Source organism: Dermacentor variabilis, chromosome 1, assembly GCF_050947875.1.
Source record: "Dermacentor variabilis isolate Ectoservices chromosome 1, ASM5094787v1, whole genome shotgun sequence".
NCBI classification, from domain to species: domain Eukaryota; kingdom Metazoa; phylum Arthropoda; class Arachnida; order Ixodida; family Ixodidae; genus Dermacentor; species Dermacentor variabilis.
The window spans coordinates 287,038,291-287,182,469 of record NC_134568.1 but is presented as its reverse complement, the minus strand read 5'-3'; the positions used below and the strand labels follow the sequence as shown (position 1 = coordinate 287,182,469).

The following is a 144,179-nucleotide window of genomic DNA, read 5'->3' as shown; positions in this document are numbered from 1 at the left end:
CTGCAGCTGAAGCAGTCAAGTCTCAACTGGAGCAGAGTCAGAGGGAACGACGAAAGCAAAGGGAAGAACAGGGCATTGAGTATCAGCCAATGTGGTTCAGGTAGGTTCATCTGTCAGACAGAAAGCATCCTTACAGCTACCTTGGTTAGGCTCTTAATAAGGAAGTTCACTTTTCTTTAGTAACCTCATAATAGGGCAGTAGCACGGACGCCTATATTGACATGTGTACTTATTTATACTTTTCTCGGGGAATGCATTCACCCACTAACAACTTCAGGTAACGGCTCACCGCAAGACACACCTGGATGGTTTGGAATATGCTCAAAGGTTATCCTTGAGTCTCTCATGTCTGTTGACACCGAACCTTATGTAATCTGAATGTGTGCATGACGCGAATGGCGTAATACCTTCCAGTAGGCACGTCGGCACCATTGATTACGCTGGACCCTCCGATGAGTCATGTACTTGACTGATGCACTTGACCCGCAGATCAGATTTTCACCAATCGCCGACTGTGCTCACCGCTGTCATTTTGCTTGACTTACCTGTTTTTCTGAGCATAGGTCCGCCCACTAAAAAGTTAGTTTCGTAGTTCACAGTTTTGCTACTGTGTTCATCATCACTACAATGTGACAATACAGTGGACTCTCGTTACAGCGGACCCTGATAATCCGGCAAAAAACGTCCATTTTATCTGAAATCCGTCATATGCGAAACGTCTCACTTCCGAAACTTTCGTCGCGATGAAAGAGTGAGTGACAAACTTCGAAAGTAAAAAACAAGCAAATAAAAGTCGCAGTTTCTCCCAAGGCGAAGCATCGATTGCGATAGCAAATTAAGCAAGATAAGCACGGCAGCAGCAGCGAGCGAATTGACCTTCGTGCTGTTTCTTGCTTCAAGGCGAACGAAACATCGAAAGCACAGCACATATGGAGCTACCAGCACTGTGTGCACTTCGTCCACATTACAGATCGAGTTGAAGATGAGGCCCGCGTGGGTACACACTTTGTTCACATCACAGATCACTTTCAAGATACGGTGCCCGCACGGGCAAGCACTTTGTCCACATCGCAGATCGCTTTCAAGGTATATGGCGGTGGCACCATAAGCAGCAGCCACCGGAGTAGAACCCCCTCTCTCTCTCGCCCCCCTCCCCCTCCCATGCCCTGCGCGCGAATGAACTCTGCACGTTTCCGCCCTGCCTTCCTACCTCGCGCGCGCGATATTGAGCTGCGATGATCGGCTGACCCTCACAAGTCGGTTGTCAGCACGTGTCGACACTGCAAAAGTATGTTTTATATGCCCGAGTTTTAAAATTATTTATTCGGGGGTGCGTTAGAGTGTCGAAAGTACTGCTGAATGAATGAGTGGCGTGTTCTAAAGTTTTTCTGCATTTTGTATAATTTGACCTGCCAGATAATTCAATCAGTTTTATCGGTCTCGGCAAGGTCATATTACCACCACCAACAACAAAAAACGTTGCGGTAATTTTTATTGCATTGCCATTTCAGAAAAGAGACAACGAAAGATGGAAAGGAGCACTGGACTTACACTCACAAATACTGGGAGACTCGCACAAACCCTGGCTTTGGCAGCATCCCATTTCCAGAAAAGCTTTGGGATCCTCTTTAACATAACAGCAGGGCTCACTCACGCACAGTGCCAGAGTGGTGGTAGTAGTACATGTGGATCTGTCTTGTGTTTTCTTTTTATTTGTTGAATTTGCATTCTTTCATTGCTGTGCAAGCGCACAATCTTTATTTGCACTGCTTTTTCTTTTTCTACTCTGAGGTTGTAGGCCTGAATTCATTGTGTCACTAACTGTATGAGTGGCATTTTGTTCTATAGCAAGGTGACTACCTCCAGTACAGTGCACACATCGAAGCATGGTATACTGAAGTCTTTGTTGTTTATTGATTGATGCTTATCTGTTGGCACACATATCATGCGTATTCGGTGAACTTTAATTAGTGTTAATGCTGCTCCTACCCATGGACTTTCATGCTGGCAGAAGAACTCCTGCTGGCAGGTGATAATTGCTGGGGCATTCTAGTTGTGTGATGCTTGTAAGTTTTGCATACTTTGAATTGTTAACACACACACATATATATATGTGCCGCTTTAGATTGTTCTGTTTGGTGACTTTGTCCTTGTAGTACCTTTACCAGGGGTCTGCAAATATTAATGTTGATTATATTGTTTTCCTATGCTTTGGTATTAATGCAGAGTTTGCTTGCTTGAAAAACATGGAAGGCCTTGATTCATTCATTATATATACCATTTTGACCGGTGCATCAGTAGGTGTGTTAAATAGTTAGTGCCTGCTTTGTGAAATGGTCATTGAACTTATAGTAGAACAGCATGTTTTTCTCAATTTTACATGCTAATAATTTCTCATTGTCAAACAAGATTTGTAAAAAAATTAAAAAAAGTGTAAGACATTGCTGTAGAGTATGACATCTGAAAATTGTAAATACAACATGATTACTTTTTATGTACTTTGACACTGTATTGTGAAACCAACAGTGCAAACAAACCAATAAGCAGAAGACATTCAGGGGAGAGTCACTATGCTTGTCAGCTTTTTGGATGTTTTCTGGAGCTCCCAGAGTCATAAGATGACATTTGGGAGTAATTTTTTTATTGTTCAGTACTTAATGGCTTAGTCACTGAAATAAGTGAGATGGTGTGTGATTGCATGCTTATGCTTATGGACGTCCCAGGTTTTGAGTGAATGAATATAGAATCTTTGAATCTATAGTTTGTATAGAAGTGCAGTGTCACACAGTTATTAAGCTGCACATTCAATTCCTGGTCTTAGAAGGAGTGGAAAGAAAAACGGCCAAGTACTTAGATTTAGCGAGAGATCTGCTATGTGGGCTTGTTGGTTGTTCATCTTGAAACAAGTGAGTTGTAGCGCTGACTTGGGTTCACATTAAAATTTGTGAAGTGCTCAAAATGAATATAAAGCACTTCACTACAGGATCTGTCATAGGCCAAGGATTGCTTTGGGGGCGTTAAACCTATCAATCAGTCATCACATAAATATCAAAGTCCTTTTTTTTTTACCTCTTTTATGACTTAGGGAAGTACTTTTATATTCAGTGTAATGTTGGAATTTTACTTTCTATTGACAGTGTTTCGAAGAAAGAAAAAAAAAACAATTTTGATATTTGCACACCCCTGGTTTGTGGATACTGTTGAAGCGGCAAGATTTTACGGCATATGAAGCAATGTGTTTGTATTATTTGTTGTAAGGATTTTATCATTTGCTCGCTGCCATGTCATGAGATGCCAACGACTACATTCTGCAGTGCTGGTGCGTGAAAACTGTTTTAAGTCAGGTTTGGGTTGCTGTTGAGACCCTCGAGTTTGCCTTAACATGTGGGACAGTCTTGAGCGGGTGCACTGACTGGCCCACATTCTTACCTAGCCATGTACCATCCCGATACATGTGATGCTTCCATATATAAGTAGGCAAGCAGAGTTCAATGTCTATACTGCGGTAGTCTTTCGCTCTGTATAAAAACGAGAGGCAGCCACTCTTATACATAGACAGATAATACAGCTAGAATGAAGTTCACTTTTCTTTTTCTCCTGGTGTTGATGAAGGGGCCCTGAAACATCCTTGCCCTCCTTTTGCCAGATGTCTGTCTTTTTGCAATCTTTCAGTGATATTGCATTGTAGTGCATCCAGTGAAAGTTGTCAGTTGGTTTCCTTATATGGAAATGTAGAAAATGTTTGAAGTGCATTGATACGAGGTTAAAAGTTAATGGGTTCAAAGCATTCATTTTGAGGAACTTGTATGGGTCTCCAATTGTAGCTGCGTGCTACTTTCAGATAAATGGCAACTTTCTCTTGCTAGCATCTTCCACCTTGTGAATTCGTGCAGTTTTGATTTGGTTTTTAAGTTTTCTATTGCTTCTAGTTGTCAAGTAATTCACCCTTGCCCTGCCATCTGCTAGCCTCCCGGTTAGATTAGGTTGGTGCAGTGACTATCCTCAAAAGGCGGTGGTGTTTGGTTTGATCCCCGAAGCAGGACAAATTTTTCATCTGCAAAGCTTTTTTTATGATTAGCCTGTGTGGGTTTCCTTGGTAGCTTAATGCTACATTCTGGTGAATACCAACTTTCTCTTGCATGATTATACATGGCTGTATGACCAACTGTGAGGGTGCCTTGGTCCTGCCCATATTCAGTGTGCTTGTAATGACAAGTAGAAATGAAAAGCCTGAATGACAAAGAAACTGTAGCATCAGTGAAAGGTGTTTCAGGGCCCCTTTAAAAGCTGCTGTCTGTAGCAGTCCTAGAGACAGATTTAATAGGACGGAGCTTTTCTTTTTTCTTGCTTTGCCAGTTGACTTAATTGTGTTATGCTTGTAACCTTCAGCTGAATCCTGCAGGCAGGCATGTCAGTTGTGGTTTTACATTCATTTTGAAGCGAATTTTGTTTTATGAGTAAAAGACCACGCCATGTGGCTGTGTAGTGCTTCTTAGTCCAAGGAATGTGGGTGTGCCATTGAGCCATGAGACACACATTACAGACACTGTGATTTGTTGAAGTGTTGAAGAGGAAACTGGAATGCTGTCTCCAAAAAATAGGGTTGCACACAAGCCGAAATGTTTCAAAAATAGAAGCAAGTGGCAATAGAGATAGTGCCTCATGGTGAGAGAGAGCCAAACAAACAATTTTATTTGCACAGTCCGCTTATGGAAAGTGTGCTACAGTCCCTGAAGCACGTGGAGCACTGGTCACTCTTGAATGCATTTGTGCAGTTGAGTCAGTAATAATGGCAGTAATAAGAAAGCAGCAGTAATAATATATATATATATATATATATATATATATATATATATATATATATATATATAGTGTTAATTTGATGTCCTCTAAGCTTTTAGGCTGGAATTCTCCGTGTGACTATTGTATGTTTAAAAAGAAAAGAGGAATTGCTGGTACAGGTTGGAGACATGAAGTGTATTTTTGTGTATGTACATCCAATTCTGTTTCTCCACTTGAATGTCTATTGGGCAGTGGTATGTTGCGTTCAGATCTGCTGAAGCATCTTTTCCATTTGTAGAACCATTTGTTTGTTGACAGAAGCAGGTAAACTAACTGCAGAAAAATGCATCTATTGTGTTGGACAATGTTACTTAAGGTGGATATTTTTCCTCAACTTGTCACATTTTAAACATTACTTTTTTCCAACATTTGCTTAGTGATGACAATTTTGCTAGTTACTATGCATTACCTAATTATTTATATCGTTGCAAGGTATGCTGAGGGCAAAGGTATAAGATCATGTTGATGGTAACTAACTTAGTCACAAATTTCTATGTGCAGTTGGTTTGTTCAGACATAGAACTGTTCGAGTTACTTTCATTATTAGGTACTGCCCTTAGTACTCCTGTAACAAGAAAAAGAAAGTGTGCATATGATACCATTTTTTGCAGTCATTGTGTTATCTTTTGTTTGTACATTTGTGACAATCAGAAATAGTGATGTGCCATGATGACTATCAGGACATGCTGTAGACAATTCTTGGCATGCTTTGACCAAGGTTATTGTGAAGTGATGAGTAAAGCCTTGCTTAAGCTACTGTAAGAGCTTCAGTGATGCTTAATGATATTTTGCTTGCTTGTTTTCTTTCTCTCTCTCTTTGGAGTGCATTTGATTCTAATAGACTCTTGGCCTGGTATTTACTTGTTGAGTGGCAACTGTTGCAGTTCTGAATGCTAAGAAATGCAAATGTACGAAAGAATTTGCGTCCATGGTCCCTGTGAAAGGTGACACCTCTGCTTGTCAAGTGATATACCTGAACTTGTAAAGCTCTTGTGAACAGGCATGTGTGGGGGCTTTTGTACTGTTAAAAGAGAGCAAGTAACAATGAAGGCTTGTGGTTTTTGTTTGCAAGAGGCACATACTTGCAAGCCTAAGTCTGTATACACTAAAAAAAAAAAAAATTTACATCTTCCACACTTCTTGCTGCCACTGTGATGATGGAAGTTGTTGCTCTGCATATCCCTCTGAATCAAAGTCTAGCCTTCTGTGCTCTTGGACATCTGTGCAGTTGTTTTTGTCTTTAAAATGCTTGTGCTAGCTCAAAACATATTTTGGTAGCTGCACTCATTGCATTCTCTGAATGGCCTAAATGGGAATCAAAGGCTGGTCCTTGTGGCTTCTTGTTTGAAATAGCTAGCATTTTTGTTCTCCTACTAAAAAAAATCTCTGTAAAATAATTTGTGTTCCCCATTTGCTGTCCTGGTTGGCATTTGTATAACAAAGGTAAGGTGCACAAGTGTGGGTATGCACCCAACAGGTTTGGCGATTAGCATGACAGGGATGATGTATTCTTGCACATTTGGTGCCTTTCTGACTGAATATGTTTGTGCCACATTTCATTATTTCTTTCCTATAGTGTTCTCCTATACACTGGTTCTCTTAAGCGGAACTTTGTGTGTAATTCAGCTTAAGGCGTAAATTCACCAGTGTGTTCCAGTTTCATTATGGACTGAAATTAAGTTAGTGGTTTCTGGTGCTTTTCAGGTTTTATAGTGTTCAAGTGTTTTGATCTGATAGTTGTCAGGATGGAAATATTGTGCCACCCTGGCTTTGTTGGATGTGTTCTAGCAATTTATGGTGCACTTTGCCTGTTTGCTTTGCTTCTCAGTGCAGTAATGACTCAGAAACACCTCGATTACTGAAAAGCCAGATTAGTGAGGAGTGTTTATGCTCAGAAAGAGATCTGGATTGTCAACTGTGGCAAGAGAAAGAAAGTATCGACTGTGACGTTTTTTCAAATATTTGTTAGCAGCTAGCGGTGAAGAACTCTAGTAAAAAAAGTTTATCACCTTGTGTGAATACTGAGCATAGCATGGTTTGTATAGCAAGGTTCTAGCTTATTGAGGGTTGTACTGTTTAGCGAGTGCTGGATGGGATTCCAGCTTGCTGGTTTTCTGCTTACATTTATAGGCTGAAACAAGCCTTAAAGATATTTTTCTGGAGACCACCATGTTCCAAGCTGAGCCATTTGCCAACTGATCGTTAAAGTTAGTTCTTACTTTGTCATTTTACAGTGCTTATATAGGCTGGCATACACCTTTTTCTGGTGAAAACGTCATTCACAGTTAAGTCATAAGATATTTGATCCAGGTGAATTGTCATACCAGTAAATTGACATACAGCTATGAGGTGTACCTACTAAAGTGCTGGATATGTTAATATTACATAAATTGTTCATGACTTAGATAGAATATACCTTCGCCCACTTGTGGCATGTGAAACAGCTTGAGTGGCTTATCGCAATTTGGATGTTAATGTTGCATCTGACTGCTTGACTATTTGGGCCAAAATATAGCTAGGCAGTGATGGGCACCAACTACTTGTATGTAGTTACCCTTATGTGCCACCCTTTCTTGTGGTTTCAACAACTAGTTTACTACTTTTCAAGCAGTGTAATTGGGATCACCTAATGACTACTTTCTGTGCATTGCAAAAGCTTATATTGTTAGGTAATCCCTAAGCACTGGGCTTTACGCTAGCTTACTAAATTAGTGCAAAATCTCACAAACACTAACACAAGCTTCACATCTGTTTTATAGTTGTATTGTTTCCTTTAAAAAGTTGCAGAAAACATTGGAAGGGATTTTGTGCATACATAAAGGGTATTTGTCCAGGCACCTACTCGGCATTCATTTGTGGTAGCAGATGTAAAATATCCAAGGGTCATGAAATTAATTGCATTTTGAATAGCCTTTTTTTTGCGTAATCAAGGGTCAATGGCGTGTATGGTAGCTTAAAAGTAATTATAATATTAATAAAGTTTTATTGCCAACAAAACTAAAATTATAAATTAGTGAGCTTAAACCAGTGCATGCAACTTATTTTACGACATCCGCCTATGGCGGCGTCAGCATTAGTATTTAAGATAATCTACCTGACTAATTTGTGCTTGTGTGGTACAAGTAAGCATGTCCTGTGAAGACGCTTTAACTCTGTTATCATTTAAAGCTTGAATGGCAAGCACATGTTTTGAGCGAATTTAGGCAATACTTTAAACAAAGCCAGTCATTGTCTCATCTGGAGTCCTGCTTAGTTGCCATGGTGTGTTATAAAGCTATTCCAGATTTAATCCCATTTAGTGCAGGCGTGGGAAGGAAGGTGAAATGAAAGTTGACCCATACAGGGTATCTTGCATTGTATCATCTGACTATGCTAGTGAAGTGCTCTGCAGTTATTCCGTGCTAAGATACCCTTGTACAAATACTTTGACATTAAAGGTGCCCAATGTACTCCCAAGAACAGCAATTGTTATCCATATACTACTTCCATTGGGGCAGCAAGTGGTGTTCTTTGCCGATAGCATGTAGGTCCTGAATTATCTTCCCTTTGCATCTTCCCTTTGCCAGTGCTTGGTGTCACCTCATCTTCATGGAATAATAAAACCAACTTGTAACAACACCTGCCAATCATCAGTTTTACAAAACAGAGAGGTGCCACAGTATTGCGCCTCATTTCACCGAGTCCAGTTAAATTTTTTTCGGTGTCTAGTCACCTGCTTAGGAACTTCATGTGAAACTTTTCAACAGATTTATTCTGGTGCAAGCATTTTGTTTAGTACAAAGTAATTGTAGCATTGTTAACCACTTCCGTTCTTTGTAGTTGTTTTATGTGGGAACTAGATTTTTTTTTTTTTACATGTTTGCATATTCACTTTTGCAGAGAACTGCTTGCAACAATTTATTTCTACTTGTTCTGACGTCCTTGACTAAACATGCTTTTTTTTTCACTTTAATCATATTCTTGGGCCTCTCTTCTAAAATTGCAGCCTGTGATACACTTGGTTCTTCCCCTTTACATACATGCACATGAGCGTGTCTTTTGTGTGCACAGTACATACTAAGGCAATGTTACATGCAGTAAAAAAGTGACATTTTAAACACACTTAGGACCTTAGCATATTCAGTCATTGAGAGCATGCCATGCTGCCAAAGGAGTGCAATGAGTTCAAGTGCTCATTAAAATTGCTTTTTGTCTCATAGTTGTGGCCACATGCAGCTACTTGAAAAGTAGTTTAAACTAGTTGTATTACTGCTGTGTTAGCTGCTGCCCATCACTGTAGCTAGGATATAGATGTCTTACTGCTGGTACAGGCAAACAAGGTTAGGGGATATTTGTTCCATATCATATTCACCAGTAGTACGCTTGATAGGAGTTTCAGAAAACCTGTTTAGCCACCTGGATCTTAGCCACAGCAGCTGTAGTTGTGAATCATTGACTAGCAGCTTGCTTAAGAGTTGAACGTTCACTCTAGTTGGCATATAGGCTTGGTTCTTGTTTTCATAGTACTTATTCTTTTTTTTATCCTTTGACAACCTAAAGTGCACCTCTTTTGTCCACTGCTTTCCTTCAATATCTGAAACAATCCTTGCTTGCAGATGTTCCTAAAACAAGTGTTGGGCCATTCAAGCAATAATAGCAGCAGAGTGAACCCACTTATAGCTCTTCTTTTTAAAAAAAAATTGTTGCATGTTCGTGCAAGCTCAATGCTTTTCGACACTGCGTTTTTATTGTTGTGAAAAATAAAAAGTGGCAAAGAGGCTGTTAAAGCCATGCGCTTCTGGCACAGACAAATTTGGTATACTTGGTCATCCATGTTGGCCTTGCAAAACTGGGTGTGCATCCTGTGAACATGAACACTGACTTGCAGTGTTTGTATTACAGTGATACATTGTGATAATGATACAGTGATCCAATGATTATCTGCATGTTACATGCAGAGGTGTAATTGACATGGTATGAACAGAGCTCATGGCCCCCTTATATTGATTATGGGCACCAGCACAGAAGACCTGTACTAGTAGAGGAAACACAAATACAGTTCTGCTTTTGACTAAGTGTATTGCTTTAATTAAGCCATTTTCATAATTGTAAAGTTAGCTTTCCTGTAGGCCAGTTTGCCCAACTATTGGCAGCAGAGTCATTTTTGCAAGCAGCAAGCACAAGCACTGTTTGCTTGTATTATGACAGAAAATGTAGACGTTCTTGTGATGAAACCATGTGCAAGAGATAACCACCAGCATATGAAGCGAGCACTTACTTTGTCTTTGCTTTAACAATGACTGGTGCCTCCCGTAGTTGGTAAAGTGAGCAGTGCAGTGGAGCGTGCTTGCAAACTAGGAAAAGAGAGTATTGTGGTGTTATATGTACCAAATGCACGATTTGTTTATGAAGCACGCCGTAGTCGGGTGCCTCTGGATTAATTTTGACCGCCTATGGTGTTGCGCTCAGTGGCGTAGCAACAGGAAGGGGGGGGGGGCGAGGGGCCTGTTGGGGGGGGGGGTGTCATATACGTCTGAAGACACCCCTCTTTCCGCCGGCTACACCCGTGGGGGGGGGGGGGGGGTAACAGATGACCTGTGGGCACAAGGTCGCGGGATCAAATCCCGGCGGCCATATTTCAATGGGGGCGAAATGCAAAAATGCTAGTGTCCCGTTCATCGGGAGCACATTAAAGGTCTCCTGGTGGTCAGAATTAATCCGGAGTCCCCTATTACAGCGTGACTCATAATCAAATGTGGTTTCGGCACGTAAAACCCCAGAATTCAGTTTAATTTGGACCACCTGGGGTTCCTTAACGTGCACCCAATGCACGGGACACGGACGATGTTGCATTTCGCCCCATCGTGTATTGCTGATAGACCGGTCACAGATATACAGCAAAAGAATTGTGGAGAAACTATCGACGATGATCGTCAACGTAAGGGAATCGTCGAGCACTTCAAGAAAGATATTCGCTCTATTAAAGGAATGGTGCGCTTGACGATTTATATCTGTTGCAGTAAGGGTATTTAGGTAGCGTGTGTTGTTTCGTTGCATAATTTCGTATAGAACAGAGCCGCTAATTAACCATCTCGTTATTAGCGGTAGTATAGGTTGACAGCACGTGCCTCTGAAAGAGCTATGACAGTTGGCGTTCAGCAATGAACGCGCGCCCCCTTTGCGTCGCCGTTTTCGTTCCCACCAGAGAACAGCCTCCTCAGACTCGTGCAAGCCTTCATTACCAGCCGAATAGCGTATGCCACACCGTATCTTGTGTTTAAACGAGAAGAAAAGGGGAAAATAGATGCGATCATTAGGAAGAGCGTTAAGAGAGCCCTAGGGCTCCCAGACTCGACCTCGACAGACCTCCTCCTCAAAATGGGGGTTCACAACACGCTAGTTGAGCTCACTGAGGCAGTACGAGTGTCTCAGTTGGAAAGATTAGGCCAGTCTAAAACAGGGAGAAAAATGATAGAATGGGTAGGAATCCAATGCGACAGGGGTGCCCCGACTGACAAGGACATTCCGTTGGACGTTCGTAAACGCTTCCGAATCGCCCCCCTACCTAAAAATGTGCATCCTATCTACAATAAATAGAGGAGAGCTCACAAGGCTCTAGTAAATAAACTTAAAAACACACCGGCGCATAAAGTAGCGTACGTGGACGCCGCTTGCGGCAGAGACGGGGCTGCGGTATCGACGGTGGTCGATGGCGACGGGTGCGTTAAGATAGCGTGCTCCACGTGCACAAGGGACGCCTGTACAGCCGAGGAGGTTGCAGTAGCGCTCGCTTGTGCGGGTACAAAAGCGGGAGTAATATTATGCGATAACAAATTAGCTATCCGAAATTTTAACAAAGGGATAATCTCGGAAGAAGCCCTCCACATTCTACTCAAAAACCCTCCCAGGAGGGACATGACTTTTATTTGGGTACCGGACCATGAAGAAGTCCCAGGCAACGAAACCGCTCACGAGCTCGCCCGAGCACTCTATATGTATCATCATCATCATCATCATCATCATCATCATCATCATCATCATCATCATCATCAGCCTAGTTACGCCCACTGCAGGGCAAAGGCCTCTCCCATACTTCTCCAACTACCCCGGTCATGTACTAATTGTGGCCATGTTGTCCCTGCAAACGTCTTAATGTCATCCGCCCACCTAACTTTCTGCCGCCCCCTGCTACGCATCCCTTCCCTTGGAATCCAGTCCGTAACCCTTAGTGACCATCGGTTATCTTCCCTCCTCATTACATGTCCGGCCCATGCCCATTTCTTTTTCTTGATTTCAACTAAGATGTCGTTAACCCGCGTTTGTTGCCTCACCCAATCTGCTCTTTTCTTATCCCTTAATGTGACACCCATCATTCTTCTTTCCATAGCTCGTTGCGTCGTCCTCAATTTCAGCAGAACCCTTTTCGTAAGTCTCCAGGTTTCTGCCCCATATGTGAGTACTGGTAACACACAGCTGTTATACACTTTCCTTTTGAGGGATAGTGGCATCCTGCTGTTCATGATTTGAGAATGCCTGCCAAACGCACCCCAGCCCATTCTTATTCTTCTGGTTATTTCAGTCTCATGATCCGGATCCGTGGTCACTACCTGCCCTAAGTAGATGTAGTCCCTTACCCCTTCCAGTGCTTCGCTACCTATCGTAAACTGCTGTTCTCTTCCGAGCCTGTTAAACATTACTTTAGTTTTCTGCAGATTAATTTTCAGACCCGCCCTTCTGCTTTGCCTCTCGAGGTCAGTGAGCATGCATTGCAATTGGTCTCCTGAGTTACTAAGCAAGGCAATATCATCAGCGAATCGCAAGTTGCTAAGGTATTCTCCATCAACTTTTATCCCCAATTCTTCCCACTCCAGGCCTCTGAATACCTCCTGTAAACATGCTGTGAATAGCATTGGAGATATCGTATCTCCCTGTCTGACGCCTTTCTTTATAGGGATTTTGTTGCTTTCTTTGTGGAGGACTACGGTGGCTGTGGAGCCGCTATAGATATCTTCCAGTATCTTTACACATGGCTCATCTACACCCTGATTCCGTAATGCCTCCATGACTGCTGAGGTTTCTCTATATGTATACCACCGGGCAACTCTAGAGCAGCCAGTTCCAGGGATCAAAGATAGCATCATCACGTACAGGGAAAGTGTAGATCATTACAAAGCCGAAAGAAGAATCTTTCCGCCTCCGCATCGGTCTCTCTCTCTCTCTGGAGGACGCTCGCATTTGGCGGCGCCTCCAGGGAAACAATTATACATCACCACATTGGATCTACTTAACACCGACGAGGGACTATAACGACGCCTTCTGCAAAATTTGTAAGCAAAAAGGTACGCTAGGCCATATAATATGGGAGTGTGCTGGCTCCCCAGGGTCCAAGGAAAACTGACAGTAGAGAAGCCTGGGATGCCTTGCTCCAGAGCGAAGCTAAAGACGACCAGCGTCGAGCAATCCGCCTGGCCGTTGAGGCCGTGAAGACTCGCCGTCCTCAACGCGCGTCTGCTTCGTCCTCGCCCCCCCCCCCCTACCTACGTGTAGGTTAAGAGGCGGGCACCCCAGCTCGGTGGAATAATAAAATTTTCAATCAATCAATCAATCCCACTAGCCAAACTAGGTCATGACACCACAGTAATCGAGAATCTATATCAAAGCGTTCCGACGGACATACGCAACTTTTACACGGTTCGCCCACTGCCGCGGAACATGAACCCGGCGCACCATCAACCCAGAAGGCTGGCACGCGGATCGTTCATCCTGCGCGAAATACGTGATAAGAAGATCCTAGCCTGTTTCGTTGACGCGGCACAGTACCCAACCAGGAAAGCGTTCGTTGCCACCACGATCAATAAGCAAGGTCAAGTGAGAAACGCCCTCACAGTCAAGACCCACAAGTCCGAGATAGCAGAACAGGTTGCCATTGCACTCGCGCTCACAGACCCGACTACCACCCACGTCTACAGCGATTCACGCTCGGCCGTCAAAGCCTTTCAGAAAGGAGCAGTTGCAAGACAAGCACTACAAATGATCAATAGATCCGCAACGCTGCAGCATCACACCATCTGCTGGTTCCCGGCACACCTCGGAGAGATCGAGGACGCCCCTCGCAATCTCAATGAGATGGCTCACAGGAGCGCGCGAGACCTAACCTTCCGCGACGCCCCCTATTCTGGTCGTGACCATCCCAGCGAGAATCGGGACCCTCCCTCCACATATTACGAGATCATAAAGCACTTTTATCTAGACCGCAGAATATACAGCACACCTCACAATAAGCTCACCAGGCCTCAAGCCCTGACGTTCAGAATGCTTCAAACAAACACGTACCCCACGCAGAACAGACTCCACCACTACATGCCTGACCTATACAAAACATCATATTGCGAAAATTGCCATAGAACACTAGACGTACATCACTTGCTCTGGCCGTGTGGTCGGACCCACGCAAACAAGGATCAAGACTCCGCCAGGCTACAAGACGCATTACGCAGCACGGACCTGGCGGAGCAGCTCTGGGCCGTCCAGCGAGCCCACGATGCGGCCAGGGAGTTACAACTCCCGTTCCCAACGTGGGAGTAGCCCGCTCTATGGGACCTTGCGCCCCGTAGCTCGCAGGACCTTTCTATAAAGTTACTCCATCCATCCATCCACTAGCAATCGCCGACCACAAGCCTCCGACCGCCGCCAACTGGCGACCACGAAAACGGGCGAAAGAGCCAAAGAAAGCTATTCGCTTTAAAGGCAAGTGAAAGTACTAAATCTACTTACTGAAGGGACAGCGCTAAATCGCTAAAAAAGTCTGGTAGGTTGTGTGGGGACGTAGCCGCAGTGGGGTACGTGCAACGTCTTGCACGTGCTGCTGAGGGTGTATGGGCACCAGGGTATAGCAATGGCGTAACCAAATACACAAGTGACATTTCACGCATTAGAAAGCACATGCTTATGATACAGCTAATGGGTGTCCTACGGCCAAATCTTGCAATTGTGCTCACTCCCAATTCGCGGTGGGCACGGCGTGGTCAAAGGTGGTGGGCGCGAATTGGCATCCTTTTATATCTTGCTGACCGAATCTCTCCACGCCATTTCTGGACTCTACGTGTCGAACGCGGTGGTGCCATAGCCGAGCAACCGTCAAATTTCTGGAACTCATTGCACACTTAATAACTCCTGATGAGAGGATGTTTGGGTTTGATGGGTTATGCCTACTACGGCAGAGGGAGCTCTCTCAAACGCGAGCACTCCGCTCGCATCGACAAACGTACTGCCTATCCATGCTTCTCTGAACGCCGAGCGATGAGCTAAATTTAGCTCCGATTGCGCACCCGACGTGCACGATTTAGTGATTGCCTCTAGGCTCTTAATTTCCTCTACACAATGATACCAAAGTGAACTGCGTGGGTAGATGTTAGCGATAATAGTATTACTTGTTTACGTTACATGCGGTTCTTTTTTTCTTTTTTTTTTTTTGCTAGAGGCTCCTATGCTGACCGAACTGAAAGTCGTTTCACTTGAATAACACGTAATTCTTAAACAGAAGACGTCGCAGATATGAACCTATTTACCACGAAACGAACTAATGGCCACAGCGCGCCACTTGCGCTCGCGACCAAGACCTAGTATGCCGTATACTGGAAGCACAAAAGTAGGCAAATAAGTGATTTGCCGTAACCTTGCGTCCACAAATTGTAGTTGTAATATATGAAATTTATTCCGCAGAAAGGCATTGCAGATAACAAAGGTACACTGCAAAATGTGCGAAGTGAGGCATCTGTGGCCGCACTACTTGCATAGCGTGGGCGAAGGAAAATATTTCGGGCCGAACCATTCATATGGTGGCGGATTAGCCAGCGAAGCTGCTTCTGTCGCTTGGACGCACAATCGAACGACGTAAGCTTGACGCTTGCGAGCGGCCTCCAGTGCGCGATTTTATCGGTAGCTTGCACTCGACGCCGGCGATTAGACCCGCATCTGCTCTAGCTGACGTTCTTCGGAGGCAGAGTCACTTGCCGCATTCTCCGAGCGGTAGCGACAGCCATTGGGGCCCTGGACTGAGGGCCCCGACGACATAAATCCTTTCACTTTATAATAAAGTTTCTTCTCTCTCGCTCTCCGCTTTTTGCACGGGCACGTTGTCGTTGGTTTTAGTCGCGTCTGTGGTGTCGACGCCTCTAGCTTCTTTGGCCGTGCTCAAAATGCGTGGTCTTCCCAATTTTGCCACTTTTGTTTGAGTGGCAACTGTTGCAATGGTCTATCTCTGTAATGCATAATTCTGTTCTTACACACCATGGCGGCTATCGCGGCGCACATCCCCGTGTTTTCCCGCCACAACTGCTGCGCCGTTGTATTGAGTGCGGTCGACAGCAGACGCAGCCGGTAGCAACGGCGGCCAGCGCGGGTGTACTCCCCCACTGAGGAGGTGCGGCGCGCGGTGAAATCGCGTGTCCTTTCTTCGGCGTCGTACTATCGTTCGTTACCTTTTTGTTCACTTTACGGACGTTAGCCTGCCCAGATACCCCCCCGCTTACGACACGCAGCGCCACCATGTTTTTTTGTTCACTTTACCGACATGAGACCACGCATACGGCTCATTCATACAGGTCCGTCAGGTAAACAACTTCGCTGTAAAAAGAGGAGGGAGCATACCGCAACGCGATTGAAGCCAAACTTATGTGGCCAATACGTGATCGCACGTCAAAGTGCGCGGTTGGTTTTAGTGTTCCCGCTCTGCAGGCAGAGCCAGGGTAGGCCAGCTGAACAAGCGCGCACCGAATAAAAACTACTGGCATAGCTACTAGGAATCAAGCATCCCAGCAAACCATGATTCTTGCTCTCTGATCTCGGCGCAAGAGGTCACGTGCTGGGCCACTACTGTGGCTTCACGGAGCGTTCGCTTGCCAAGGCTTGCTGTGTGACGTGATGCTCTCTGCTAACTTTTTCCTTCCTCCTTGTTGCATAGCATCCGCAGCGTTGCCTGCTACGCATGAAACGGTGACTAGTCTTCGAGTAGTCGGCCATGTGTTTCTGGTGCCGCCTTTTGAATAAGGAAGCATGTGTATCGGTATATGACAGCGCGACAGACAGTACATAGAAAACCACAGGACGAGCGCTGGAATATGGAAGAAAAAAAAAAGATAGAGGGAGAGAGAGTCACGTGACAACTTTGAAGCCTAGTCATAACTTAAAAAAAAAATCTCGAGAAAAGCGCACAAACATGACATAGAAATCAGCCGTTTATAGTCGCCCCGCGCAGCTGTGCTGGGCTTCTAATGCTTGCATGTCTGCTTGTTTGCTGCGCAGCTCAATGTCCGGTTGACCGTACGTGCGAACGCTCCGGAGTAGCGTCGTCATTGGCAACGGAAACAGTGTCTTAAGGTTCTGAGGGGACCGCGAACTAACGGTATCAAATGCGCAGAGCAGAATGCGGGCGGCATGGGCTGGAGAAAGTGGCGGGAACTCCGGTCTACCTGGTGGCCAGGAGCACTTAAACTTGCCCCATACCCAGCATTTCCCAGCATTTGATGCGCGACGTGCGCATTTCACGTGGCTCCCCAAGTGAAGGCATAGGGAGAGCGGCGTCAGAGGAGGTTGCCTTGCTTGTCATGCTTCCTCCCAAGTTTCTTAAAGGGCTCCCTCACCAGGTCTGGCAATTTTGAGCTGACAAGTGCAGTGCAAACAATACATGCTCACGATCGAGTCTGCTAAAAATTATATCGCTACGCGTCGCGGAAAAAGCTGAAATTTCGAACTAAACGCGTTTGCCTTCTCGTGGGCGCCGCGCTCCAAGACGAGGGGGGGATGACGTACATCAGCAAGTGCGCCCATAGAGAAACATATAGGTATGTAGGTATGTTTCCTTATGGTGCGCCTGCGTACATGCATATGCTGTGGCGTCGCTCGTAGTGATACGTGACACTTCGAGAATTATTCAAGGCAAGAACTGCTACGTGTGCAATCTGTTACTTCAGTGGACGCATTAAAGTTCAGAGAAATAATAAAACGCACAAACTGAATGTCTGTGTGTTTTTGTTTTAGTTCGCATCGCAGCAAGAGATACACATACTTCCGTTTCGTCTGACTGTGCCCACGTCGTGCAGTCGCACGCGCTGAGAGCTAGTGTGCCTCGATGTCCTCCTGGGGACATCGAGGCACCCTAAAGAGAGCAAAACTCGTGCGGCCTTGAGCGGCCAGTCGGGCGGCAATTTTGCGTGCATTCGCTGGCTTCTTTCACGCTCGGAAGCACTGTTATGTAGCACGTATTGAGCAACAGAAAGTTGTATGGGGAGTTTTTCATGTTGCTCTACAATTTTCTCATCGACACTTTTAATCTGATTGTAATATTTGAGGAATTGATTAATTAATTAAGAATAATTATGTAATTATGCGGAATGCAAAAATATAATCTGGGTATGTCGAATTGACGCCAAACAACGCTACCTTGGCTGTCCAGCCACGCGGTATTAGCATGTATTTAAATATCTTGGTGCATGATATGGATGGGACATCCTGTATATGGGAATTTTCGCTCATGGTACCCGGCGCCGGACGCCGACGTCGGATTTTCTGTGACACGGGGCGCCTAACACTGTCGCGTTAAATGCCCGCAAACGACTCAGCACAGCGTAATGGCATGACAAGATATTCGCCCAGCGAGACCCGCAGGTGGTGTCCACCTTCCAGAAGCGCTGGGATTCAAAGAAGATGGAAGGATTAGCTGGTAAGCAGTCGACATAAGTAAGAGACGATTAGAGTATATATGTAGAAGAAAAGCAGGGAAGGTATTGATAGAACCAGAATCGTTGCAAGTGTGGTAACGGTGCAACATATTGATGACGGTTTTAAATACGAAAGATCGAGATCAGATAGGCAAAACGCTAAAGCCATAGACGTAAAACATGGTTCAATCAAACAGGCTAAGTGACTGTCCCCGCTCCGCTTCAAAGAGGATGTCAATAAACATCATCATCATCACTTGAAAAAAGACTCTGGAACATGGATGAAAGTAAATGGTTGAATGGAGTGCACAAATAAATATCTGTACTTCAAAAGCGTGAACGTAGAATGGAGGAAGAGCTCAGGAAAGTTGGCAACCAAGTACAGGATAATTGGAAGTGTAAATAGACAACCAGGAAGTCTTTAAAGAGAAACAGAGACAGTAAATTGGATGTATGCAAAGGATGGAAGCAGAGACCATGACGATTTGCAAGAATAGCAAGAAAGTAATTAGAAGGGAAAATTTGTACACTTGCTATTTGGGACGCGAGCGGGTTGCATAAGGACAAAAACATGCCGGAGCAAATATTCGGAACGGGATGAGGCATGTGTCTGCTGCAGCAAAACTCCAGAGAGAACTGGGCACATTCTAAAATGCGAAGGTATTCACCCAGCGAGACGTGTATGTAAGGCGCACCTTCCAGGAGCGCTGGGATTCACAGTGGATGGCAACATTAAGCGGTCAGCAGTCGAGGTAAGCAAGAGACGTTCAGAGCATTGTTGCAGGGAAGGGATTGGGACTGGATCAGTCATATGTAATGATACAAGGTAGATATAGATGATTGAAGGAATAAAAACTGATGCACCATTCCACTGCTGTGACGGCAGTGGAACGGCACTAGCACGCGACAAAGAGGTGACTCTCTCTCTCTCTCTCTCTCTCTCTCTCTCACACACACACACACACACACACACACACACACACACACACACACACACACACACACACACACACACACACACACACACACACACACACACACACACACACACACACACACACACACACACACACACACACACACACACACACACACACACACACGCACGCACGCACGCACGCACGCACGCACGCACGCACGCACGCACGCACCACACACACGCGCGCGCGCGCGAATGCGAAGTCAGTTCTAGGCTTACCCAACGAGCAATTTGTCCTTCACGTAAGCCAATGAATGTCTCATACCCCTATAAGCAAGCAAAAAAAAAAAAAAAGCTTCCCGAGAGTCTACTGATCTTGAAAATGGTGCCTATTGATAACTAATCTACTGAAAATGCATATCCAAGTGATGGGACGTATAAGCTTTTTCATAGAATGAAGCGATTTTGCATTATAGAACTTAGAGGTGTGTAAAAACACCCTATTTTTTCTGTTTTTGTTATCACACTTTCTACCTTATTTGTGTTCGTTGCTGTTACAATAATCTGAATTGCATGTATTCTTGTACACTATTAGTTGAATGTATTTATATCTACTCCTCCTAGGGCTTCCTGATGGCCTGCAGTATTCTCTAAATAAAAATTAATTAAATATTCGGGAGCTGAGCTTCTGCACACGCATATTTGTTGACGGACACGAAAAATATTCGGAAGCGTATAGCCATAAACAGCTTCGCTGTATAAAACAAAAAAAGAAAGATAAAGGAGATGTAGACGAAATGCTAGACTGAAAAGCATGCATGGCATGTCTCATTAGCGCAAGCAGGCTAGGTGAATATTTGTCACCGCTCCGTTCCAGAGGGGATACCAATAAGTCATCGCCATCACTGCGCACTACGGACGTCGGAACTCACCGATTGCGCCCGTAGTACTGTGGAAGTTCGTGGAAGGTCCGGGCCACCGCCCGTAGCTATGATAACCCACTCAGCCCCGCTCGCTCCTCCTACTTTCAACCGATGTCAAGATCTGCGCGGAACTGACGGCTGACGACATGGTCGAGGCCACCATGGACGGGATGGAGGCGAAGATCGACGAAGACCGCAGTGGTTAAGAGCCTTTACACTAACCAAGCATTTTGACGAGGCAGGCAATAGAAGCAGTTGACGCTCTGCAGATGTAACTTGCGTCATATCCGGATCTTGCCGCTGATCATGCTGTGAACCTCGTTGCCATAGCGACGGCTGCAATCAGGTCTGCAGCAGGAAATTAGCGACAGTTTATTAAATATCTCTTAAATTCATGCTAAAAATATTTTATTTTTCCGAATGTGCTTAGCCTGCTCAATAGCGAACGGTCATATGGTGTGCCATCTAGACAACGAAGTGACCTATATAACGAAGGTTTTTGAAGGTACCATGTGTTTCGTTATAGAGACAGTTTGAGTATCTCGGTATCTCACCATTTTCATGGGTTAACCAGCAGGCTCATTCGTTCGTTCAATCGTTCGACGTCTTAAAACACGAGGCAACAGGAAAACGACAAAGGGCGTCTCGGGCCGCTTGGGCCCCACCAGCTAGACGCGCGTCAGCGACTCGTGCTGCAACGACTCGCGCAATGCGGCGCATTACGTAAGTCAACTACCGTTGAGCCTGCCAAATTTTCTTTCCCATGGCTCGAGGTAAGCGCGCCCCGTTTGAGCAGGAGCAGCGCCGGCGTGGGCAATGCTGGAAGTTTAAAGCGAAGTTTGCCTCTTCTTTCGACTTTTCCACTACTGCTGCTGTCTTGCATGCCGCGTCGGGAGGTGATTCAGAGCGTGTACCGCGGCAGAGACAAAAGGCGGCACGAGAAACTTGTTTGGACTTTTCCATAGCGTCGCCACAAGAGCTACATACGTGGACTTCTGTAATATCCGTGACTCCCCGCAAAAGCATTGCAGAAACTCCAGCGCTTACCTTTGTAAACGCGCATCATTGTAGAGGGGAAGTAGATAGAATGCATGGTAGGGAGGAGGCAGGTAGAGGAGGCAGAGAATGGGTAGGCCGGACATAGTCACGAAGCGAGTGACGCAGTCACAAACGCCGCCGCTCTTCACTCATAGCAGCTCGCATATATTTGATGAGGCAGCGCTGACTTCGAGAGACTCAGCTATTCCCGCTACCGCGCTCCACCATATCTGGTGGAGCGCAGTAGAGGGAATAGCTGAGTCCCTCGAAGTCAGCGCTGCCTCATCGAGGCACCCTATAGGGAAAAGGCAAGAAAACGCTACTACTAAACACGGCAGCAGTTGTGGAGAAACCGGATTAATTTAAATTTAAGTTACGGTACGGTGGGGCACGTTTCTGCTATTTCTGAAAAATAGCCAACACATCTGTTCGGACTGCAGTACGGTTTTGTGGCAATGGCGTTGCCCGAGGTTGCGGGTTTGATTCCTACCTCTACAGCCGCATTACGACGGGGGCGAAAGAACGCCCGTGTACTCAGATTTAGGTGCACTTTAAAGAATTCCAAGTGGTCAAAATTAAAGCGGAGTCTCGCACTGCCACGTGCATCCTAATCAGATTGTGGGCTTGGCACGTAAAGAATCATAATTTAAGTAAAGTTTAACGCTACTACCACGATGCGCTGTGCCGTGTGAGGCAGTGGGAGTGATAAATTTCTCGCAGGCTATGAACAATGGCGCACAACAACGCCTCAAGCAAACACGCCTTGCTTTGTGTTCTGTGTATCACTTGGACAAACGAAAGTGGTACATGCAAGTAATGTTTAACATCAAATCACCATTCTAGCTACTGCACTAAACGCAGGTGAACTTAACAGTTCGCCGTAAACGTCACCGCCAATCAACGCAAACAGCAGCGAAAGCTTCGCTTACATCGACTTCCACAGTACGTGGGATCCGCATATATTGCAATATACGAACTGCAGATGTTGTTTCGCGAGACATATTCACTTGGAATGAATTCTGAGGATGACGCCACACTGTAAAAAAATTTTCTTAAAAAAAAAACAAACAAATTTTCTGGCAGCTGCCTTGCCAGAAAATTTCTGTAAAGCTCTGTTCTCTATTTTTCCTTTTTCTGTTATTTAACAACTTTTTTCTGTTTTACATTAAAATAAATTTTGTGTTTAAAGATAGTTATCTGTGTTGTATTACAGGAAAAGTTCTGTTTTCTGTTTTAAAATTTTCTGTTACTTTAGTAATACTTCAGTTTTACTTTACAGAAAATGTATGTGTTAAACAATTATCCATTTTGAGGCACAGAAAAAGTGCTGTTTTCTGCTTATATTGTTCTGTTAATTCACATTTTTTTTCTTTTCCACTGTACAGAAGTGTGACGTGTAAAGAAAATTTTCTATATTGAATAACCGGCGAACCAGGAATGTCGCTGAAGCCACGATTTGAAAGGACATTTCTTTTCATGAGGGCAGTTGCCGCCTTCACGAAAAGAATTTCCTTTGTAGAAACGTTGACTGCAGCCGATATTCCTTGTTCGACCGCTGTTTATCACTTCTAGCCTCCATTTTCATGTGAACTTCTCTCGTGTCTGAGTATTCTTATCCTGCGTCAAATAATCATTATGAAATAACAACTGTGACGTAAATATGCAGCTGGTCTCAAAACGAAAATTAGGCTCTGTGCTCAAAGGTGAAAATGTTCAACTGCAGCGCAAAAAGACAAAGGTCACACGTAGCGCTCGTGCGTATCTCCGTTTTTGCTTTACTCAGTTTTCTCGAGCTGCTGTTAAGCATGGTCAACACTTTTTCTCTCACTGGTTGTAAGAAATAATTTGTAATTTAGGACATTGTAGAAGAAAATGAATTTTTGTTTTATTTTACAACAAAACATCGGTGGACAGATAAATGTAAAGGCAGGCATATTAATAGAACTGTCTATGCGCACTAGGTTCAGAAAACAAGCAGCGTCGCGTTTCCTCCAGGTGTTATACCAACTTAAAAGTCAATTTCTCAGGCTATAGACGAGATTGCGCTTGCCATGGATCGCACGCGTACGTAGAGAAGGAAGAACAGGAAAAAGTACATGCCCTTTCAAAGCAAGGCAAGTGAAGTAAATAAATACGCACATCTCTGCGTATAATAGACACTGTTGGCCAAGTTACGTAACTCCTCCGACCCTGTCAGTAAATTGTTTTGAATTAGTCACGGCATGTATTCAAGCACAAATTCGCGACACAATATAGCATCAAGAGAGGTGTGCAGCGTGTATGAGGCATCATGGTAGGTGTGCATTCTGTCATAGTGTCCAGATATTGTGAAGTGCACATTGAAGAGATGTGAGTATTTTCAAAATGCAGATACAGTCGAATGCTTTCTTGATGTAAAAAGGAACTGTTGTGTAAAGTCAGGCATTAGTTTAACCATCGTAGCTGAGTCGCAAAATAGCAAAAATGTTCGCGCCTGAAAATTGTTTCACTCTAACGCTTTTTTTTTTTGTCTATAAATGAATGCTGTCGTACGTGCCCAACCACGATATTATTATGAGGAACGCCGTAGTGGGGGACTCGGGATTAATTTTGACCGCCAGGGGATTTTTAACGTGCCCCTAATGGACGGGACAGAGGTGTTTTTGCATTTCGCCCCCATCAAAATGCGGCCGCCGCGGCCGGGATTCGATCCCACCACCTCGTGCGCAACAGCACAACACTATAGCCGCTTAGCCACCGCGACGGGTGGTTTTTTTTTCTCGATAAAACAAGGAACCAGATATTTCATGGTGCCATATGTGTGACGAAGAGCACGTGGCAGCACTAACACTGTGGTAAATGATGCTACAAAGAAGAACCAGGCTACAGTTTGTGTCGTATAAAAATAGAGAAATGTTTTATTTTAAAGCAAGAAAAAGTGACAGCTAAATAGGCCGTATGAAAACAAAACAGAAACAGCGAACTTCTTACTAGAGCGCAAGAGAAACAGCTTATATATCAAACCATATAGGTGCCGAAAAAAAAAAACAAACTCAAATTGACCTCGGCATTACGTTGATGAAGACTTTTGCTTTGAAACTCAAGTCCAGCACCCAAGCCGTGCTGCTTGCTTGGGTGCTGGACCTTGGTTCCTCTCTCAGGGTGTCATGCTGCGACTGACCTGAAGACAACAGTGGTGCTTCAATGTACATGTGGCAGTAGCATGATCGTGCAGAACTCAGCGAAGCACAAACCTTTTTATTTGTAAGAGCGGTCAACAAAACCCTGCAGTGTGTGTGTATGTGAGTACCGTGTGGCAGGCCACTTCCAAATTATGTTTGTTCCAGCCAGACGACTATTTCGTTTCAGGTAACTGGAGAACGTTAGTACGTGGCCAGTCAGTGGCGCCGTATACACTTTGAAACAAACAGCACTCACCATGGGACGTATTGTACACGTCCTTCCACCCCCACCCCCTCAACGCACACAACACTTACAAAACACACACATGCACATGCACACGCACACAACACATAACACACAATGCACACACAGCTCCATGTTGGTGGTCGCTGTTTGTTTCAAAAATGTAGAAGCCTATACAGAACATTGCACTGACAAGCTTCATTTTATTATTGCCAATATGCACTAAGCTAGCGGATGTGTGAACCTCAGGTTAACATGGACCAAGTGAGTGCTTAGTCCATGTTAGGGCTGTAAATTTTCTATTTTTAAGTGATTGTGAAAGAATTAAAATTATGCGACCCGATCTTGGTCATGTTCTTAACACGGCAATGAAATTTACATGAGCTTTCGACAGCTCATATGCTACGTTGCCTCTACTTGATTGATCTGAAAGCTCCGTGCAGTACTGGTTTGCCCAAAAGTAAGGAGAAATGGAGGTGGTGCGTTCATAATTGGCGTGAATTGGTCCGGCCTTTCTCACATACGTTAGCCTTTGTACAGTTGATCTGTACCATTATTCATCTGCTGTGTTCTAAATGTCCCTGGAAAATGTATTGGAATAGGTTTTGGCTGCGAAATGCGAAAACACCCGTGTGCTTAGATTTAGGTGCACGTTAAAGAACCCCAGGTGGTCAAAATTTCCGGAGTCCTCCACTACGGCGTGCCTCATAATCAGAAAGTGGTTTTGGCACGTAAAACCCCAAATATTATTAGGTTTTGGTAATGAAATCTACCGCTACGCTTGCGAACGTCCATCAATCGAACGTACTTAGTGAAACTCTATTTATCTGGTTTTATAAGGAATGCAAACAGAAACGTGCATTTGGGAAGCACATTGTGAAGTCAATTTCCCTCGTCGCAATTAAGCGCAGCGTATAGACTCCGTGAGTGTAAACCACCCTTGCTTTATTATGGTAACAAAGCCCGCGCTCCGTAAAACCAAAAGGAAGTCTTTCGAAACCCATTTTTTGATGCAGCTTTATTAAATTCGAAGTCGCTATAATGTCGCCCATTGTTCTGTCATGTCGCTAATGAATGCCTCTAGTCGTCGAAATAGAACAAAAATGTTTTGCTAGACAGATCGAAAAGTCGTTAAATCTAGCGACAAAATCATTGAAATGGCAACACTGCTGGGGAATGTGGACTGATTCCGAAGGCACGGGGTGCAGCCTAACACAGCTTCTCTAAGCGCTTTCTCTCGCGAGGCAGCACTGCGAGAGACTGGCACGTGACGCATGGGCTAAACGTCGTGCAGAGCTTGTTGGTTTTAGAACGAGAGAAGCATGCGTGCGAGCCTGACCAGGACAGCAGCCCCTAGCTCGAACCATTAGGCCACGATAATTACTTCTTTGACAAGTTGTCCACGCTTCGTGTACCTTCGAGACCAATTAATGACAAATTTCTACCAACTATGTGGTGTCTATACGAACATTATGGTTTCTTCTAGTCAAGAGATATGTGGAGCTTCCCACCTGATAGTGCCATCAACTAGTAATGTCTTTCAGAATGTTAAAGGCGCAACTTTTCATGTACTCTTTTTTGCACAGTAAAAAAAAAAAACGCTGCATAAACACCTGATTGACACCTTGCTACCCATCCAAATGTATACCACTCATTATGCTGTGGAAGCCCGGGGAAAATGTTTTAAACAGGATAACGAAAATTTCAGTCAAGCCATCCACCACAACTTTAGCACTCTGGCACTTTCCCGTTAAAACCTGGCTTCAAGAACGAGGAATATTGACGCGATAGCGTTAAGGGCCCCGTCGCCCAGAAAAACCGTCGTAGGCTTCAAATATCATTTCGGCAAAATAATTTTCGAACCACCCATACCCGGACCCTCCATGCGGCGCAAGGAAGTTACTGAACTAATTGTATTACTCAAGCTAAAATACGTAGAGAAATCGTAAAGTACGACTTACACACAACCTACAGACATGATAGCGTCGGATTGTAATTTGAACATACGAGAAAACATAATTCTGTTACGCGAAAACTCAAACAAACCCATTTTTCAGCGTTTATACCAGTCATAGACGAGCCACGGCGTCCGCCATTTGCACGCGCCAACGCGTGAATATCTCGGAGTCTACGGAGCGGCGCGCTCGTTTCCTTGAAACACTTCCAGATGGCGCTCGCCTCCGCCGCATCGTAAAGAGGGGCTTTGCCGCATCGCGGCCCACGCAAGAGGCCGCGTTTCTACCAGAAAGCCCACCTTCGTGCATAGCGTTCGCTGCGAGCGTTTCCCGGTAAAGATTACGGTTGCATACGCTGCAGTTACCGGAAAGCATGAGAAGCAGTCGGGGATCTTTGAATGCTATTGCGTTCCACTCTTAAAGGCGAAGCTTAAGCGTTCTCGAAATATTTTTTTACCATGGACGACAAATTGCTCGGTCTGCAAAAAGCCTGAAACATTGGAACATTATTTGCTATATAGACTGTTGGGACACGATATCCCGCGCTGGAACATCCTTCAGCATACAATCATGAAAGGAGGAGGAGGAGATAAAGGAGAGGAAAGACAGGGAGGTTAGCCAGTGTAAGTACCGGCTGGCTACCCTGTGCTGGGGAAAGGGGTAAAGGGAATAAAAGGAGAAAGAAGAAGAGGGAAAAAAATGGGAAAAAAAAAGAGAAAATTCACACAGTAACGCGAAACTACGCGCTACAACGTTCAAAGGCGGTCGCACAATTCGCAGTTCCTTAAAAACTTCAACAGAGCCCTTAAGGCCTTCAGTGCCGAAGCCCGTCTGGACCAATGTCCTAGAGCTTTTTCCTCTGTAAAGGGGCGATTGTCCAGTTTTGCGAGAGCGGTCACGAGCACTTTTCTTCGCACTGCGTAACGGGGACAGTCACATAGGAGGTGTTGAATCGTCTCCTCGCAGCCGCAGGTGTCACAAGTAGGGCTGTCGGCCATGCCAATGCGGAATGAATATGAGTTCGTGAATGCCACGCCGAGCCACAGGCGGCACAGAAGTGTTGCTTCCGCTCGTGGCAACCCTGGTGGTAGGCGGAGTTGCAGACGTGGATCCAATTTGTGGAGACGTGCGTTCGTGAAATCACTGGTGTTCCACAGATTCTGCGTAAGCTCGCGGGCGAGGGAGCGAAGACTTGTGGCTGCGTCTGTTCTTGACAGTGGTATGGGTATAATCTGGGCACCATCATGAGCCGACCGGGCAGCGTCATCCGCACTGTCATTTCCTGAAATTCCACAGTGTCCCGGTATCCACTGGTAGATGATGTTGTGTCCCTTGTTGATTGCGTGATGGTGGAGCAGTCGGATGTCTGCGACTAGGTGCTCATTTGGTCCATGGTTGAAAGGAGACATCAGACACTGAAGAGCTGCCTTTGAGTCACATAAGATGGACCATGAATGTGATGATTTGTGAACTATAAACTCCAGAGCAGCACGGATAGCTGCGAGTTCTGCAGCCGTCGATGACGTAATGTGAGATGTCTTGAACTTGAGGGTGACGCACTCTGCGGGAATCACCACTGCTCCAGCAGAACTATTAGAGGATACAGAACCGTCTGTGTAAACATGGATGCGTCCTCTGTGCTGTTCATGTAGCACTGAAAGCACGGTTTGTTTGAGGGCGAAAGTGGACATCTCCGTTTTCCTTTTGATACCGGGAATAGCAAGAAGAGCCTGGAGTGGATGGAGGCACCACAGCGGTTGAGGTGGTCGTGCTGCAGGCGTGAAGTTTGATGGTAAAATTCCATGGTTGGCGGCAATAATCTTGCTAAACGCTGAACGAGGTCGAGCGGCAGGAAGGGAGGCGAGATGATGCGATGGAAGGCGGGCGAAGTGCCTGATATGCATCCTTAAAGTGTCGACTTGAAGATACGTGTTGATGGGGTGGTCATGCGCGATGGCTATTGTTGCAGCCGTGGACGCACATCTGGGAAGACCAAGGCAAATTCGCAGAGCTTGCGCTTGTACAGATTGGAGGGCACGGAGGTTGGTCTTGCCGGTCCCACCCAGTACAGGTAAGCTATAGCGCAGGAGACCGAGGAACAGTGCGTTATAGAGTTGGAGCATCGCACTCACAGACGCACCCCATGACTTGCCCGCAAGAAATCTGAGCACGTGGGTTATCATGACTAATTTCCTTTTTAGGTAGGATATTTGAGGACTCCAGGAAAGGTCGCGATCTATTATCACTCCTAGAAACCGGTGCGTCTTCTCGTAGGCAATTGGCTGTCCATTAATTCTTATAACGTACGGTTTCATTGCTTTACGCGTGAAAGCGACTATAGAGCACTTCTCGCAGGACAGCTCCAGACCTCGTGCTCGAAGATAACCTGATGTTAGTGTGGCCGCTCTTTGAAGTCTGGCGCGCACCTGAGGACGCGTCGCTCCTGATGACCAAATGCATATATCGTCTGCATAGATCGACACATGGACGGATTCCGGAAGGGTATGGACCAGGTCGATGAGCACCAGGTTAAATAGAGTGGGGCTCAAAACTCCGCCTTGTGGTACGCCTCGGTACGTGTCGCGTTGTGATGACGCACCATCCTCTGTTTGCACAAAGAATGACCTGTCCTTCAAGAAGCTGGATATCCACCGAAAAACAAGGCCGCCTAGGCCGACCTCACCCAAGGCGTCCAGGATGGCTTGATGGGTTACGTTGTCATATGCGCCTTTGACATCCAGGAACATCGCCGCTGACAGTCTCCTGAGGCTTTTTTCGTGCTGAACAGACGAGACAAGATCTATAACGTTGTCTATAGAAGAGCGTCCGCGTCGAAAGCCTGCCATAGCGTCAGGATATAACCGGTAGTGTTCTAGATACCACTCTAGACGCGTCAGCACCATCCTCTCCATCACTTTTCCTAGGCAACTGGCCAGAGCAATGGGACGATAAGACGCCACATCTAGGGGTGATTTACCTGGCTTGAGCAAAGGCACAAGGCGGCTGGACTTCCATGCAGCCGGAACTTCTCCATCACGCCATGAATTATTGTACACGTCTAGAAGTGCATGCCGGGCTGTGTGACCGAGGTTTCCAAGAGCTGCGTATGTCACCCCGTCAGGCCCAGGCGATGAGGAACGTCTGCACGCTGCCAACGCCGCCTGCAACTCCTCGATGGAAAACAGATTGTCCATATGAGAATCCCGCGAGATTGGAACATCACGGGGATCACGTATAGCAAACGATGGCGGTAAACCAGCAACTTTGAAACAGAAGTCCTCCGCTACGTCGATCTCTCTGCGACCTTGGTAGAGAGCCAGGCATTTGAAGGGGTGGCGTTGTTGCGGTGATGTTCGAAGACCACGCACTGTTCTCCATATATGTGACAGGGGTTTACGTGGATCAAGGGTATCACAGAAGGTCTTCCATCTTAGAGACTGCAGGGAGTTAATCCGACGCTGGATCTTCTTCTGTATGCGTCTCGCCTCCCGTAGGTCGTAGATGGACTTGGTGCGCCTGTACCTTCTTTCCGCGCGACGGCGGATTGCTCGAAGCCGCTCCAATTCAGCTTCGAATTCAGAAAATTTAGGAATAGGCCTGAAAGATCTTGTTGCTTCTTGAGCAGCAGCGTTAATTAGCTTCTCGATGTTGCCAGGCAGACAGTCCTGGATCTCTTGGCAATTCTTCTCCATGAGCAATGTGTATTTAGGCCAGTCGATGTGATGAAGAACTGTAGTAGAGTGTGACTTGCGTATGCCGTCGATTTTGACATATGTTGGAACGTGGTCACTACCATGCGTTTCGTTGTCCGTGAACCATTTTACACTGGCACTGAGGCATCTTGAAACAAATGTCAAGTCCAGGCAGCTGCTGTATGTCAATCCCCGCAGAAAAGTGGGACTGCCATCATTTAGGCAGCAGAGCTCATGGTCCGACGCGAAGGATAGTACACGTCTGCCTCGACAGTCCATCTTTAAGCTTCCCCATAGCGGATGATGCGCATTGAAGTCGCCGGTAATAACCCATGGTCCAGGTGTCGCTGTTAAAATTGCACCCAGTCGTGCGTTGTCAAATCGACTATTAGGTGAAATGTAGGCACCTATGAGCGTGAGTGCGACGTTCTTGCATTTTATAGTCAAACACACATACTGATTGTCGTCATCAGGTGCCACTGGGTGTAAAACATATGTGAAATCGCATCTGATATAAACAATGACTTTGCTGCGGTCGGTACAGGTGGCAGACATGAAAGCTTCATATCCTGATAGGCGGATGGCGCTCTCAACGTTGGGTTCACAAATGACGATGATTGGAAATTTGTTCTTAAAAACAAACGGACGAAAGTCCGAAATACGCGATTTAATGCCTCTGACATTCCATTGGAAGATAGACGCTTCCTTGACCTCTTTAAGGAACGAATGTAGAGGAGCAGCCATGGTGCTTCTCAAGACCGGACAGTACCGGATACAGGGCATCCAGTATTTGAAGTGCGCCTCGAGCCGCCGGAGTGTGTATGGCGGTCAGCAGTGCTCGTAGCGTGTTCATAAGGGCCCTTATCATGGTGACAACTTGTTTGTCGTTGTCTTGGTTGCTGCCAGAAGGTGAAGCATGATTCGGCGAGCGTGCTACATCTTGTCGTTCCGCTGGTGGATCTAGCCGTGGCAATGGCGGCCACTCCTCGCTTGAGGCAATGATATGGGAGACATTCTGCTGAGGAATCTCATTGCTGCTATTGCTAGTTGTATGCAGAAGTTGCTGGACTGTCAGTGGACGCGGTGCATCCTTAGCAATAGCAGTGGGTTTCCTAGATCTCCGGCGACGTGAACGTCGACGTCGCACCTTAGCGGCAGCCTCCCTGTGCGAGGAACCATCCCTGACCATTTGCCTCAAGACTTTCGCCTCATTTTTCACATGTGGGCAATTCTTCGATGTTGCATCGTGAGAGCCCTGACAATTTGCGCACTTTTGGTTTTCTGCACGACAGGCGTCGGAGCTGTGCGAGCCAGAGCACCGTGAGCATACGGCAGCGTTTGTGCAAACCGCACTAACGTGCCCTATCCTTTGACACTTCCTGCACTGAAGCGGCTTTGGCACAAAAGGCCGTACAATGTGTCGGAAGTGACCGACCTTGACGTGGGACGGTAGGCTGTCTCCTTTGAAAGTTAACTTGACACACTGCGAGTTTCCCAGGCGGCGGGCTTGCAATATGGCAATTCCCTCTGTCGCCGGCTTGATGAGTATATGCAGGTCAGCATCGCTTATGGAATTATCTACGTCATACACAACGCCGGCCGTAGAGTCATGATGGTCTTGTTTATAGCAGCGTACGTTGATGCTATCCAGCACCTTAACGTTGCTCAGAATGTCTAGCGCGCTGCGGTTTGTGACATCTATAGCGAGGATGTTCTTACGGCCGTTGATCCTTATATCTTTGATCTGACCCGGAACAAGTGCCTCGAGCGATACAGATGTGGCTTGGCGGTTGATCCGGTTCAGATTGTCGCTAGCAGCCACAGGCACATATAAAATGGTGAGGTCTGATGGCTTTCGCGTCGGGATCACAGTTGCCTTACTTGTGGAAGGAGACGTCCTGACGAGCCTTCTCTTTGCTTTGTGCTTCGCTACGGGCACGAAGTCGCTGTCATCCGAGGTTTCATCACTGGTCCCTGAGTAGATCACAGTGTCCTCGCTGTAGGTGTCACTCGGGCGACTAGACCGCTTTCTCGGTGCGGTCGCTGTTGACGTAGAGGGACCAGGAACCTCTCCAGGCGACTCCACGTCCATCGCCGTAGTTAAGGGAGTGGCGTCTCCCACAAAGTAGCTTTAAATTCTCAGAGACAAAAAGGCAGCGTTCCACACAGGACACTTCGTCGTCGTCGTCTCAGCAATCATGAAAGAGTTACCCATTGAACCCTATGGTATTTGTTTCCTGCCTGTTGAGAACACAGGTAAAGTGCCTCACAATCTAATGCTTCTGGGCCTCCATAATTTGTGGAAAACATGGATGCGCGTACCCACGCAAATATAAGTTAGCGCTCAGTTCGAGAGAACTTTATAGAAAACGTGGCGTATGTGAGAGAACTGTACCGCGCACTTCCCGAACTACCTGTGTGGGTAAGTGTTTTTGATTATTTGGTTCTTCTGAAAGACGAAATAATTTCAGTCTTTTTGCTAACCTGTATAAACGGCTGAAGATGTTATTTGTGTTCTGTAAAGGAGGCAATAGAGAAAAAAGCAAACAAGGAAAGAAAAGACAGGCGTGGCATAATGGTTAGAACATCGGGCTGATGCGCTTGGAAATAGAGGTCGGTACCATCGTCGGTTGCGCACTTCTTTTTATTGAAGAGGTCCGAGACGAGCTGAGGACATGAACCCACCTACCTATTTAACGCAAAGTGACTGTTATGAGCCAAAGAATGTTTCGCGTTAAAATTTAATACGAGGCGGCGGAACGGCACTTCTAAAATCTTTTTTTTTCCTCTTAAAGACGAGAAACGGTGACAGAATAAGAAAGAAAGAAAATAAATTGCAGTTTCGCCCTGAGGGCTAGTTATTGACAGCGGTAGCAAAGCATTAGGGTATTACATGAACGGAGGCTCGTAGATTCACGGGCAGTATAAATTGCGATAACCATACACTTACTAACTAAACACACGCGGTGTCACATGCCCAAAGACGCAGGCCCAGCTGCTCAAAGCGCCGGCAGCGCGGAGCGCGCGCTTATCTCAAAGAAAGCCTTCCGTGCTGCTTCAAGTGTGCCGCACATCCAAAACTCAGCACATCACGTGACTTCCAACACTGGACGCACGATCATCGTAATGCCCGCCGCAGATCACGCGAACAACACAAGCGCCCAGGCTGTGCGTGCGCCGTCGAAATGATAAACCAAGCACTCTACAAGAATTACTTAGTATACCAAATATTCTTAGATATTGGAAAAGTGTCTGACTCGGTAGATCACGGTATACCATTGCGTAAATTAAAGCATTATAAGTATAGGAGATACGCAGTGGACTTTTTCCGCAGTTATTTAGCAAAACGTAACAATACGTGGTGTAGTTGGGGACAAAGAATCTTCACTAAAGAAAATGAGAACGGGCGTTACACAAGGGTCGGTACCAGGCCAGATAATCTCCTCTCTCTTTATTAACAATTATCTAGATCACTCAGATTTTCTCATCCCATCTCAACTATGCGTAGATAATGCAGTTCTAAATAATAACTCGAACAACAACGACGGAGGTTGCTGGCGACATTTCCAGCTGAGAATCGAATTCATTCCTACTGATAAAACATTCCTATTGGTCGAAAGGTCCTCCTAAGTTGAATCCAGGATCCTGATTCCCTTGTCGGTATCCTTTTGACATTTAGAGCGGAGAAAGTACTCCCATCATCATCGGGACAGCAGCAGAGACTCCCGAGCTTCAGCAACACCCTCCGTCCACCTCCCACACTGGCATTCCACTTCCCATTCCCTTACGGCGGAGGACGAATAGCCCAGAGCGGAAGTAATTTTTTTAAAAAAGAAAAGAAAACATAAAATAGAGGCAGTTTTCTAACAAGCATTTTCTCACGTCTTTTCTGGCCTACCAGACCTATACTCTCAGGGCAATTTATAGTGGCTATTTTTGGCATAAATTGTATATAAGTGGGATTTACTAATAGAGCTCAACATATTTTTATCTTTTGTCCTTCGTCCCATTCGCTGCAGAATAGCATGTAGGCGAAAATTCGCTGGCTAAATGCTCTGCTTTTTCAATAAAGCTCTCTCTCTCCCTCTTTCGTGTATCCCTTTAACGTGTCGTGGCTTTCAAGTTATCGCTCCTTTCGTATACTGCTCGTGCGTTTTTTTTTTTTTAAAGCGCACCTCGGGAGACACTCGCTAACATTTGGCGAAGGGTCCCGAGCGTGACCGCTGATTCGGAGTGCCGATGTGAGCCGTGACGCAGTTTAGCTGCCTCTCCAAACGCTGCGGCTCGTGCCGTTCCTGGCGACCTGAAGTAGAGAACGCCATAATCGTGCTCGGGAAAAAAAAATGGAGGTAGGCTATGTCAGCTTCGTAGCCGCAGTGCGGCACGTGAAACGTCATGCGCGTTCTGCAGAGGGTGTATGGGCACTAAGGTATCAATGGCGCAACCAAATACGCCAGTCACATTTACTCACGCAACAGAAGGCTTACATGACCAGCGCATGCTACAGTAATGGGGGTCTGTCCTAGTTTTGCAATCGGGCTCGCTCCATATTGGTAGCGGGATCGTTTGTTATGCAGAGGGCGCTTGGGCACATGGCGAAGAAATGACTCCCCCTACTGGAGGCGCCCGAGACTGCCCTGCGCCGCTCCAGCCCGCCGCTCTCGTTGAAGGTTGGGGCTCCTGCGCTTGCGCTCCTTATGGAAACGGACACGTTTCGCCGAGGTCAAAGGGGTTGGAGATATTGTCCTGCGGCCCGAGACCCCTGACGCCATTTCCGGACCCTACGTGTCGAACGCAAGGAGTGCCATATAGCCGAGCAAGCGTGAAATTTCTGCAACAAATTGCACACGTATAGGCCTTATAAATCCTGATGAGCACCATTATGAGTTTGACAGACTGTACCTACTATGGCTGAGTGAGCTGTCTCAAACGCGACAACTGCCGTTAGAATTGACAACGTAACTGTCGAGCTATGCCTCCCTGAACGCTGAGTGAGAGGCCAAATTTAGCTCCGATTGCGTCATGCGTGGCGCGACAACGGCGCCATCTGCGCACGCAACACATGCATGGTCGAGTAATGACTTCTCTCCTCTACGCAACCCTGCAAAGTAAAGTGCGTGGATAAAAAAAAAGTTTGAAGCAAAGTGGACGTCGGCGGATTAGCCTGTAGGGAGGGCTTGGCAGGGCATCGGTATACGGGCGCCACTGAAGGCCACAGATGAGGGGAAATAGGAAAAATGAACAGTGCGTTTTTAATACATCCATCCATAAAACATCCCACTCGCCGTGGTGGCGTAGTGTCTTTAGTGTTGCGCTGCTAAGTGCAAGGTCGCGATATCTAATCCCGGCCGCGGCGGCCACATATCGATGGGGGCGAAGTGCAAAAATGTACATTGGGGGCACGTTAAAGAATCCCAGGTGGTAAAAATTCGTCCGGAGTCCTCTACATACGGCGTGCCTCATAATCAAATCATGGTTTTGGCAGGTAAGGCCCCAGATTTTTTTTTTAAATAAAACGCCCTTCGGAAGAGTTTCTCCGGGAACACGTTTATTTATAGGCACGGCAATCACCGAAATGAACTAATAGTATAATACATCCTGGTACTTTTGTTTTTAAACCCTAGATGCACTACTTCGTTTCGCGTAGTCTACTCTAACATAAGGGAACAAACCAGCAAAAGTGAATTGACTTCGCGCGTACCCACCACAGCAGCAGTTGTTGCGCACAGTTGGTTTCGGAAGCAGTATATATAATTTCCCCAAGCCTACACGTGTGTTTCTCTGCTCACAACATGAAAATGAAAATTGGTACGACTGCGTTGCACGAAACTACCAATCAACCTGCTTGGTTTTCAGAAAGAGCCACCGCTGTTCAAGAAAAATTAAGCTATTTGCTTAGCATTTGGTAGCGCGAGTGCGAATTCATCGACAACTTGATGGTGTCGAAACACATGAGTTATTCGGAAATCCACAATGTGAAGAGAGAGAGAGAGAGAGAGAGAGAGAGAGAGAGAGAGAGAGAGAGAGAGAGAGAGAGAGAGAGAGAGAACATGTCTTTATTAAGCCTTGAGATAGGGTACGCTGCTGTTCTCTGGTGTCTAGGGTATGTAGGCCGGGGGTAGGGAGGGGAAACGGGGTAGAAAATGGAAAACGACTTTCAGATGAACATGTTGAGCCCCTCGCCGAACTAACATCAGCGTTCTATGACGCTTCACGTCCATGACTTCGAATGTCACGCGACTTCCATACTTCGCCGTCTGCGGGCCAGCATGGCATTGACCCCGGTACAACATCCGAGAAGCCACACAAAGACAAGGGAGTCAGTGTCCGTGATACCACGACGAAACACCAGCGACTTCAGAGCACCTGCATGTGAGTGCGAAACCCAAAAGTCGCTCAGGGAACAGGTCTTTACGACGCTTCCACGAACGCTACCCCCGAAGATGTACGTGCAATAGATCTATCCCACAGAGTCGTCTGACCGATAGCACGATAATCATCTGCACCTTTGTCGACTTCGTATTCTGTGGAGGAAGATTTGCGAAAGACCATACTGGCATAGCCCTCTGAACGAAGCACAAAACTACAAAGTGAACTATATTTAGACAAGACTTGAAACCGCATAGGTGTTTTTGTGTCTTCGTACTATTTTCACGTGGTTGCCAATTTTGTTTTCGTGAGCCTTCTTTTAAGAAATGTCGACATTTCTACACCGGCAAAATTGAGTTGCTCGCTGGACCCCTCTGCATTTCCTCATTCTATATTTCTGTTCATGACACCCCCCCCCCCCCCCCCCCCCCCCCCCCCCCCCCTTACTTTGTCGCTACCTTGCATCCTCCCTTCCTCACCTCTTATTTTGGAGAACTTGGTTATTCGGGGCAGTCGTATACAGGTTGGTTACTCTCTCGACGCTGAAAGTGAACCTGCGGTGGTTGCAAGCGTTATGTAAGAAGAGCAGCGTTTCTGAGCAGGCGATTAGATAAAACAATTAAATGACTCGAGCGCGTCCACGGGGCAAACACGACGGGACGAAACGTTTACTTCCGACAGAATCCTAGCCTTGACGGTGGAGGAAGGTGAAGCGATCCTCTGGAGAGAAGCCCGATTCGACGCGAACGCTGAGCCACTCGAGACAGAACAATGAAATTCGCTAAATAGCTATAATACAAATCCGATATTCTGCGCCAACCATTGCACAAGTGATGATTTACTATGGTGAGTATTGTAGTTGTTACATCAGATGGGTAAATTGCAAATAAATAAATAAATAAATAAATAAATAAATAAATAAATAAATAAATAAATAAATAAATAAAAATAGTAGGCGGCCCTAATATTTGACTTAGGTGCCTCTTAGTGGCACTCGCAGCTCGGCGTTGGTGTTTTTCATAGGTTAGCTTTAGGCGAACGCAACGCACGAACCGAAGTCGGAGGCAAGTGCTTTCCGTTATTAACCGGTTAAATATCATGCAACCTTCTTGTGTGTGACGTCATTAGTGACGTCATTACTTCCGTTTCCTACTTCCGGGTTTCCAGGAATTTCGCCAAAGTCGTGCTCACGTGGTGGGTCTCTAAAGTCTACGATTCTGTGCTTTGGTGTGTGGTAATCAGTGATCTTTAATTATTCCAGACACTTCAGTAACTCAACTTGTAACTGAACTTATACTCTGATATCATATCTATAATGAAACCCATGAATTTTGTACTGTACTGTTTTCTTTCTATTCTTTTTCTGATTTATTTTGAATTTCGTCCCGGTCGTCCTAGTGATTTCTAATTAGTTATAATTATTCCAGACACTTGAGTAACTCAACTTGTAACTAAACTTATGCTTTGATATCATATCTATAATGACACCCATGAATTTTGTACTGTGCAATTTATTTCCTATATTTTTCTGATTTATCTTAAATTTCATCCCGGTCGCCTTAGTGATTGCTAATTAATTCTAATTATGCCAGACACTTCAGTAACTCCACTTGTAACTAACCTTATGCTCTAATATCATATCTATAACGAAACCCATGAATTCTGTACTGTACTGTTTTCTTTCTATTCTTTTCCTGATTTATTTTGAATTTCCTTCCCGGTCGTCTCAAGACGTGAACCGGAAGCGCTGCGCAAGTAGCAAGAGTGTCACTCTGTGCTCGTGCCGCTAAAATAATGCAGGTGAATAGTGACATGCCCTCGTACTTCAATGACTGGTACAAATATATTTTTATTGCTTCTTTGATTAACATTAGCCAAGACTTTTGTAAGCATGTCTGCTTTCATGTGATATGAAGCTTCGAAGTTGCATTATTGTTTCATATTATTGGCAACGTGTTTTTTTCTCTGTTTCTTTCTTTTCGAACAGAGTTGTCCAACACAATCAATATTTATCGACATCCGCATCGACTTCCTCTCGTAGACCAAGATCACCTGTGACCGTATGATGAACTACTGCTGCCTGTGGTCCGCCTTACGTGCATCTGGTTACCAGCTCTGCAAAGCATCAGTTATGGTCAACCGATAGCACAACGAATGCGCTGCGCGTGATTAAACACCTTTTAATCCTCAAAATTTTGGCACCAATCGGAACCACAGTCTGTCACACGAGCTGTCACAGACTGCTAACGTGGCCGAAATCTCTTTCCGTGAAGTGTCGGCTGTACGTCGGCTTAATTCCTTTGTCATCGATTCTAAAGTCTTCGGCGCGATCTTGAACTCCTGAGCGCGCCTCCTTCAAGCCTCGTGGAGCGCGGCAAGGATTGCTTTTATGCTCATCAAGTGCCACGAGATATCAACGCACCCCATAGCTTCAGCTTTCTTACGTTGACGGGCTTGGCCTTCTTTCCCGCTTGCCTCAAGGCTAGACGAGCGTGACGCTGCTCAGGTGTCTCTGCCTCCGTATACGACGGTGTTTTGCAGCCTGCATGCACTCCAGCTAAAGCCATGCCTCACGTTGTTCAGGTGTTTCGGCTACCTGTCGTTAGCATTGAACGATGGCCTTACGACGCGATTTTTCTCCACCGTCATATAAGCGGCGGCGCTTTGGAGCCGTTACAGCGAGTAAAAGTCGAGAATAAGTTGCACAACAGCGCCGATAACGAGTATAGAGAGAAATGATGCATAGAATGGCTGGGAGGTTAACTAGGCGTAGTTCCGGTTGGCTACCGTGCGCGGGGGGAAGGGTTGGGGGGGATAAAGAGAGAAAGAGATTGGAAGGGGGAGATAGAGAGAGAGAGAGAAAGAGCGACGAGCACAAACAAACCGCGTACGCTATGGAGCGGTAGGTGGCGGCGTACTTAAAGTCTATCCTGAAGCTCCGTAGACCGCAGGAACCTTACTAACGCCAGTAAGGCCTCCAGCACGGATGTTCTTTGGGAGCACTGACCTAAAGCTTTTAGTTCTGAAAGTGGACGATTGTCCACTTGGTCCAGCCCTCTGCACATCACTTCTCTCTGGGCACTATATTGCGGGCAGACACAGATAATGTGTGCAAGCGTCTCATCGCTGCTGCATGTGTCGCACGTAGGGCTGTAGGACATCCCAATAAGGAAGGCATATGAGTTTGTAAATGCAACGCTTAGCCACAGACGGTACTGCATGATATTTTCACGTCGTGTTAACCCAGGCGGTAGATGCATCCGTATATCCAGGGACAACGAACACAAACGACACATGGTGAAAACGTTCGAATCTCACAGGGGCAAAGAACATTCATGGGACATCAATCGCAGCCCAATCGCAGCGTCTGTTCGCGAAAGCGGAATCAAGCCACGTTGACCACTTTCATGTGCACATCGGGCGGCTTCGCCGGCGTGGTCATTCCCGTTGATGTTGCAATGTCCTGGAAGCCCATTGAAATATCGTCTTGTGTCCCTTATCATGGCTGCGATAATATATCTGTCAAATTTTTGAGGCCAGTTGTTCATTGGGTCCGTGGCGCATTGGGCTTTGTATGCCCGCTAACGTGTTGAGCGCAACTGCGCAGAGCAGGCAGTATCGGCTTTGTTTCCACAGGATGGGTACTTTCCATAACCGGATAGGGCGCCACGTGTGCTGGCCCCGACAGAAATCGCAGCAGGGAGGACGCATATACGCTTGCACTGCTATCAGGATTGGTCCGTCCATCCCATGCAGTTTGCGCTACCTCCTGAATCGGCTCACGTTAGAAAAGGAGTACAATACAGATGGCCCAGATTGACGTGAATAGCGCTATTGCATAGAAAAGAAATCGATGATTACGGTACTTCCTATGCGAAGTTTGAGCGCACCTCTATACGTGTTTTCGTGATGTATTGGCTGGCGCGGGCAACCTGTCTCGTACGGCACGTTGCAAACGGGGCGACGTGTGGCGCGACTGCCTCGTTGACCTCGAGATCGCGAAAGACAGCGCGTGGGAGACGTGTGGGCGTGATTTATAGCAGCCGCCGCAAACAGACCTGCTAATGCAGTGCTTTGTTTTAAAAAACGCGACAGCGTTAAGGCGCGTGTGTCGCAGAAAAGCCGGTGTCGTCGGCGTTGGCTGAGTTGGTCGTGAGCGAAAAATGGCGGAAGGGAATTCATAAATAAAAACAACTTGCAAGATGGGCTGAGTGGGAATCGAACCAGGGTCTCCGGAGTGTGAGACGGAGACGCTACCACTCAGCGATGAGTTCGATGGCTGAAAGCGGGACAAAAGTGCCTCTAGTGAATGCGGTGTTGGCTTAGAAACGTGTCGTAGAAAGTTACACTGCGGTGTATATCGGTAATTATGAGCATGTAAATTACAGAAGTCGCAGTTAAACGCGTAGCGAAGTACGTTTCCGCTACATTTCTTCTGCGCTTGGCGCACACGCAGAGCCATCTTGCGGTAAACAGAAGACCCCCTCCTCGCAATGTACGGCGCTGCCTCGACAGGTGGCGCGCCACTCGCCCGCTTCTCCCCTTCGTCTTGTTTGAGCGCATTGGGGCCGTGCGGGGACCGGTGCGAGGATGCCCCAATACCCTTGCGTTTAATAAGTTTTCTCGCTCTCTCCCTTTCCAACTTCCAGCGTGCATCACTCGAACCCTCGTGTTTAGGCGACGCGGCTCCTCTTTCCGCTCACAGCGCGATTCCTAGGTGCAGCGTCCGATGCGGGACGCCTCTGACGTGATCGCTGCGCCGTAGCGCGTCTGGTGGGAAAGCGTCCCCTGCGATGTGTGCCGTGCTGCTGGCGAGGGGTCATGCGTCTGCGTGGTGCTCCCAAGCGAGATAGAGGACGATCCCATCGAGACGTCAGCCCCATGATTGCGTCCGCCTTCATGGCGCGTCGTGGCCCGGCTGTCCGTGCCGATCACGACGTTTGGCTCGCGAAGATCGTTTCTCCCTCCAAGACACCGAGTTCTTTGGTTCGTTCCACTTGCTCAGGCGCACGTTTCGTCTTTGTGTGACTCAAGAGCATGCCGAGCTAATGAATGGGCGGTGCGAACGGGGTGCGATAACGCTATCGCGTTCCACTCTTGAAGGCGAAGCTTTAGAGTCCTCCAAGTTTTTTCCCTATATAGTATCGTTGGACGCGCTCGCCGCATGTCATCGGTGTACAGACGACGCGCGCTACTCTGGCGCCATCTTGCAGCCATTGTCACCGCAGAGCGGCAATACGCTTTTGTTCTCACGCTTTCGTCTCTCCGCTAACAAAATTTGTTACTGTGCTAGTTGGTTCATGCTTAACAACTGAATACTGGTAAGCGCAATTCTAAGGTGTGACAGAAGGTAGACACAGAAGCACAGGACAAGCGCTAACTCGCAACTAAATTTTATTCTGAAGGCTTCGGCTACTTAAGTACACAGCGGACCAGGATTGCGCAAGCGAATGCCCATCAAGCCAACCAATGCATCATATCAAGAAGCGTATAGATTATAGCATCATTTCTAGAAACTGCTTTTCTTTGCTACGCAAAACAACCGACGTATCGCTAATACAGGCACTTTCTTTCTTTCTAATATGATATGCTTCCATGATTTCTCTGGCCAATGTATTGCCACTCCTGCCTAGAGTTAGGATACCGGAAAGAATTAGCTCACAGGGGACTGGACCTACAATGCACAGACAAATGAAAAGAAGGGTTGTTAGCTATAGAGCTCTCATGTTCCCACCCCCGATCGTTGAAGTGTCGGCCGGTTTGTCCGATATATACCTTTCCGCACTTAAGCGGGATCTCCTACACAACGCCAAGGGCGCATGTGACTAGGGCATGGTATGCTTCTTTCCACAGGCATGTTTCCGCGGAGGTCCCAAAATGCGTGGGCACAACACAGAAAATTTTTGTGGCGCAGAAAACACAATAGGCACGTCGTACCTTTCTGCCACATTCTTCAGGTTTTGCGCATTGGTTGGCTTGATGGGCAGTGCGCTTGCGCGATCCTGGTCCGCAGTGAACTTAAGTAGGCGAAGTCTTGAGAATACAATTTAGTTGCGAGTTAGCGCTTGTTCTGTGCTTCTGTGACAATCTTCTGTCCTGTCTTAGGATTGCGCTTACCTGTATTCAGTTGTTATTCACTATCCGCCTCATGCTTTCCCTGTAGCCTCCTCTTCCGCTTTCCTCCTTGCGCTCTCTTCGCTTTTCATCTCCCGCTGCGCTCCGCATTTGCTCTTTCATCATTCGCTCTGCTCGTTCGCTCGGTTACGCCAACGACGCCGACGCCGAGGCACGCTGACGCTACACGCAGGAGTGGGCACTTAAGAGCTGCGCTCCAAAAAAGAAAGAACGATTCACCGACGATTACGATACTCCCTAATGCGAAATTTGAGCGCAGCTGTATTCGTGTTTTCATTTGGCGATATATTGGCTGGCGCGGACAATGTGTGTCGCGCGGCACGTTGTAAACAGAGCGAAGTTTGGCGCGACTGCCTCGCTAATCTGGAGATCGCGAGAGGCAGCGCCTGGGTGTCGCGTGAGCGCGATTCACAGCAGCAGCAGCAGCCGCCGCAGACAGACCTCCCAGTCGACGCGCGCTACTCTGGCGCCATCTCGTAGCCATCGTCACCGCACTACGCTTTTCTTCTCACGCATTCGCCATACCCTCCTCCGCTTTCGTGTTTTTCACCCCCGCTGCGCTCCGCGTTCGCTCTTTCACCCTTCGCTGTGCTCGTTCGCTCGGTTACGCCGACGCCGACATTCGCTGCAGGAACGGGCGCCTAAGGGCTTCACTCTAAAAGTGAGAGAGCGAGAGAGAACGCAGATGCCTATCTGTGCCGTAGACACTGCTATACGTGGAGTGCTATGCGTGAAACCTTGCTGTAATTCAGATGCGTATTTCCATTGCACTTTTACCGAATCACAAGATCTGTCAGCCCGGCTTTTAACGGGGATGATGTAGGCCAACTGGTGCTCTGAAGTACGCGCGAGTGAGAAATTTCCGAAAGTTTCCAGAAAATTTTCTGGAAAAATAAACTGAATTGAATTGAACTGCCGGCTTCAGTCGCTGGGGCTTTGAGCAACGGGAGCTCTACAAGGACCCCAATTTGGGGACGTGGGGACAGATGTGAGTTCTGGTCACGCGCGTGGCTTTGAAGCTTTTGATAAATACTACACATCACGGCGTTTCCCGCCTAATAAATGAATACCAAATGTAGTTTTTCCATGGCTTGTCTTTTAAAACCACAGCTTTGGATGAAGTACTGCCTGGATCACTTGCGAGTTATCTCAGCGCCACTTCGAAGCATGTTCGCAGCTTCTTAGCATTTATGGTGAATATTTTCGAAAATGATCAAATGAGCGCACGTCTCCGTTAAGGTCAACCGGCATTCGCATCCTGCAAATGAGATAGCGATCGGTCTTCGGTAGCACCATGACACATGACGCGCGAGTACAGATACAGCTGGCGCGCCGACTGCGTGCTTGGAAAGCCGCGGCATCTTTCTGCGTCACACGTGTCGACTGCACAGCGCGACGAATGCTGCGGCGGGAATCGGCTGTATAGCAGCATGGCAGCAGTAGTCGATTCTAGCGGTAAGGACCACTAATGACTGTGGCGACAGTGGCAGTCATGCGTTGACTTTGGTGGTACTGTCGAAACAGCACTGGAAGTCAACTTGACGCGCAACTCGTCCGCCGTTTCTACGTTCGGGCTTCCAACTACGGCGTCTGTGGAGTGAACCGTATACAGTGAACAGTGCATGAGTGCGTGAGCGAACTGCAACGCCCACGCGATTTGTTGTGCGTGTGAAAAAGCACTTTCGCAGTCGCCGGCTACCTGGATATCCGCCTGCATGTTGCCTGCGCACTGAATCACCATATGCAAAATTTCTTCGACGGCGTGGCCTAAGCTTCTGCGAAGAAATGCCGTGCAACGCAGTTGACTTGCCGCGGATTATGGTAAGTGTTTGCCATTTTCTGTGTCGTCTGCGGGCTATACCTAACTTTTGAGCGGTGACTGGGCAGCCTTTCTATATTTTCATGTCTTGAACCTGCTTGAAACAACCGGCATGCCTGTTTTGTTTTCTTTTCTGAGCAACGGACAAAGGCTTACATGTTCGCTTTACGACGGCATTTGAAAGCTGCTAAATACGACTTTTTTTTCATTATTATTTCAGCGTAGAACACGCTGAAGCCTGTAATAGTGCAATATAAAGGGGGTGGGAGTAAGCGTCTTACTGTTTTCTACATTGCCCTGCATGTTTTAGCTCCCTGCATGGCTAGCGTTTTTAGATGGTGACGTAAAACCTAGAGGCTGTCTTGCACTGCACTACAGCTTGAGCGCTTCACTTATGCGTGACTTTGCTTCGTTTAACAAATAATCAGTTTCTAAAAGCGGGTCCTTAGCAACCATGATCGTTAGTAATTTTATTAGTGCCAATCGATGGCGTCATAAGAATTTCGCTCGCACGCTTTGTGACCACACATGCAGTGCCCCATTTGCTACCGACAACGTTGTCTTACGTCTCCAGGTGTACGCAACAGCCGCACATTCATTAGCACAAATTGCTAAGTGGAATATCGCTGGTCATTTGAGTAATCATAACATTATCTACCTTTACTCGGTGCCGCACGTATTTAGTTCAGTTAACTGCAATAGTTTGCGGGACACGTGAACACGTGCGAGACGGCGTTTCCGTGCTTCCTACCGTCGCGGCAGATATACTTTGGGAGTGCAACTTCGACGTTAGCAACGGAACTGCTTTCTTTCGGCTCGCCAGGCATGTCTTTTTTTCTTCTTCGTATCACCTGACCCGTTTGTATTGCCGGCATCATTTTGTAAATTGTTGTTACGCTACGAACGCTACGAAACGCTACGAACCGGTGTCGAACCAAAAAAGCTACGCTTTTTTGGTTCGACACCGGTATAATATTACGAACAGTTAGGGGGCTTCAGCACACTGCCTAGAGCCGCGTGCTACTGGACTGATACCACTCTGTACGACGGGCTTCTACAATTATATTTTCAGAGGTGTCACTGTCGGGGGGTATGCATTGTGGTGGCCGTTGAGTATGAATTGCGCGTTTATAATACAAAACCGTCAGGTGGCGTAAAAAGTCGAAGCGCTTGCGAGCACGAAAGGAGGCACTTCGGTCCAAGGTCTGCCCTCCAACAGCTGTCGCCGGGCCGTTAGAGGGCGCGTTTATAGTTTGGCAAGCAGCAGTAGTCCCGAGACGGACTCCGCACATTGAGATGAAATGCCGAGATATTCACCCCGCAAGAACTGAAGAGAACGGCCACTATCATTTGCGACACAGACGCTCTTTGTCTAGCCAGTTTCAGTTCTAAGGAGCCTGTTAAAGGGAACTAATTGTTCGTCCAGCTCCCACATGAAATCTGCTATTCATAATTTAATCGTTGTAATAGGTAGTGTTGAGGACGGGCCCCAAAGTATTAATTTGCTGTAGCCCCTTATTATTGATAATTAGAAAGTTCATTACCGTAACTTCGCTAATTACGCACATAATTGCGGAAATTGCTTTGTATCTAGAGGCTGCCTATGCGTACATTCGAATGGTAAACATAATGTTACCGTGAGTTATATTTTTCTAATATTAAAAATTTGGTGAATCTGAAGAAAACGCTCTGTATTTCAATATATTCACAAAAGAAAGCTTACATATTTTATGAGAAAGAGGTGCCCAACTAACAATAATTTCTAATGATATGGATAGTCTATGCATGCCTACAGAATGAATGTCGATGTACGTTCACCTCGCTTCAAATTGCATTGCGTGCTTTCTTGAACCCGCAAAATAAACGTGAGGACTTCAGTGACCCCTTCGGCAGAGTCTTTTATCAACGGCGTGTGAAATGCGCGTGAATGATATGTGTTTCAGAATTGCTTCTCTTTCCACTAGGCAATGCTAACGACTCATAAAAAAAAACTCTTCTAATAATTTACAACATTTATTATGGGTGGTAACATAGCCACTTGCATGCAGAGGTCATGCACATATAATTCCCTCGGCAACCGAAATGAGGCCAAGCCGGAGTCACTCTAAACCAGAATCAATAGCAGGCATGCGCAGCAGTGCTTATACTCCGGCTCACAGTAAACAAAAAAGACTCTTCAGTTTCGCCGGAAAGGCGGAGCAGTGTTACTGTTAGCGAAGTATAAGACAATTCTTCCAAGTGAACAATTCTTCGAGATCACACGAAATTTCTTCAAGTGCAACTGTTATTAAAGATTATATATATATATATATATATATATATATATATATATATATATATATAGTTCATTACTTATGTTTTGTGTATATGTAGATGATCATGTAGTACCATTAGCACCTTTTCACGTCCAGCTCCTCGTGTTTTGTTTCCCTAGTTGTTTATTGCCCTATCTCAATGTTTTGCGTACCACATTTGCCTTCTCTGTGCATTTTGTCTTGCGTATTACATAAGTGCGCAGTAGCTGTTCCTGGGCACTATAATAAACATATGAATGATTATTATCAACGCAACGCTCGACTCTGTGGGCGCCGATAGCGGCACTGTCGAACCGTTCTCGGCTCACGAAGTAAGGGTGATTTGGAGGACAGTAATCGCCCGCCAGTTTTCATTTCGCTCGGAGGTTTCGACGAGTGCCCAGCTCCATGCAGCTATATATCTCCCCGCTAAAGCACGTTGCGAAGTTGTGGAAATGGCTCGGCCCTCTTGCTATCGGCCTCTCCGCGCCGCGTGCTGCGATATCACCGTTCCGGTTGGCGGCCACTTAATTGCGGGGATAATGTTTTAAACTGACGACTCTTAGTGGCTTCGTTCTGCGTGCGTGCTATGTAAGGAACAAATATTTCAAAAGTTGATAAGGCACTCGTTCTTTTCAGTGTTAGTGTACGGTACCGATTATTGCTATAAAGTCACGAGGAGGTCACTTCCAAGAGACTCAAATAATCTAAAAGGAGAGTAAGAAAAAAAAGGAAGGGGGAAGGGATACGCGTGTCAGTACGAAACACGCATACTGACGCCGTTCTGTCTCCCTTTTGCTCGTGTGTAAAATTAATGCCGACCATCGCATGTAGCGGCGTGAGCTTGTGCGTGTCTGTGCGCAGGGCGCAAGTTTTACTGCGCCGCTTGCGAAACGCCGGCCGTTTCCGTGCGTAAATTTTACACACGATTAAGTGTGTACTAGCAAAGGAAACGGGCACTGACGTAGCGCTGCTCTCACTTTTCAACGCACACACATGCGCGCGCGCGCTTTCTTAGGCAACGGAGGGAACAATCCTTAGGGCGTGACTGCTTCATAATCGGTGTAAATTAATCCTTCACGTGCGCATTATCTGAGCGTTTGGAAAGTTTTCTTCTTACGGCTGACCCTCTCGTTAAACCCTTCTCTCGAACTTGTGACAAAAGATGGCGTGGCTCCGACGTCTGCCCCGTTACCCTCTGGGCTAGGTCTTTTATTTTCGGTTCAGCGGGAATAGAACATCTTCGGGCCCGATGCGCCACCGAGCGATAAAAAAAAAAATAAAAGTAAATCGCCAGCTCGCGACACTACGACACTGCTGCTCACGCTGGCTGCGAGAGGAGATGGAGAGGACGCCTTTCGAAATAGTGAGCAGCATGCGTTACAGGCGAAGAACCCCTGCGCGTGCTCCGCTGTAGCTTTTATGGCGCCGACGTGTGTGCTGCACGAAGCCCCGCACGGGCGTCGTCTCCCACGCAAGCGCAACATTGCGACGCTCGCGAGTGCATAGCCTTTCGGAGCGTTGCGCATACGCGAACAGTCCGGTTAGCTGGAAGCCACAGCAGGCAGACCTTTTGTCATGGAACGCGATGGAATGGGGGCGGTGGATTGCGACGTAAGCTTTTTTTTTTTTTTGAAGCATGCGTTTTACTTCAGCTGAGCACGTCGAAAGTGGTGGCCGCAGCTGGCGACGTATCCATAACTCGTAGCGAGATTCAGCGAGTGCGCTATCTATGGTTGCCATCAACTCTCAAAACTTAAAAAAAATAAAGAAACCAGAAAAACTGTACCAGTCGTGCGAAAGTGGGATAGATTTAGAACATTGCGCAACAATGGTTCTTAATCCTGATCAACGCTTCGATCGTTCTGCAAGCTGTGCATCAATGAGAATGTGATCGACAAATGTTGCACTCTCCCTCTAAACATTCGTAACAGGCTGAATGTCCAAACCTTCCACTGCAACTGTTTATAATAGTAATAATAATAGTAGGACGATTGGAAAAAAATAAACAATATTTTAGCGTTAGTGTACACAGATGCCGGTAATTATTTTCCGTATTAACATGCTTTATCAGACTTTTCTTCTAACTTTTTTTTTAAATTTCAAATAGATAACGTTATAAACCGTTATGTTCGCAGCTGTTCAGACAAATATTCATAATTTTTTCTTTGTTCTAGGTGGCTCAAAATTTTATTAGGGTTGTGCGAATAATCCAATAGTAGTAGCTCTAGAATCGAACACCAATCGAATAGTGCCAGAAGTGAATAGAATAAGGAATATTTCTTTAATAGTTTGCGTACGATGGACAACCTTCTCACCATTATCAAACAATTTTCACATCTTGGTATTTCCAACATTAGAAAATTTCTGTCCATTATAAATCACGCCTTATTAAAAGCACGAAGGGAGCATTGGAAACAATGAACCAAGCCGCTTGTTCGCAAACTCGGGGCTCTTCGGAGCCTACGCAGTCGTGCTTGATCGTAACGTTTAGAAAGGCAGCTTTGTCGGCCAATGAATACCTGAGTACGCCTTATGCGGCCAAATAAAAAATGCATGCCGTCTGCGGCGTTGGCAGAGCGAAAAAAAAAAGAGCTTTTTCTCTAATTCGAATGGTCGCGGCAGATGGTGCCACTATTGGGGAAAATATGTTCGAATTAAACGTATTCGCATTAACTCCGATAAGAGGACACGGGTGCTGCATCTATACATAGTAGCGAGTGGCGTGTATGAACATGTTATCGTAAGTGATCACGTCTAGCCGGAAAAGTCTGGCTGTATGATGATCTGAGCGCCGCAGAGTGCTGACGACTGTCATGTCCGCTGTGGATGGGATGAGTCATCGCATTTTTTTCTTCAATTTCATGTTTGATCGTGAATAGTCGGCTATAGCATTGAAAAACTACTCGAAAAATATTCGAATAGTGACTACTGGGTTCAAAGACAGAGTCCAATAGGAAGATATTTGATTTGACTCGGAAAACCTTCGTGCATCCTGTTTATTTTGATTTTTGTGTGTCATCACGGTGAGAGAGAGCAAATGATAAATAAAAGGTAGGGAGGTTAACCAGGACTGAGCCCGGTTTGTTTATGGTCAGTGTGGTGAGAATTCAAGTCTAAAGCTACCTCATTTTTGGTTTCCATCATTCAAAGGACAACTTCGAAGGATACTACCTGCCCGAGTTGTTGTTTCATATGACTGAAATATTAAGTTTATTTACACCATTTTTGAAATTACGTGTTTGTGAAAATAAATGTTTAGGTCACCAGTGGTGAGGCAGCTGCAGCGTTAAAGGCTTCTTGTTTCTCAGGTTCGACAAGCCGTTTTGAAGGTCGCGATCGAGCATTATCCAACTAGGAGGTGAAAACTTCAATCACGAGCGAAATGTAGCAGTGCCACCTACGAAATTAGAATGAAAGAGTTGCTTCCCTGTATATTTGTAGTGCAGGTATATCAGGCACTTGGCGGCTATGAATCTATAGCTACTATGTAAAAAAGAAAAGGTGTTGTCACAGCGTACTTTTTGGCAGGGACACACCGTCGATGCTTTCCACGTTGTTTTCAGCCAACTACCTGATTCGTGGCGCATTTTCATTGTGTGCCATATTTTCGGCTCCTCATTGTCATGCACGTCACTTGATGCCGGTGGCGCTTTTTCCACATGCGTGACGATCTATCATTGCCCGCCAACATACCACTATCTTTTCGAGAATAACGTCTACGCGATGTCATCCTCGTCCGCTACATCATTGCTTGTTGTGACCTTCGCGATCATGATGGTGATAATGATTTCTTGGCATCCCCTTTGAAACGGGGCGATGACAAATAGCTATAGCTTGCTTCAGTTACTGAGGTATGCCATGCATGTTTTAATTCTAGCGTTCTCTTACGACCTTGAGACTTCTATATGTACCTTGTACCTGTGCACCTATGCACCTATGTACCTATGCCTGTAACGAACCCGGTCGTATCAATCTCTTCTCTGCTTTTTTTCCACCAACATTCTAAACATCTCTTGCTTATCTCGACTGTTGATCGGTTGATGTTTCCGTCCACTTTAAGAGGAAGCTTTAGCTCGGCCCCAACTCAGACTTATTCAAATACATGTAAAACGCAGAGATGAGTTTCTGAGATAACCCCTGGCCCGATTTTAATGAAATTTGCGACATTTGAGAGGAAGGTAAATTCTAGTCACGGTTCAATTCGGGATTTTGATTGATCGCCTCAATAATTTTACAAGAATTCTTATATAATTGTGTGTTTAAAAAAATGGAAGCCCGATGTTTACAAGTTTGTCCCCCTGTATCAAAAACGGATATCGCCGTTCTGTAAATTGCATCCACCAGAACATCCAAAGTGAACAAATTTGATATATTAATTTGTCTTACGTGACCTTACATTATTTACGAAGGTTTTGTAAAAGTGCTACTCACATGTTAGTGATGTATTTGAGAACCATGTATAATACAGCAAATTTGTCCGCTTTATATGTGCTATTAGTTGCAATTGACAGACTTTCGATATTGTTTTTCATCGATGAGGTAGTTGTGAACTTGATAATTTCATTTTCTGGAAATTTGCCATTTCTGACAATTTTTAGAAAAAAAATCAACGGCGTAAATTAGAATTCCTCTTCCAACAGTTACTAGATTTCAACGTTTTCTTTTAAATGCAACCAACCTCATCAAAGTTGGTGCTGTGGTTGCCAAGAAAAGCCATTTCTCCTTTCCCATGTATTTAGATCTAGGAGCCCCCGAGCTAAAGCTTCCTCTTCAACCGCTTCTGGAAGATGCACGTTATCTACTGGTCTCGTCGGGTGAATTCCTTCGCATTCCGTTAGGAAGTGCGTAGTGCTCTCCGGATTTTTGCTGCAGCATACACATGCCTCATCTTGTTGCGAGTATTTGCTCCGGCATGTTTTTGTCCTTAGGCAACCAGTTCGAGCATCAAATAGAAAGGCACTGTCCTTTGTGTTATCGTACAGATTTTCCTTTTTATTCTTTCTTCCCTCTTGCAAATTTCCATTGTCTTTCTTGTTTCCATTCTTTGAACCCAATTCGCTGCCTCTGTATCTTTTTTTGATGACTTTTTACCCTGTACTTGGTTGCCCATTTTCTTGACCTCTTCTTCCATTATGTGTCCACGCTTTGTGTCCGTTATGTGTGGCATAAAAAAAGTGGCATTACTTTTGCCCTTGCCAAAATCGTTAGTGTTCCTCTTTTTGGGGTCCTTACTGACGAGGAATCGCTGCATTTTGTTCGAACTGTTCTTCCCACATTGTAATTGCGTTTCGCGCATACCTGCGATTGTATTGGGTCAGATATTAGGTTTTATAGCCTGTTATAAAGCATGCTTAATGATTGCAGTACAACCTACTGCTCAGCTAAGTATTGATCCTCCAGCGTCATGAGGTGCATGCATGCTTGCAGCTTCTGATCGTCATGCATTGTTTCACTGCGCTGTTTTCATTTTGCATCGCTTACGAATTGAATAATTGGGAAATAGCAGGACGTGTGCCAGGCTGCCGTGCTGCAGAATAAGCGGTGGCTGGTGGCACTGACAGTGTATTGAAAATGACGTTGCCGCATTTTCTGCAAGGAATGCGGAGGCTTCTTGAGATGGCCAAGCCAAAGTATGAGAAGTTGCCAGGATGATGCTCTGTACTGCGTATTGCTGAAAGATGTGCCAATTTTATGTTTGTTTGAACTGCTGAACTGCTTTAGTTGATAAATTTTCCGCGCTTATATTGCGCACAAAGGGAGGTTCTAGCTCTATTTATCGCCTACCACGTGCGACGCCACCACTTGCTTGTGCTGAAGGTGCAGTAATTTGATATTGCCCATGGAAGGTGCGATCAAACGCCACGAGGTGTATTACCAAGGACCAACTAAGCATCTCGCCATATTCCGCCAATACGAATATCAGATTATCCATTTTCGGACGCCAGACCCAATCTGATATTCGTCTAGGGTTCGATAAAATAAGTCTACAGTTTTCAATTCATGCACAGAAAATCAAGCGCTTCAAGCTGTGGTAGTCAACATTAATTCGGAGTCTTTTAGTACGCGTGATCCATCACAACCCATGTATTACTTTGCGGCGTTGTACCAGGTCGATCGGTCGGTCACAGCGCTTGCAGGACTGGCCAACTGTAACAATGGTTTGAGAGGCGCGGAGTTTCTCGAAGTCTGGGAGGAACTCCACAAGCCGTCTGACTTCCTCGTTGCCATCTACACCACTGCAATCGGCATGCCGAGCTGATTCAGTGCCAGCGGCGCTAAGCTCCTTGTCCGAAGAGGGCTCTCCGCGGTTTCTCGAAAGCTGCACACTCCAGAACATAGTGCTCTGACGTGGTCGGCACTCCGCAGCTGCGCCAGTCTACGCTTGGCCGGAAATTGGTTTTGGTGTGGCAGTATGGAAAAATACGCGGTTGTTGTTTGTAGCTGGTACAGGTTAGGGACCAGCTGTTTGGAAATTAGATGGAATCGATCTTATTGCATAAGGCGTGCACAGCGCTCCAGCCCGACTTCTAGGTTCACTTTATTTTCTTACGATCACGTACTGTTTGGATCGGACTGCGGGTACGATCTGTTGGGAACTCGGCGCTGACGCCCGTGGTTGTACCTGGGTCGCAAGCCCCAAGGGTAGCGTTGGCCTGGCGGCCTGGGGTACAACTGGAAGCATCCGAAGGTCCCGGCAAAGCATGAGTCGACTGGTAACAACGAAACAACTTGTTTATTTTAACATCGCAAAGAGTTGGCGGTCAGGTTGACCGAAGTAGAGAGACGGGAGAGCACTTCACTCAACAGAAGAAATCGGAGCCCTCCCTTTTGGCGTCCGGGGGCAGCTGTTTTTATACTCTCGCAGTTGAGGGCAAGAAGGAACCCCTCAAAAGACGAGCACGTGAATGTACAATGGGCTAATGGTGACGCACACTGTCGTAGCGATGCCGTAGCACCATGTCGAGCACGATCTCGTAGCACCCTGTCGTGGCGCTGCCAGTCGGACACAATGACTGTAATGAGAGGATGGTCCCTGCTTTGGCATCGCCTGTTTCGGGCATAATGACTGGAACGAGATCCCTGCTTTGGCATCGCCTGTTTCGGGCACAATGACTGGAATGAGATCCCTGCTTTGGCATCGCCTGTTTCGGGCACAATGACTGGAATGCGAGGATGATCCCTAGGCGGTCGCATCGCCGCAGTCGCGCCTGGAAACACCTGGCGATGAGTGTTGTGGCGACGACGATCGGGCCAAAATGTCTGCCGCCCCGCCGCAGTCGCGCCGGCAAAACCACGTGTCGCAGGTGAAACGCAACAGACCGCCCCGCCGGGGGAAGGAGATCCCGATGGACAGGGGACTGCATCCGCTGTCCGGAGGGATGTCGCTCGATGATGCTCATAACCGAAGTCGGGCGTCCCTCGACGTTTCTTGAGCGCAGCGCACAGAGAAGGCCTCGTTCTCTTGTTCAGGTTCGCACGGGACACTGCAAAGTGACTTCGGGAGAGTTCACATTTTTGTTCTCGTTCCCGGCAAGCGTTAGAACTACGCTGAAACTCAACCGCTCAGTCAGCAAGCACGGCACAACCCTCACTAAGCCCTGCCAGGCTCTTTCCCCTTTTTATACCACTGCCTAGTTCCTTACAGTAGTCTAGCATCACTCAGAACGCGTCCACAAATTGAAAAATTTCACTAGAAAGCATATCATCACTTTGAAACACTAAACAAAAGCAATATGTTAAAAAAAAATCCTGCCTCAGGAAGAAAAACATCAGTAACAAACAATTTTGAGGCTGATTCCTACGTTAGGGGCTTCGACTTAAGCCATCGGCGTTACCGTTGAGACTCCCCTTTTTGTAACGCACCTCAAAGGAATATTGTTGTAAAGCGAGGCTCCAGCGCAGGAGGCGGCCATTTTTGGGAGAGATGGTCTGCAGCCATTGGAGAGGGCAGTGATCCGTCTCAATGATAAACCTCGAGCCGGCTAGATAGCATGACAATTTCTGAACGGCCCACACGAGACATGCACACTCTTTCTCGGTGGCGCTATACGCCTGCTCACGACTGGTCAGCTTACGACTAGCATACAGGACGGGGTGTTCTACTTCTCCATTTTCCCGTTGGCACAGTACAACGCCCATGCCTCGCTCACTAGCATCGCACTGAACAACGAACCCTTTTGTATAGTCTGGCGATCGTAGCACAGGCTGGCTTGTTAGGGCACTCTTTAGGGCGCTAAAAGCTCTTTCCTTGGTCTCGTCCCAGACGACTGTTTGAGGCTCTGTCTTTCTTAGAGCATCCGTCAGGGGAGCCGCGATATCAGAGTACCTAGGGATGTACCTCTGATAGTAGCCGGCGACACCTAAGAACGACCGAATATCGGTCTTTGTGCGCGGTTGCGGAAAGTCTCGCACAGCGGCCACTTTTATTTCAGAGGGGCGGCGACGACCCTGACCAATCACGTGACCGAGGTAGACAACCTCGGCCTGTGCTAACTGGCACTTAGGAGCCTTGACTGTCAAGCCCGCTTCGCGCAGGCGGGTTAGCACTGCCCGCAAGTGTGCCATATGCTCAGACCAGGATGCGGAGAATATCGCTACGTCGTCTAGATACGGTAAAGCGAATTCTTGCTGTCCCCGCAACACTTTATCCATGAGGCTTGAAAAACAGTATGGCGCGTTCTTCAAACCAAAACTCAACACTTTAGGACGGAATGTTCCCATTGGTGAAATGAACGCCGCATACCTACTAGCCTCTTCTGTAAGTGGAACCTGCCAATAACCCCTGACAAGATCTAGGGTGGAAATAAACTGAGCGCTACTAACTTTCTCAAGGCGCTCCTCGATGTTAGGGATCGGATAAATTTGATCCTTAGTGATGGAATTAAGCCTGCGGTAGTCGACGCAAGGACGAGGTTCCTTGCCCGGTACCTCAACTAAAATCAAAGGGGAGGTATAATCACTCTCACCTGCCTCAATAACACCGAGCTGTAGCATTTTCTTTACCTCAGCCTCCATAATATCGCTCTGGCGGGGTGACACCCGATACGCCTTGGATCGTACTGGCTCTGGGGAGGTAAGTTCTATATCATGAGTAAGTACAGAAGTCCTACCAGGCCTCTCAGAGAACAGACCTTGAAACTCTTGTAATAGCTGGTGTAGTTCGGTTTTCTGCTCGGGCGACAGCGGTGCTTTACTGATAAGGTCACTAATGACTTGACCGGTGTCTTCCCTGTTCGTCACTGAGCCTAGTCCCGGAAGCTCGACCGGAAGCTCTTCAGGAACGTTTACCATCATGCACACCACTGCTTCCCTTTGTCTATAAGGTTTGAGCAGATTACAGTGGTAAACTTGCTGTGCTTTCCGCTTTCCTGGCAGACTTACCACGTAGTTAACGTCCGACAATTTCTGAACAATTCGTGCTGGGCCCTCCCACTGCACGTCTAGTTTGTTGTTTAGCGATGTGCGCAATATCATGACCTCATCGCCAACCTCAAAACGACGGGCCCTGGCTGTCCGATCATAATAAACCTTGGCCCTCTGCTGGGCCTTTGTCATTGCTTCACCTGACAACTCCTGTGCCCTTCTTAAGCGTTCGAGGAGCTTAAGCACGTACTCCACCACGACTGGGTCGTCGCCCCTGCCTTCCCATGATTCTCGAAGCATGCGAAGCGGAGACCGAAGCGAGCGACCGTACACCAGTTCAGCTGGCGAAAACCCCGTAGCGGCATGCGGCGCGGTCCTTAAAGCAAACATCACCCCAGGCAGACACAGCTCCCAGTCAGTTCGATGTTCAAAACACAACGCTCTCAACACGCGCTTCATGACGGAGTGGAGCTTCTCAACGGAATTCGACTGTGGGTGGTACACTGAGCTGTGTAGCAGCTTTACCCCACACCTTTCGAGAAAAGTTGTCGTCAAAGCGCTAGTAAACACTGTGCCCTGATCTGATTGGATTTCCGCAGGGAAACCAACTCGCGCAAATATGGACAGTAGTGCATTAACTATCTCAACTGAGCTGAGTTCTTTAAGCGGCACTGCTTCAGGGAACTTTGTCGCTGGGCAGATCACAGTCAAAATGTGTCTGTACCCCGTGGCTGTTACCGGCAGAGGTCCCACTGTATCAATAACGAGCCGTCTAAAAGGCTCCGTAATGATAGGTACCAATTTCAACGGCGCCCTCGATTTGTCCCCTGGTTTGCCCACCCGCTGACAAGTGTCACATGTCCTCACGAAATGGTCTGCGTCCCGAAAACACCCTGGCCAATAGTACTCTTGCAAGAGACGGTCCTTAGTTTTCTTAACTCCTAGGTGTCCGGACCACGAACCCCCGTGTGACAAGCGCAACAGATCCTGACGATAGCATTGAGGCACGACCAGCTGATCGAACTCCACTCCTCTGCGGTCTAGATACTTCCGGTACAGGACTCCACCCCTTTCCACAAAACGCGCAGTTTTCCTGGCGATACCTTCCTTGACATTGCAGCGAATGTTTTCCAGGCTGCCATCCTTTTTTTGCTCGGCTATCAAAGCCGACCGGCTGACTTTTAGCAACCTATCAAGTCCGTCTGACGTAGGCGCGATAAGCAAATCAGTAGATAGCTCTTCTAACTTTCCCGCGTCGGGCGTTTCCTCTCCAGTATCTGGCGCCTTTAACGTTACAGACTCAAGTTTATTCAGTTCGGGCGTGCTCGGAATATCAGCTTGCTGCGCCTCTGACCCTTTTTCGTTGTTTGATAACGTCGGCCCCGCAACTACCGCCTTTGCAGCGAGCTCCCGAACCTTCGATCTGGTTAAGGCCTGAACACTAGCTTCACCAAACAAAAGCCCCTTCTCGCGCAGGAGGTGATCGGACCTGTTTGAAAATAGGTACGGGTACTGGGGTGGCAGCATAGATGACACTGCCGCCTCTGTCTCAAGCGCTCCGAAAGGTCCTTCAATAAGCACTTTTGCTACCGGCAGACACACGCTATGAGCTTCCACGGCTTGCTTGATCCATGCGCACTCGCCCGTGAACATATGGGGTTCTACGTAAGACGGGTGAACTACATCCATCGTAGCTGCGGAATCGCGAAGCACTCGGCACTCTTTCCCGTTCACGAGGAGGTCTCGCATGTAAGGCTCGAGAAGCTTCATGTTCTCGTCAGTGCTGCTTATTGAAAAAAACACAACTTTTGGTGTTGTTTCCGGACACTGCGCCGAAAAGTGACCCGGCTTCTGGCACGTATAACAAACGCCCGCTCGCCTCATCTCGAACCGCTTTCTGCGTTCGGCTTCGGCTGCCGCCGTCTCCTTAGGTTCGGTCGCACTGCTTCCACTCGCATCCGCACTACGCGTGTTCCCCTTTGCTCTCATGGGTGTGAACTTCGGCCTCTCAAACTTCGAGCCAAATTCACCCTTTTGACCGTCCTTAGCTCCGCGAGCTCGACGCGTCACAAACTCCTCGGCTAGCTCAGCGGCTCTAGCCACCGTACTCACGTCTGGCCTATCCAAGACCCAGTATCGCACGTTCTCCGGTAACCGACTATAAAACTGTTCTAGCCCGAAACACTGCAGAACTTTATCGTGGTCACCAAACGCTTTCTCTTCTTTGAGCCACTCCTGCATGTTCGACATAAGCCTATACGCAAACTCTGTATATGACTCACTTCTGCCTTTCTCATTTTCCCGAAACTTCCGACGGAACGCCTCCGCAGACAGCCGGTACTTTTTTAGAAGACTCGATTTCACTATGTCGAAATCCTCTGCCTCCTCTCTATCCAAGCGAGCGACTACGTCGGCCGCCTCGCCGGGTAACAAAGTGAGCAAGCGCTGTGGCCACGTTTCCCGAGAGAACCCCTGCTTCTCGCACGTTCGCTCAAAGTTAACCAGGAACAAACCAATGTCCTCTCCAAGCTTAAACGGCCGCATCAGGTCCGTCATTTTGAACAATACGCGTTCTCCTGCACCGTGTGCCTGACTTCCATTACGAGCGCGTTCCATCTCTACCTCGAGACGCTTCATTTCCAAAGCGTGTTCGCGCTCTTCTTTTTTCTCTTGTTGCTCTCGCTCTTTCTGTTCTTTACGTTCACGCTCTTCTTTTTCTTTCTGTTCTTTAAGTTCGCGCTCCTGTCTCTCTTTTTGCTCTTTAAGTTCGCGCTCCTGTCTTTTTGACCTCTCCTCAATAGTCTCAAGGCATTCCGACAGCTCGTCATCCTCAGCCTCTAACTCAAGAATAGCCTTTAGCAGTTCAGGTTTTCTGAGTTTGTCTGAGACATCCAGACCCAACTCTCTTGCAAGCTCCAACAATTTCGGTTTGCGCAACGACTTCAAATCCATGGCTGCTCTGAATGCTGCTTTCTCTACTGCTTACTATTGTCTTGCCGCAAACTAACCCGGCAGCAACGACAACCACAATTACCAGCTCTGTTTCTAACACTAACAAAAGCCTGGCAAAGCTCAGAAGAAGAAAGTCCCGCACTCACCAAACCTCGCAGGCAGGAATTCCGCGCAGTCGTTCCGCTGCAGGCAACCAGTCGTCACACAGGGCTCGTTGCACTGCTCCCGGATCGTCGTTGAGCTGCTCAGCATACAGTCAACTGCATCTCTTCGCTGCTGGCCTCCGTTGTCGCGATCTCACCGCTGGCAGACAGTTGTTTGAAGTCGTAGGCGATCTCACCGCTGCCAACCAGATGTTTGGATCCGACCGCTGGTACGATCTGTTGGGAACTCGGCGCTGACGCCCGTGGTTGTACCTGGGTCGCAAGCCCCAAGGGTAGCGTTGGCCTGGCGGCCTGGGGTACAACTGGAAGCATCCGAAGGTCCCGGCAAAGCATGAGTCGACTGGTAACAACGAAACAACTTGTTTATTTTAACATCGCAAAGAGTTGGCGGTCAGGTTGACCGAAGTAGAGAGACGGGAGAGCACTTCACTCAACAGAAGAAATCGGAGCCCTCCCTTTTGGCGTCCGGGGGCAGCTGTTTTTATACTCTCGCAGTTGAGGGCAAGAAGGAACCCCTCAAAAGACGAGCACGTGAATGTACAATGGGCTAATGGTGACGCACACTGTCGTAGCGATGCCGTAGCACCATGTCGAGCACGATCTCGTAGCACCCTGTCGTGGCGCTGCCAGTCGGACACAATGACTGTAATGAGAGGATGGTCCCTGCTTTGGCATCGCCTGTTTCGGGCATAATGACTGGAACGAGATCCCTGCTTTGGCATCGCCTGTTTCGGGCACAATGACTGGAATGAGATCCCTGCTTTGGCATCGCCTGTTTCGGGCACAATGACTGGAATGCGAGGATGATCCCTAGGCGGTCGCATCGCCGCAGTCGCGCCTGGAAACACCTGGCGATGAGTGTTGTGGCGACGACGATCGGGCCAAAATGTCTGCCGCCCCGCCGCAGTCGCGCCGGCAAAACCACGTGTCGCAGGTGAAACGCAACAGTACATTTTTTTCTGTTGTAGTTTATTATTGCGGATAGCCGGGACACTTATGTCGGCTTGCTCTCACAAGTTAGACATACAATTCGTCTCAATTAGTGAACCAGGACTTCCACAAATCAAAATTGCGTTTAATTTAGTTACCGCTAATTGTCAAATTATGCGTTAACATGCGGATAAGTTAAAAGGTATGTATCTTTATATAGGTACAATGACGTCAGATCCAACTCACAATGGAATCTACTACATGAAGCTCTCGTGATGCTGTTGTTTAAATGCTGTAAAACTGTTCGTCTTCTGTACCACACTTTGCAGCATAGTGATTACGGGGCCCAGTATAGCGTGACAGTAGTGAAGAGAGAGAGAGATAGAGGAAAGGCAAGGCGGTTAACCAGATATGTCTCCGGTTTGCTACCCTACACTCGGGATGGGAGATAGTGGTTAGAAAGAGGATAGAGAGGAAAACGTTAAAAAAAACACGCACACACGGAGGCACACACACACACAAAAGACGTTCCAGTTAAAGACGCTCACAAAGGCCGGTACATCTCAAAAAGCGCAATAGTGCTTGCACGGCCTTCTGTGACGGTAAGTCCTTTTGATGGTGTACATTTTTTTTCCGATAGCGGTTGGTCGTCCAGCTGGTCAAGTTCGCGGCGAAGGCATTCCCTCTGTGGACTCTACTGCGGGCAGGCGCACAAAATATGTTCAATCGATTCTTCATGGCCGCAGGGGTCACAGGTTGCGGTGTCGGTCATCCCTATGCACTATCTATGCGCTATCTAGGATCGGCCCACTTCTTCCGACGCGCGGTAGACGCTTCGCCAGCTGCGCACACGTGCGTCATAGGCGACCTTGTACACTCATTTATCAAAACGACGTTTCTAGATCTCGTATCTCTTACAAACTTACGAGTTCGTGCACACAATGACTCGCCTGCGTAGCTCAACACGCCTCGAGTTTTCTGTTAGAAAACTCGGAGGTGGGTGAAATTCACTTAGAATGCTATAGAAAAATCTGTGGCCAATGGTGCGATCAAACCTGTCTTCTAGCTCAGCAGCCCAATGCTATAACTATTCACGCGCGTCCTTCTCAAGAGGCTGCCATTGCGTTGGCCATTGGCACAAACTGTGGCGTAGATCAGGTCGTTCTGCTCCCCGACTCGCAAGCGGCTTGCAAAAATTACGCTAAAGGAAGAATCTCACAGTTAGCGCTTTCTAGCCTACGATAGTCTACCCTGCCGAAAACAGCCATGATCATCTGGAACCTTGGTCACGAATCTCTCGTTGGAAATCTGAAGGCCCATGCCTCAACTCAAGCGTACGTCCATCGAGCCTCTCAGCGAGACGACCGCGAAGCGGAAATACCTACTACACACCCCAAAACAATTTCACACTATCTTTCAACTCTTCAGAATTGAAAGACAAACTCCGCACGCATCATTCACGCGTGTAGAGGCAGTGTCATGGAGGCAATTACACATTCCCACATTGCACGATTTATCACGCGATGTATTCCGCGCAATAGCCGCAAGCTTGCCCCAATTGCAACGTATATCGGCCACCCCTTACCATGCCACATGAGCATGTCAACTAACAAAATCAATGCCTCGTAACGCAAAACCCCCTGCACAACAGTGGGAAGCTTTGCTGTTCGGCGTCGACTCCAGGAACGAGCTTTAGCTAGTTGGGAGAGCGCGCGGTGCGGTTGCGGCTCCTGGGGTCCTGGACTCGGGGCTCCACCCACGGCTGAGGCCTCTCGGCAGTGAGTATCCCGGTGCGACTTTGTGCCATTTAACTTTCTCTCATTCCCGTGGCAAAGTCGCTTATTGAAAGGCCTCGTAAAGGGCCAGTTTCTCTTTCTCGGTCCATATTTTTCGTTAGACGGACAGCCACAAAGTGCACCTCTATTTCTATTGCATTAAAACACAAAGGGTGGCCGAGCGCAGCAAAGTCAAATTTTTGTTGGGATCCCCTTCAATTTTAGCTTTAAGTGCTTCACCTGCAGATACATTGTTCGACATGACCACTGAACCGCATGATGGTGTTCCGAAGTTCGCTTTTTGTCCCGGTGAAATAAATAACCACCAGTTCAGTTTACTAGGTGTTTTCTGGGTTACGGCACGCAGACTTCACAATGCGGTTGCAAATTTGTCTTCTTTATAAAAGCAGGTAATTTTATGCATATGCCATGTTTTGAAGCAAGTTGTGTTATCTCGATGCTACCAACGAGTCCTTTAAGCTAATCGGGTGGGTACGCGTAGGTTTTGTTTTAATGTACGTTCCATTTGTAAACGCTCAATCTTACTCTCCGTGCTCTGTGCTATACAGGTCTAGACAATGAACTACCTAAAAAAAACCACCTGCAAAGAAAGATAAAAAAACGAAAGCAAACAGGCAGCCTCTGCAATTGTTTCGCAACTTAATATTGTTAAGCTCCCCATCACTTCCATTGTATTTGAGACGCCATGTTTTCAGTACATGTCTCTGTTGGACAATAAACGGCGACACGCATAAGGACTGAAGCCGAATTGTCTCAAGAGCTGAGTCAGCGCGTGTAAGGTTGAGGCATTCAGTTTATTTTCAACCATTCAGTGGCAGCCAGGGTATGCCGTAATTGGGGAGCGGTCAGCGCCGTCGACCGTCCAACAAAATCCGACTAGCTGCGGACTCGTCAGCGAGTCTTGAGGAGGCGCTGCACGGCGTGAGTTATGCGCATTTGCCGTTGTGGTCCCGCTTGCGTTTATCTGCAGCCGACAGGAACAGACTTCGGCGCGCACGCGATCGAAAGCAAGATTAATGAGCAAGAGAGACGTGCGCTGCTTGGACGCTCAGACGCTTTCCTCATTTCGCACCGCAGCACACATGGGCGATGTCTGATTTTTCCATCCTACTACTGCGACCACTGTTCGTGTTGAAGTTTGCAATTCGTCATTTCGTATGGAATTCCTCGCAATCCATCCGCGCCCTAATTCAGGTAAGTCACGGAAGACGTCGTGGGAAATTGTTGCGTGGAACAGGCTGTTCTTTCGTTTGAGGAGTTGCTGGGCACATGTCGCCATGAACAAACAGGGGGATAGGATTCCCTTTTTTCCAAGTGACTCGCCCCTTATCTGACACCCCTAAACGTGGCCTTTAAGGTATCAAAATGATTTGATGTAACTACTGCTTCTCATCAATTTACCATCTTCAGATATTTGTATATCAAGACAAGCTTACTTCATAGCGCACTGTCGTTGCTGAATGCAGTTTTTTAATATTCCGGAGAGACGGGCTCCCGAAAGTGCAGCATTCAGTGGTGTTCATTCAGGTAGCCTGATGTAAAAAAAAAAAAAACAAATTATTTCTTTACGTTTCTTCGTGGTCTACTATTAATAGGCACGTAAAGATGTGACCTAACGGATTACTAGATATTGATAACAGCACAGTTTCAGCCACCCAATTATTAGGAGAGAGAGAGAGAGAGAGAGAGAGAGAGAGAGAGAGAGAGAGAGAGAGAGAAATCATAAAGGAAAGTCAGGGTCATTAACCAGGACTGAGCTACTTTTCACTAGGAAACGGGAAAAGGAGAATAAAAGCTGCCGCCGTAGTGTGGGACAAGTACTTCACCAGCGTGCTCATTGTCGGACGGCCAAATACGAATGCCGTACGGCAATACGGCATTACGAGAGTTCTAACTTCTAATTGGCAATGTCAACAGGGGCAAAGAAATGTAATGTATTGTTGGAAACGGCAGAAATCCGTTCCTTCACCAGCCGCGAGAAGTACCAATGCACCCTCACCTCTACCTTTGCTCTGAATTGGAGGATCACCCGAATGGGACTCGCCCGAGCGCGCGAAGAATATGCCATGCATGAACTACTAGACACCAACCGGAGCGGAAACAGCGGGAAGCGGCATCTTCCGAGATCCACTACCGGAGAACAGCGAGCGTCGGCGGACGCAGGAGGCCGCAGCACTAAGCAAAGGTGAACACACCCGCTTCTTGCTAGACTGCCTTTTGCCCGTTTATGGAGCGTCGCAGAAGCCAGCGCGTCTTGTTGGGAAGGCCCAATAAACCGTTGGTTCAATTTGGTTATCACTGTGTGTGTGTGTGCCGTGTCGGCGCCCGCAGCTGCCGGTCTGCCTCCGAAGGTCGGTACCACCGAGGTGCGTGTGTCAGCGCTTATACAGGCTATATATACAGTGCCCGTAGCACCTAAAAACAGCTATACTTGGCGGAAACCGCTTTCACTTTTCATATACTGTTTTAATATTTAGTTTTCCCCTGCGCAGTGCGGCCGTTCAGTATGATCACTGCGTGCGAAAGTCTGGTTTCAGGTGTATACATATAGGACGAAAAAGACGTGGGGCCACAAAAAAGGTCATTTGCTTTCCAACGCCTTGTTTATATCTCCGACGGTCTGCTTTCGCACATCGTAGTGACAGGTCGTATATCAGCTATGCGATAAATGGGGCACCCGCCGAGGTGGCCCAGTGTCTCTGGGGCCGTGCTGCTGAGCACGAGGTCGCGTGGTCGATTCCCGGCCGCGGCGGCCGCCGCAATCCGATCGGGGTGGTATGCGAAAATTCGTCTACCGTGCATTGGGGTGCAGGTCAAAGAGCCCCAGGAGGTCAAAATTAAACGAGAGCCATTAACTGCGGCGCTCCTCATAACCCATAGTGCAGTTTCAGAGCGTAAAGCGCCACAATGATATGCAGGGTGTTTCAGCTAACTTGAGCCAGAATTTAAAAATGTGCCGCTGCACTCTAAGACGACGCGACCAAATGCATGTTGCTGAGTTTTGTATGTAGTGTGTCACGCTATTTTTTGTATCTTGCATAATTAGATAATTAGCCAATATTAATTAACCAACTTCTGAAGCAACGAAGTAAGGCAAGAAATTCCAACTAGAAAGTTGTCATGCAAATACAGAAGTGACATTTATTCAAGAATTAGAAAGCTTACATGTGTAACTTCTGGTACAGCTGTGATGGGGACTAGCTGTACCAGATAAAAAAAAATGTAGGAAAGGTGTATCGAAGTTGCTCTTTTTGGTGAGCGACTGTCTTGCCACAACCGTTCGTACTTTAGGGGGTGTAACTGCGAGCGGATGAACTGGTACTCCCCATGCGGTTAGCCCTTCAAGGACTAACAGGAGCTCTGTTCCGATGCATTTAAATCAAGCAATTAATGACGCTAGCCATTTATACGACCACACAAAACTTATTGAGCCAAAAAAAAGAAAACACCAGAGAGAAGAACCGAACTCGTGTTATCACGGTCATGAGTCACTCTAACCACTACACCACGGCAGCTCGATTGAACGGACGGAACACACTGAAAGCATGTTAAGCAGCTCAGTACATGTCCGGCTATGCAAGACTGAGCCCATTTTACATGCTGTGCGGGGAGAGTCACACTTTGTGTGTACGTGCGACCATATGCGACTGCAAAAACAAAGCTGTCTGATTATTCTTAGTACGGTTTAACCTGATACACATCACGTGATGTACGTGTAGCGCGAACGGGGCACGCAAGATCAGAAGACCAAATTATCTGTCGCTTAGCGTGCCCCGTTTGAACTACACGTAGGTTCATTTAAGTTCGTAATCTCTTTAATTGGAACGGAAGCAACCAATAACTTCGGCCAGCCCATCAATAACTTGATCGTTTAGTGCGCATTGTTCCCTTACAGCCTGCACATGAAGTGCGTAGCTCGTCACATTCAACCATTTAAATTTCACGCATTTCTCATTAAAAAGCAGAGTGCTGCCCTCAGTGTAGTTAAAGGCAGTGGACCAACTTCAAATTATTTACGTTTTCTGGATTTAAACAGATCATATCGTTTCCGCCGCTTCACTCGATGACACGGAGGAAAATAGTGCTGTGTATGGGGAGTATCTGTTGCCGCTCATCCTTGCGTTGCTCTCCTTCCGACCAGGTACTAAACACTTACCCTCCGAAATTTACGCACGGCACGCACACTCCTGCACTTTGTCCGTTGTGGGAGGAAAGCGTACTTTTTAGGACTAACTTCCTGGTTTACTCTCGTTTTCCCCGGTACTTTTCTTAGTGTAACGGTCTCATCTTGCAATCGTGATTACTATTCGTATAGTGGGCCCGTTGTGCTCAACAGTGGCGGGCGCGAGGTGGCATCTTGCTACCCCGAGTCTCACCACGCTATTTCTGGACTCTATACGTGCCGAACGCGGGGGCGCAATAAGAGAGCATCTGCGAAATTTCCGAAACAAGTTGCGCACTTGTCTTATAACTCCCGATGAGCATAGGTTTGGGTTTCATGGGCTTTACCATGGCGGAGTGAGCACTCTCGAAAGCGACCCCTTCCGCTCGGATGGACAAACGTACTGCCGAGCTATGCCTTGTTGGACGCCAGCGAAAGGCTAAATTTAGACTTTTAGCGTGTCCGGTATTCCGGCAAGCGCGGGCGGTTTGCCGGTTTAGCGGGGGCGTAAACGTGAGCGGCCAGATTGGTGGCGCCAGCTGGTGGCGCAAAGCTCAACCACACAAACACAGAGCTAATTACTATCTTCTGCTTAGCTGCTGGTGTAAATTTTCGACAGTGGCGTAATCTTGTTCACAATTACGCCGCTGCCAAAAATTTGCACGAGTAGCGAAGCAGGATATGGTGAGTTACTGCAGTTTTAGCTCTGTCTTTGTCTGGTTGAGCTCTACAACACCAGGCGGCTTCACCGCTCCGGCCACTCACGTTTACGCCCCGACCATCCGGTAATCCGCCCAAACCGCTTCCGTTTACCGGAATAGCGGACAAGCTAAAAGTCTCTTTTGGCTCCGATTGCGTCGTGCCTGGCGCGACAACCATCTGCGCAAGGAACCAATGCATGATCGAGAAATGCTTCTTTCCTCTACGCAACGATACCAAATTAAGGCGCGTGGATACAGTGCAGTTGCAAAGCTATGAACTATAATGCTGTAACATGTTTTCGTGACTAATGTGACTAGTTGGTTCATTCATGTTCATGACATTATTAAAGCGCGCTGAATCGAAGAGCCCGACATGAATATAACTAAGCATATCATATAAGCATATCATAAGCATATCCCGGCAACCTAAAGCAACGCGCTGTGTATACATATAGCTTCCACTCATCTGTGCGGGAATTCGTAAAAACAAATTATCGAGCGAGCAAAAAACTATTATTTTTGAAGCGTTCGCTATGACTTCCCTAGATACTAAAATGTCAGTGCACCATCGATTAGTTCGTCATCCAGTGAAACGAGTTCTTGGGCGAGTTGGTCACTTATTGCAGGCATAACAGCAGCGCCAAAAAACACGCACAAAATAAAGGAACACTGACAGACACGGACAATCGCTGCCAGTCTGTCATTGTTCCTTTCTTTTGTGTTTGTTTTTTCGCGCTGCTGTCATGCCTGCAATAGTTTATCATCCGTAGAAATTTATTCCACTGGGTGTGCACATAAGCATGATGTGGTGTATATACAGCACAGTGTCGTTTTAGCTTTTCCTGCTTTCTATTGCTGTAAAAATTTGACGACGTGCATAAAGAAAACTGCTGCCGGTCGCACTTTGTTCTTGTGACCAGCGGTTCTGTCCCTGTTCATGTTGTGCTCTTCGATTCAGCGCGCTTTAAGACTGCCATATATGTACAGGCCTATATTGCGCGTCATATGCATGGTAAAGGAGGGAAGGAAGAAATAGACATGGACGGAATGACAGGGAGGTTAGCCACTTCTCAGATCGGCTTTCTACCCTGTGCTGAGGAAAGGAAGTAAGGTGAATAAAAGATAATAGAAGAGAGATATTACAAAAAAAGACAGAAGAGCAAAAAAAAAAGGGGGGGGGGATGAGGAAAGGAGAATACGGATCTGCTTAAAGTATGTCTTTAAGACCAGTTCTCCGCAAGAAGTGCAACAACGCTTTCGAAGCCTTCTGTGCTGAGGACGGTCTCGGCCAGTGTCCCAGGACCCTTTCCTCCGACAAAGGGTGTTTATGTAACATATATGTATAGGTAAGGTGTCTTGTGTATACATGAGCCAGGATAATTTAGTAACAAGTCCATGAGCCCGTTGACAAAGCACTCATAAATTGGCCTCATAACCAATATTGGATAAACGCGTTAACCTCATGACGCAGGCAACCAAGTTTCTTTTCAGTTCGAAGTTTGCTGCACAGCCAAATGATTGTCGAATCCCACATGTTTACCGGTAATCATTGGCGTTGGTGTTCATGAATCGCTGATTTAATTTTTTGGGAGCCTATATGCGACACCTCTGTTCGGCCGCGTATGTACATGTCATATAGGAATTGTTTAGAACGACAGAAAGCTGAGCTAGTTGGTAAGGATTCATTATACAAAAAAAGTGAGGCGTGCAGACAGGACACAAGAGTAGAGAAGTGGACAACTCGAACGCCGTACAAGTCGTACGGCGTTCGTTCAACCGCTGCCGTTATAATCACAGTTGGCTGTATTCTTTGCGTGCGGCCAACGGCCCAAAACAGTCGTTATGTAAGAGGTGTGCTATCGTCGTTAGCAGTCGAAGAGATCATGCAGCCTCTGCCGCTCTCGCGCGCATGCACGACACACACAAAACCGATGCTCAAGTGTTTCGGGAACCTGACAGTCTTGAAAACTTTGCTTCAGTATTCAACAGCAACCATTGAGCTGTGCATAACGCCTGGTGAACGCGACATCAATGCGAATTAGGTGCACCACACTGTTTTATTGCGTTATAGCGCTTGAAAGACATACAAAATTTCATTTCCGGGTTACACTTAAGCCGGCGTCTGTCGTATGAATATGGTTGGGTCCAGCGCTAATGCAACGTTATACCACGTCATGAACTCCGCTGCGGGAAGTTACTGGACCCACTATAGGATCCCCGACTCTATCTAGTTGATCCGGAGCTTCAATTCTGGATGCCACCCGATATCCAGGGAAGCCATGCAAGCATGCTACCTACTCGCCGCATACTGAGACTTGGCGTGACCTTTATTCACTACTATCTTCATCTCAACGTCCGTGTGGACAGCCTCGAGATGACCGATCATTTGCTTTGTGTGTGCTCGTTTTACTCGCAGGAGACTCGCAGGATACGCTCAGTGACCGTCTCGTTGGCACGTGTCGACAACCAGCCATTTTCTTAATTTTTGGTCTGAGAAAGCCATGTAGATTTAATGAGTGAGCAAACGTGATGCGTTGATCAAAAGGGTGCTTCCAGTATTAGTTCATTTGGATGAGCTTATCATTGCAATCGTCATTGTTATGCCCTTCCTTTCCTGCTGTTTCATATTTCCCCTTACGTCAGCGCTGAGTAATGGGCTAGAACACACTGGTTAAGATCGACCTCTTAGGACTTTGATCTCGCTCTGTGCTGACCATGGGTGTAGTTTTAAAAAAAATTACGTTCGTGTTCTCGGTGGCTTAACACGAAATTATCCCATTGTCGCGGCTTTAGGTTCAGCATCGCGTCGTGATGAGTTCTCGAGGTGAAAATTCTCACCACCTGTCTTGCCATTTATCAAAATAAATTGATTGTGCAAGATGTAAATCGAGTGTGTGCAACGCCTCCTGTATATAACTCTTGGATGTGTTGGTGTGCGTCGACGTCAAAAACGCGACGCCACATTGGGGTGCGTGACGAAGCGCTGGGCCAGCGTAGCACGTCTAGCGTGACAGTGTCGTTTATTTGACTTCTTTCGCCTGCTTCAACGGGGCTGTAAACGTGGTGAAGACACCATTCTCACCAGACAGCACAAGGGAGATGACGTGAAGAACGTTAAACGGAACGCGCTTCGGCTGCCTTCCTTGTCTCTCCTGCGTTACGGGTAAGGCACATGTACACCTGAGGATGACGCTTTTAAAGCTAGGCCCATCGAACGGTCGTGTTTATAGCTCAGAAAGAGGTGGAAGCGCTTTCTCCTTCCCTACTTTTGTCCCCATATTGCGCGGACGTCGGCGTGCGTCGCGTCCATTTAGCGCGCATCAGTGTCTTTCGTAGTTGAATGGGTGAGGAGCACGCCCTCCGCTTTAGGAAGAGAACACTGTCATCTTTCATCGGCGCTAGCCGCTTGTATACAATGGACCAGCGGTAGGCGAGCTGGAATAAAAAGGAGCCCGCTGCTATGTCAAAATCCCGAGCAGTAGCACAATAGAGAAAAGCGTAGCAGCTGCTTTCCCGGGCTGCCGGACAGGAGCCCTTGTGTGTAGCGCGCGCGCGCTTGCCACTACACGCGGTGTTTGCGGATCAGACGGCCGTGCTGCTGCTTCTGCGCCTCGGCGCGTGGGTGTCCGGCCCCCGCCGCCTTACGCCGACATGCGCTGGGGAGATGCGTCCGACAGAGCGCGGAAAGTACGTGTATACTTAGCTTTATCCTTCGCACTGTGCGCGTTCCTCTTTTCCTGAGTTCGCATGCTGAGAAAGAAAAAAAAAAACAGAAATCGTTCTCTGCGGCCTGATTCACTTTGAAATTGCTCGGCACCCGGGATTTGCAGAGCGCGCCGTCGTGTCGAGATCGATGAGGTTGACGGCAGTTGTTCACATGATTTTTGTTCATTTTTCTTGCGTATAAAATATATGGCCTCATACATTCGAACGACTGCTCCTCTTGTCTTCTGCAGGGAACGCGAAATTTTGAACACTTTGGAAGGAGGATCAGCAGAAACTATTTCTGCCACCCGCTGCAATGCATTTTTTTTTATTCGGATGAAACAGTAACAGCGCACACTTCAGAGGTGTTGGTTAGAGGAGTCTGAGGAATTGGTCTGTTCGACGACTTTCTAAAATACGGGGTGTGGTGCTTAGTTGAAGCGGTTATAAATGTTGCTCCTGAACCTGTTATTGTTTTCTGTGAATTTGTCCTATACAGTGCGCCTAATTCTCGGCTTATTCGCCACTCGTCGAAAGGATGAACGAAAACTACCGAATGTAGTACACCTATAAAAATGTGAGCTATATATACTGCGTGGTGCAGCATTGTGGACAGCGAACAAGTGTTGCACAATAGCCCCGCACTCGCGTACGCGTCAACGGCGGTGAGGCGTCACCGAGCAGATCGAGACACCCGTGAGGCGAATGCTGAAGCCGTCAGCTTGAGCCGACGGCGGCATCGGCTCGTTCACCGGGATTCGTCGTATAGCTCTCCGTTCTGGCAACGCAGCATTTTTCTTTGTGGCGACTATAACGCCGTTACATTCTGAAAACGCGTTGCCCGCGCTTTCGAGTACAGCTGTCGTTTGCGCACCCACCATTACTAGCTTCACTGAGGTTTCCATACAACGTGCGCGCACCAAAACACCTTTCAGCTATAGTGGAAAACTGTTGGCGCATGCGAGTATGTTTTGACCGTGCTGGCGTCTTGCATTGCTGTTTAACATAGCCCTTTATCGATATGTTCCTTGAATTATCTAGATTTTAAATATTTTGAGTGTTGAGCGCGATGACTGTAGCTGTTCGTGTCATTGTAGATGCAAAAAGCCACCTATAGCATGCAAGAGACAGGTGATGTTCGAAGACAAGTCGCAGCGATAGCTAGCAGCCTTCAATTTACCCGTAAATTATGAAGCTCTTGGTCAATGTAGTGGTCTCGTATCTTGAACCACTTGTTCGCCTTTCTTGTGAAAGACCATGAATATTGCGTGCTAAGAAGCATTAGCTCAAGCTCCTCTTCGATTTCATTATTTGAATACACGGAGAACGCTGAAATGCTCACACAGGCAATCACTCAACTGGCTTGAAATCTGTGGCAGTTTAGATAGTGGTTATTATAGGGACTGACTAAGCAGAATATTTAGTTAGAATTCCAAGGTGTGTGTGTGTGGGGGGGGGGGGGGTCAGCTAAATGTATGAAAATTGCGGAGCTTCGAAATCTGAAAGATCGCCTTGCAACTTTAATTCTCAGTAAAACCATATAACTCAAATCTCTGAGGTGCACCTTTAACTACTTAAAATGGGCCAACTCAGTGCATTAAATTACCGCTTACATAAGATTGCGGCCTTTATTATGCAAGTTTCACTAAAGCTATATTGCTAAACAGCTTTGTTTAGAGGCACGTATATTGGTTTTTATTAGAAGCAGACACCAGAGCGTCTGAAGAACAAAGCGTGAAATGCACCTGATATAGCAGGTGTATTTTGCCAAGTTTCAAATTTCTTTTGTCGGCGGTGTTACTAAGTGCTAGACTTAACTATAGCCAAAAGGCAATGAAACCAAAGCATGTATTGCGGAAATTAACATTTTTTTTGTAGAACTTATCAATTCCCTCAATTAATTCCGATTAATCATGAACAACGGATAAATTTTCTGCAGTAAGCTTCATATGCTTAATAAAGGCAATACAACTTAACCCTAGTGGGAGCTGAACCCACAACCTGTGCATGCAAGCTGCATGCTTCTTCAGCTTGCAAAAAAGACGCTTCACGTTAACTAGGAGTGTTCAGGAGCTTTTGTATGGCACGAGTTATCCTAATACTTTCCAAGTGTACCTAGGAAGTCACCATAACGTCACATGAGATTCTCTAAACGTGTCTGGCAGATCTTCTTCCTAATTCGCGGCTGCGCTTCTTTGCATTCAACATTTGCCCATCCAATGGCGGCAGCTGTCATGGGTGAAATGAAGACGAAGTGCTAACTGCCCATGCTATGGTTTGTCTCTAGCGCATTTTTCATCACGAGAGCCACATATATATATTCTTCATTTCACAAGCAGCAAACTGTGCTCGTATGCACCAATTGCAATAATGACTAAGCCGCCATTAGCTTGGTAAACTGCCTCGCGGGAAAGCTAGCTTTACATTCATGAAAATGATCTCATTGCTACTATAATCTGGTCATTTCATTTTATTCAGCAGAGATAGCCAATGCTTCACTCCTCCTGTTGCTGTAATGTCGTGGGTGGCTGGGCTTCATGGGCAAGCAGATAAGTAGTTTGGAAAGGTGCTTCTCGGTACTGCATGCCGTTTTCGAAAACTGTTTCGATGACTAGATTTGACGTGGCACCCTTTCAGTTCGCATAAAGTACAATCACGGTATTCCAAAATCATGAAAATCATGTAAATAGCACACTGTGGTATAAAGTTTGTAAACGGGGATAAGGTGCCTCAGAAAGGCTGGCCAACGTTTCGATAAGAGGACCTATCTTCGTCAAAGGCGGCCTCGTCATCCTCGGCATGTTAGTTTTAAACAGTTAGTCCAGTGAGGTCACGTGCGTGTGTTTAAAACCAGCTCGCGGCTGGTTTTAAAGGGAGAGACTTCAGAGCAAAGGAGCGCTGCCGTCCGACGTCTGTGAGCTTCGTTCCCAAGACGGGGGGACAAGAGCGGAAGAGTGGGAGCGTGGGTAGAAAAGAAAGGAGAGACAAGAAAAGACAAAAAAGAGGGGGGAAAGCAAGAGCGACACCAAGACAGAAATAAAAAAGGGAGAAAGAACAAGAAAGAGAAAGAAGAAAATTAAGGCGGGGGCCTGGGAGCGCGTTGGGGATGCGGGAGGTTAGGAAGCATTTAGGGGTATCGTTGGCGGCATGTTCTTGTGGCATAAGAAGAGACGGTCAGTGCGCGAGTAACACAATAAAAAAAAAATTACCGACGATTACGTTACTTCCTAATGCGAAATTTGAGCGCAGCAAATAAGCTGTTTCACCTTTTCGATAGATTGAGGCAAAGAAATCGAGCAACACATGTATGCGCTATCACAGAATTTTTTTTTTATATTTCCCGTACTCCTGGATCATCTCGACGGCGGCGACGGTAAGCTTCTGCTTCGGCGGCACGCACCTCTGGATTCTGACGGCGACGGCGCTGGGCCTCTGCTCTGGCAGCTCGTTTAGCAGCAGCAGCAGCAGACGGAGGACTTCCATCGGTCGTCTCGCTCATGGCTCAGAAAGAACTGGCAGATAATTTCGCAGTGGCGAACGGCAGCGGCAATTTCGGCTCGGGCGGTGCACATATACAGATCCGCCGCCACCGATCTGGCTCTCTGATTGCCACCGCACAGGGCGAACGGCAGCGGCAATTTCGGCTCGGGCGGTGCACATATACAGATTCGCCGCCACCGATCTGGCTCTCTGATTGCCACCGCACAGGGGTTGCATTGGAGGAGGAGCGAAGAAAGGAATTAAGTTCGAGCCGGCGCTTTGACAACCGGAGACTCGCAGGAAGAGGGGGGAGGGGGGCGGCGTGTACACCCAGCGGCAAACGATGGGGGCAGAAGCGCGCGCAGCAAGCGGACAACACGATAAAGGGAGGAGGGAAGAGATAGCAGCGACTGACTGATGCCGCTGACGCCGATAGTGAGTCAACCCCAGCTGCGGAGTTGGTTTCAGGGACAACGCCGCCGATGCCGACACAAACAATATGATACCCTCGCTTCCGCAGCGCTAAGAACCAGGTCTAGCCGTGGGAAGGTGGTCACGTATTCGTCGACGTGCCGGGGCCTACGTGAAATAACCGGCGCGTCGGCAACTGAAGAGCACCCTATCCGCCACACAAGAACAGGGGGGGGGGGGGAGGACCCTTTCCTCCTCTTTCTGCATGGCGGCGACGGTGTTCTATGCAGTCACGTTATCTTGACTCTCTAGCGGCGTCAGCGGCATCCAGCGGTATCAGTCGGTCGCTGCTAGCGCTGGGGGGATGAAAGGGGGGCGGAGCTGGTTACGAGGCCGACGACGACGCGAAACCCAGGAACGGACGCCAAAGAGCTGCGCTCTAAAAAAAATGAGTTGAAAGAGTGACTTGAGTAGCATAGCAGCAACACGTCGAATAATTTTGAAGCAGTTGAGATGGCGACGAGGAGTCTGCGGTGCAACGTATGGGGTGACTGAAAGGCAGCGGTATGGTCTTTCAAGGGGCATTGCCCCAGTCGCTCAACGTAGGTGTCGTTACGGCGGCATCCAGAAATGGCGATACCCTGGGTTGAGGCGCCGAAAAAGGCATATTGACTTCGGAATGTGTTGGTGAGGGGGTTTCAAAAAAATATCTAAAGAAAAAAGTAGGGACAAGAGAGGGGGGACCGAAACCGGAATAACAAACAGGAGAGTGACGTGCGCAGAAGCGGGCGGGGGCAAGTGTACCTGGGAGAAGGGGTTCATACAGTTGATATAGGCGTAAAAACCTGAAAGAGTATGTTAAATCGAGTAGTAGGCAGGAAAAAATTTTTCGAGATGGAAGAGTAGGCGAGGTTAAGAAGTAAGGTTAGCTGGTGGCATAATGTGTTTTGTGTCTTGGTTGATATGAGAATTTCAGATTTAAGTTACCGCTTTTAAAGATTCTAAGTTGCCGCGTGCCAAATTCCCGTCGGGTGTAGGCAGTTAAACTTGTGTATGAGGTATGATTCCGTATACTTCCTTTCGCGAGGGGAACGGAAATTTGTTTGTAGTATATAGAGCCTTGCTTTGTCAAAATATGACCATGTTCATTAAAGTGGCTGACAACTGCTTTGGGTAAATTGTGTTTTGTGTCAGCGCGGTGAGTAACGCGTGACGCCTGTGCAAGTTCCTTGCGTGTGCTCTAAATCTTTGAGAGCAGCGCCGTAAAAGACAAGCATGCAGAGCAGGTCACACTTCTCGCACGCGAAGTGCCCACACTGATAGCATATTAACGCTTAATTGTTCATTATTAGTAGAGTAGTTTGTTGGGCCAGTTGGTGCGTGGTGAACGTAAAATGGTTTCCAGCAACTACGGACGCGAGCACAAGTAAGTAGAAATGGGCGGGACAACGCTGGACTTACAACTGAAGTTTATTACAACTGAATAAACTTCAGTTGTAAGTCCAGCGTTGTCCTGTCCGTTTCTATTTGTGCTCGCTTCCGTACTTGCTGGAAACCATTTCATGTTCATTATTAATGTTTTACCACGTGAATGGAAGCACAATTTCTTGAATCTTGTCTTTCAGCTGAGCAGCAGCGAAGTACTTGTATTCGCATTTGCGAGTGTGATGTGCAGGTAAACAGCTTGGGGAGACCGAGGGCAGCTTAGTCGCACGCGTAGACACGGACATTGTTTTGTACCGGACATTAAACGTTATTCGTAGAATTGTCATTTGCGGTAGATATGAAAAACGAGTAACGAGTAATGGTCTTTTCTGTTGCAGCAGTTTACTGCACCGCTTTAATACGTAGCAGCATTTCTTTAAAGGGACACTAGAAGAAATACTAACTGAAGGTATATATTCATAAGAATATGGCTGTGTCACCCTAACAGCGAGGCAATTGACAGCGCTGGCAAGGTTTAGCGTTGCCATTGAGGTCCTCGGACGGTGTTTTAACTACACGCGGGCGCGACACGAGTAGCACGACGCAAGGTAAACTGCTGCTGGGCAGAAGGAACAGCAGCGCTCCCGGCAGCCACCGTGCAGACGTCGCACAACGCTGGCATGTAAAACCCCTTAAACTTCGTAAAGTAGCGACACTCTCCTCCTCCGCCTTCACTCCTCCTGTTTTCTCCTCTTTCACGCTCCTTCCTCGACCGTGGCGCCGCCTACACTGCTCGAGGGTAGCAACGGCGCCAACAAGCGCTCCTCGCCACTCCGTAGACGCTTCTCGAGCGAAAATGGCGCTGAAGCACGGCGCGCGTACCCGCCGTGGTTGCTCAGTGGCTATGGTGTTAGGCTGCTGAGCACGAGGTCGCGGGATCGAATCCCGGCCGCGGCGGCCGCATTTCGACGGGGGCGAAATGCGAAAACACCCGTGTACTTAGATTTACGTGCACGTTAAAGAACCCCAGGTGGTCGAAACTTCCGGTGACCCCCACTACGGCGTGCCTCATAATCAGAAAGTGGTTTTGGCACGTAAAACCCCATAATTTAATTTTTTAAGCACGGCGCGAGGGCCCACGTGATGCTATTAGTCCAATAGCGACGCGGCGTCGGCTTCGCCCACAGCGCGTGAGGAGGAGGCGGCATTCTTCAGAGCGTGCCGCTACTTTACGAAGTTTAAAAGGACACGAAAGGTTACTATGAAGTCAAGTTAAAGTGATAAAGCAATGCTCTAAAACGTCTAAGGTGTCAATATAATCGGGAACAGAGCTTTAATAACCGAGAAATTGAGGTAAATGCATGACACGATTTGAGACCCCCAGCGACATTCCGGTACTAGCCCGATGACGAAGGCACTCCTGATCATAATTTATGTTACTAGTACTTAACTATTCGTATTACAAATATCATTTGATTAGGTTATAGGACGGGAGAAAATGCTACTTGTCTACTTCTGTTCGATTCTAGAAGTAACATTTTGACGTTACTTTTCGGTAGTATGGGTGGTCGAAAGGTTGCGTTTTCGCTCGACTCTGTGCCGCGCGCGTTTTGGAGTTTCAGTTGTTTCGTTATCGCGTCGTACTGCGCTGCTCCTGCTGGCTCGCGAAACTTTCATTTTGAACAAACAACGAGAATGCCACGTCCGTGTGATGTCGTGGGATGCGCGAACGGTCCGCGGAACTTGTCCAAGGGAAGTTGCAGCGGCGAATCAAACGTTACTTATCACTGTGGGCCAACGAGTGAACCTCTCCGTTCGAAGTGCTTAAGTGCCGGTCCTCTGCCACAGCGCGTTGGCAAAGAGCCGAAAAATCGCATAGTGTGCTCGCTGCACTTTCGTCCAGAGGATTACGGGTTCAACGCCGACTTACTAAAGTCGTGTGCAGTGCCTTCCAAAGCAATGCTTTCCCGCAGCGCTGTTCCGTCGGTCTCGCCTGCATTCTCCGAAGAGCAAGAACTGCAGGTCGAAGACGAGGCGGTGAGTGCGGCAATACAGATGCCGTCGTAGTAGTACGCAACGACGCCGGCAGTGCGAGCCCTCAGCAGCAGGCCACGTTTAAATCAGTGCTTAAATCGCTGAAGTCGAGCCCAGCATCGCGAGCCAATGTGTCGTTGTCAGAGTCGTCCATTGCAGCGAGCGTGAAAGTGGGCATCATAAAATATAGAACCAGCTTATCGTCGCGCGCTTTCCCTTCCGCTAGCCACCATAGTTCCGCTTTCGCGCTGCTGTCGGCTCTGTCTTGGCTGTTTCTGGCCGCGCGTTTGAGTTTTGCGTAGAAAAGCCGTAGCGCCGTCAGCGGGCGCCGCTTTTACTCACCGACAGCGCAACGTCACTGAGATCATGACGTCACCACTCCTCGATCGTAGGGCGGGCGATTTGAACTGCGCTAGAGGTACGCGGACGCTTCAGAACGCATTTTATCTTAAAATAAGTCTCTTCTTCGCATGAAACGAGCGTTTCGAGGTTTCTGGGATGGCATTTCAACAGTCCACATTGACTTAATATTAACCTTTAGTGTCCCTTTAAGGGGGTTTTACTGGCAGGGTGAGGAGGGCGCCGCCAGTGGCGTTGCAGGCGTCGCACCTCGGCGGTGTTCGAGGTGGGACCGACCGTCGCCGTTAGCCAGCGCGAACTTCGCTTCGTCGTTTTTTTTTTTTGCATCCAAACGCACTCCGCGTCTCTGGAAACGATAGGTACATCCGCGCGTGAGCAGCGCATGCGACACAGCACGACACAGGCGGTGGCGCCGATGGCGTGAATGCGCCTCGACCGTCCGTATAATTGCTCTGGCAATAAGTTCCGCGACACCGCCGCTGCCACTCTTGCCACGTACAGATACTTGGTGAGCCAGAAAATGGGGCGCAAAAACAAAGGACGGGTGGCCATCTACACCGTGCGGTCACAGAACACCTATACAATGGTGCAGTTGCCGCACTGCCCGTGACGTCACGGATTCATCAGCTTCTGCTATGGACTGACATTTCGTCGATAAAAAGGGATTACTCTCCACTCTAAAGGAGTCTAATTCTCGCCGCGGTGGTTGAGTGGCGATGACGTTATGCTTCTGGGTACAAGGTCGTGTGTGCGATCCCGGCCGCGTGTAAATGGGAGCGGAATTTACAAACGCTCGTGCGCCGACCTTTCGGCGCATCTTCCCGCACCCACGATGATTCACCTTGCTTCTCTCTGATACCGAAACGATATATACGAGCACCGACCGCGTTCTCCACGTGACGGCGGAGTAAAAGTCGCCCCCCTCTCCCAGCTTCCTCCCTCCCCCCCCCCCGCGCGCAGCCTTCCCACTTTCCTCCGTTACGCGAGCGAGATTGAGCGATTGACCCGCCACCGACACTAGCGCTTGCGCCCAGTCGCGAATTACGCAGTTGCTGCCGGAGCCCAAAGCCGCCCTTCCCTCCCATCTCCCACGGCCTTTCGCGCGACGGAAGACGGCGCGTCTGCTCTCCGCCTTCCTCTCGCGCGTGCGCCATATTGTGCCGAGATCCTCGGCTCCCCTCGCGTGCTTTCATTCGCGCATACAAAATACGACGACTGTGTTATCGCCCTTGGACTTTATGCAGAACATCACGGTGACCGGAAGAATGCGCCTGGAGTGTCCATATAATTGCTGCTGCAATAAAAGCATTGATGTCTAATTGAACACCGCTGGTCGGTCCTTCGAGTTATGAACTCCTCGAGTGTTGAGACGCTTGGCGCGTTTTGATTTGGCCTTACCTAGGCGCAGTTAGAACGCAGGCGAGAGCTTGCGCGCACAAGGAACACTCGAAAAAAAAATTTCACGAAAGCCACTATAATACTTGCGCATACTTACACGTAAGCAGTTTTATGTCTCTGCCGACTTCTTGCCGCTTTTACCCAGCGCCTTCACTTTACGGTCGAAGCGTAAAAGCTCAACGAAACATGCCTGTTCTTTCTAAAATGTCTTCCTGCGTTCTCGCATGGCGTCTTACTTGAGTAGCAAGGGTCATCTAAATACTTATGCAATAGATGGAATTGCTTCATTTGTTACAGCCCTTCAGAGCTCTATGGGCAGGTGTTTTGCCACGTCTTGAGATAGATAGATAGATAGATAGATAGATAGATATTTATTTCTCTCAAAACAAAGTACAGAAATGAGAGAGGACGGAAGGGAAAAAGCTGCCGAATGCAGCTTGAGGACCCCCTACGCCCTACAGAGCAGCAGTGAGGTGAGAAACAGGCAATACGACAGGTTGCAAAGTATACACAAACAGAAATCAAAATCACAATACTCGTAATCTATTGCATAACTGCAATTTTTACACGGAATCTATTACATTGTTATGATTTTACACAATTAACGCATTTACACAATTTCTTCGTCAATTCCCATTACACAATTTTAACGCCAAAAAATACAGATAAATATAATTCATTCAATACAGTTACAATACATACAATACATACATACAATACAGTCACATAGGTGAGCTATTCGCTCGAAAGCCCGAAAAGATTGATCAAATCTATGAAAGTTTGTATAGAAAGCAACCTAAGGGAAAAACGATTTTCTTCGAGAACATTTAGATACCTAGGCAGATTGTACGATAAAGATTGTGTGCGGTATTTGGTGCGACTTAACGGTAGGGACCATGACATAGAATGACGTACATCATATGTAGGTTCATGACGTACAAGCTGAAACATTGTTAGCATAAGGTTGTTGTTAGTTGCTACAGCAGTTTTGTAAATGAAAAGAAGTTTGAACACATACAAGGTAGTTACACTTAAAATATTGAACTGCCTAAAATATTCTCTGGTGTGAGCATTCCACGGTATATTAGCTATCAGCCTTACCGCACGCTTTTGTGCAATTAAAAGGCGCTGTTTATTGTGTTGAGTCATTGTACCCCAAACTGTGTGGCAATAAGTAATCACTGGCGCTATGTATGAATTATAAATGAGGAGTTTAACCTGTGTCGGAAGGGTTAACCTATGTTTGCATAACACCCCATTTAACCTGTTCATTTTAGCACGAATATTTTCAACTTGTAGGTCCCAATTGAGTGTCTCAGAGAATATAACACCAAGAGATTTTATACTGGATACAATGTCAATCTTGTCATTTCCTAATAATAGTTCGATATCACCACTTACTACTTTATTTTTTGTTCTATATATCACAGCTTTTGTTTTATTCGTATTGACTTTAAGACAATTTTTATTACACCAGAGACGCAAATGTTCCAAAAATTGGTTGCCACGGATGGATAACTCAGCTAGTGTGTTTCCTGTGGCGAGCATTGTAATGTCATCAGCGTAAGCTACGAGATGAACCGGAAAGGGGGTATGAAAAATGTCATTTATATAAACTAAAAACAACAGAGGCCCTAAAATGCTTCCCTGTGGTACACCGGATAAGATTGGCTCAACATCTGATGAGGTTTCATTTAAACACACCATTTGTTTACGGTACTTTAGGTAAGACTGTATTAAAGCAAGACTGATGCCCCTGAAGCCATAGTGACTGAGTTTCTGAGATAATAGAAAGTGGTCAATTAGATCAAATGCTTTGGATAAGTCTATATATATCCCGAGAACAAGAAGCTTTTCTTCAAAGGCGGAAATTATAATTTCTTTTTGTTTAGTCAATGCCATCTCAGTCGACCTCTGTTTTCTAAATCCAAACTGGTAGTCAGAAAGAACAGAATGCTTACTTAGAAAGTTAGTCAACCGGCAATGAATAATTTTTTCTAATGCTTTAGACAGTACTGGAAGAATCGATATTGGTCTGGAGATGGAAAAGTCAGAAACAGATCCACTTTTATGTATGGCAACAGCCTTTGCGATCTGCATTTGTTTTGGGAAGACGCCGCTACTTAAACAAAGGTTATAAATATATACTAGTGTAGGGGCGAATAAGTCTATTACAAATTTAAATGGTTGGATTTGAAAACCATCTTTATCCTTGGATTTACTCGACCGGAGGTTCGAAAACACGAATATTATTTCAGATTCAGTAGTTGGAAACATAAATAAGGTTTCGTGAACGCTCGGTGCCACACAGGCATAACCGACAGGGACATCTGGTGCGACACAAAGTGATTTTGTAATATTAATGAAAAACCTATTGAACTGGTTGGAAAGTTCCTTTCCGCGCAGAACTTCGCCTTCTTTTTCAATGGAAGCAATAGGACGGCGTGACCGGAAGTTAAGCAAGCGATTTAGTTGGTCCCATTGGTCTCGGGCACTGTTTCTCGAAGCGGGGTCAAAAAGATGGCTTAAATATTCCAATTTCGCCCTCTTCAGTTTTCGGTTTAACTGATTACGGTATTTTTTATATGCGCCTAATTTTTCAGGGTCTCGAGATTTAATGAACTGTGTAAATGACTTGTCTTTTAATTTTATTTCACGAATTAGTTCTGCCGTTATCCATGGTTTTCTATTTTTGCATTTTCTTGCATGCCTCAGAGGAAAAGAAGTGTTGTAAATAGCTTTCAGTTTGGATAGAAAAGCATCGTAAGCCATGTCAGGGTCATTTATGGATAGGACGTATTCCCAGTCAGTGGCGGAAATCGCGTTCCGAAAGTTACTCAAGGTGATCGGATCAATGCGGCGATACTTGAAATCATGCGGTTTAGAAGCGCTTTCTGGTCTAGCATTGTTAACAAAAGCAAAGATTGGGAGGTGATCACTGATGTCACAGGCGACGGTCCCTGCATCTATGTTAGACTTATCTGCATTTGTGATGATAACGTCGATACACGTTGCCGTGGAGCACGTTATGCGCGTTGGGGTTTCGATAACGTTGCAAAACCCATATGCATCAATTAAGGCCACAAGTTCCTTTCCTGGTTTCGATACACATTTCATATCTAAGTTCACATCACCCGACAGAAAAAGCAATCTTTCATTAGAAGACGCGTAATCAAAAAGAGCTTCTAGCGATTCGAAAAACGTGTCTAGTCTTGCATAAGGGGACGATACACCACACTGAAAATGCTACTATGGCTTTCTACAGTCAATAGCTCAAGATCTTCCGTTGCCAACGTAAATTGCTCGCTTTGAGCAACAGTTATTGCATTATGAATATGCATCGACACGCCCCCACCTTTGCGACCGGATCTGTTAAGGAAAAAGTGCTTATAACCATCTAGAGCAAGATACTCAGATTCATCAGTATACCACGTTTCACTGAACATTAGTACACTAAAGGAGAAACCCAGAGATTCAAAAAGTAACTGTAAATCTTCGAACTTATTGTTAATTGAGCGACAATTAAGATGAAAAATTCCTAGTGTATTGTCATTTGTATACTTCTTGAGAACCGAAGGAGCTAAAAGTTCGTGACAATTCATCAGAGCGATAAGATATACTAGATCATTTTAACGAGGTCCGCACTGCTGATCACCTTCAGCAGTCTGCTTTTTTCTTTTTTGCGTGCGAATATTTGGCCACCGCGCACCCACACGAATTTCCAGTTGACATCCCGTTTCTTACTGATTGTCTGCCCAAGTAGACGCTTCCGTTCAGGGCACAAGTGCTCGTTGATGTAGATAGGGGTAGACGCAGTGAAACCGAGGTCCTTACATGTGATCCTTTTCTTTCTGGCTTTCTCAAGGACAGCATCGCGTTTCTGGCGGCGAGCGAATTGCACAATAGCGTTCATGTTCATTGAACCACCAGGAACTGACACTCTGAGTTCTGTGACAGAACTCAGAACTCTGTGAACTCTGTGTAGAACTCTGTGACAGAGTTCTACATCAGTGGGTAGGATAGGCTCTCCAATTTTATCGCCGATTTTGCCGATTAACTCAAGCAGGTTTTCTGCGCGGTTCATGGGAATTCCTTTTATTTCCAGGTTGCGGTTTCGAGAGTACTGTTCGCACTCCGTGATCCTTACTTCTGCTTTGTTAAGTTGAACATTCAAGAGATTACATTGTTGTTTTAAACTTTCATTTTGTGGATGTGGATGTGGATTTTTACGAATAATTTTCCTTTTCCGCACAGGGCGCTGGGCCTTCACGATAGGACGCCTAGGTTTTAACAAAGGTGTTTCATTGTAGGAGCTTCAACCGCTTTTGGCCCTTCACTTTATTCGACTTAAAAGTGCTTCAGGCGTATTGTGAAATCGTAGTTGCCGCAGTGAAAATAAGCGCCAGCCGGAGGAATGGAAGAATCGAGAGTAGGTGTAAGCATGAAATGCCTACCGGCAGAGCAAATTGGTGGAGTAGTTACGACGATTACTCACAACCATCTCGCAAACATAACAACCATCTCGCAACCAACCCCGGCACGTCGCGCGTTGCCGGCCTGGTCACGCAGCGTGGCGCCATCTATCGAATGAGGCGGCTCAAAACCTGCGCCACGGAACTCGCGGACCGCTGGCGTTCAAAGGAGCCCAGGCAACCCTGTCTCAGCGCCCAAAGATGAGTCGAGTGTATGGTGCCATGTATCTGCCTTTTGAACGTCGCTATTGGAAATGAAAAAACTTCAGCGTACTAGAACTGGTACAGCACAACATGGAAATGAAGAAACAAGCCGAGCCGGCCAGAAGGAACAGAGCGCTGACTTCCAACTTGATGGTTGTTTACTCCTTCCTTCACTCCATCCTTGCACCACTGTCTGTTCTACCATACACAAGAAGCGTTTTGGGTCTTGCGTTGTTGGGGTTGTTTATTCAATTCCGTTATCATGTGGGAAGAGAGATATATTTACCAGATTGGTCGCTGCCTTCATGAAACGCTAAAAGAACATGATCACAATGTGCACCGAGCTATTCAGGAACACATAGGAATTCACTGTCGCGATTGTGGATATAAGCCGAATTTTTATCGGTGTGAAGTGCGGAAAAAGCACCGATCACAACTTGCGCGGGAGATTATTGAAGCTCATCTCATAGCAAGGGCTGGCAGAACGTGAGTGCGCCATTTTTGTGCCTATCTTCACAGGAAGTAAGATTGCTTGATCTGTTTAACCGTGCGCGACAGAAATGCGCGTTCTGTGACTTGTGATGGTGTTATCATCTCTCGGTGTGACGTTTTGTTAAGGGTTGTGACGACATTGCTTGATGCTTTCTTGTGGCTATGTATTTCTTGCAATCTGCCAATAAAACCAATTGGAAGTCAGCGCTCTGTTCCTTCTTTAGGCCGGCTCGGCTTGTTTCTTCCGTTCCATGTTGCGCTGTACCAGTTTTAGAATGCAATACCAACTCGCTCAATCCTCAACCCTAGCCCACTAGAAGTTACAGCTTGAGTGATATTGTGAACAAACCTTAGAAAGAATTTGGAAGAAATATTTTTTAACTTATTTTGACGATAACTAGCGTATGTAATGCGGTCCTGTACAAAGGGTTGGGGGCCAAAGGCTGCATTTTCTGAAGTTTTGACTGGTTGCCGGGATGAGCTCGTTTTGTTCTGGCAACGAGGCCCGTATAACGGCTCTGACTTTTCGCTCAAGGTCATGTGCGACAGCGGGAGCTAAAGCATTTCATGCTTAAAAAAAGAGGCGGAGGTCGTGACGTAATCGTCACGTGGGCTCTCATCGGCGATATGGAAAAGGCAGCCGAAAAATTCTTGTGTAGGCGCTGGTCGAGGCAATGGAGGAAATTACCTTACAGCTCGATTCCTGGCACCATGACCTCGCAACACTTTATTTCCTTCTACCTCAGCTATTATTGAAACCTTCTAGAAAACCTTGTAGTACAGCGTTTTCGGCACAGTACAAGGGACAGCACTACAACTTCTAGTGCGCAATCGAAATTTTCGACAAGGCCTGGCAAAGTGTCAACTTTCAGGACTTTATGTGAGTGTTCAAAATAACGATTTCAGCAATGGCGAATTTACTAAATCTCGAAGGTGCCACGACGTGCGTTTCATAATGTGAGCAGATTTTTGATATGCGCTCTTAAGTTTCACCTCTCCTAGCTCTGACCTAATTTGCCGCTAAAGTTAGACATTTGGGGCCACCATAATTCGATGAACTCTTTGGTCACTTTAACTGGATGTAGATGCTGCAGCTGCACGCATTAGATTCTTCGGAATTGATTGCTTATTTGCTAAGCGTAAGCCACCCCTACGAACTGAGAACGTTTCCGATCGTGTTGTTTCAAAGATACTGCAGCGGAAACTTGCGGTCATATCTCTGTCCAGCGTCCGCTAATGCTCAGAAATCCTGTGATTAGTGGGTCGTGGATTCGAGATTAGTACTTAAGTCTCTTCTTGACGCAGTAAGATTCGGAACCAGGTTCAGAGACAGCTTGCTCGCAAGAACGGTTGGTCACCATGACCGGTGCATTGCCTAATAATGCTCGTGGATATCGTGTTAGCATCGTGTTACCGGGGGCTGGTCATTTCGTTAAGCATTTTCTACGTATACCCGTTACTGGACCTTGCCCCGTTCAAAACAAGCGCTAAGTTCCGCGCGCCGGGACACCGGTCTGGAATGCCGGCGGCTGTTGCGGTACAAAGTGGCCGCTGACTGGCCGTCGTGGCTCCTGTTCAGCAGGCGTGCGTGCCCGTTGCTGCCGCCCGTCGGCGGCGGCGGCGGCGGAGTGGGCGCCAGCCGTGATTTATGGTCGCCGCTTCCGCTGTGCTCGATTTGTGATGGCCTGTTGTCACGCCCGAGCTCCTCGGCAACCAAATCGAGAGGGGCAGGGGCTCCCCTGCGTGAAGAAAAGATTTACCTATGGTGGGCAGCGCAACTGGCGGCCGCTGCCGTTTAGCACTTATTTCTTTTCAGGAATGGGCAGAAGAGTAATATTGTGTGCCCGGAGGTTTGGTATTCCCTTCATTACATGGTGTTATAGCAGAGGCTTCCCAAAATCTCTGTACATAGAGAACTTGATATGCGTGTGGCGTTTTGTCAAGGTTGCTTTAGTAGTGCTTACACTGGTACATCACTATACGTGTACCCTGACAATGTAAACTAAATAAAGCACGAACCAAACTGTCCAGGAGGTTACCCTACGTGTGTTTTCGCATTCTTGTTCGCTTTAGGTAAAATCTGGCATTTGTGCAGTGCTTCGCCTAGCAAGTAATTTTGGAAAGACTAGCGCCAGTGACCCTTTATGCAAATCGTATACCTCAAAAGTGATCGCAAAGTCATTCAGTCGATAAACAGGTTGAAGTAACTAAAACAACGGTAGTAACAACCATCTAAATCGGCCTTTAATGACTGCACAAAATGAAGTTTAATAGTATTCCCACTCCATTATATTCGATGGGAACGCAGATGTTCTTCATTCAAGACCTCGCGCCCTGTCGACGCTAAATATTGTAACTGTTCACGCGCGGAGAATGGAATGTTAGAAAAGGAGCGGATATTATAATTTTTTTTACATTCTGTCAAAGTAAGGCGCTTTGTTTCAAACAGCTGTCGGTAGTTCAGTGTAAGCTTGTTTTGTAGCCTGTCCGCTTTTGTTGTCTTCTCTTTTGTCATCAGGTCGGAGACAATTGCGATTTCCGTTCTTCACAGACGATGAAAGGGAATATTCAGACGATCATGTATAGTAAGACGGGGGCAAAATGAGAAATTTGCAAACTGATGCTTATTTTCTTGTTCATAATTGTGAAAAAATGCAATCGTAATGTTTAACGGCTCCTTGCCTTTGTCAGCAAAACATCTTGCACTGCAATTAACACAATTATTAATAAAACTTTATTTTAGAGTCACATGTCTCATTTTTCTCTGACCTCGGGGAAAAATGAGGCAGGCAGAGTGGGCAAAATGACAGCCCCCAAAAGTAACCCAGTTTATTGTTTGCAAATGAGGCACTTGTAGTAGTCAACGTGGGCCCCCCACGCATGCTTCATGGGCACACTCGTTGTAGCTTGCGCACCATGAATTCACACAGAGCCTCCGCAACTTTCATACCAAGCACTGCAAGTGGCATCCGGTGTGAGTCGCGTGTCTGGCAGAACACTTTTCCTTCAAATGGTTGTGCGCTGAACGGGTGCTTTTCCCTTCGTTTCCTGTAACCTTCTTCGATTTATACATTTTCTGCATGAGCGAGACCACAAACCTCTGGCATCCCTCGCAAACAAAGAGGCCTTGTAGGGAGATGTGATGAGAATTGGGATCCCTTCTCCACTCATTTGCTTTCACTTTTGTTATTATTGGCACCAGATAAGTTTCATGGGAGCTTTTATTCCTTTCTGTAGGCTCAACGGGTTTTCCAGATAGCTTATGCGGCGTAAGAAACACTTTTGAAGCAGTTCAAATAAAGCGAGGTCGTTGATACGGACGGCTTAATGTGATAATTGCCTGCCATTTTCGGCGGAAGCAGCACTGGATGTCTTTTTTTGCCGTCCGCCCTTACCATCCTAGAGAAGACAGAAATTGTAAAGAGCAGTCACAAGTAATTAGCTCCATAAAAATATTGGGGCTCACTATACTGCTGATGGCTCGTTGGTGCGTTTTGCCCCTGGTAATAAAGTATTACTGAAATAATTTTAGCAGTGTAAATATTAATACACACTGAAATAAAGCATCGTGAAAGTGAAGATAGTGAAAAGAAGAAATAAAACACACGGATCCGTTGAGAGAGAACAGTACTGGGACTGTGGTGTACTCACTCGAAAATTAAATGAGCTGATGTTTGGCTTCTTTTGGGCGGGGCTCCGACTCACGTGCACTCAGTCCGCATTATTTCCTTGTAATGTGAATCGCCCAGTCACGACAGTATTGTAGTCAAACAACGTAGATATGTAGGGGCAGATGTAGGCAAAATATCACGCCACTTAAAATGGCGCAGTTAGCATATGGAGTGCGGTAAGTTGAAGATGTTGCGTTTTGCCCCGTGTCTCATTCTGACTATCCCTACTTTATGAGCTCTGCACACTGTGCCAACGGGCACTCTGTGTATGCTGATCAAAGGAGGCCTATTAGCGCAACGAGGACACACACCAAAGGCTTCGAGGGTATAGGAAGGAACAGGACACGCGCTAAACTTCAGCTGTTTATTCGAAGTGTGAAGTCAAAGGAATAGACCAGATGCACACTCCTGCCGCGGTCACGTAAAAGAAAATTACTGTGCAAGGAAACCTGCATGTTCGTTCTAAAAGTAAAAAAAAAAACTTTTTCAGGAATTAAAACAAAGTGCGAACAATTTCGCGTGGCTTTCACCTTTGCAAGTTAATAGGCTATAATTCTTTTGACGTCGTGAGCCTAAGTCACCTTTCCACTATCGCCGATACTATCGTCTGATTAACGACGTACCTTAGCAAACAAGGCCAAGATCCCCCCAGAAATGTGCATTGGTCGCATTTAACCGGAAACCTGTCACTTCGTACGCTATATCCATTCATGGACAAAATATCTTATGTCAGGGTGCGCAGGTTGTTAGGGGTAATTATCGACAGTGACCTCTGTTGGTGTCCCCATGTGGCCTACCTAAAGAGAGCACCTGCCAGCCATCTCTCACCTTTTGAAGTTTCTTGGAGGAAGAAAGCTCGGGTACTTCACTACACGTGGTGATGCAACTGCCCAGGACGCTGTTTCTCGGGTATCTGAGGTACAGCTTGGCAGTGCTGACCAATACCTGCAGAAGTAACATCCGTACAATCGAAAGTGCTCAGGCCTAGGCGTTCTAGGGGTGCCACGATGTGCATCAACATCAGAAACCATTAGCCAAGATTCACATTGTTGTGGAAGTGCTCAGAGTACCTGCCAGGCACCTTGCTCGCGCCCCTTTCCAGTATCTCGCATAACATCCAGAAGACCAACCACGCGCCTCTTCTTGTCAGACGATAATGCCTTATCGTGTGTACCTTCCATCAGATTACACAGCAGCAGCGAGAATTTTGTTTCCCCCTTGGTGCTTGGCTCAGCCAAAAGTTTGACTGACAGTACCAGGAATTCGATCGAAGGCATAACTCTCATCACCAGCTCCCAAGTAACTTTCGCTGCTCTTGCTGTGCGAAAAATAAAACGATCATGCCCATCTCTCCACTGCTGTTTCAACGACCGTGGACAGTTTTGCAGGATCAGTGATTTTTCCTGCGAAAGTCACGACCTTGAAGTTCACGATATCACACCAGACGACAGTGACAGCCGCGGAGCTTGCTGCTCTTCGTAGTGCACTTCGCATAAAATTCGTGAGGAACCACCTCAAGAATGGAGTGTTTTCGTGACTTCAATGAAGCTCTACGTTACCTGCTTTCCGCCTTACGCTGTGGACCATACGAAAAACTAGTTCCAGAAATCCGAGATCTCCTTCATCGTCTCGCCGAGCAAGGACACGATCTCACATTTCAGTGGCTCTCTTGCCACTGTGGAGTAATAGGCAATGAACATGCCGATGAGCTGCTCTATCAGCTCATGAAGATTGCGTGCAGGTACCAATCCCGCTGCCAAGAACTGAGCAGCAGCGAAACTTCCAGTGCTTGCAAATGATGTCACACAATCGTTGTGGAGCACACCTAGTTTTCAGCACATACGTTTGCATCGATTGGACCGCTGTCTTATACTTTGTCCTCCAGCTGCACTATCCTGACCCGAGACAACGGCACCAAAAGGAAAGATAGTGCTGCTTTTGACCACTGCGGCAGCGAGGAAACAAATTACCACGTCCTTCGCCATTGTCCTCGCGACCGCGCTGGGCCGTCTTGATGACCGGCCGCATTTAGAGCAAACAGTCCTGGTACGCCGGCCCATAGTCTTCACACCACAAGTTGGTCAAGGAATTTTTAAAATTATGCGTTCGAGTGGCCTATTAGGGAGACTATAGTTCTCACGCACGTTTCCAACTTCCTGTTTTTTTTCTGTGCATTTGCTTTTTCTCTCCGCTAATCTTACCGTCTGTCATTTCCCTTTACTCTCCCCTCACTGCTGGATAGTAAACAAGCATCTCTTCCGTTAACCCCCCTGCCTTTCCGACCCCGCCTCTCTCTCTCTCTCTCTCTCTCTCTCTCTCTCTCTCTGATTTCGTGCTTCTATTTACGACTCGCATGATAAAGGAAAGGTAAGGACGTTAACGAGAAGAGAGAGCGAGAGAGGGAAGGCAGGGATTGTAACCAGGTTAATGAGAAGGGAACCCAATTGGCTGCCGTGCAGAGCAGAATGACATAAAGGGATGAACACGAAGGTTAGAGAAACGTGACGAAGAAAGGGCACTGCTGTCATAGGCCATCGACCAGGCCTCGGGAACTGACCAGTCCTTTTGGCTATGTGCCAATGATGGGATAAAACAGTCACAGCGCAGCGTCTGCATTTGAGTTGCGTAGATGTCTAATTGGCCTAGCGTTGTGGGCAGGGTAGTCATCTTCGTTCGCCGCATCGAGGTCACAATAAAAGGTCTCGGACACTCTTGTCGTATCCGCAGACGTCACAGGCAGCAGTGTCAGCCGTTCTGCTGCGACAGAAACAGATTTGTGGGCGCCATTCCGAGACGAAAGAAAAAAAGAATGGTCATGCACGCGAAAGAGAAGTGGAAGCTGGAGATTCCCGCTTGGCGACAGGCCTGACTTGTTGCACCACATGAGAACAATTGAGACGGTGGCACGCACGCTGTAAATACACTCAACATACGCAATCGCGCGCACACATTGCAACTATTACAAAAGGGCATTGATTATCTACGAGTAAATTGGGGATAAGGAAAAAGTTCGACAGCCAAACAGAGTTCTGAGAGCACGAAGAACTGTTTGGCTCATCGATATTATGCGCACGAGTCGCCGGGCGTTTCATTCAGCGTCGACTATCGAGATTGATCTGGGAATAACCCCGACTTTCGTGCATCGCACAGCACTGATGTATGGAAGCCATTACAATTTCTGCCTTTCTTCAATTTACAGCGATACTTCCCAATGGCAAAACTTGACCTGTAGCATCATTGCTGCGATATTTTTGTTTGTCATATGAGGTTTCTTGATAGAAATGCTGATCCTTCAGAATTTCAAGAAAATAACACGTTCGAGAGCGGATTGCAGGTCGAAACGCCCTTTTCCCTCCCCCCTTAATTTATCTGAAAAATGTTTAAATGGGTGCATTCGTTAGCAGAACAACTTCAATGTGACCTTTCGATGATTTCAGGGGGTTAAAAGGCTGTTTTGTGTGAAATACGTGCTTTGCAGAATTTAAGGGTACTAGCGCGCCCCAACATTTCAATCAAGTAAAAGTGCCATGCGGGTTCTACCCGTGATTTGCGCCAAGTGATTGTTCGAACACGCCATATGGCCACAGTAGGCTACGAATGTCAACCTGGTACTTCATGTGCATACATTTCCGTTGGTGAAATGGTAATACACACCTTTGTTTTATAGAACAGCTTCCAATCACAGCTGCCAATAATGCGTTAGCCAATCATAGTTCAAGCGCATGTTATTTCTGGTGTAGCATCGGGGCCGGCGCAATATTATGTGCAGTAAGTCTTGTGCCGTTTTATGCAGTATCGGTTAGAACAAACATTCGCATATGAATGTGGAGAAATCGCCTACCGCTAAGTACAAAGCTGTTATTGGGGGGGGGGGGGGTGGCGGGCTCTCCAGTCGTAAAGTTGAGACAAAACTACTTTGTAACCTCTTCACTCCTTCCTGCCTTTCACATCTTTGCTAGCTTCGCTTAGATTGTTTCACCTTGGTGCTGATTTATAGGTAAACTGAAGCACTAAATAGCGTGACATCAACCTATCAGTTCAGCTAGAGGCGCTACTGCACTCTTAAGGTGCTGTATTATTCCCTCACGTTGCGTCGGCAGAGTGCTCGAGAGGTAACTCGCAGTCTGCAGGTCCGCAGTTCGAATCAGGCTGCGCGGCTTTTCTTTGCTCCATTTTTTCTGTAATCTTTTCAGAAAATACTTCGAGATTACATCGGCGCACGTCCGAAAGACTAGGGCAGTGATAGTATAAAAGATATCGCTGGTAAAATGAAACTTAGTGCTCATTTCGCAAAACACATTGGAGGAAAGGCTACAATTACGACAAATCACCCTTTCAAATTGATGTATTAGTTTGCCTAAACACCCTTTTCTATGGGTGTAAGTGGGTGAATGATAGACACGAGAAGACACCCTTCAGGGTGCAATTTTCCTTAGTGTGCACTTTTTTTTTCCGCTTTCACGGCCAAAAGTGCCATGTACAGCTCTGTCGGAGTCGCCTGTGTCGTGTTGCGAGACCGACCAACCTAGTTGAACCGCCCTGTTTCACCGCCGAAGAGACCATGGGGCTGGCGCAGCTTGCGGGCGTCAAACATCCGCTGGAGCATGCGTTCAGTTACATAGCAAGATATTAGGAGCATGTCGAAGTTAGTTTATTGGCCAAAGGCAAGAAGTTAACTTCCCCCTATGACACATAACGTTGCAGTGTTCTCGCAGGTGCGTTGATACCTGGCAGGTATTCAGCATTAACAGCAAATATTTTGAAGCAGTGTGTAGTGCTTATATATTTAGGAACGCTAATCAGACGTACAGGGGTTACGTTTGTTGCCTTATGCGCGCTCATTGCTCGTGCCGCAAGTGCCGCAAACCAACGAGCCTGTGGAATATTGAACGAGACCGGCCAATAAGTAATCTGCTTGCAAATTGTTTTAATGGCCGTGCGCATTTGAATTGCTTAGTACGACTACCGATGATGCCTCGAAAACGCCTCTGGTGCAGATGCGCGAGTGTGCATGTTACCCCAGTATTCAGTAAGCTCGAGCAATTTATGAACGGAGCAAGCATTTTCTCCCATGGGATAAATGGGCTCCGAGCGAAATGTTTGTCAAGGATTCATGATTCCGTGTCGCCCTATGGACAATAATGTTAGGCCTTTGCGAACCTCGTGAACGAGTGCCTACCATGCTAGTTCCATAATACAGACCTCCCGACGTCGGCCGGAGTAGTTGGGATGTGTCATGGTTGCAACTCGCTGATACCCCACATGTAAGGGCAGGCGTGTTGCGCAGCACGCCGAAATGTCAGTGCCATACGAAAACGTCAGGCGTTTTTAAAGCGTCAACAATTTTTTACAGCAGTGGCCTGTGGCAGATAGCGCAATTATACTCCGTGAGCTAGATACTGAAAGAGGCGGACATCACTAGAAATCGATTTGCATAATCTATTTAAAAAGTTCGTCAAATAAAATTTTACCTAAATACTTTTGGGCACGCGTTGCAAAGGCTGGCACTGGAGCCAGTAAATTCTGAAGTTGTGCCCACTTGATGTGAATTTTGAAACTAGCACCATTTTTCAGAGAAACGCCGTCAAACTTGTGGCTATAGTTGCACTGTCTCACGTATGTCTTTAAACAAGCGCTCCTTCTTAAGTAGTGCACGCAAATTTAACTGGAATGTCAATTTATTTCGTCACGCAATTTGAAAACTCGTATATCGAAAGTAGAGCCAACCTCAAAAATCTTCGGTAGTGAAAGAGAGAAAGACAGGAAAGGGGAAGGGCAGGGAGGTTAACCAGAGAAAAAGATCCGGTTTGCTACCTTACGCTGGGGAGAGAGGGGAGGGGGAGGTAAAATGGTAACAAAGCAGAGATAAAGAAAGGAGCATAGACACACAATCACAATCGGTCACTGTCACCGCATTCTGTCACCGCACAGCACAGTAACACTTGCAGCACTATCAACATCTGTTCAGGCTACAGCCGCTTGTCCAATTCTGTTGCCCTCAAAAACCGCAACAGTGCCCTCGTCGCTATGCCTTGCGAACTTACCGGGTCCAGTACGTAAATTGTAATATGAACCGTAAAGTAATTAAGTAGAATTAAATATTGGTAATTAGTCAATTATGCATCTCAATTTCTTAAAATGGCCGTCTTTTCGAGTAAGCCAACTCAAAGGTTTTACGGGATTGGGCTGTCACAGGCAATTACTTAAAAATTCTGTTAAGATTAAAAAAACACACACCTGGTATGTTGATGACTGAATAGTTCCCTGCTCTACGTCAACTCAATTACGGACGCAAGGACACAGATAGGAAAGTGTACGTCATGTGGGACCGTGACAGTTGTTACAGCCACATTGAACTTGCTCCATGAGTGACAGAACTTATGTAGCTCAAGCAGTGGCTAAAAAAATGAAATACGCCATGTGCCGCGACTTGGTGAGAATGGCGTTATGAGAAACGATCCCGCAGGTGCCCATGATATTGAATACTGTTGGAAGAAAAAAAAAAAGGAAGACAATCGAAAGGGCCCATTAAAGCGTCGTGAGCTTTGTCAGGCCTTTGGAAGCACTGACGATGGCTGTCAGAAATCGCCTACTTCCCTGAATTTGAACTGAATGAATACAGGTCAGAACGTCAAATTTGTCAGCCGGACATTACACGTTGCACCTGCGACTCCCTTACAGGTTTCACAAAGACCACTCCTCTTGCTTCCTGTATGAAGGTATGTACATAGTAACGACTAGCACAACATTACAGAGAAAAAATTATACCCAAGGACTACATTGGAGAGCGCGACTTCAGCAGGGCTTCAAAAAAAAAAAAAAAAGCTTCATTATTAATTTTTGTTGCTTTCATCCCTAAAACAGAGCATGTCTTAACCTGAACTGTAGGACGTGTCACAGTCGTATATCATGCATTCAGAAAATCTCTGGTGTACTGTGTCCAGGAGGACAACAGCTAAAAGCATGCACACGAAAACAACGCACAACCACACAACCCTCCAGTTCATCGTACACAGGGCGTGCAACAGCCGGTGAGGCCACCGCTTGATATTTTTTACTTCGTTTTCATCTGCGTCTGGAACTTACCGCTGGCTGCATCCGCTATGACATGTGCAGCCGGCCGGCGTCGATACATGGGCTGGGTTGCTCGGGTTCGTTCCGTCTGGCTTTCCCTGCGAGGCTGGTCCGGGCAGCCTGTCGTCCCCAGTCATAGCATCTGCCAAGCGCTAAGCTTGCTCTGATGTGTGTTGCACAAGGCTAATCGGCAGGTTGTTTCAGTTGGCTGTCTTGAACGCTCGTTGATTAGAAGTGTGGATGTCACTAATTGGGCGCTGCTGTTCAGCTAAGCACGGTGGCCGCGGCAAAATTGCAGCCACCTTACGGAAGACCGTCGGACCTTCACAAACCGTTCGCATTTTCCTTCACCTTCTTCAGTTCACGTGTTCTGCAGTGTTTCGCTTAAAAGCTGCACGTCAGGCGCTCTAGATGCCAATCTTGCTACTACGTCCCTTGCCTGCGCCCGCACAAATTGCTCAGCTTTTTAGGTTAATTTATTTTTCTGTGGTGCGCGTCCGTATAGGGTCTGCTGATTTTTCGTATTGCATCATGAGTAGACACTCTTGTGAGGAAAATGGAATGGGTTACCATTCTCCACCTTCTTTTACCTTCTTTTTTCGACGCAGGCATAAGCTCGGCGACCTCTGCTTCGTTCGAGTTCACCTGGGCTGGGCTGCGTCTCTGGAAAGGAGGTTACTCCGTGCGCCATGGAGAAGAATGGGCTCTTTCCGGGAAGCAACTCGTGTAAAACGCGCGTGGTGAACGGTAAGTGATACAGACCATTTCTACGCAACTGGGTTTCTACACATACTGCTAGCCTCTGCCGCGGGAAAGAAGTGTTTGATATCAGAAGCGCAATTGCTCGGGCTTGTATTGATATGACTTTACTTGGCGCAACTGAAACGTTCAAGTTAGACACAACGATTTTTCGCATCCATGTGTTGACAGAAAACCGAAGAAAGGTTTTCAGGAAAAGAAACGCTTCATTTGCAAGGGCAGAAAAATTGTTTATTGTTTGGTGTGGTTTCTTATCTACAATGGCCAGTGACGTTTCTAAGGCTGTCTTTTGAAGCAACTATACTTGCTTTGTTGCTTAATACAACGTGGTAGATTTTCCGCTTAAGCTGACATACGAATACTTATGATATTCGAAGAGTGAACTCTTAATCATTCGCAATGCGAATACTCGCTAAATTTTTTAAGTGCCAAATATTGTAAATGTGCACATAAAGATAAAGGGGGAAAGGCGTAAAATATGTTCACATATATCCTTCAAAAACACGCAGTGCCATTTAGAAGGGGATGGAAACTAAAATACCCAAAAACAAGCATGCACTGTTGGGCTTCTTGGTCTTGTATAATTGTTGTCAGCCATTTGTTAGAAGGAAGATGCGTGCATACAAATACGTTTTGCAACGCATGCCCAAAAATAATATCCAATATCTTGCGATGAAGCATCCACATCGAAGACGGATGCTCAAGATGTCACGTTCGGAAGTGTGCAGTGCAATAGATGTCTCACTTATGAACAAATAATGTACTGCACAAATTTCAACAAGGGCAGAGAGATAGGAAAGAGCGCAGGCTAGCAACAGTTATTGGAAATAAAAGTTGGTATAGGCTGCACTCTATCCTATATCTTTTTGAGCAATAAAAGTTCGTAGTGTGAGCTCTGTGCTCTCTCTTCCTGTCGCTCTTGTTGAAATTTACTCAACACATTATTTGTTCAGTACGAACCAACTACTCCGCAACAGGTTATTTTGGCTGAATTATGCAAGTCTATTTTTTTTAAAGATAAAGTAAGCTGCTCGCGTAAGTATTTGAGTAGTGTTACCAATCCTATCTGCAATTGTTGTCCCCAAGAAGCATGCCTAAACCACACGCAATAACGTGGGTTACCAACTGTGCGCCTCTGTCCGGTTTTTTTACTTTTTGCGCATGTTCCCGAAAGCAGCCGTTCAGGCCGCGTTCGGTTTGGTTGATGTAGCTGAACTGGGCATCTTACCTCAGCTGGAAAACATGCAAATGCCCAAGGAGTGGATTGTCGGTGCAATATCCGTGACCCAAGATGGAGCGCTTTAAGCGACAAAATTGAACCTTAGCAGGCGGAAATAAAACAAGTTAATGTGAAATTGATTATGATTGTCGTCCGCTTAAGAACTACTTACACACGGTACTCACGATTAAACATAAGCTCCATTGAAGAATACGTTTCACCATCAACAGTCGATATAAGTCTAGAGGAACCTGAACTGCACGTTCCTGGTTTAGTCGTTGCAAACCACCACGAGAAAAAGTGCTCCTGATGCTCATTTATTAACTGCTCTTTCAAGGGCTACCGCTCGGCAGTGTACTTGAAATCAACGCGGAAAAATGGCAACACGAGGAGAAGGACGCAGTATACGAGCGCTGTCTAGCACCTGAAGTTTATTAGGAGCAAAAAACAAACACCTATTCTATTAAGTGACATCATGGAATACATCTGCTAGCAGCTGCCACTCACAATCTAACAATGAGATAGACGGTGTACATTCTCCAACTATGTGCATCCATATCAACTAGCCCGACTTCCTATCTTGTTGTTTCATCAGCGGCAGCATCGTGCTGCTGAGTACGGTGTTGTGGGTTCAGTTCTTCCTGCTGTGGTGGCCACATTCAAATACGAGTGGAGCGCAAAAGCGTCCTTGCAGTGAGATTTCGGCGCAAGCTGTAACATACCGGGTGCTCAAGGGTAATTTGGAGCACTCCGCTGCAACTCGTCTCAAAACTCTGGGCATAATACTTCTTCACTATTAACTGCATCTTGTGCGAAAACACATCCTGTATCACTTTAATTCGGGATAATGTTGGAGGAACAGCTAACCATTTACGGTTGAGTTTGTCTGCTGGAAGCGTCCACTTAGCTGTTAATACTTGAACGGATCACGCCAGCTCCGGAGATAGTGTTCTCGACAAAATTAGAACATTGCAAAATATCGGGTACACATCTCCCGAATATAGAGCACATCGAATAACAAGCTCTTCTTTGTGTATTCGATATCTGGCGTTAGCATTATCTGTTCTGCTCTGCAGGTGGCTGCAAGACGTCTCATTTATTTCAACTCTTACAGGTTACAAAGAGAGGGTTGCAAAATATTAAATAGGCCGTGTTATCGATAACCAAAGCTGTGCACAACTTCACCCACCCAGCCTTGGCCCTACTTGGTTCGTTTTTGCAGTGACATATTAATAAAACTTGATGGAAGAAGAGAACCGCGTGCTCGTTCACTCTAACAAACGTTTTGTGATTTTTACACCATGTATAAAGATGCAAAGGAGAGCAGCATGCCAGTGAATAGTGTATAGCATACAGTGGTGTAGACACCAGCTCTAACCAACCATGAAAAAAAAATGGGGAAGGGTGGGAACGGCTAACGCCAGCCATAAGCGTTTGTAAGGCTAAAAATATATTAGCTGTGCTGTGTAATTAGTGTGCACGAGCTTTGCTTAGCCTTTTGTATAGCATACCAGCGTGACGTATTAGAAATAAAGAATTATTGGTGTCATTTCTGCAATACGCTGACTCTTTTTGCTTGTGGTGCAGTTAGGATAATAAGGAACTGACTACCTATTATATGATTAGTTGTACAAAGAGGAATGCTTTCTTGTGGGAAGCACTGTTCGATAGAAAACACATCAATACATTTTTTTTGTTCCCTACCTATTTACCAGGCCAGCGAATTCTGCTAACAATGCATACATTGTATTGCTTTGACTTCATTGCCAGATATCCACAACTCCTGCATTAGCATACCTATAGGTTGTGCGCGTGAGGTCAGTTATTCCGGTCGTGAGTCCACCATTTCCAAGCACATTCGTCGCCATCCGGTTGCAGCGTGGCGGCGTGTTTTGAATTGTAAAGCGAGTTTACGTATTTGTTACGTTTACTTGGGGTTCACGACACTTGGGGTGTCGCGTTCGCGACATTGCGAATGAGGGCCTTCAGGACTGTGTCCGGCATACTTTGGAGAACTTGTGGGACCGATGCGGACTTTCTACAAAGCGAAAATTACCCTCCGTGGTTGCTCAGTGGCTATGGTGTTGGGCTGCTGAGCACGAGGTCGCGGGATCGAATCCCGGCCGCGGCGGCCGCATTTCGATGGGGGCGAAATGCGAAAACACCCGTGTACTTAGATTTAGGTGCACGTTAAAGAACCCCAGGTGGTCGAAATTTCCGGAGTCCCCCACTACGGCGTGCCTCATAATCAGAAAGTGGTTTTGGCACGTAAAACCCCATAATTTTTTTTAAAGCGAAAATTGACTTGTGATGGCACTGAGTGATGCTAAGGGCGCAGCAGATAACGCTGTTTCGCTACGTACTGTCATGCATGCTGACGTTATAGTTACCTTGCGTCGCTACAGAACATCTTTAAATTAGGGGGCTTTACGTGCCAAAACCACAATCTGATTATTAGGCACGCCGTAGCGGGAGACTCCGGAAATTTGGACTACCTGAGGTTCTTTAACGTGCGCCTAAATCAAAGTACACGGGTGTTTTCGCATTTCGCCCCCATCAAACTGCGGTCGCCGTGGCCGGGATTCGATCCCGCGACCTCGTGCTTAGCAGCCGAACACCATAGCCACTAAGCAACCACGGCGGGTCGCTGCAGAACATCGAAGCCTGTAGTACTTGACACGCAATTACTTTAACAGAGTGGGCATTGGGAGCCTTACCGAGCAGAAGTTTCCGTCTGGTAGAGCCATCGCGCTCAGCCATATGAAAAGGCGCGCGCGATCCAGAGGTGGCGCCGCTGCGGCATTTTTTGGTGCGTGCTACTTGCTTATTCCCTGCATCCATGGCACAACTTGTTTTGCGGACAGTCGAGACTTTGTTTGGCCGAACAGCCGGTGGGTTGCCCTGAGATGTAGGTAGATGTTCGCCGCATGCGACTAGCTAGGTCCTTCAACTTTTGAAAGAAATTCACTTCGACGTTGCACGACGTGCGTTTGCTAACTCCGTGGTCTGGAATACGCTGAACCTAAAAGCAGAACAGTTGAAAACAACTCTCCTATGATCACTTGGTGCCCAAGCGTTGACACAAGCATTACTCAGTTTTTTAAGTATTTTTCGTTAAATAAATGTAAGCCAAGCGCTACATTTCCGTGCGTTCGCACCGCTCGGTCATACAGTATCGGTAAACAATACATTATTGTGCTTGGCCTCATTTCATTTGACTTGCGCCTGCTTCTCAATCGGCGTCCGAAAACAGCGCGAATCGGAATTCTGGCGCCGTCGACAAGTTTGTCGGGTTGTCAAAAGCTCGATCGTCTAACATCTGTGACCTTGCTAATGGCGGCACCGATCCCACAGTTACTCACTCGCTGTGTATAATCCGCGCAACATATGTATGGTGGCCTTCCTCAAGTAACGGCATACTTTTCTTCATTCAGCTAAGAAACGCACGGGAATTACGTTACACTTCTTGCCATTGTTATCTTTCTGAGCAAGTTGTTCTGAGCCCTATCATGGAAAATTCTTGCTCTTAACGTTTGGGATATGAAATGGCAGGGATATTTATCTGATAAAAAAGCAATCCTTGGGAAAAGTGATCCAGGTATTGGAAACAATGCATGATAACCATGTCATTTTAAAACTGCATTTTGTAGACCGGATAAATTTAGTGCCTGGGTCGAGAAATTGAACATTTCCGCCTTTTTTTTTTTTGCTAGTGTAAATTTCTGTAAAATGCGTTGCTGCGACTTAGAAGAAAGATTTGCTCATTTCCGTGATCAGGTGCAGACTACTTGAGTCGTTGTAGCATACTGTGATAGCCGTGGTTTGGCAGTGTAGTTGTATTATGCCGTTACTGCAACATTTCAGTGGTTTCCTTTTAGCTTGGGGTGAGGCGTAGCCGCCATCGGTTAATGAAAAAGCGGGAGCGCTGGCCACTGTGATATCAACGCATGCCTCGTCTTCTTGTCACCTGCTCGGTTTCCTGTGGCGACCCTGGTCGCATTGGTGAAGTGTAACTGAACTGCAACCTGACACACATTTTTTTTTTAAATTAAGAAAAGTTGGGCTTTCTGCAAAAGATACGGAAGCGGATAACCGATGCCCATCAATAGAAATAGTGCTGCGACGGCCTACAATGAGGTGTGGTTGCATAAACGCATGTGCGGACAACGTCGCAGCCACAGAAGCGCGCTCTTTATATGCCAGGGTCGTCGATATTTAGGGCCACGGAAGCATTGCTTTTACGTCTCGCTAATGGTTATCTCTAAAGTTTCGGTATACTCATCTCAGTATAATTAAGCATTTCGGTTTCAGCGCACTTAGTAATCATCTGCTGACTCAAGGTCTCCTCCTTTCCAAGTTTTCAAACGCGTCTGTTTTTTCTTCCTCGTTATGATTTTCCACATACCTTCATAAAAACTCAATTTCGATTATTATCTTTTTCGGGCACCTTATTGGTTGCAACAAGCGACATAGTTGATGTGTCCGTGTGGCCAAATTTCCTAGCAAATACTTGCTATTTGTTCTGCGTGTTGCGTCCGGGGCATTTTCAGGTGTCCAACATATTGGCCAACCCCTATATAGGCTACTAGTTCGAAACCTGTAGTCCCTAAGAAATATTGTCTTCGTAAAGAAAGGCAACGTGGCGATCTGTTTTATGCTCATACGGTGATTCGCATCGCCGTAAACGCCACAAAGCATCTCGTGTAAAGCTATTACCACAAAAAAAGTCTTCACATGAATCAGCTCATCATATGGTTATGAAGGTCCTTTTGACTAAAGGCAATTTACTTTTTGAGACAATCCGTTCTAAATACATCTCGCATGGCGAGCTGCAGCTGAGACATTTTGTCGTTGGAGCACGAGAACACAGGCAAGATAAGGTACTACGAATACTTTACACAATTGCGAATTTTTCGTTGCAATTGCTCAGTCCTAAAAAGGAGGGAACACATTGCGGAACGTCTGTATTACAATTTATGACGGCACCGTCCTTGTAGGAAAACATTTCTGCGATACGCATCGTTCGTAGCCCAGTAGTTTTGACATGGGCCCACTGTTATATTTTTTTAGAAACTGAAATAAATTATAGCTCAAGCACTATATCTGTATCTCAACCAACTTCGTGCTGAGTAACAGAAGTTTTCACTAGGAAGTGCAGAAACAAACTTTTTTTGGCTTTACCCCACTGTGATATTTGTGGAAGGAACCGGCGGAAATGAGGGACTTGTTTAGGCGGAGTAAGAGAAAACGTCCAGCAATAATTCAATTGTAGGGATGTATAGGGGCATGGAATAGTTTTTATTGAGCGTACATATTTGAAGTGAAAGATTAGCGACGTGGAAACTAAGAGTATAATGCCTTCGTATTCATAATTTCCGTGCTTTCCATGGTTCCAATGACTGCTGCTACTTTGACAGCTATGTAGCACTGCAGTGTGGCACATAATACGCAGAGAGACAGTAAGCAGGCAAGTTTAAAACACTGCGTACATAGCGCTGCAAAACATTTCCAGCAAAGCTGTCCTTGTTGAAACTTGAGATTTCTTCGAAGTTTTCGTAATGACGAAACTGGAGTGAGTGAGCTCCTTTCTGAGCGTCATTCCAGGATTTAAATTGCCGCACCTGATACGCGTGCCTGTGGCGTAGTCCATGTAACGAACCCGTTCATACGCGCCAGGTTTTTATAGGACTTAATTTCTTCCCAAGAACTGGACTTCCGGATTAAGTAAACGTAGTGGCCAGAATATAAATATGTTGCAAACCAGACCATCTTCTGTGCTTGAAAGCGCCTCTTGAACAACTTAACTGTAGAGTCACTTTTTTCTTCTTCTTGCTCCACGTTATCTAAACTTTACTGTCTCCTTTCTTTCGCGAGAAAGTACAGGCGTGAACGCTTATGCTGCTGCCCCATACGACTACCATTTCTTTATCTTAGCTTTTTCACATGGCGTTCACCATGCAGAAAGGTGGGCCAGAGGTAAATCGGGAAAGAAGTACGGATTGACATTCGATTTCCAGTATACTAACACCTGATGCACATACGCGCAAAACAATTCCAAGGTAAAGCACTGTTAGTGATTATAATACTGCTAACGAAGGCAATACGTGTTAACGTAAAATCGACTCCTTGAATCTGTTCACAGCACTCTGCAATCAAAGCAGATGATGTGCTCCATGTAAAACTGAACAAAAGAATAAATATAGAAGTTATGAACGATAACTGAATGATTTCTTTTTGCAACCTTTTCGTGAAGACATGCATGCGAAGGCATGCGTTCTCGTTAATTTTTGTTGGAGTTTGTTCATGTTTCGATTTCGTAGATTTTTTGTTCGCATCGTGGTTAGGTACCTAGTATTCTGACAAGTAATATATAGCCGCTATGCGCCATGCAATGCGTCTTGACCAGCTCCCGTTCCAAAGCAGCTACGAGCTTGCTTCTTTGTCTCGGGGTTTCCTTTCGTTTCGGTTCGTTGACTTCCATGCAAGTAACGTGTAACGAACGAACTCCATAGAAAGTCGGCGGGCCGTATCAGCGGGCCGAGCGATGAGCGCTGTCGCGTGGTTGGGTTCCAGGTTACCCGACGTCGCGGAATTGTGGTTGCGACTCGCGAGTGACAAATGGCTTACTCTGCATTGGAGGTCGAAACCAGGTCGAGAGGTACGTGTAGGCGGCAAAGTCGTTGCTCCCACGAGAGCAACAAAACGTGGTCTGGTCACCCATGCGATCGCCGGAATGTCTATTTCTTGTACTTTAGTATTGCTTGTGCCATTCATACGAACTGTTATGTCATTGCTGCTCCTCAAGTTATTGTGCATTCCAACCGCGTCAAAGATGCTGGATCCAGTTCACCATTTAGGCATCTGATTGGCCACAGGCGCCTACAGGACGAGTCCTTGTACCAAGTATCTACGTGGAATCGAATGAATGGTCACTTAATTTGCAAAGGTCATACTCCAGTTTTACTTGTTTTCTGAAAGTGCATTCGAACTCTGAACACCTTTGTTACGCGACCGTAAACAATATCCCATATACCACACTGTTTCGTAATCGACCTACAGCAAGAGAGCCTTTCTCATTGCGTGTCAAAAAGCTAAGCAATGAAATGGATGTCCCGTTGCTCGAACATCGCCTAATGCTACCAGTGCAGCTGCTACCTCCATGGCGGGTGATAAAATGTGATTCATCGTTTATCGAGGTAACGAAACATGTTCCACAGGTACCCATTCAAAAGCACTTTTTATGACTTCGAAGTATTCTTGCCACGAATTTTACTCCGCCGCGTGAGTCACATGCTGGCGTATGTTACGCAGCTGTCGGTGCATCTTTTTCTAAATCGGGCGTTCTGCCCCATCAGACAAATATATTTGCAGTAGAGACCTGTTCAATACTGTCTGCGGTAAAACAGATCAAGGAATTTACACTACAAAAGGCAATAATATTTACTGACTCGTTAAGTGTTGGAAAAACTGTCTTTAAAAAAAGCACAAGAATCCTGTTCTTGTGGAGCTTTATTCCCGGTTGTGCACTGTTTATTCATATCAGCAACATGTGATAGTATGCTTGCTTCCTGCGCATGAAGAAATAGAGGGTAATATGCTTGCCGACGAAATCGCTACATCAATTGCTCGGAAGCTGTTAATCCTACTGTGGTTGTCCCTGCCGAAGATCTTGAGCCTTTCTTACGTAAGAAACTGAAAAGCCATTGGCAACGCTTGTGGGATGGTGAAACGAATAAGCTCTGCGTAATAAAACCACAGCTATTTGTAGTTCCACAACGAAAACACGACACATTGATGTCCTATTCTGTCGACTCAGGATAGGCCACACGTACTACAACCAAAATTTTTTGCTGACGAGTGATGAGTCTTCAACCTGTGGCAGATGTGGTGAGAGGCTCACCCTTTATGTTTTGCTAGAATGCCAGGAAGCAGAACTTCAACGTAAAAAGTACTTCCCTTTAGCTTACAAAGAGCATATTCTACGCCATACGGCAATGTTCCTTAGACCAGGGCCGTTCTTATATGATAAATCTGTTAAGCTTTCTGGTTTATTTTGTTTTATTGAATGTGATAAGCACTATATTCGTAGCACATCCTCTTGCAAGAGGCTGCTGCTGCGATATTCTCGCTTTGTATTGCACATGCTTCCAGGCCATAGCATTTCAAGGGCTCTGGAAATGCAGTAGTGCTTCATGGTAATTTTCAGTATTGACATATTGTAGTTCGTATTTTCATCCCTTCACAATGTATATTTTATGTTTATAGTACACTTCATTGGCCATAATTTTATTACATATACGTTATACGGACTTCCCCGCGACTGTTTCTTTAGGCCCCTTTACAGCCTTGTCACAACCAACTCTCGTAATTCATTACTCCATTGTCGGCTCACTAATTGTGGCATGGTCCTCTTTGGTCATTCTGGGGCCTTGCGACACGAGATACCAAATTCATCAAGTCATTGTGCATTGTTAGGTCACCGTGCATTTACGCAGTGTTCACGGTTCATGTGCATATCAATGCAAACAGTAACGCGTCTTCTTATGCGAAACGTTCTGAAATCTTTTCCCGACAAACAAACAAAAAATAGCATATTCCAATTTATTAGACAGTACCCGGCTAATTCATCGAAAGCGCACTCGGGGATAAGGAACGGGTACACGGTAACTATGTCGAATTGGCTCATAATTGGCTTATTCTTGTAACGGACAATTAGTCAATTCCGCCAGCCGATTGAACAATGCCGAACATGGTTCAATGGATTGCGAAGAAGGATAATTTAAGTTGCGGTGAAAGGGAAAGATGGTTAGCCCTATTTACGTATGGTACATATTTACGTCCGCGTTTAAATTCACCAATTTAGTGCCCTTTTCATAGCGCATTCTTTATTTGCTACTCAAGGCACAAATCTGACACTAGGATCTTTCAGAATGCCTACAGAATAAAGCTTCGCCGGAGTCTGTGAAATTGGTTGTGTCTGCCTGGTCCACCTTACATCCGTATTTTTCGTTTGTTCAGTAAGCGTGTTGTCTGCCGCAGAAACTGGGTTTAAATAAGAGCCGATCGACGTAATGGCCTAAGTGGTTATGACGGAGACACCTGTTTGAGCAGCATATTTTTTCCAGCAATCATGGCGAGTGGGCAGTGCGATGTGGCTGCGACAAGTTTGCCTTAATTTCAGTTCGTGAGTAAGTTGCTTTCGCTAGAAGAGAAGCTTGTGCTCTTGCATTTCGACAGACTTTCTGAATCCGGTAGCCAAAGTTACGGAGGACAATTAAATAACGCCGTGGGATGGTAGGTGTGTATAGACTTAACGTGCAGTGAAGTAGTAATCACGTTGCAAACATTTGCTTCAGTTTGAAATCTCTGGTTTCTACCAGTGGAAAGTATCCAATCTCACATTCCCCTTTATTTTGTTTGTAGGTGCCGAAGCTCCATATAGGACGAGCGTGGGTCGCAGTGTTGCTTTTCAACGTAGCGCGCAGATTTGCAGCTTTGTTGCTCATCTCCCCTTGTCCACCGCAGCTCAAAGGAAAGTTAATTTGTCGATTAACTGCACCTTCCAAAAACAAAGAGAAAGTGAATACTTTCGAGCAGACGGCGTCTCGCCTAAGGGCACGTTGCTGCGTCGACGGTCTGATCCACAACGGAATGCGGCGGAGGAATGCACCTGTACTCGCGTCCCCCCGTAATAGCGGCAGCGGATTAGGGGGCCCCATCTGGTCCAGGGGCGCCCGGCGAGTGTAACAGGAGCGGAAATAACAGCTCCAGGAACGAAAGCGAAAGGACGCAGCCGATGCGTTCGCGGTGCGGAGGAAAGGATCGACGGTGGTGGTGGAGGGGTGGTTTGGCTGTGTTCACGCACAGACCTCCTTCCATGGGCATCGGCGGTGTGTCGGTGCTCGAGTCTGCCTTTTAGGGCATTTCCCACTGACGGGCTGCAACCCGGCGTCGAGTCCTTTGCCCGCCGTAATTGGCGGCCGCTACGTCTTTCACGCGTGGTTCTGCCGGCCCGAGTGTGGAGGAAAGCCTTTTCGCTGCGCCTGCCGACCTAGATTTTCGCCCCACCACGAGCTGCCGAGAGGAGATTCTCCGGCGCGCCAAGGGCGGCTCTTTCACTCACGCGCGGGGAGGGGGGGGTGGGGGTGGCTTGTTTCGCTGCAACCGGTGCCCGCTTCGAGCTCCGAAAGAGGAAAGCGGCCGCCTATATCGGTCAGCCCTGTCTGCATCGGCGGCCTTCGGGTAAACGCACTCTGGCCGCGTTGGCGGCCACGGGGACCGTCGCCATGGTCGAAGCAGCCCGCGCGGGCCGTTGAACCGCCATGGGCTTTCACTCCTGGGAGCCCTACCACTTCCACTACGCCGACGGTGAGTGTGCGCCCGCGCTACCTGTGGCGGCTTTCGTCCGAGTCGAGGCGCGCACTTTCTCCCGCGGCTGCCGCCGCCGCCGAAAGTGATGCGCCTCGACTCCGCGTCATGTGTGCAGCTTCTGTTGAACGTCCGGGGCTCCTTGTCGTCCGTTTGCTGTTTTCATCGAGTGCTGGCATGAACGCAGCGGGTTTCACTTGCACCAGTGGATTTCCTCAATAGACTGAAACGCCTCGTTTTGATGTTCGGCAATACGCGATGCAATATGCAGTAGCTGAAATCAAATTGAAAACTCCTTCAGATGGGCCTCGGATAGCTTGTGCAAGCGCTCTCAACTGGGAATAAGACGTTTCGGATTCGACGGCAAGCCTATCAGCCGATGCTCCGTGTTATGTTCTTCTGCTGAAATGCGTTCGTTATAGCTTACAAGGTGCTCACGTTGGAAATTTTGGCATTAGCAAGTTTTAATACAACGGAAATTTTTATCCGTCCATCTATGAGACGCCCACTGCTCCTCTGCTCTTAAGTGCTCATACGAGTACAAATAAAGGCGTTACAAGCGTCACTAAGGAAAAAAAATCGTTCGCAGTGTTCAGATGTCGCAGGTCAGATGAAAACATGCGCTTCTGTGTGTGTCCTTCTCATTTTGTGGTCGTCCTGGATTGCGCTGTTCCGTTTCACAGGAACACTAGGTACCTCGTGAATTTCTGATCACAATCCGCAACGTTGCATTGTCTGTCGTGACGGCATCAAAATTTAGTTCACCGTATCTCGCGACTGATATGTATGATTGGTATGAATATATCTAAAGTAATCCTTTTCTCTTTGTATTAGGAAAAATTGTAAACGAGTTCATTATTTGTTCTGCAATTTGCTACAGCATATGTGTTATATCGAGCCTTGTAGTTAAGCAAATTATTTGGCTAATGTCGTCATAGGAAACGAAGACGCCGATAATGCCGCTCGGGCAGCTTTTGAAGACACACAGGAAGAGGTCATACCGCTTTCACGGTGCGACGCAGCCAGCAGACTTCGAGTGCTTGCACAGGAGGTCACGCTCTCTCTATGGTGCACACCAAGCAGCCAGACCAACCGGAGCAATCGTCAATATCACCTGCCCTCTTTGATGCATCTCCGTATGCCAACTGGACTCCGTCGAAGAGAGGCCACTCTGCTTTATCGCTTATGGCCAGGGGTGGCATTCACGAAATCTTACTCATTTCGCGTTGGCCGACAACTCTCTCCGCAATGCCTGTCTTTGCGAGAAGACGCTGGAACACGTTTTGTGCGACTGTCCTGAATATAATGTTCAGAGGCAGTCCCTGGCGTCCGTTCTAGCGCACCTTGACAATAGACCATTGTCATTTGAAACTATTTTCACATATCGCCGACAGAAGACATCGCAGCTGAAGGCGACGAAGGGGCTACTTCGGTTTTTGAAAGAAACTGGCTTGGACAAGCGGCTGTGACAGTGATGTCACGTACCACGCAAGAGTGACGGACTGTAACTGACGATGTGTGTGCTGTGCTATGTACTCTCTCCTCCCCATCTTTCATCCCCCCCATCCCGGTTCCATGTGTAGGGTAGCAAACCTTTTGAGCTAAACTGGTTAACCTCCCTGCCTTTCCTTCTCCACTTTTTTCTTCCTTCCTTGGGTAATGGAGGTACTTATATTTTCACTTCGTAATTAGTTAACGATTAAGACGCCAATTTGGTCTGAGCAGCTGTTGTTTTCATTGTGAGCGTATCTCCGTGGTACGCTTTGTCGGTGGTGTTCTGACATTGCTTTCTTGACTGGGGCACAATTCACCAAGCTTTTCATTCATAAGTGCTCTTTGCCATTGGCAGAACGCCTTCGTTAATAATGCGTCCGACATTACTATTGGCTGACATTTGCACTTAGGAACATGTTTAGCGTAAGAACGTTTTTGTAAATACGGGCCCGAATTCGCAAGAGCGGTTTTAATTTTTTGTCTTGTGCATCTTGCACCATGTACTGCGTAAGGCAAGAAAAGCCTCTTATGAAATCTTTGTTTGTTCGACTGCTTTCTTTCTTTAAAGATCACATACATAAAATATTGACTGCAACAAGACTTAACAAACCATATCTCCGGATCCTCAAATCACTCTGCAGCGCTTTGTATGTACTTAGGTTCGTTCTCCGAAGCTTGAGGCACTGCATGCCTGCTCCATTCTCGTATGCACCGTTTTTAGTAGCACTCGATGTAATCAAGAGACAAAACATGTTTGCTTGTTTCCCCAAATTACTCGGGCATCAAGACGCAGCTCGATTTGAATGCGCACGTGTTCGGCAAAAATCTCGAAACTTTTTTTCGTCTTGCGTAATCCTTGGTTGTCTCAGAGACGAGGACGAAACATGGACATGAAGAACGCAAATGTATGCTGATTTGACGTTGCGCAATCAATCAGACCTCGCTGGCGGGAAACTTTTGAGAAACATAAAGCGCAACGTTTGCTTCGGGACGGGGAACCACTACTTATTAAGCTGGTGTTGAACTTGGCACTATACTGGATCCCGCCATGGGCGTTTTGAGAGCAAATTTTGATCTCTTTGTGCGGTGCCGCAGACGAATCAAAAACATATTTGCTGCTTCAATGTCACCGACACCGATTTCCCGGTCGGCGTTTTTGCTCCGTGTTATTAGTCGCTCCGGTGCCTATGAACGGCGTGCATTGGCCCTTGATAATGCCAAGAAATTTGGCTCCGCACAGTATTGGCGTGCGTAAGGGGCAGTGCGTCGTTGGGCTTCAGATATATCGGTGGATCTGCTGTGTTGTGCACTATTACTGGAAGAACCCGTCTGAATTTAATGGTAAAAATGGGCGGAGACTTCTACATGTACGCAAGTTTTTTTCCCGTGAGTAAACGTTCAGAAAAAGAAAGCTTCGTACATATCGGACAATGTTTTCGATGTTCATAGTAGTCGCTGCTTGCACGCTGCTTTATCGTTTACGTTTAATGTTGCGCGAAGTCCACTTCTTAGCAGTCTCCATAGCTTAAATCTATCCAGTGTTCTTTCGCACTTCCTAACACAAGGCCATATCTAGTTGCTCAAGAATACTTAATGATGTGCAAGTTCTGTGCGATAGTTTCGTATGTGTAGTGACAAAATTACCGTTTTGGTGGTACGTATGTATATAAAAGATCTGAGCCTTCTGTATAACGTATTCAAAAACACATTGACAGATTTATGCCGAAACTTTTCAGCGCAATTAATCGTGCCCACGATCGGAATAGGAAAACTGCTGAGTAAGCTCGATTTATCTCTTCAAGCGCAAAAAGACAGACGAAACAAAGGACAAATACAGAGAGGTTAACCAGAGCGGGAAATGTGGTTTGTTATACCCTACATTAGGAGACGGGAGTAGTAGAAAAATAAGTATAAAGATAGAAAGAGCACAAGCATTATCACAGCCGGTCACGGTCACTGCACACTTCCACAGCGCAGGATCACATGCAGCACAATGAACACCAGTTAAGGCTGAAGTCATTTTTTTGCGGGCTTATTGTCAAACAAGACTTTTTCTAACTCTCATGTGTTAACGGAACTGTGCATCTCCGAGTGTTATTTTACTCTTTCCTGTCACTTGCTTTACTCTTGTGCGAAACTTCGCAAATGTTTGTGATATTTGACACTTTCAATGTTTTCGCGCTTTTAGTTTTCCTTGCCCTGCGAAGAGTATTCGCAGGTACCATTAAAGGCGCCAACATCTCTTTCAACTACATATCAATAAAAAAATTCAACTTTATAAATACCATTTTAGCCATATCTGACAAAAGAAAGGGTAGTCGAGTGTAACAGGGTCCACACAGGATGCGAAGGAGGAGCGAATTTTCACCGACTGGTGCAGTCGGTCGAAATCGTTATCGCCTTGTAGTAAACTATGGTTCTTGAATTTGGGTAAATACGAAGGCGTTTCTCAAAAGTATACCACTATCACTCGACCTAATGTTTATTCTCTTGAGTACTCATAGCAAAAATCGCTTTTTTTTTCTCCTGCACTAAGTGGGATCCCGGTGCTAATTGTATCAGTCGCGCTTCTGTTTTCTTTATTTTTCTTGCTTACGACAACTGTGTCATATCGCGCATGCTGCAAGCGAGCACTTGCTCATTGCACGTCAAGTTGTAACATCTATAGGCAAGCGTTTCGTCTACTCCGTTGTGTACTCGAAGGAGTCTTTGAAGCATCAGGTTACGCATAAGTTTCATTTGGTGAACGCGTAGAAAAGAGATCTGTTTCCATGTAGAGCGTACAGTGCTAGTCATAGCATGGATGCAGTAAACGTTTCAACGGCTTTTGATTCTACAAAAGCGAGAGATACATGAAAGGTCCGTAGCAGTCAAGAAAGTGCAGCGAAAAGAGGAAATGCGTTCTCTTTTTCCTTCCTTCTCGTCTCGCACGAAGTTTCTTATTGTTTTACTTGAGCTACTTTCCGTGGAGGATAGGTGGTCTGTCCTGCAACTGAAGCGCATTTTGCGTGCTACTTTCATGCAGTAGTTTGTCAACGTGCATCAAAGTGGCAGGGCCAAGCTTTTTGAGCTCTTTGCAAACTGTAGTTGAGGGATTCTAGGGTTGTATACCGTAAGTAACGAACAGCACTTCCCACTTCAGTCAAAAGAAGGCAACATTTTGAGAGCTTGGCCGTATTCTTGACGCCACACTTGAAGTTGTGGAACTCAGCGCTTTACTGTACAACAGTTTGCATCCATCGTCCACTAGCACTGCAAACACACTAGCCACCCACGGTTTTTTCTCTGCCCCCCCCCCCCCCCCCCCCCCCATTGCAAAGCGTTTTGGCGTTCTCGTGCCAGTGTGTATAGTCCTGAGAAATGCCTGCCTGCAGCAATAATTAATGTTCTGTATGCCCTGACGTTACTAAACAACAAATGCCACAATTCTCACTGCACCGTAGCAGCAGGAAGGATGGAAAGAGAAAAGCAAAGGCAGGGAGGTTAACCAGAACAACGTGCGGTTGGCTACTCTACACCGGGGGAATGGGAAAGCGAAAAACAAGGATAAGGAGAGAGAGGGGGAAAGAAAGAAGGAAATTAGCAGCAGAATGTCCTATTATAACCGCACCACAAGGAACCAGCAGGCTTACCTTAACTCGCGTATACCAGTAATGGCTGGCTAAAAATCAGGCATGCAGTTTCAGCTCACGGCGGCTGCATCGATATTTATGAGCTAGGCTAGTTTCCCACACTGCATAATATATTGCATCAGCGCTTTTACTGGTGTTTGTTAGCGCACCTCGTGCTTTACATTTTCTAGTTATTCTTCCCCACCTTTCGAGTTTGTTAAAGCACGAGTCACTGTTTTGTGGCGCTGCATAAGCTGCAAGTTTTATTTTGTGTTCATCAGGCCCGCTGCTTGACATCGCATAAGAGCGGCTAAAGGTTGGATAAGGAAATAACAGAGCCGATTGTCGAATGGGCGGAAAACCCGTCTGAAACAGGAGTATAGCTTGATAGAAGTGGCAGCTGCGATGCAAGAAATAAGGGGTGATATTAACTGTACCGTAGTTTCGGAGTGAAAGATGCGGAAAATAAGTTTATTGGTAGTTCCGACTGAAAAAAAAAATAAAATAAAACGGGAAACGCGTGAGGACTCCATATTTATGCTCACTCTCTGTCCAGCGCTAAGCAGATATTTATCATGACAGCCTTGTAATTTGTCCAAAGCATTTAAGGGGGAATGCGTTCCAGACGCCGAAGTATTGCTGAGGCGAGACTATATTGAGACCGCTGCAGTGCGAGAGTGCTAAAATAAAAAATAAATAAATAAATAACAACGAAACGGTGAAAAATGTTACGTACTTTCTCTGCTGATTGCCGTGCTAGCTGTAACGGCGTTTTTAATTTCAGGCAGTGAGAACGGGGGTTGCGCATATTGGGGATTAGCACCTGTGATGTATCCTAACGGCGTTAAAAGTTAACGTAGGAATTTAAAAGAGCCAACATGTACGTAGCATGAGACACAATTCCTTAGTGCTCAATTTGAATGTGGCGCAGCATATCAATAATGATTGCACGGATATTGTTTCTAGATTGGGCTTTAAATCCAGTGTTATGAGACGTCCGTCCCCCACCCATGCGTACACGAGCACGCATGCGTGCACTCTGGAACTGTCGCGAAGGCTCATTCAGGCGTGGGAAGGCGTCCTCACCCACGTGACTGCACTCACGCGATCACGTGACGGCCGTGGTGTAGGAAAATTGTCGCCGCGCGACTGACGGCAGAGGCGATGAGGCGAACGATATGGCAGAACAAATGGAGATAGGGAAAGCATTACCGACTTTAAAGTGTACCGGTTCCGCAGCCTCTTCCATTGGCAAGAATGCTTTCCATTAAGCGGCCCCTTTTACTATCCTATGTTCGCCATCACGGTTGGCTCGCGACTGTGAAGAACCGCTTCAGCGTAAAAGCTGCCTTGAAAATACGAACTCTGCTTACGATGGTCGTATTGTTTCCTATGTTCTTATTTACTACCATGATTTCATTCTGCAGTCACGATGTTCACAGTAAATGTTATTGCAATAAATACTAGGCCTAGCCGTAATTTCTACCGCAATAAGTACTTCCAAATTATTAGGATGTTCTAAAAATTCTTTATGCCAATAGCATAGTCCTTTGATGAAAGTATCAAAGGACTCTGCTAATGGTTGGGCGTGTTTGTGTCTAGGATTTGAGTTCATTTTCACACTTAAAGATGCAAGAGAATAAGTGTTGGTCACACACACATTGTTGTTGTGCATTAAATTATGACCCCGGGAAAGTAGGCGGGCGAAGGGCCGGCTACTCCACAACCACCAAAATGAAATCCCGGCGAAAAATAAATGCGAATAATACACAGTAAAAAAGAAACAAAAGAAATAAATGCGAAAGACAATAAAGCAAGAAAAAAAAGGGACTGAAGGAATAACACACACGTCCCATCATAGCCTACCGTACACAATGTATCCTGCTTAACGCGCAATCTCAATGCCGCTTCAATTTGACCGTGAACTTTTCGTGCAGTGACAGACCGTTTCTCTTCAGTATGATTAATTTGTCGTTTGCTTTTTCTTCGTGATTACGTAGGCACTGCGAGAGGATGTGTTCAGTGTTTTCCTATTGTTCGTCACGCTGCGCTTTCAGCCCGCTGCGCTTTTTTTTTTTTGCCGCTGTTATCAGCCTTGGTTATAGTGGAGACAGCATTGCTAGTAGCGTTCTTGGTGATATTATTCTCCTGGCCCTCTTATCGCGATATGACGTCAGCATCGAGGACGACGCAGTGAGCACTTCGGTAGCTTTCGTTTCATCGAGTCCATGGCTATCCTCAGAAATCGGCGCCATGTAGCGCCAGGCAAGCTTCGCCGATGAACGCTGTCGGAGCGCTTGACTGACCACAAATAGACTCGTCGTTCTGACAGCCAAGCGATGGTGCAACCTGCTTTACTCGTATTGCGTGAGCTGCGGTTATAGATGAAGACAGGGATTGCTTAGTTGGGCAAGTATAGGCGTCCTCCGCGCGGTGCAGCACTATCCTGCGCCAACGGCAAGCTGCGAAAGGCCATGGATTTTAGATACTTCCCACGCCCTATGCAGGCCACTTTTGCATTCTTCAGATACAATGAAATGCCGACATGGAGCCTAGCCTCGAAACAAGCCTATACCTACTGTTTCTGATTGGTATTTTATAAAACACTCGGGTAGCACAAGCAATGGCGTTAATTGGGCGTTTATTTTTGATTGCTTGCACTAGCTGTGAATTTTCGCACGCGTGGTACTATTTACGTGGGGCGCTAGCTAGGGTGAACTGTACTGTGGAAAAACTGCATCTGTGCAAATAGGGAAAATCGATACTCACGCTCTCATGTCGGTCATAATTTTGTCTACGAGCTTTTTGTTTTTTGATTTGCCCATCTTTCATGTACTGCGCGTAGTTCTCTACGCACGGGCGTCTGTGTGTACGATTTACTGCCCCTGAGTTCTTTTGTAATAAATCAGTTGTTAGTAGCGCTTCCTCGTCCGCGCTCGTGTTTACATCGAGCGTCTGACCACTTCAGAGCTGTATTCTAATTATATTTCTGTTTATAATTCATTACTGTCATATCCACAGGTTTTGGCAAGTCAATTTAGCGTAGGATATCGAATATTTAAGGGAAAACAACAAAATTATATTTGAACCTTCAATAAACGAACTGATCGCTTTCAGAATGCGTCTGGTACCGTCTGTTATAACTTTTAATTCTAAGGCAGCTCTTCACAGTATCAAGTCTGCATTACACCGCAGAACTTACGAGCAGATATGTGACATCAGGGAACTGCACCACCATGCTCTGGAAAGAGGGCACAACATCATATTTCAATGGATTCCTGCTCACTGTGGCATCGTCGGCAACAACCTAGCTGGCAAGGCTGCCCGGTCTGCCCACGAAGATACCCAGACGCGTCCAACACCTTTGGCGAGGTCGGACGCTGCCAGGGAACTTCGCCTACTTGCACGCAAAAAGTCACAAGATCTCTGGATTTCAAGTGCCTTCAATTGTCGATTACGTAAACTGGACCCCACGCTATACGGCTACAACTGCCATCTAGCCTTTCCCGCTGCGAAACAACCTAGCTGTGCCGTTTGTGGCTGGGAGTGGCGTTCACGAACGCATACTCCTATCGTTTGGGAATGGCCGAGAGCCCGATGGGTGATTCCTGTGGGTGCGAGGAAACCATCGAGCACCTATTGTGTAGCTCCTCTCACTATGATGTACAACGCCTCTCTCTGCGGGCGACTTTGCACTGACTGGACTCAAGACCGTTCACCGAGTCAGATACTCGGACCGTGGCCACATCCGTCACTGGCACGAAAGCAATTCGTGCGCTAGTGCAATAATTCAAGTACACCTGCTTAAGAGACCGTTTATAGTGTCCCTGTGTATAGTGTCCCTCTTACACGCATTCAGTTCCTACTCTCTCCCTTTTTCCTCTTTCTATTTCCCTTTCACCCACCCCTAGTGTAGGGTAGCAAACCGGGTGCTCTTCTGGTTGACCTCCCTGCCTTTCCTGTCCTTGCTTTCTCTCTCTATATATAGCCGGGATGTCCGAACCTTGAAAAGGTGTAGTCGGCATCTACCCTGCCTGAGCTCTTCACTGGAGGTGGCTCTGAAGTCGATCAGGGTCAGTGTCGTCTAAATTTTTCGTAGGCTGGTTGTGAGAGAAGTGGTGAATAGCCGCTCATCTTTCAGTCGCGCAATTTTTTTCGCTCTTCATGGCTTCAAACTCCAGCGTCAACTGACATGAAGTACTCGTGATTGAGAGAGAGAGAGAGAGAGAGCGAGCGAGAGAGAGAGCGAGAGAGAGAGAGAGAGAGAGAGAGAGAGAGAGAGAGAGAGAGAGAGAGAGAGAAAGAGAGAGAGAGAGGTCATAAGGGAAAGGTAGGGAGGAGCCTGGTATAGCTACCCTGCACTATGGAAGGGGGAAATGAGTATAAGGAGAACCAAGAAAGAAGTTCAGTTTTCACTGTTACACAGGCAAGCGTTCATCACTAAGTCAGTTACAGGTGGTCATATAGGCTGTTAGAAAGGTTGGTTTCTATGTCAGATATGGCTGTCACACCACATAGATCTCGTCTGGCATCAGTTAATATTGCTTCGAGAGGCTCGAATGTCCCTGCGATGCTTTTGTGAATGAAACCACGCTTTTGGGAATAATAGTATATGAACAATAAATGTATTTAACTCCATGCTTTGACAATGGGTGTCTTGGAAAAATTGTAGTCTCAACACCGTTATTACATGTACATGTTTGGGTCACTGGCTTGCTTTAATTACAAAATTGTAATATGATACTTACAGCTCCGAACTCGCGGCCCGCCGCGGTGCATGGCATAGCGGCTATGGTCGCTATAAGCATGACGCTGCTATTTCGTTTCCCGGTCGCGACTGCTGCACTTTGATGGAGGCTGTTAGGGCTCATTCACACCGGCGACTTGGAGAGGAGGTCGCGCGGCCATTTGCGACTCAAAAAGCGACCGAAGGCGACTGATGTTCACACCGGCAAGCCATGCTGAGCGCGACCCGCAAGTCGCAATCCCGGAGATTATCGTTCTCAGCGAGAACTCTCGGAATCTACGCGTAATTTGCCGCGACGCGGGAGGAGGCCGGATGTAGACGTATGAAAGATCACTTCCGGTGCGCCGCTGATTGGTTTATCAGTTTTGGGACCATGGTCGCGCGACTGAAAAATCGCGCAGAGAGCGACTGGCCCAAAATGGTCGCTTTTCGAAAAAAGCGACCGTTTGCGACCATTTACGACTGGTTTCTTTGCGACCAACTTGGTCGCGCGACCACTGCCAGTCGCCGGTGTGAATGAGTCCCTAGATACGGCCAGCCGAGCGCCTGGTGCTGCTTACTGTTATGCCTGGTGGTGCTTCTGGACAAAGGATACTTCACTGGCGAGCGTGCATCTATGGAAGGTCATCCGCCCTTCATCGTTTCTCGAGGCCAAAGAGCTGGCGACGAAACCAGTCACCTCAATAGAATTGACAAGTGATTATGCATCGCGTCTTCGTCTGCTCGACAAGTTTTTTGGCCCCAAATTGCATTAGGTCAAAAGCCATATCCGTCTTTGTGTGCTTCACTCGAAGCATCATCGCCCGCCTGTACAATGTCGGGACCCGGCGCAGACTATTGACAGGCAGTCAAAGCACCTCCCTTCCTGGGTGACCACAACCGCCGCATTCTTTGGAAACGGTGCTGAGAGTCAAAGCTACGGAGAGCCAACGATGACAATTTCCATAGAACAGTATCTAGCTCGGTTTCCCTTGAAATTGCCTCTCGATTGCATCGAGGCTCGGTCGAAGGTTGGACACCAGAGGCAGAGTCCGGCGCGGATGTGTGACAATATGGGTGGGATTTTACGGACTGTACTGCAATTCTTACTGGCCGAGCAATGAAGATTGAATTACCTCGTCGAGCGACAGAGGGAAAATAACTGCATGGAAAGCCGCAGCGCGGAGGCGTGAAAAAGCAATTCCAGAGACTTTTCAAGCTAGCGCACGTTTTGCCGTCGCCTCATGTTTCTTCTCATATTTATTTTTCTTCTGGTCCTAATGCCGACAAAAATGCGAAAATAGACCAAGTTGATTGTTTTTTCGCCAAGCGTCAGCGCTCTTAAGCACGCAACATCAGCTCTGGACGGAGAGCGTTGGAGGTTTTCGGACACCGACCGGACAGAGGGAACTACCGGGCGTCCCGGAGAAAACTTCCAACCTCGGAAATCCAACAAGGCGGAATGCAAGAACGCTCGCGTACTTAGATTTAGGTGCACATTAAAGAAACGCAGGTGGTAAAAATTAATCGAGTCCCCCACTACGGCGTGCCTCATAATCATCAGGGTTTTTAGAACATAATTTCCCACAATTCAATTTTGAAGTTGCAAAACTACAAACAGGTAAAACCTAGTGATAAGGTTAAGGATTACTGCAACTCCTGATGCTAGCGGATAGGCAACAAAATGTTTTGTAACGAACATATGTGCTAACAACGACGCATAATGTGCGCAGTCACACTGCGCCGCAATTGTACGCGCTGTGGCACATTATTAAGTGACTCGTTAAGCTTAAAATCGAGTACCGGTGGCGCAGAAAAAATGCTAAAGACGTACCAAGAAAAAGCAGTGATCCCTAGTGCTTCTGGTGATTGCTCAACCGTTACGCAGCCTCAGTGGCGAACTTCTCAAAATTACGCCTATATACTCGCAGCGATGCATGTTGGCCTTCTAGCAGAGACAGGAGCTCAGTCTACTCGTATTTCTTTATTCAGACATTGCTTCTGTTTTGTTCTTTCTGCAGAGACAACACCGCTAAAGCTCGATTCCCAGCTCTTGGATAACAGTCCTTACGAAGGTGGTGACCTCAACCGGAAATGTGTACTCACGCTGAGTATCGTATCTGTCGTCTTCAACATTGTCGTCGGGGGCACGGGGTTCGGTGAGTGATGGAAACCCCGTTTTATGTGTGGTCATTTATGTTGAAGGCTTAAGAACGTCTTTGTTGTTTCTTTTTAATCGCTTCAGTGAGCGCTGATGAGTTCTTTGAGTTAACTGCGACTGCAGGTGTGTCCTGTTCAGTCAACGTCACACATACTTCGAATAAGTTTGGATGCCAGCCTGTTTTCTGATCGTCAGAGTGTATTGCACCAGGGTTTGTTCTAGTTTTGTTTCCGATTTACTTAAGGATTCGCTTAGAATTCTCGTAATTGCCTTCTCCGACTCTGACTGCTTTTGGGGTCCAGTCTCGCTACTCAAATGAAACATTTTTCACACACAGACGAGAAAAAATGAAATGCCGCTACTGTTTTATATATGCCAATGAACCGTAAGTTTTTGTTAATATTAGAACGGCAGTATTGAAAAAGCAAATGAAGGGTACAAGAAAATCTGTCTTCGCCAGAATAACTTTAATTTATGGCTTCTATGCAGAGACTACGTACTATTTTACGGTTTTGTTTGCAACATTGAAGTGAAAAAAAAAAGGTATACGAAAGTTTACAATAAATTGCGTCAGTAAGACGCAGAAGATACCCGTTCATGCATGTCTTACCACTACTGAGGTGCATTTTCCATAAAAGAAAAAAAGGGCAAGTACTATACCTATTGTCACAATACCATCGAGTCGAGCCATATAACCACTGCATATGGTTCTAATCTAACTTCGACTTACTAAGGTGGATGGTTGGGTGAATCCATGATTCACTATTGAATAAGAAAAGCGCACACATGGACAACACCGACGAACACGAATACAGTAGAAAGAATCATGGACTTGTGCCTTTCTGCCATGTTTTCTTCGAGCTATCGCTGTTCGAACGAGACAACTCGTATGTGTAAAGCGGAAAATACGCTATGCTTTTTAATGGGTTTTGGATGCTTAAATAATACCCATAATTAGGTCCCCTTGGTGTATGTCGTAGAATGTGTCGCATATCTCGCTGTCGCACCCCTCTGGTATGTTCCAGGTTCAATTTAATTCATAATGCCTAGGAGTGGAGCAAGCATATAACAACCCTGACGACGAATTGCCTCTTGAGGGTGACGAATAAAATGCGATTGGTTGATGCCTAAATGTTGCTACTGAATGCACCGAGATACAATGCGATGGTGTTTCACTGCGCGTTTATAGCAAGTGTTGCGTGAATATCTGCACACGTGTTCCTTATTAAAGCGACACTAAAAGAAGCATCAGTCTAGACTGATGAAATGTTCAATGAAAGACTGTTTCCTTTGAGTTCATGGTAACAGGTTAATTACTAGGAGGAAGAATGGTCAAGGTTAATTTTTAAAATTTAATTTCGCCCTGGAAACCCCGCGCCGGGACGCCGAAGTGACGTCAGATTTCAAAGCATTTTATTGTCTTATGGTAGTTGAAGCCCGGTAAAAGTTCTCAGAAGTCGCGAAGTTCGTTATTTGGCTCTTCTATAATGTAATGTAGTCCATATTCATCCATAGAAGAACTAACTATCCCGAGGATATGACGTGAAAACTCGTGACGTCATGGCTAGTTGGTGCGGGAACCCGTCTTTCCTCTTTTGCGTTTTTTCTGGCTCACCAAGCCTACACTCACGCTAACAGTGGCGCTTTTGATGTAGAGAGAAAGATAAATGAGATGCGAGAGGCAGGCAGGTTAACTGGAAGATGTATATCCAATTTGCTACTCTGCGTGGAAAAGGGGTGAAAGGAGACAGCAAGATAAAGAAAAGCGTACACAGACTAAGAGAGGGAGACCAAAACAAAGGGCAATATATTATATATTACAAAAACAAGTCATGGGACCAGTGAAATCGTATCCCGGTAAGCAGCTTCGGGCGAAAGTGCACGTGGGTTTCTTTCAGTGCTGTCTCCAATTGTACATAATCGCACATTAAGTGGCGCTGCAAATCTATTGGTCGGGAGGTGAATTCGAAATTGCATAACACTACATTTTTGTTTCAGTGTTTGCGTTCCAGAGGAACAGTGCTTCAATATATGCATTCGCGGTAAGATTGCCTTTGTTTATTCTCTTAGACACCGCAACATGTGAGCTTGTGATCCATGTTTGACAAGGTTATTCTTCTTCCAGGCCGAGTGCCTTCTGGACATGCTGTCTTCGATAATTGTGATATGGCAGTACTTAACACCACACTACTCGTTCGCAAGAGAACGTGTGTAAGTACGCACGTCGAGCATGCCGTTTACGTTGTCGAGCACGGCGTTCAGTTTATTTAGTATTTTCTTGCGATGTGCAAAACAAATACATGGAAGGCCAATTTGTAATTGCAGCGTTTTGTTTTAATATGCTTACAAGTACTTTTGGTCTGGCATCGTTGCTGTCGAGGCAACAGAAGTTTAATTGAGTTAAACCGGCGCACTTAAAAACTCGGACATACACACAGAATACGAAACGTACAGAGCACTTCGTGTCTCATTTGGTGCGTGTGTCCTTGGTTTTAGGTGCGCTTCTTTCAAATCATGAATAACCAGCTATAGCCCATCAGTGCCTCTTAAGGAGTTTGATCACATCTATGTTAAGTATAGGGAAGCAAGCAAGCACGAGTGTATCAATGGGGTTGATGATAGGGCGAATTCATATTGCATTCTAAAACTGGTACTGCGCAACATGTAAAGGAAGAAACAACCCTAGCCGGCCAGAAGAAACAGAGCGCTGACTTCCAACTGGTTTTATTGGCAGGTTGCACGAAATACATAACCACAAGAAAGCATCAAGCAATGTCGTAACAACACTTCACAAAACGTCACAGTACGCGCAATTCTATCACGCATGGTTAAACTGCTCGAGAAATCTTATTTCCTGGAAAGACAGGCACAAAGATAGCGCGCTAACACAAGTGCTGCCACCCCTTGCTATGATATCAGCTTCAATAATCTCCCACGTAAGTTGTGATCGGTGCCTTTTGAGTACTTCTGGCAGGCACGGCTGGTTTCTTCCTTTCCATGTTGCGCTGTACCAGTTTAGCATGGATATCAAACGGCAGTAGATTTTTGTAGGCAATTATAGTAAGTGCAATGTAAGCAAACTAGAAATTTAGGGTGCCCAGAAGCAAGAACACGCGTTGACATTGTTACACACGCACGATAACAGTAAGTAGTTCTCACTTGTGTGCGGCCGAGGTTCAGATCGTGGTTTTGGCACGTGGAACGCCATAATTTAACATGAACCCGTTGTTTCAATAAAAAGTACCTTCAGGCACATGAAATGAATGGGTGCACTACACCAACCTTAGCCGAATGTTACATCACACAGTACACGTAGTCCGTATTAACTAACATAGATATCTATGTTATCTATCTATCTATGCTAGATATCCATCTAACATAGATATATATTCTGACTCGTGAATATGTGGGCAACGCGGTTCTATCTCAGCCCCGGCAGCATATTTGCTCCTTCCCGTGTCAGTATCTCTTTTGTTCTGGTTGTGCTTCTCCGACGCTTTGGTCGATAACGATGTGCAGCACTTGCTGCGCTTCGCTGCCGGTGTTTTTTTCTTTCTCCCTAGCGCTTACGCTCTCAGCTCAACGTAATTGGTCAGGCGTTCTCTGGCAGTCACACTCGTATTACCCCGTTTCGGTGCTTAACGTGTACCTTGCTTTCTCCTTAGAGCCTGCATGCTTCTGGGACTGTTCTTTATACTCTCCGCAATAGCCATTATCAGCAAAGCCATGGACGACCTAATCGTGCGGGAGAGTCCCACTTGGGTAAGACGGCTGAGCTGAGTTTTGTACCTTCCCTGAGGTTGGTCGTGGAAGACCATAAATCGTGAAGCTTGCTGCGAATCGATACGTCTCGCAGAGCGTAAAGTGCACATTTCCGCTTGCAGTTTCATCAACCTTATCGGGCCTGTCCGAACTGAGCCGTGAGCCCTACCTGAGTGAATGCGTAGAATAACAGTTGAACCCGGAACTGAATGATCTTAACCGCAAACTTCCGGCGGGAAAATAGGAGGAAGCGCGCGTAAACAAGCGATTTGTGTCTTCATTGTCAGCCGGCTGTTTTAGCAAGCGTGTTAACAAGGACATGCGTATGTGGCATGCCTGTAATTGTGGTCAAGGCAATTTGTCTGGGTTTTAAATCACGCGAAATGACACTTCTGGCTGACACGGACCGTTTCGCAACGTACCAAATAATGTAGTTAAGGCGCACCCAATATCATCTGTTTCCACTGTTATTCGAGCGCGTGCCGAAGTACTCACGGAAGCGTCAGAAATGAAAGCTGGTGATAATTTATGCAATTGGCGATTTCCAATGCGGTTTGCACAGGCCTTGTATAAGCTGCCTCCACAATCCACAGATAAAGAAATAAGCAAAAAAAAAACCACCGGAACTTTCTTGAGATATTTACTCTGGAGAAATAATGAAAAAAAGCTTTAGTTTCCCCAGACGCTTCAGACGTTTTGAAGGAGTTATGCCATGCAACTGAATGCGAAATGAACTGAATGGCTCTCAAGTTTTATGATGAATATCTTGGCACAGAAGCGTTCCACTTGAATCAAAGTGAAGTTGTTTTCAGATACGACTACCTTAAAGTACCGAACAAGATTATCTTAAAGTACCAAATAAGAACATATACCACAATCACGATAGCAAAAAATAAAATGATGAAGCTTTTGTTTGTTCTGCGTGTTCGGTGACTAATTCGTCTCGAACGTTGTCCACCAATGTTCGTAAACCACCTGTCAAAACACTTTGCGTAGCCAGAATAGCGTTTTGATTAAATTTACTGTTATTTTCAGTTTGAAGACCCTGTATAGGTATTCTGAAAAGTGGTTACACCGCTTTCTAAGCTACCAACTTTGTATTGTTTCATTGCCAAGCTAGATTCCTTGTAGTTCATTAGAAAACACGTTATCTGTCCATTAAGGAGATTTGCGCTGCTTTATGTTAAAATTCCTGCATTTTCTGGAATAACGTCACGATTACTTTCTGTAAGGCAGATAACTTCTATTAAACTTCCTTATTTATTATTTTTATTAAGAACTATTAAATGGTAAACGCACGAGCCAGTGGACATAATGAGTCGTGCACATAGTACAACTCGGACAGATAGCAATGGAAAAAAGAAGCGCTTGTCACTAGGCCGGTCTCGGCACTAACGGTTATACAGTGGAACTAGTTTACATGTACGCAGGGTATTACGGCTGCAGCGATTCATCTTGCCTCTGTGAAATTGAACTAGTTTGCTTAACGTAACCACGTGCCTGTGGCTGAATATTTTACCTTTCTTTTATGGTTCCAGATACCCGTCCTCATTATCCTTGCCGGAGTTGGCGCAGCAGCCTGCTTTCTCTTGGCGGTTATCAAATTAATCCTGGCTAAGCGACTAGGAAGCTTGTCCTTAGTTCTTGATGGTGAGTCAAAGTGCTTTAAAAAGAAAACCTTTGCAGAGAGAGTTTTCATATTATGAAAAAAATAATGGTATTTAGACTCTTTCAGTATATGGTTGGTCCAGATTTACTCTCCCACTTCCCTCCCCGCTTCCTTTCCCGTACCTTTTGTCCCAATCATTGCTGCTTCTTCCTCTGAAGAAAATCACCGAATATTAGTTGCGCCGCAGTTTGCAATTATAAATAGGGCAAAGAAATCCTCTGGATGCTCCCGGTGAGTGCAAGACAATTTCGATAACGAAGGAGCTTTTTGAGGATTGATTAAATGCACGGTGGCTGAATGTCTGGGATTCACTATACGAAATAGTACCCGAATACGCAATATATCGCCGTTTGCTTGCTTTAGATTCAAATTAGATTTAAATATGCACGACTAGAAGCTCTTCGAAATACAAAGACATGTACGGCTGTGCTTTGTGCAGCACTTATTTCGCGCGGCTGCAATAACGACCCAATCGAGAGTCATTGCCAAGTGAACTTTTAGATGCGTCGTCCGATTTCGAATAACTTCACACAATTTCGCCACATTTCATAATATTGCTATCGGGGACGCCACCTTATTCGCTGACGTTCAGGGATGCTGGCTTGATACTGATGCTCAGCTGGTTATTCCTATGCGCTGATTTGCGAACTCACTTCGAAGCCATTTATAAACTCGTGCTCAGTGAACACATACATTCAACTTTGAATTCGCTGTGATGGAAATACTTTGATCAATTCGGCTTCACGCAGAGACGTTAGGATTATCCTCGAGCAGTGGACTTCGACAGGTGACAACGCTGACGCAGAGCCTATCTTCTCAACCCCAGGCTACGTTAATAAGGGCAAGTTTAGACTACACTCGGGAATGTCGAAGCTTCACTAACCCGCGATGTATGCCTGCGTGTGTTGGCCAGTGTAGTGGCTCACGCACCTGCATCCGCCGGAAAAAACTTGGGCAACAGTGCATCTCTTGCGAATGTAATCTTAATGTTGCCTTACTAGCTCGTTCAAACTAGGACTCTAATTCGCTTACTGGCGAGCTCATTCATGTGATTGTCATTTCACCTTCCAGTTGACGGTTACCTTTTCCTCTTTTCTTCAGGGATAAACTCCTTAATAAGCAGTTTCTGCGCCGTGGCCGTAATAGTGAGCGACCTGGTCTACGACTCCAACCCCGAAGTCTGGTACATGGACGCCGTGCTTAGCACCGTTGCAGCGCTCATCATGCTACTCGTTGGGGCCAAGTAAGGATCCGACTTGCTTTCGTTTAGCGGAACTGTGCATTACACTTTGCTGAAGTGGCAGCCACCATGCGGTTGAGTAAGGAGAGAAGGGGTTGTTATACCTGCAGTAATTTTTCAAGGTCTGTCCGAATTATCGCCGCCAGGACGCTACATTTCAACTGTGTAATAGGTAGCGAACGTAAAAGCTGGTCAAGTAAGCAGTAAAGCATTGAAGACCGACGCACGGGGCCACCATAAAACAGCGCCCAAAGTCCTAGATTTTGAAGGACATACTCTCCTGACATCCTGGGCACTTCGATGCGCGAGGCATGCAGCAGGCTAACACTCGTTTGACAGGTTGTACGACTGCGTTTGACAAATTGACCACTTCAGTTTTGACAAGTTGCACAAGCGCTGGCGCTCGCCACCCTCATGTAATCCTCTAGTTGGCTGAGCTCCTTGTTTCCATGCAAAAAATTAATATCCGCGTTACGCCCAACGTCGCTGCCGGCAAGAAGTTCACAGGCCTATGCGCAAGGTGATAATGTTCCTGCGGCGGCGGGAGCCATTATTGCACTCTGCCATTGCCATAATAAACAATAACAATACGTTAGGGATCCCGAGCGGAATTTCTGACGTATCGGGCACCCGAAAAGAATGAAAAAGGTAATGCTGGGGAACGCTGTAACTTATGTAATCTAAATAACTTGCCTATTTACGACTATAGTAACGCACCTCGTGCCTTAGCGAATCTCGAAAAATCGTGCAGCCTCAACTCCCACATGGTAAAAAACACCGAGGCTTGCCTTTGCTTCTGTGAGCTCCCATGACCTCAGTCCTACATAAGTAGTTGGTGCTGATACTTTGATAGCACCGATCAGACCGCCAGCAGCCTGGGCAGTTGGCTAGCAGCCAACGCACATGTGCCGGGCGTGTTTGGGATCTGACTGCTGGTACGATCTGTTGGGAACTCGGCGCTGACGCCCGTGGTTGTACCTGGGTCGCAAGCCCCAAGGGTAGCGTTGGCCTGGCGGCCTGGGGTACAACTGGAAGCATCCGAAGGTCCCGGCAAAGCATGAGTCGACTGGTAACAACGAAACAACTTGTTTATTTTAACATCGCAAAGAGTTGGCGGTCAGGTTTGACCGAAGTAGAGAGACGGGAGAGCACTTCACTCAACAGAAGAAATCGGAGCCCTCTTTTTTGCGTCCGGGGGCAGCTGTTTTTATACTCTCGCAGTTGAGGGCAAGAAGGAACCCCTCAAAAGACGAGCACGTGAATGTACAATGGGCTAATGGTGACGCACACTGTCGTAGCGATGCCGTAGCACCATGACGAGCACGATCTCGTAGCACCCTGTCGAGCACGATCTCGTAGCACCCTGTTGTAGCGCTGCCGGTCGGGCACAATGACTGTAATGAGAGGATGGTCCCTGCTTTGGCATCGCCTGTTTCGGGCACAATGACTGGAATGAGATCCCTGCTTTGGCATCGCCTGTTTCGGGCACAATGACTGGAATGAGATCCCTGCTTTGGCATCGCCTGTTTCGGGCACAATGACTGGAATGCGAGGATGATCCCTAGGCGGTCGCATCGCCGCAGTCGCGCCTGGAAACACCTGGCGATGAGTGTTGCGGCGACGACGATCGGGCCAAAATGTCTGCCGCCCTGCCGCAGTCGCGCCGGCAAAACCACGTGTCGCAGGCGAAACGCAACAGGCGCTGCTTCCTATTCAAAATTAAACGGTTAAGATCGCCACTGTGCCGTGCGTGAAACATACGCTATGACATAGACCGCTTAATCTGCGCTTGCAGCCTCTTTACATCGGATGGAACAACCCTAATGTCCGCACTGAACATTAATCAAAGATTAACTCTGCCAAAGCATCTCGCGCAACGAAGGCACTTTTAACATTCCTTAGAGACACCGCTCTCAATAATTTCGTTTGCTGAGTGTTGGGGCGTGTTTTATGTACGTCACGTGCGTGTTATGTAGATTGTGTACATAATTTCCTGCTTCATCATACCGATCTAGGGTAGCATCCCAGGCATGCCATCGGGCAAACCTCTCCAGGATTATTCGTGGAGAGGCTTCCCTTCCCCTCCTCCTCTGTCTCACTGTTTGGGTTATGACACTAAAACGTTGCCGGTGACGGTGACATCACGCTCTCTGGAACCTAGTTATTCTCATTTAAGTGTCGCAACTCTGGCACAGGGCATCAAATCAAGCAAAATCGCCGAAAGCTTTTGTTTTTCCGATAATTTATGACATCTTGAAAAGGAGATATAAAGTAAATTCAGGCAATTTCATTCCTGAATTTACTTCAAATATCTCTTCTTATCTTTGATGAATAAAGTGGCAGAACTTGTACGTCAAGTTAATATGCATGCGAGTTACTAAGTCGAAATTATCTAGAGTTTGCTGGCAGTGAAGGAATGGGGCTCTGAACAAAAGAAAATAAACCAATAGAAGTATACTAATATTACTCAGAGGAGCGGCCTCAATATATCGCGAAATGTAAACATGCATACAGCTGCACTCAAATTTCGCATTGCGAAGTATCGTAATCGTCGGACACTATTTTTAACGTTATATGAAAAAAAACAACGGTGCGTTGAGGGCTAATTTCTTACTTTCACTGGAAGTTCGAGTGAAATTTGGCTTGCAATATAACTTTCGGCCAACCAACTCACCCGTTTATTTATTTATTTGTTTGCTTGACATGCATGTCATATACGCATCATACATGGCCCTGTGGCATAAAGAAGTATGAGGCGTCTCTGCTTAATTTATCTGTGCTGAGCGTAACAGGCAAACAATGACTAATCTGAAAGCTTCCATACGACTGCAAATAGACTACTGTCACTAGCTGGTTTCCTGTCTCGGCGCAAACGCAAAATGTTGTTGAGGCACGCCCCCTAACCTCTCGCTCGTCCTGTTTCAGGGTTCTGTTTGAAAACTGGTCGATAGGACGCCATGGCCACATGACACTTCAGTGAAAGACGGTGGCCTCGGACAGGGTATTTCTGCTTGGAAGTGCGACAATCGCTCGTCTTCCACCCTCCTCTCCTCCCACGCTCTGTGAAACGGTGCGGAGGCTGTGTGCAAGTCCCGCCTTTCTCCTGGAGTCCTCGGCGGGCTACACGGCGCCAGAGGACTCTGCACGTTCTCTGCTGGACAGACGGCGACGCTTTCATGTAGACCATTGCACCGCACTGTTGCCACAGTGGTGCGGCATGGCCTCCATTATTTAAGCTGAAGGAAGCGCACGGCGTGGTTTACATGCTCGGCCTGTGACTATGAAGATGTGCGCATTGTATTCGAGGTCGCCGCGGTACGAGACACATGGTTTCTCGCGCGAGGATCCTTTTAGAGGCAGAGTTTGTGGTACGTCTGCAGTATTCTTTGGTTCAGTGGTTGATTGAGCATCAGCGAGAGTCCTGATCGTGAGCGCATTTCCTCTGCACCCGAACGGTGTCTTGCTTTTTTTGTATGATATGTGGCTCGTGAAGGCGAAGATCAGCGTCGGTTGACGAACCGCACACGCTCCTCGGCAGCACTTCGTAGCTCACAAGAGCCGCTGGTCACGCTGGCTTTTGTGATTAGCGTCTCGCGCGGCTATGTGGCAGCGACGAAGTTGCCAAGCTTGGGTGCGTTGCAGCCGATTGCATTCTAGTACGAGGTGGTAACTGTGAATTAGAATTATACAGCTTGTAAGCACTGACCGCAGTACACGATCAATATGAGTCCAGAACACGCTGCGCATGCCGCATTGCTGTGACGCGCTTCGAGGCGATCTGGACCGGCTCGAAGTCTACGCACGCGTTCCGACCGAGCCGAAAGCGCGAGATGACCACTTTCGAGGATTTCATTGAGTTATTGGTTCAAGCATGGCTATCAGTGAAAAAGAGATGTAATTGCATGCGTAACAAGTTTTTATTGTTTTATTCTGTGCGAGTTGTCATCGTGTGAGAAATGTTTAAAAATTTACATTATAACATTGACATGTAGTGCAATTCATGCACTCGTGACCGAAGAAGCTACAAGAATATTTATTTCTCGTTTGTTCGTTTTTTAAAAAGAATTAATACGTCAGCTGTGAACACAATAAAGATATCATCTGAGCTCCTTCCTTGCTTTCGGTGAATTCTAGTGGCCGTTGTCGTTTATTAACCACGAAATTAGTGGAACATGATACTCACCACTGCATCTGGAGAACCGGAAGGCTCTTAATTTGTCTGCCAAATCTCGTAAGCATGTCTCAGAGTGAACAGCACACAAAGGTCTAGAAGCTGGTCTGTAGTTTGACTTTTACTTAGTCTAATTGCTTTAGCCCAAGCCCACACGCTTTGGTCGCACGTGGGTGAATTAGAAGTCACTCACGTGACTTCGAAGCACCCTTGACCTTTCGACACGGTGCCTCCCTGCCTCATTTGCCTCATTTTTTCGCCCCCGACAACGTTCCCGTATGCTAGCCATACTTGCTTGCTCGTAAGAGTCGAATCTATCGTCACTTTTTCTCAAAGATCCCAAACGAAACCAGACATTAAAGCGGCCTCTATCGATGAATATGGGCGGGGCACCACCGGCTACTTCCGGTATATTCGCAGGCGGAGATTGTCCAGCGCCGACGTGAATAATCTACGTCAAGGCCTTCATTGTGCGATTCGCGCGCGAAGCGCATTCCGTAGCTTCTAGCGAAATTGCGGTTAAGGCAGTCGTGAAGACGGCGGACTTTGCTTATAGATACGGCACGCAAGTTTCCTGAACAGGCCCAGCACTGCAAGTAATCAAGGTGGAAATTTTAGCCCCTAGTAGTGCGCCGCTAATGAGGAGCTTTAGAGATAGCGGACACTATTCTGTTCGCGAATATCAACACTTCGAATAAAAAAAAACCTAGGCAAGCTTTGGGTTCTGCGCATACACCCTTACACTATTTCTCCCTAACCTGCTTGTGTCCGCTATTCCTAATGCTCTAATGATGCCAGCTAAAATCGGTGATCTTGGTAATGGAACACTACCACAGCAACACTGCTACTTTTGTGCGCAGATACTGTTGCAAATGGGGCTTCAGTTTACACTTTTCATTTTTTGTGCGCTCTACGCGACATTTAGAAAGTGATACGCCGGCTCTTCCGATCGTATAACAGTGCATGGTTTATAATTCTGAAATATGAGTCACGCTGAAGCCCCCTCGAGGTACGTCATTAGCTTTCTTTTGTTACAGGGCCGCCGCACGAAATTGTGCATGTCTTGGTTGTCTGTAGCTCGGCCGTTTATGCTGGGCTTCAGTGGAAGTGCTGTGGTCCCAAGCCTAATTTTTGCTTTATTAAAAATTTTCAGCGGGAAATAATTTTCAGCCTCCCGAGAGAATCTTGCACACCTAATGTGGACATTTAGTATGTACAGGCAAGTGGCCCCAGGCTTTCTTTGGAAGGGGCCCAAGCCTCCAGTGGTCCGAACAAATTATATATATGTATGCGGCTTGTGTTTTTAGGCCATGCAGAATTTTAAAAAATCGCCCGTGGCAGATAGCGTAATTGTAGTCCTTGAGCTGGATGACTCGAAGCGACGACATACCTCGCACGAGAAATTTCAACACTTAATCGGCTAGCCAAAGGCTACGAGTTATCTTTTGAATACTGTTCAGCGTATATTGCAATTTCCAAATTTTAGCCGGCGAGCTTGCAAGGCATATCTACTTGAAACTGATTTTAAGGATCACATGGGCTTCGAAATATGCGTTGTGAAACTTGCCATAAAGGTGCACTATTCTGCTTATTTTTATTAACGAATCGCCGATTTATGTAACGAAGCGCAAAAGTAACTGGAAAGCCTATGAATTTCATCGCACACTGCATGCATCGCCACACGACGGTAACCAATACGTCTGTGCTACTGTGAAAAAGAAGCTCTTTTACTCTTATTGGCGTCTACCTTTCCACAACAAGTCAGTTTGATAGAAAAAGACTGGAAGATACTATGGCTGCTACTCCCGGTCCTTGGATAATAACAGGGGACTTCAACGCTCACCACCATGTATGGGGAAGCTCCAGGATAAATTCGAGGGGCAGGTCACTAATATTCTTTGCATCAGGCCACAACCTGTGTCTTCTAAATGACGGAAACGCGACATCTCTGCGAGGAACTACGTACAGCAGCTGCATTGACTTTATTTTGGTGTCACGTTGCCTGACTTTGAGCGTGCAGTGGTTCACTGCTATTGAAACCTATGGAAGTGATCATATTCCGACCTATGTGAGAATCGATGGACTAGACGCCGCATTACCGGTTGTCTCTCGCCAAATCGACTGGTCAGTCTTTCAAGATCGCGTAGAAGACACATGCAAGACACATATTGCACGCAGATTAGAAGACATAATTGGAGTCTCTATGCAAGATTGTACACGCTGCTTCACACATCCATCAAAGCGTAGAGAGAATGACATTGAATTGGAAAGGCTTCGTGCACTACGTCGCCGAGCTAAAAGGAGGTACAGGCGCTCGAAGTCAATTCTTGACCTCAGAGAAGCTCGGCGCATGCAGAAGATCAAACGCCGAATGGATAAGCTAGCGGATCAAAGATGGAAATATTTTTGCGACTCACTAGACCCCCGCAAGCCATTGTCCCGTGTGTGGCATACCCTACGGGGTCTTTGCTCAAGTCCCCAGCAACGACACCCACTCAATGCCCTTGCTCTCTATCAAAACCGCCGTGAGATAGACGTCGCAGAGGAATTTTGTGCGAAAGTCGCCGGCGGCACAGTTTTAATCCCTGACAAGGCTTTAGGCAACATCCCCGGCCCACGAGATGCAAGTATGCACGCTCCATTCTCTATGGAAGAGTTAGAAGCTGCTATGGTGCTATGCAGGTGTTCGTCTTCACCAGGGCCCGATGGCATAACATATACTGCTTTGCGCCACCTAGGCCGAGAAGCACGAAGAGAACTCCTCAGCCTTTCTAATAGTTCATGGCAAGATGGTGTCGTCCTACAGGAATGGAAACGCACCCGCCAGGTAACGCTTCAAAAAGCAGGAAAGTCGCCGCTCGAACTGGCATCGTATCGGCCTATAGCTATTACCAGCTGCGTCGGAAAGCTCATGGAGCGTATGATCCTCATGCGTCTCGAATGGTACCTTGAACACCACAAAATTTACCCTGACTCTATGGCGGGATTTCGACGCGGTCGTTCATCGATTGACAGTGTCATCGATCTAGTATCATCTGTGGAACAACAAAAATCTCGGAAGGGATTATCAGTAGCACTCTTTCTTGACGTGAAAGGCGCTTACGACAACGTTTCCTATCAAACCATTCTAGACGCACTTTTGACAATTGAACTAGGAGGGCGAGTATATCGATGGGTCAGTAACTACTTGACACAAAGGTCCTTGTTCGTACGTACGGAAGATGGTCCGACTGCCGACCACTACATATGCCGAGGAGTTCCCCAAGGTGGGGTTCTAAGCCCTATTCTTTTCAACCTCGCGCTTCTTGGGCTGGCCGAATCCCTACCGAAAACAGTGAGTCTCAATCTACGCCGACGACATCTGCATCTGGACATCAGCGGTCACTCGCCTGCAGGTTCGCGCAAGGCTGCAGAAAGCAGCAACACAGGAATCTGACTACCTTCACACACAAGGCCTTACCATCTCAACAGAAAAATGTGCGATAGTCGCTTTTACGCGAAATGCGATGACTCCTTATTCAGTATGCATCAATGGTCAGCCTATCTCCTACAAGAGAAATCGCCGGTTTTTGGGCGTCATTGTACACCGGGACCTCACTTGGAGCCCTCATGTCGCCCACTTAAAGAAGCTCACATCTATTGTTTGCGTCTTCAAGTTCATCGCCGGCAAAACATGGGGATCGTCAGTGGGCTCCATGCTACAGTTATATCGAGCACTGTTCATCGGATATCGGATTCCTACGCTATAGCTCCCCCGTGCTTGCTAAAACATGCAAGTCAAATCTTCGAGAACTTCAGAGCGTGCAGGCGCAGGCACTACGTGTTTGCCTACGCCTTCCGCGCAGCGCCTCAACAGCTAGAACCATTATAATGGCTCCAGACCATCCGATGACGACTTACATTAGCACCGAAACGCTTAGAGCCCATGTTCGTCATGTTTCATGGATGCAGTCAAGCTCTCTTGCGTGCCTGCCAGAACGACGACCACAGGCGTCCTTATCCAACAAGGTCAGCATCCATCGTGCCTCCTTACCATCGGGCTTCACACCCTCAGCACGTTCAACCTCAGCTTTGTGGTGTTTAAAACAACCTCAAGTGCGTCTTACGGTTCCAGGGATAAGAAAGAAGACCGACTTGCCTACCTTGGCCTTGAAGCAAGCAGCTCTGGATTGTTTGCACACTTTCTACTTTGATCGAGTCCACATATATACGGATGGCTCTTCCACTCAGACCAGATCCACCAGCGCAGTGGTTATACCATCACTATCACTAAGCATCCAATACAAGATTTCTCACTTGACAACATCGACAGGTTCGGAGCTTGTTGCCCTCCGAGGTGCCGTTGATATTAATAACCAACCGGCTAATCGGTGGGCTATATTCTGCGATTCGAAGGCGGCCTTACAATGTCTTCTGGCATCTCTTCGTCGCGGGTCATGTGAACAACTCGTGTCGGAGATACGAGAAATGCACCATCACATGATCGCGAAAGGACACGACGTCGTGTTTCAGTGGCTGCCTGGTCATTGCGGTATCTCCGGCAACGACCTCGCTGACGAAGCTGCTAGAAAAGCACACGAAGGAGCAACCGTTGTTTCAATACCTTTATCGCGGACCGACGCAGCCCAACACTTAAGCAAGCTAGCGCACTCTTTGACATTGGAGAAGTGGTACACACCTGAACTTACTCAACATCGTGTGCATTCCCTCGATCCCTCTATGCAACTGCGGCTGTTGCCAGGTCTTCCGCGAAATGAGGAAACAGTGCTGTGCCGCTTACGTTTGGGCGTCGCATTCACCAATGCTTATGCATTTCTGATTGGGATGGCTGATAGCGCCGAGTGCAATGCCTGCGGTGACGAGGAAACCATAGAACGTCTACTGTGCTACTGCCTATCTTTTGAAAATGAAAGGCAAGACCTCTGCACAGCTCTCGATCAGCTAGATGGAAAGCCGTTCACCTTGAACAAGATCTTGGGACCATGGCCTCGCATATCTCAGCTACAAAAGGCCACAAAAAGCGCTGCTGCGATATTTGAAAGCGATTGAGTCAGCGTCTGTGAGTCAGCGTCAGACCGGATTGTGTCAGCGTCTGTGATCCGGACTGAGTGTCCGACTGATATCTCCAGTGAACTTTCTCTTCTTTTAATCTTTCCGTCCCCCTTTCCCTTTCCCGAGTGTAGGGTAGCCAACCGGGCTCAGTCCTGGTTAATCTCCCTACCTTTCATTTATCATTTTCTCTCTTGTTAATGAATATCTCGAAACAGCTGTCATCCTCAAAATTCGTTAGAAGTGTACACGCCTTGCGAACTCGCCGGCTCCAGTTCGTAAATTTCAATATGTGGCGTAAAGCACTTAATTAAAAAATTGGTTACTCGAATATGCATTTCGAGTTCTTGCGCAAGTAATGCCAGCCTATTTGAGTAATCCAGCTCAACTAGAATTTCCATAATTTCCACACGCGTTCTTTAAGGTTCCGCTTGCGCTAACAATAAAAAAATAAAATAAAGCTGGTGTATTACAGATAGGCACTAGAACACCCCATACACAAAAGAATCCTGTGATAGAATGAACTTTTTTCGCGTGCATCAAACACCCAAGTGAACAAGGGCGGCATATTCTTCTGGAACGCTAATTTCAATACTCATCAACAATCGCTTCACGCTTGCCTCCTCTTGTATGGTCGATGTGCTTTTGCGTATTATGAGATAAATATCTAGCTGATTATTTATAAATCAGTAAATTTCTCAAGTAGCATCAAACGTTCATAACCATGTGCAGCTGTGGTCCGTCTTTCTGCGGATGGCTTCGTTTTTATCCCATCAAACAAACGCAAATTATCCATATTGGCGAAAGATGCAGCAACAGGAGGCAAAGACAGCCATCAATGAAGGTTGAAGCTCAACTATACATAGTTTATTTAGCAATGCGAGCCGTATACAGTTGCAGATTTAGCAGGCATAATATTATTGAGACGATGGCCCAATCATTCTACTACGACAGGCCATCTCCTATCGTCGCGCTTTCAAACAGTACGACTGCAGTAACGGCACTGCCGTTAATACAGGTGTTTTTTTCTTTCAAAAGATGTCGTGCCCCCCTGGTTCGATTATTTGATTCACAACACGATTTTAACACGTCAGGGCTTCTCCAAGCATTAAGTTAGCTTAGACTCGCTGCCTGGCACCCGATGAATGGTCATGATATCCAGCTGATTAAGGCGCTCCTCAGCTGTCATTTTTTCGTAAATATGTCTTTACTCTCGTCAGTGTGGCGCGTTCTCAACCATTTGAGGAGTGTATGAACTTTCTGGAATAAGTGTGTCTTATTCAACTACAGCGTCCGTCGCACAGCGAGTGAGCTTTCCTTGCATCACCTGCCAGTTTGCATTCTAGATCTCCCGCTCCCCTTTTAGTATAGGGACATGCGCCGTTCTCGTATCGTTCGCGTGAAATTCGAAGGCAACAAAGTTAGTTATCCTTGGCAACGTGCGTTGGTAGGGCATTTTGAAATCTCTGTTTCGGGTTGTTCGGTGTCCAGTAGTCCGCAAGGCGTCGCTCAAGAGAGGATCTCAAATCGTGTCTATACAGGGAATGGACATGGACTCCTGCAGAGCTCCTCTACGTAACCAGAAGAATAATTGGCCCGTTATTATATTTTGTGCCGACCGTGCTCCCGTGACACTTGGCAGTTCACTCCGAATTCGGCCGTACCTTGCGTGGATTGAAAGTAGCATTTCTCTGCTGGTATCGAGGTGAGAAGGAAACCTCGATACTTGTATATACTAGACGCTCTTGCGGGGTAGGATCGAACACCTTAGTGACGATGTTTAGTTCCCCACCTATGACAATTTCTTGTGAAATTTCTGTGCACGCAAGCGGGTATTGGTTTTGCGGGAGAAAAATCAATGCATCACTGCTTGTACTCGTATTTCTCTTTCGCTTGCGAAAATTAGCAAACAGTTTCATTTCGTCGGTCGCAGGGTTTCTTTATTTACTCGTACTGTTGGCCTGTCGGCCGTTACAGGGTGGGTTAAAAGCAGCACTTCAACAATTAGTACAATACATGGTATTACAATAATACATATGGCACAAAAATAAAAACGAGTCAATAGCAGTATTTCGGCAATTGGTACAGCACATAAATAAGGCAGTATACGAATAGTGTTTGAATCGGTAAACATAAGCGAACAAAGAAGATACATAAGCGAAATATTCTGCAGGTACTCCGATCAATATGACTATAAATGCAGTGTTAATAAACGAGGTCATACACTCCCCGTCCTCAAAGAAGAAAAAAAAAGTGGTGAGCCCGTATACGTGTGTGCATCTTTCAATGTTGCTTTAAGTTTTTCTCAAATTCTTCCGCACTGATGCTTTCTCGCGTTAACACCAGTAATTCATTCCATTCTTTAATGGTTCCTGAGAAGAACGAAAATGCGTAAGCGTTAATGTGCATCTGAGGTACTTGAAAAGTATTATATTTGCTTTTCCGTAGTGTTCTACCTTGTTAGTTATTTAGCCAAAATTACTAACAATTAACGTTATACTATTTACTATCTTCCGTTTTTTATCTTCCCTTACTATCTTCCGATTTCTTGGTCCTACTCATTGCGGCCAACGACGGCTTTTCTACCTGATTTGAATTCTGTGTTTACTCAGCACTAATTGGAATGGCTGATAGCCCTGCATGTGATGTTTGCGAATGCGAGGAGAACGTTAACCACTTATTGTGCCACTGTCCTCAATTCCAAGCACAAAGACAATCTTTGTCCAACACATTCAGGAAACTAGATGATCGCCCCCTGAGTGAAAACTGTAGAGCCCCGTCACCACCGATCATTGGCACAGAAGGCAGTGAAGGCACTTTTGTGCTTTCTGAGGACGTCCGGTTTGCACGAGCGGCTTTGACTCAATGACTGTCCGTGCACATCTGTATACCCTCTCTCTCCCTTCTCTCTCTTCCCCTTCTCCCTTACCCCAGCGTAGGATAGCCAACCAGACTCTTGACAGGTTAACATCCTTGCCTTCCTTATATCCCTCTCTCTCTACGTGCCAAAACCACGATTTGATTATGGGGCACCCCATAGTGAGGGACTCCGGATTCATTTTCACCATCGGGGGATCTTTAACGTGTCCCCAATGCACGGGACAAGGACGTTTTTGCATTTCGCCTCCATCGAAATGCGGCCGCCGCGGCCGGGATTTGATCCCGCGACCTCGTGCTTAGCAGCGTAACATGCATGGCCCCTAAACCACAGCGGCGGGTTGACTTTGTTGAAAATGATCAGTTTGCAAAGTCACGACGCCGTTTAAAGCCAGGAGGACAAAGTTTAGGCAAATACATGTGCTAACACCATCATTCCCATGCTTGCTGAACCACCCTGCTTGCAGCTCCCGCAGACACTAACGCCTCAGTCCCCTCGAGTAATTGCATAAAACTCTGTGCCAACATGAAAATGCAGTCTCAATAAGCTCTGTATTGGCCTTCACTGTGACATCGGTCTTTTTCGCGCTCTAGAAAACAATTAAGGTGAAACCTCGTGTTTTACCATGGCGTATAGAGCTGGTATTTCACGGAAGCACTAACTTTAAGTGACAATTTGACGCATGCTTTCGAAGCTTGTGTAGTGTATTGGGACGTCTGACTGACAGATTTTTTATTCTTGAATGTAGCGAGCATATAACTGTGATTGATGTATGACGACAAAAAAGAAAAGAAAAAGAAAACAAGGGACAGATCTTTTTTCATAAAAGTAGTCAAAACTTGCTATAGTAGGATACAACTAAAAAAAAAAAACAGCAGTTGGCAACCAAGGCACACGGACCGTGCGGCGTTGCGTTACTCCGCTAGCCAATCGCAGAAATAAACAGTTGTTATGAGACGCTTTCAAAATGGCGTCGTACTCCATACCTCCAGAGCGTCTGCTGTTCTTGAAGAGTCTTTTTACCGGCGGAAAGCGATGAGGTGTGCAACAGACATGGACAAAGTGTATGGAGTCTGAGCATTTCACTCTTCAAAAGTCGGCGGTATAATTCATTTCACTGCTGAGCGCGTTTTACTCGTGAAACTTCAATGCTGACTGAAGTGAAACTTGACAGTAAATATATAGTTGCAGTGAAACAAGCATTTTATTTCAGTTCAATAAAGATTTGGGCTCTCGCCATGCCACTGTAATAGACGAGTGAAAAAGTATAAAATTACACGCTTATAATTTTATTTTTGTGGTTACCGCCTTATTTAGGTGACAGGGAAAGTTTGAAGTCCGATCAGAACTATTTGCAGCCTCGCGGAGGAACAGTGTCTGGCGGTTATGAGGGCGTGGGCGGGGCTTCACTGTAGTCTTGCGAGGAAGCTTTAGCTCGGGCCCATCTCCGACGCAGCCTATTCAAATACATGTAAAACGCAGAAACGCTTTTCTGATATAACCCCTGAACTGATTTTAATGAAACTTATTGCATTTGAGAGAGAAACGAAAATTTTAGTGACTATTGGATGCGGAATTTTTATTTAGGGCCTGAATTTTGTTAAAAGAATTTTCAAAAATTCGAAAGTTCGAAAAGAATAAGCACGAAGTTTACATATAATAGCGCTGCACCAAGAACAGATATTGCGGTTCTGTAAACGGCATCCATTAGATCATTCAAAGCGGACAAATTCGATATGTCAATTTATATCTTACGTGAATTCATTACGTTGTGCATAAAGGTTCTGCAAAAGCTGTATTTCCACACTACAAATTTTTTTAGATTCCTTAATAACATCAATTTTGTCCGCTTTAGATTTACTGTTAGATACAATTCACATAATCGTGATATCAGGTTTCATTGCTGAGTTACAGAGTTGTAAACCTGATGGTTTCGTTTTTTGAAAATTTGCAATTTTTGCCAATTTTTATTAAAAAGACGACCTAAAAAATTCGACACTAACAGTCACTAGATTTAAAAATTTTCTTTCAAATGCAACGAACCTTGTCAAATTTGGTGCAGTGGTTGCTGAAAAAAACGAGTTCTCCTTTTACATGTATTTAGATAGCAGCACCCGAGCTGAAGCGTCCTCTTAAAGGGACACTAAAGGCTAATATTAAGCCAACGTGGACTGTTGAAATACCATCCCAGAAACCTCAAAACGCTTGTTTCGTGCGAAGAAGAGACTTATTTTAAGAGAAAATGCGTTCTGAAGCGTCCGCGTACCTCTAGCGCAGTTCAAATCACCCGCCCTCCGATCGAGGAGTATTGACGTCATGGTCTCATAGTGACGTTGCGCCGTCGGTGAGTAAAACGACTCCCGCAGACGGCGCTACGGCTTTTCTGCACAAAACGCAAACGCGCGGCCAGAAACAGAGCCAAGACAGAGCCGACAGTAGCGCGAAAGCGGAACTGTGGTGGCTATAGCGGAAGAGAAAGCGCACGACGATAAGCTGGTTCTTTATTTTATGACGCCAACTTCGACGCCCGTTGCAATGGATGACCCTGACAACGACACATTAGCTCCCGATACTGGGCTCGAGTTCAGCGATTTAAGCACTGATGAACGTGACCTGCTGTTGAGGGCTCGCGCGGCCGGCGACGTTGCGCACTACTACGACGACGGCCTGCTTTGAAAGGCACTTCACGCGACTTCAGTAAGTCGGCGTTGAATTCGTAATCCTCTGGACGAAAGTGCAGCGAGCACACTACGTGATTTTTCGGCTCTTTGCCAGCGCGCTGTGGCAGAGGTACGGCATTTAACCACTTCGAACGGAGAGGCTCACTCGTTGGCACACAGTGATAAGTAACGTTGGATTCGCCGCTGCAACTGCCCTTGGCCAAGTTCCGTGGAGCGTTCGCGCATCCCACGACATCACATGGACGTGGCATTCTCGCTGCTTGTTCCAAATGCGAGATTCGCGAGCCAGCAAGACCACCGCAGCATGACGCGATGAAGAAACAACTGAAACTCCAAAGCGCGCGCGGCGCAAAGTCGAGCGCGCAGAGTCGAGCGAAAACGAAACCTTTCGACCACCCATACTACTCAAGGGTAACGTCAAAATGTTACTTTTTTCTTAGAATCGAATAGAAGTAGACAAGTAGCATTTTCTTGCGTCTTAAAATCTAATGAAATGATCTTTTTAATACGAGTAGTTGAGTACTAGTGACATAAATTATGATGAGGAGTGCTTTCGTCATCGGGCTATCGGAATGTCGCGGGGGGGTCTCAAATTGTGTCGTGCATTTACCTAAATTTCTCGGTTACTAAAGCTCTGTTCGCGATTATATTGATGCCTTAGACGTTCTAGAGCATAGCTTTATCACTTTAACTTGACTTTCTGGTAACCTTTAGTGTCCGTTTAAAGGGAAGCTGAAACACTTTTCGAAAAAGATGAGTTCCCTGCGGCATTCTACAGTTTTGAGTCCACTGAACACGAATATCTCGTTTAAAAAGGGCGGAAACAAACGCAAGCGGCTGTTTTTGGTATCCGACTATGGTACAATGCCACTTTCCCCATATGGACCAGACAGAGCATCGGTGCTGTCTTGAGCCCTGTCAAGTATGGTTTGTTTGGCTGTAAAGTGTGTAACGCATGCAACGTTTGGTAAAACAGGGGGAGGGCGGGAGATGGAAATTCAAGACGATGAGAAGGCAAGTTTCTTTTTTCTTGAAAAAACAAACAAACAAACAAGTCCACTTGTCGAAACGTTGGCTCCCACTTTCACCTTGTTTTCGTTCTGCGCATGTGACGCGTGTAACACAAGGAGTAGGTGAGGAAGCGTCCCCTTCTGATTTTGAGCGTTTCCGAGATAAGTCATTTGATTCTCACTTCGCAGGCATGCTTACTGTGCTTGACGCGTTTTAAAATGCAACCTGTCGTGTTCAAAAATATCGTTGGGAAGAGCCTCTTGTACAAAACGTGCTCATAGGGGTTTACTTACCAGCACAACAACACCGTGCTCATCAGTCCACGTATAGGGGCCCTATAACGTAAAACTGTTCCAATATGTCTTCATTCCAATCTCGTGACGTCAAGTTTGCGTAACCACCGACGCAAGCACCGGGCGGTCACCCGCAGGGCTGTCTGAACAGCCCTGCGGTCAAGCCCTGCGGTCAATCAAGTGCTCTCCTCGTTCATAGGAGGTCACATTTGTTTGCTTGAAAAACGAATAACATTGCCTACACTAAGTGGCTTGTCGTATCTAATTGGCTGGCAAGAGGCGAGGAGAAGGCTCTAGTGGAGAGGGATTCGATGGGGCAGAGCCAGTGCACTGAAAATTGATAACCGGATGAAGAGGGTGGTGCCGGCGTCTGCGATTGGTCCGCTTTCCCTTACTTAGCTTGCGGTGGTTGGTCGAAAATCGCGGCGGCATGCAACGGAAACTTAAGAATGGCTCTAAAGCGGATCCTCAGCAAAGAAGAGTTGACAGAATGAGGTCGTAAACGCGCCGAAAGTGCTCGAAAACGTTACACGGCCATGCAAGAAGTTTTATTATACGCAAATAAACCGATGCTCTCCGACAGGTGCGAGTAGCTAGCGCCTGAGCGATCGGCGGCAGCCATCTTTTATTCCTTTCGGAAAGGGGCAGCCTGCGGCTATTCAGACGAAAATTCCGTTTTGTTCGGCATATTAATGCATCTTTAATGCGTACACGTCACTTTGACGCGGTGAGTTTTCGCGGTTTTATGACGTCGCGTGACGGACAGATGAAGTGGGCGCAGCCCGGGAACTTTTGACCAATAGCCGGGTGCTAATGGCGAAAAGGCGTCGAATCAGAAATAACTGTTTTTCTTTTTTCGGTCCAATCATGCATAATCAGTGTGTACACATAATATCAGATGGGGAGGTATCGCGGTTTTCGTGACGTCGCGTGACAGACAGGTGAAGTGGGAGTGATCCAAAAAAGTTTTTGACCAATCGCGGAGGGCTGATAGCAGAATTGGAATAGAGAAGTTTGGAATAGTTTTACGTTATAGCGCCCCAGGTTACATAAGCAGGATTGAAGTGCGTAGCCCTCGCTGTAAAATGGAATGAAGTCCTTCTTACTTCTTACTCGTATATTGGTTAAAGTCATCGCAGTCATAAGGTGTCTTGGCGGGCCTATTCGGCCGTTTCCGCGACGTTCAATGCGACGAACGTAGT

General features: G+C 46.6%; 2 protein-coding genes across 11 annotated transcripts in view; both read left to right on the top strand.

Moving 5' to 3' along the window:
* LOC142566709 (oxysterol-binding protein-related protein 6-like) overlaps positions 1-9,633 on the top strand; it is a 147,555-nt gene extending 137,922 nt beyond the window's left edge. For all 6 annotated transcript variants that reach the window (XM_075677557.1, XM_075677575.1, XM_075677565.1 and 3 more), the window contains 2 exons: positions 1-100; positions 1,512-9,633. The exon at positions 1-100 is cut by the window's left edge and continues 23 nt beyond it. In XM_075677557.1, coding sequence (XP_075533672.1) covers positions 1-100; positions 1,512-1,632 — 221 coding nt within the window. In that variant the 3' untranslated portion in view covers positions 1,633-9,633. The remainder of the gene's footprint in view (positions 101-1,511) is intronic.
* Positions 9,634-44,346: 34,713 nt separating this feature from the next.
* On the top strand, positions 44,347-131,022 carry LOC142566683 (transmembrane protein 163a-like). Of its 5 annotated transcripts, XM_075677525.1 has the most exons (10): positions 63,135-63,490; positions 64,320-64,481; positions 96,494-96,632; positions 120,084-120,221; positions 122,222-122,265; positions 122,349-122,434; positions 123,889-123,985; positions 125,524-125,635; positions 126,756-126,897; positions 129,820-131,022. In XM_075677525.1, the coding sequence occupies exons 3-10, from the start codon at positions 96,575-96,577 to the stop codon at positions 129,872-129,874; spliced, it is 732 nt and encodes a 243-aa protein (XP_075533640.1). In that variant the 5' UTR covers positions 63,135-63,490; positions 64,320-64,481; positions 96,494-96,574; the 3' UTR covers positions 129,875-131,022. The 5 variants fall into 5 exon arrangements, with proteins under 5 accessions (XP_075533631.1, XP_075533640.1, XP_075533656.1 ...); XM_075677516.1 differs by lacking the exons at positions 63,135-63,490; positions 64,320-64,481 and adding an exon at positions 44,347-44,796; XM_075677541.1 differs by lacking the exon at positions 64,320-64,481.
* The last annotated feature ends 13,157 nt before the right edge of the window (positions 131,023-144,179 follow it).

Excerpts from the sequence above, each read along its gene's own strand:
- LOC142566683 (XM_075677516.1), top strand. The coding sequence starts at position 96,575 with ATGGAGAAGAATGGGCTCTTTCCGGGAAGCAACTCGTGTAAAACGCGC. Across the intron at positions 123,986-125,523 it reads TGCGGGAGAGTCCCACTTGG|ATACCCGTCCTCATTATCCT; the intron begins GTAAGACGGCTG and ends TTATGGTTCCAG. Across the intron at positions 126,898-129,819 it reads ATGCTACTCGTTGGGGCCAA|GGTTCTGTTTGAAAACTGGT; the intron begins GTAAGGATCCGA and ends GTCCTGTTTCAG.